The sequence below is a fragment of the Chiloscyllium plagiosum genome, unplaced genomic scaffold (assembly GCF_037043375.1).
Source record: "Chiloscyllium plagiosum isolate Xiang-an unplaced genomic scaffold, Cpla_swu_hap1 HiC_scaffold_16, whole genome shotgun sequence".
Taxonomy (NCBI): Eukaryota; Metazoa; Chordata; class Chondrichthyes; order Orectolobiformes; family Hemiscylliidae; genus Chiloscyllium; species Chiloscyllium plagiosum.
This window is the reverse complement of record NW_028270154.1, coordinates 9,668,474-9,799,802: the sequence shown is the minus strand read 5'-3', so window position 1 is coordinate 9,799,802 and position 131,329 is coordinate 9,668,474. Positions and strand designations below refer to the sequence as shown.

The 131,329-nt window shown below is 41.8% G+C and overlaps 4 protein-coding genes across 8 annotated transcripts in view; 3 read left to right on the top strand and 1 right to left on the bottom strand.

The window, feature by feature from the left end:
- Window positions 1-10,146: 10,146 nt before the first annotated feature.
- On the top strand, window positions 10,147-56,237 carry LOC122556434 (UDP-glucose 6-dehydrogenase-like). 2 transcript variants are annotated; one of them, XM_043703077.2, is made up of 12 exons: window positions 10,147-10,336; window positions 15,232-15,402; window positions 29,413-29,514; window positions 30,977-31,177; window positions 32,254-32,451; window positions 36,223-36,370; window positions 37,173-37,267; window positions 37,931-38,061; window positions 44,229-44,368; window positions 47,413-47,504; window positions 51,426-51,536; window positions 53,657-56,237. In XM_043703077.2, the coding sequence occupies exons 2-12, from the start codon at window positions 15,241-15,243 to the stop codon at window positions 53,762-53,764; spliced, it is 1,488 nt and encodes a 495-aa protein (XP_043559012.1). In that variant the 5' UTR covers window positions 10,147-10,336; window positions 15,232-15,240; the 3' UTR covers window positions 53,765-56,237. The 2 variants fall into 2 exon arrangements, with proteins under 2 accessions (XP_043559012.1, XP_043559013.1); XM_043703078.2 differs by lacking the exon at window positions 10,147-10,336 and adding an exon at window positions 10,679-11,216.
- Window positions 56,238-58,399: 2,162 nt separating this feature from the next.
- Window positions 58,400-74,292, bottom strand: LOC122556878 (uncharacterized). Of its 3 annotated transcripts, none has more exons than XM_043704133.2 (7): window positions 73,856-74,292; window positions 71,932-72,022; window positions 71,832-71,855; window positions 70,876-71,072; window positions 67,805-67,889; window positions 62,878-63,089; window positions 58,400-58,625 (listed from the first exon to the last, which is right to left on the bottom strand). In XM_043704133.2, exons 1-7 carry the CDS (start codon window positions 73,903-73,905, stop codon window positions 58,523-58,525), a joined length of 762 nt encoding a protein of 253 aa, XP_043560068.1. In that variant the 5' UTR covers window positions 73,906-74,292; the 3' UTR covers window positions 58,400-58,522. The 3 variants fall into 3 exon arrangements, with proteins under 3 accessions (XP_043560068.1, XP_087851156.1, XP_087851157.1); XM_087995031.1 differs by having other exon boundaries at window positions 58,452-58,625; window positions 62,895-63,089; XM_087995030.1 differs by lacking the exon at window positions 71,832-71,855.
- Window positions 74,293-77,333: 3,041 nt separating this feature from the next.
- Window positions 77,334-113,081, top strand: hars (histidyl-tRNA synthetase). 2 transcript variants are annotated; one of them, XM_043703075.2, is made up of 14 exons: window positions 77,356-77,487; window positions 84,106-84,445; window positions 86,414-86,503; window positions 87,104-87,223; window positions 88,744-88,839; window positions 90,622-90,747; window positions 91,677-91,784; window positions 98,607-98,705; window positions 104,373-104,466; window positions 106,812-106,939; window positions 108,239-108,499; window positions 111,162-111,278; window positions 111,815-111,961; window positions 112,711-113,081. In XM_043703075.2, the coding sequence occupies exons 2-14, from the start codon at window positions 84,335-84,337 to the stop codon at window positions 112,768-112,770; spliced, it is 1,557 nt and encodes a 518-aa protein (XP_043559010.1). In that variant the 5' UTR covers window positions 77,356-77,487; window positions 84,106-84,334; the 3' UTR covers window positions 112,771-113,081. The 2 variants fall into 2 exon arrangements, with proteins under 2 accessions (XP_043559011.1, XP_043559010.1); XM_043703076.2 differs by lacking the exon at window positions 84,106-84,445 and having other exon boundaries at window positions 77,334-77,487.
- Window positions 113,082-121,732: 8,651 nt separating this feature from the next.
- Window positions 121,733-131,329, top strand: part of LOC122556432 (dead end protein homolog 1-like) — a 13,375-nt gene continuing 3,778 nt past the window's right edge. Inside the window, exons 1-4 of the mRNA XM_043703073.2 lie at window positions 121,733-121,798; window positions 123,410-123,530; window positions 124,512-124,979; window positions 128,742-129,260. Of these exons, the coding sequence (XP_043559008.1) occupies window positions 123,413-123,530; window positions 124,512-124,979; window positions 128,742-129,260 (1,105 nt within the window). The 5' untranslated portion in view covers window positions 121,733-121,798; window positions 123,410-123,412. The remainder of the gene's footprint in view (window positions 121,799-123,409; window positions 123,531-124,511; window positions 124,980-128,741; window positions 129,261-131,329) is intronic.

Below are 131,329 nucleotides of genomic sequence, written 5' to 3'. Positions count from 1 at the left end.
AAAACATTATCCAAAATGTTCCTGGTACATATGACCAGATAAAATTAGGAGCAGACTGAGGTTATTCAGCCCCTCGAGGCACATGTCAGTCTTTATCTCAAAGAGATCAAAAATTCATGGATGAGGAAGTGATGCTTCACTATTCAGTGACTGGGTCAGATCCCAGGTGGAGAAACTGAGTTCACTTTTGACAACTGCAACTCAGGAATGAAATATCAACCTTGGCCTTGGTACAGCTGCCTTTCCTGGTTTGAAAGTTTTAATGATTTTGCCACACAGAATGCTGAAGAAACTCAGCAGATGTGGCAGTATCTGTGGACAAGAAACAGAATTAACATTTCAAGTCTAGTGTGTCTCTTCATCAGAAAATCTGAAGGAGAGTCATACAAGATTTCGCCAGTCTTACTGTCAGCTGGGATTACAGCACATTTGTGGTTTGATTAGCTCAGTTGGTTGGATGCTGATTTGCAAGATGGGATGATGCCAATAGCATGGCTTCAATTCCTGACTTAGCTGACGTTACCATGAAGGATCTACCTCTTTCAGACTCACTCCTTGCCTGAGGTGTGGTGACCCTCAGCTTAAACCGGTACCTGTCCTCTCTCTATCGCCAATGACAGCACAGCCACTGGGTGCATGGTGACTCCTCCGCTTCATTGGCTGTGCAGTACTGTGGGACATTATAAAAGGTGCTACAGAAATGCAAGTTCGTTCTTGGATTGATTATGAATCCAAATTTCACCCCCGGTACGTTGAAAAACAGAATTTTATTTTTAATTTGCAGATTTGACACCCTGCAAAAAATTGTCACAGATTTTATAGACCTGTAACTCAAAATGTTGAAATCTGTAAAAGTACAGTACATAAAATAATTGGAGATTTCAGTAATAAAATTACAACCTAGTTCATTTATGGGTTTCTGGTGTAATTTCTGTAAAATAGTTAACAAAATATTGATTCTAAATGAGGGTTTTTTTTATAAAGTTGTGACTGCACATTCTTCATCCTTCTCTGTCTGGAAGTTAGTATCTCCCAGTTAAGTCCAGGGGTCCTCTGGGACCTGCCATTGGCTCCGGTTGTCTGGGAAACAAGCCCAAGAGCTGGTCTATGATTCAGTGTGATAAAGCAACATCTGGGAATGATTTGCTACACACCCAGTGGTCAGAAGAGAGAGGGTTTGCAGTTTGCAAATTAACATGAACTTTGACAAGAAGCCATGAGTTAGTTTCCTTTCCAACTGGTTGGGGTAAGTCTATCAAATCCATTTGTTTTGCTCTAAATTTACTAAGATGTGATTCTTATAAAATGTTATAGAATTTAGCCTTTGAAAGGATTAATGCTTCAAATAATAACTACTTCCTAGATTATCAGAAAATATTATAGTTTTATTTATAGCAAACATATTGTGACAGTATCAAAGTATTGATGCTTGGATTATTGCTGCAGTTTTCTCTGCCTAACAAGGTATATTTTCAACACAGTTCTAGCTGAATGAATTGTATGTAATATTTGTTTATTATTATCCACTATTATAATCCATGATAGCCCCTACAAGGCCCATGGGGGATCACTAATCAATTTCTGCATGGATCTCGTTGAGTGTGATTATCCTTGGTAACAGGCAGTGTTCTGCTGAGTTGGAACTCATCACCTGAGCCCTTTCTAAAGCAGAACTAGAAGTGCCCTCTTATGTCACAATGATAATGTCTCTACCCCTGCACTGATAGGCCTGGGTCCAAGTCCCAGCTGCTCCAGAGGTGTGTAACAACATCTCTGAACAGGTTCTTTAGAAAAATAGGTTAAATCTTTAAAATAGCAGTCTGCAGAATTGTCTGTCCAGGGCTGGGTCTAGCTTTTACCCGCCTTGAATAAATAATGTTCCTTTTGACTCAAATATCCTTTATCGGTCAGAGTATTGAGTACAGGAGTTGGGAGGTCATGTTGCGGCTGTACAAGACATTGGTTAGACCACTGTTGGAATATTGTGTGCAATTCTGGTCTCCTTCCTATCGGAAGGATGTTGTGAAACTTGTAAGGGTTCAGAAAAGATTTACAAGGATGTTGCCAGGGTTGGAGGATTTGAGCTATAGGGAGAGGCTGAATAGGCTGGGGTTGTTTTCCCTGGAGCGTCGGAGGCTGAGGGGTGACCTTATAGAAGTTTATAAAATTATGAGGGGCATGGATAGTGTAAATAGACAAATTCTGGGTCTGTTTCAGTCTCTCATGCCAGGGAGATAGCCTTGTTGTGCTGGGTGTTGGCTGATGGAGACTATTACTTTACCCAAGTGTAACCAAGCTATAATTTTCCTTACTGCTTTCAATTACCCATCAATGGCTTGGTCACTCCTTATTCTTCCAAGATCCTCCAGCCCTACTGAAATATCAGAGCTCCTCAAATTATGGTCTTATCCACACCCTCAACTTTCCGCCATTCACTGCCAAGGACCAAGTCCCAGGAATTGTCCCCTTTAAGACACTGCATTAAACTTAGCTTTTTGAGCAAGAATTCTCCCTCATGTTTCCATGTCAAATTTGTTCCATAATCCTGCTTTAAAGGTAAAGATACCACAGTTGCACTCTCTTATGTCATATGGAAACAGACCCTTTGGTCCAAGTCATCTGTGCCGACCAGACATCCCAATCTGACCGAGTCCCATTTGCCAGCACATGGCCCATATCCCTCTAAACCCTTCCTATTCATATACCCATCTTTTTAAATGCTGTAATTGTACCAGCCTCCACCACTTCCTCTGGCAGCTCGTTACGTGAAAATGTTACTCCTCAGGTCCTTTCTAAATCTTTCCAATTTAATTTTAAACCTATGCCTTCTAGCTTTGGACTCCCCTACTTTTGGAGAAAGACCTTGGCTATTCAGATTGGTGGTGGCTTTAACCTGAAGGTCACCCAACTCAGGTGAGGGACAAGGTTGAGATGGTGGTATCAGGAATTGAACCCACACTGTTGGCATCGCTCTGCATCGCAAACCAGCTGTCGAGCCAGTTGAGCTCACCAACTCATCTCGGGATGATTTATTACAGCATGTAAAGCTGTTGTTGTACTATATTCTAATTATAGCAGATTTACCTGCTGCTGATCTACTGTCACTGATTTACACAGAAACTCTGCATCAGTCTGAAACTAATTTCCTTGAGAAAACCATTATTTTGTCAACGTCGACACACAGACAGCACACTCATGGTGCTGGAAAGGGACTGAATGAAACTGTCTGTTCTTGGATTCCATTCCCCAAAGTTCCCTCTGTTAGTCTTGGCTGCTGAACCCTAGCAGGCAAAATAACGGGATAAGAGAGACCAAACATGACAGTGTTACTAGAGGACAAGTGAGCAGGCTGCACTTGTACAAATATATGTTTTCTAATAGAATTCCACTATCAGTCTGATTCCAGCATGATTGAATACCCCTCCTTCTGAGTTTCATTTCTCCTTTCATTCCTTCTCGCATTCTCACCACAGCTCAGAATCAATAATACATTCAAGTTCCACCCCAGAGACTCATGCACAACATCTGGGCTGACATCCCGACACAGCATGGAGGGAGTCCTGCACTGCTGGAGGTGCTGCCTTTCAGGTGGGATGTTAGACTGAGGCTCTGCTTTCTCAGGTAATTGGAAAGGATCCCCTACTATTCCTCTGAGGAAGAGCAGGGCATTTCACTTTGATGTCCTTGTAAATATTTACGCCTCAAGTAAAATCCTAAAAAGAAATTTGGTTATCACTTCCATAAGATTCCACTCCCACCACCACTGACACTCAGGAACAGCATTGTGTCCGATTGACAGAAATTCACCGACGATCCTGAGGCAGCACCTTCCAGACCCACGATCACTTTCACCTCCGAGGACAAAGGCAGCATATGGTCAGCATTATCCCAAACTAAACTAGTCCCACGTGCCTGCTCCTGGCCCGCATCCCTCCAAAACTTTCTTATTCATGTACTTATCCAAATGTCTTTTAAACATTATAAATATACCCACATCCACCACTTCCTCAGGAAGTTCATTCCACATTTCAACCATCCTCTGTGCAAAAAATTTGCCCCTCATATTTTTAAAAATCTCTCTCCTTTTACCTTATAAATATGCCTCCTCATCTTGAAATCCACCCATCCGAGGGAAAGTACAACTACCAATAACTCTATCTATAACTCTCATTATTTTATAAACTTCTCTAAGGTCTACTCTCAACCTCCTACACTCCAGTGAAAGAAATCCCAGCCTATCCAGCCTTTCTTTATAACACAAACCTTCCATACCCAGAAAAATCCCGGTAAACTTTTCTGAACTCTCTCCAGCTTGATAATATCCTTCCTATAACAGGGTGACCAGAACTGGATGCAGTATTGCATAAGAGGCCTTAAATAAAAATACATTTCTAATCTATTAAGCCAGATTTAGTTCAGGAATCTAAATTGTCCAGCAGTAACATCCGTACAATATTCGAAAAGTGGCCTAACCAATGTCCTGTGTAGCCACGACATGATCTCCCAACTCCTATACTCAAACCTACAATCAACTCCTATACTTCTTTCAATCTGGTCTACCAAATTTGCTGCTCACAATGTGGTCTCCTTTACACTGGTGAGACTGAGCGCAGGCTGGGTGGCTGCTTTGTGGACTCTCAAACATTGAATAACTTCAGAAACTGACTGCATTATGTCAGTTCTCCACTTATCTTACGATAGCTCCCCCGCCGCCTTGTCTTGTTTACTTTGCAATTAGGAGGGTGGACCAAAAATGGGCAGCATGGTGGTTCAGTGGTTAGCACTATTGCCTCACAATGCCAGGGACCTGGGTTTGATTCCAGCCTTTGGCGACTGTGTGGAGTTTGCACATTCTCCACATGTCTGTGTGGCTTTCCTCCGGTTGCTGTGGTTTCCTCCCACAATCCAAAGATATGTAGGTAAGGTGAACTATGCTAAATTGCCCATACTGTTCAGGGATGTGTAGGCGAGGTGCATTAGTCAGGGGAAATGTGGAGTAATAGGATAAAGGGAATAGGGTGGGATACTCTTCAGAGGGTCGGTGTGGACTTGTTGGGCCAAAAGGCCTATTTCCACACTGTAAGGATTCTATGTAAAATTCTCTTCCTTTCATATCTTAATTTAACCTTCTTTACATCTCTTTTTCTCTTTCACCAACAATGCCTTTGTCTTTCGAAATGGGCCTCTGCCTCCGTTAAAATTTATTTTTCAACACCTTTCAATTCTGAAGAAGAGTCATACCACTCTCTTAGAACATTAACTCTGCTTCTCTCTCCACAGATGCTGCCAGACCTGCCGAGTTTCTCCAGTGTTCTCTGTGCTCGTTTCAGCTGGAATCATAACACACTTCAAAAGTGCTTTGTCAGCTCTTTGGGATCTTGTTAAAATGCTCATCCGCGTCTTCATTATCTCCAAGTTTGATGATTCTCAACCTCTTCTGGCTCTGTCACTTTGTGTGAATCTCAGATAATCGAAAATACCGTGGCTGATATCCTCATTGACACTAACTCCTGTTTATCCACACACAAAAAAAAAAGTGGATGCTGGAAATCTGTGTTCTGAAGAAGGGGCACTAGACCTAAAACATTAACTCTACTTTCTCTCCACAGGTACTGCCAGACTTGCTGAGATTTTCCAGCAATATCTGGTTTTGTTCCTGTTTACGTTGTTGCACAATGACTCTCACAACCCAAAAGCATTGTTTTGAAAATGTGCAATTGTTAAATCCTACCCCTCCCTTGGTAACCTCCCCAATCCTGCTCCACCTTCTGAGATCTCTGTCCACTTTCTCCTGTCTTTGCCTTGCTGTAGCCTCAATTGCCAGGGCCCCAAACTCTGGGTCATCTCCTCACCACATTTCAAGATTAGATTCCCTACAGTATGGAAACGGGCCCTTCAGCCCATAAAGTCTACACCAACAGTCTGAAGAGTAACCCACCCAGACCCATTCCCCTCACCTATATTTAGGCCTGACTAATGCACCTATCACTATGGGCAATTTAGCATGGCCAATTCACCTGACCTGTACACCTTTGGATTGTGGAAGGAAACTCCACACAGACAGTCACCCAAAGAGAGAATCGAACCTGGGACCCTGGCACTGTGAGGCAGCAGTGCTAACCACTGCGCCACCGTGCTGCCCCCAAATACTAAATGCTTATTAAATACGGCCAAAATATTTCTGTCTCTTTGAAGATTTATTAAAAGGGGGAGCAGCCACTTGAAGAGCTGAGGAGCCTCCACCCTCTCCTAGTTTGTCTGGAAATAGTTTAAAACATAGCTCTTTAACCAAGGTTTTGTATTAATTTATTTTCCTTTGGCTCAAAGTCAATTTCTATCTGAATACGTTCCTGTGAAATGCCTTGGCAGAGTTTAATGCAACAACCGTGTGTTATAAATGCATGTTTTTGTTTTGGAGCCATCTTAATAAGTGCTTTCATAAAATACCAATATATGATTTGGAGCAGCAGTTTAGACCCACCATTCAGTTCAGTAATGATCTGTTTTATCCACATCCCCATCCATTCCCAACAGTTTTGCACACTCTCTTGCCTGTAAAGAATCAATCTCCTGCCTCCTGAAAAATATTCAGTCTCTGTTTCCACCATCTTAGATTAGATTAGATTACTTACAGTGTGGAAACAGGCCCTTCGGCCCAATAAGTCCACACCGACCTGCAGAAGTGCAACCGACCCAGACCCAGTCCCCTACATTTACCCTGCCCCTAACACTACGGGCAATTTAGCATGGCCAATTCACTTAACCTGCACTGTGGGAGGAAACCTACTTCAACACCGTCCTGTCCCCTTTAGTCCAGGAACTCCCCACCTATGTTCAGGAAACCACCCATGCCCTTCACCTCCTCCAAAATTTTCATTTCCCCAACCCCAAACACCTCATCTTCACCATGGACATCCAGTCTCTGTACACATCAATCCACCACAACAAAGGCCTCCAAGCCCTCTGCTTCTTCCTCTCACGCCGTCCCAACCAGTACCCTTCCACTGACACCCTCATCTGCCTGGCTAAACTGGTGCTCACCCTCAACAATTTCTCCATCCAATCCTCCCACTTCCTCCAAACCCAAGCACCCGCATGGGACCCAGCTAAGCCTGCCTGTTTGTCAGGTATGTGGAACAGTCCATCTTCCGCCGATACACTGGCACCACCCCTACCTTTTCCTCCTCTACATTGATGACTGTATCAGTGCCACCTCGTGCTTCAACGAGGAGGTTGAACAGTTCATCAACACCTTCCACCACAACCTCAAATTCACTTGGATCATCTCGGCAACCTCCTTCCCCTTCCTGGACCTCTCCATCACCATCTCCAGTGACGGACTAACCACAGATAAATACTACAAGCCCACTGACCCCCACAGCTACCTAGGTTACACTTCCTCCAACTCACCTCTTGTAAAAATGCCAGCCCTTATTGTCAAATCCTCCGCCTCTGTCTCATCTGTTCCCAGGATGACCAATTCCACCTTAGAAAATCCATGATGGCCTCCTTCTTGCAATTTCACTTCCCACGTGGTTGACGATGCCCTCCAGCGCATCTCCTCCACTTCCCGCACCACCACCACCGTCAAACCCCACCCCTCCCAACGGAACAAGGACAGAACTTCGCTAGTCCTCACCTTCCACCCCACCAACCTCTGCATACATCGCATCATCTTCTGCCACCTCCAAACAGACGCCACCACCAGAGATATATTTGCCTCCCCATCCCTATCAGCATTCCAGGGAGACCATTCCTTCCGCAACTCCCTCGTCAGGTCCACACCTCCCATCAGCCCACACCCCATTCCAGACACCATCCCCTGCCACGACAGGAATTGAAAAACCTGCACCCACACCTTCTCCCTCACCTCCATCCAAGGCCCTAAAGGATCCTTCCATATTCGACAGAAATTTACCCGTACCTCTACCAATGTCATCTACTGTATCTGTTGCACCCGGTGTCGTCTTCTCTACATCGGGGAGACAGGACGCCATCTTGCGGATCTTTTCAGACATCTCTGGCACACCCGCATCCGTCAACCCCACTGTCCTGTGCTGAACACTTCAAATCCCCCTCCCACTCCGTCAAGGACACGCAGGTCATGGGCCTCCTCCATTGCCAAACATTATCACCCGAGAAAGAATGCCTCATATTTCACCTTGGGACCCTGCAACCACACGGGATGAATATGGATTTCAATAGTTTCCTCATTTCCCCTCCCCCCACATTATCCCAGTCCCAAGCCTCCAACTTGGCACCGCCCTCCTGATCTGTCCATCACCTTTCCCATCTATCTGATCAACACCCCGACCTATCACCTTCTCCCCCACCTCCATCTACCTATCGCTTTCTCAGTTACCTTCCCTCCACCACCCTCCCCAATTTATCTCTCAGCTTCCCCCATCCCCACCCCGGCCCACACGCCTCATTCCTGATGAAGGGCTTATTCTCCTGCTCCTCAAATGCTGCCTGACCTGTTGTGCTTTTCCAGCACTACACTCTCGACTGAGTAATGAAGGCGTGTTCTGAATGCCTTCTTAACCACCTTGTCTACACGTGTGGCAAACTTCAAGGAATTATATACCTGAACCCCTAGGTCTCTCTATTTTACAACACGACCCGAGGCCCTACTTCCGAGGGAGAACACCTCATCTTCCGCCTCGGAACCCTTCAAGCCAGGGCATCAATGCGGATTTCACCAGTTTCTTCATATCCCCTCCCCCCACCTTACCCCAGTTCCAACCTTCTAGCTCAGAACCGCCCACATGACCTGTCGCACCTGCCAATCTTCCTTCCCACCTATCTGCTCCACCCTCCTCTCTTACCTATCACCTTTACCCCCACCTCCATCCACCTATTGCACTCTCAGCTACCTTCTCCTCAGCCCCAATTCCCTCCCAGGCTCCCAGCCTCATTCCTGATGAAGGGCTTTTGTCCGAAATGTTGATTTTCCTGCTCCTCGGATGCTGCCTGACCTGTGTTTTTCCAGCACCACACTCTCGACTCTAATCTCCAGCATCTGCAGTCCTCACTTTCGCCACCAAATTTGGTGTCATCCGTAAACTTACTTACCATGTCTAAATTCACATTCAAACCATTTATGTAAATGACAAACAAAAGTAGACCCAGTACCTGTGGAACACCACTGGTTACTGGCCTCCAGTACACCACCATCCCAGGCCTGTTGCCTTAAAACCAATATAGCATCCAATTTACAGGCTCACCCTGAATCGTTTAGGAGATGGAGGAGTTTAGGGAAGGAATTCCAGAGGTTAGAAAACAGAACACAGGAATTAGGTACCAGAGGTTATCATTTTGTCTCTTTGAGTCTGTCCCACTAATCAATAAGATCAACTCCAACTTCCGGTCTCCCCCCCCCCCCCCCCCATACAATCGTCGGAATGTTTGGGGAAAGTGAGGATGCAGATTCTGGAGATCAGAGTCAAAGGTATGGCACTGGAAAAGCACAGCGGGTCAGGAAGCATCCCAGGAACAGGACAGTCCACGTTTTGGGCATAAGCCCTTCATCAGGACTGGGGGTGGGGATAGGGGGCTAAGAGATAAATGGAGGGGATGGGGGAAGGTGATGGGTATGTGGTGATAGGTCAGAATAGAGGATGGGTTAGCTCCTCTCTGGCGGGTTTGCAAGTTAGTGACACTAACAACATGGGTTCAATTCCCACACTGACTGAGATTACCATGAAGGGACTCTCTTTCTCAATCTCGCCCTTTGGTGTGGGTGTAGTGACCCTCAGTTTAAATCATCAACCGTTCCTCTTTATTCCTGATGAAGGGCTTTTGCCCGAAACGTCGATTTTGCTGCTCCTTGGATGTTGCCTGAACTGCTGTGCTCTTCCAGCACCACTAGTCCAAAACCAAAGAGTGGGACTATGGCGGGTTCGCCTTTACCTTATCCACCCAGAGAGCAGACTCCAGTGTAAGTTGCAGAAAGGAAACTTGGGAGGTGGGGGTTTGCAATGGAAAGGGGCAAGGCTTTGGGGAGAACCTGGGGAGCCCTTGCAAGGAGCGGGCACGGACGCGATGGGCCGAACGGAATGTCTGGACCCAGCTGAGGAGGAACCTGGCGGCTGGGCAAAGCAGGCGGAGTCAGTGATAGCCACCCCCTCCGTCTCTACATCAGCCGCCTGCGAGCTGACGCTAGCGAGACCTCTACCCGCTTGCGTGGCTCCGGGCTCCGGGAGCAGGCAGCTTCTGCTGGTCCCTTTCATTCGGAAATTAACCCGGCGCTGCCTCTCCGGCGTCAGCTACTTCCTGGGTCTGTCCCTCCGCCTTTCATCTGACTGTGAATTTCCAATCAATCATTGCCCTTTCGGTAAGTGTCTACCCTGTAATATTGATAGAGCACATCTGTATCACTGTGTTGCTCACGCCGTGTGTTTCCTGCTCTCGCTTGCACAGGGAAAGTTCCTGGATTTAAATCTGCCTTAAATTTGTATATAAATGCTGTGTAAGAAATACTGGCGGAGTTTCAGGGTGGCTGGAGGTCCCACCCCGGAGTCTCACTGCGGTCTGCGGAGTTATTCCATTACTGTCTCTGTGTGACTCACTATCTTGTCTGTGTGTGTAGCCTGCTCTGCTTCTTGTTAACTCCCAACTGCTGCCCCAATCCAACGAACTCTCAGACAACCCCTCCCCCCAATCTCCCCCCTCACTCCTCCCCCGAGCTATGAGCTGTAGTGATAAAGGAACTGGTGCCTCCAATGTAGAGGCGACCTACTAACATCTTCAAATCGCCTGGGGTGAGAGGGACAAAAACAGTTCCGTCATCCACAGCGTCTTTAAAACACTTCAAGTTTTGCTTTCTAGGAAAAGACAAGGTAGACAAGATAAGGACTTCAACAATTTCCTCATTTCCCCTTCCCCGACCTCACCCTAGTTCCAAACTTCCAGCTCAGCACTATCCCCATGACTTGTCCTACTTATCTATCTTATTTTCCATCTATCCACTCCACCCTCCTCCCTGACCTATCACCTTCATCCCCTCCCCCATTCACCCATTGTACTCTGCTACTTTCTCCCTACCCTCGCCCTCCTCTAGCTTATCTCTCCACGCTTCAGGCTCACTGATGAAGGGCTTTTGCCCGAAACGTCGATTTTGCTGCTCCTCGGATGCTGCCTGAACTGCTGTGCTCTTCCAGCACCACCAATCGAAAATCTGGTTTCCAGCATCTGCAGTCATTGTTTTTACCAAGGTAGATAAACTACTTCCACTGGTTTGGGATTCCAAAACTAGGGGGCACAGTCTGAGAATTAGGTTCAGATCCTTTAGGACAGATATTAAGAAGCACTTCTGCATACAAAGGCTGGTTGAGGTTTGGCACCCTGTTCCACAAATGGCAGTTGAAGCTAGATTAGTTGTTAATTTCAAATCTGAGAGACTGTGTTTTTATTCCCATCACACCTTGGTTTAACAACAGGAACAGAAATTGCTAGAGAAACTCAGCAGATCGGGCAGCATCTGTTGGGAGAAAACAGTGACCTCTTGTTCTAAAGAGGTGTCACTGGACTCAATTTTTTTTTCTCTCCACAGTGATGGCTTAGTGATTAGCACTGCTGACTCACAGCACCAGGGATCCGGGTTCGAATCCACCCTCGGGCGACTGTGTGCAGTTTGCAAATTCTCTCGTGTCTACGTGCGTTTCCTTCAGTTTCCACCCACAATCCAAAGATGTGCAGGTTAGATGGATTGGCCGTGCTAAATTGTCCCATAGAGTTCAGGAATGTATAGGTGAGGCAGCAGTGCGAACCACTGAGCCAATGTGCTTCCTTTCTGAGTCCTCAATGGTCTATCCTGTATTCTTAGACTGTAACCTTTGATTCTGGACTCTGGATATCAGGAACATACTTCCCGTGTTTACCCAGGAATAGTCCCAGAAGCATTTTGTAGGTTTCTGAGACTCTCTCCTCATTCTTCAAAATTCCAGTGAATGTGGTCCTGACTGATCCGGTCTGTTTTCATATATCCGTCCAGCCAGTCCAGGAATCAGAAAGGGAAACCTTTGTGTATTGAGTGCAAATATTCCCATCCTGGGCAGTGAGGGGGAACCACACTCTCCTTCTGAAGTGTGCAAGAGATCTTTTGGACCTTAGTTCAATATTTCATGGAAAAGATGGCACTGCTAACAGTGTGGCACTCCTTCACCACTGCACTGACATGTCAGAACTTGACCCCCCAGGCATGGGGTGAGAGTGCTGCCCACTCAATCTTGTCCAATACTACAGCTGGTTTAAATGATAGAAGTCTGTCATTTCTCATGTTGACAGTAGGTGTGGCTGCCCAGGATTTTGACCATCCACCTTCCCCAGTGCTCAAACTGATCTATGCAGTTTGATTGGACAGGGACTGTCTGCTGTGAGCATGGCCACTTTACGATTCAGAATAACTCTGTATTCAGGGCAAAGTGGAGAGAGCTTCAATCAGTATCTGCCCATTCCCAAACTCCCAACTGGGAGTGACTCCACGTTAGAGTCATAGAAATGTACAACATGGAAACAGACCCTTCGGTCCAACCCGTCCATGCTGACCAGATATCCCAACCCATTCTCGTCCCACCTGCCAGCACCTGGCCCATATCCCTCCAAACCCTTCCTATTCATATACCCATCCAAATGCCTCTTAAATGTTGCAATTGTACCAGCCTCCACCACATCCTCTGGCAGCTCATTCCATACCCGTACCACTGTCTGTGTGAAAAAGTTGCCCCTAAGGTCTCTTTTATATCTTTCCCCTCTCACCCTAAACCTATGCCCTCTAGTTCTGGACTCCCTGACCCCAGGGAAAAAGACTTTGTCTATTTACCCTATCCATGCCCCTCATAATTTTGAAAACCTCTATAAGGTCACCTCTCATCCTCTGCGCTCCAGGGAAAACAGCCCCAGCCTGTTCAGCCTCTCCCTATAACTCAAATCCTCCAACCCTGGCACCATCCTTGTAAATCTTTTCTGAACCCTTTCAAGTTTCACAACATCTTTCCGATAGGGAGGAGACCAGAATTGCACACAATATTCCAACAGTGGCCTAACCAGTGTCCTGTACAGCTGCAGCATAACCTCCCACCTCCTGTACTCAATACTCTGACCAATAAAAGAAAGCATACCAAATGCCTTAGTTGAAAATTGTTTATTTCCCTAGCATTGACTCGAATCACAAAAATAAGTGATCACACACTGGCTGCTATGTTTAATATGTTATAACAGTGACTGCACTTTCTAAAAATTTAAAATACTTCATTATCTCAGAATTGAAGAGGCCATTCAGCCCATTATCTGTAAAGTGCTTTGGGGAGCTATGAGATAATTCGCAGATTTATGTAAATACAAATCTTTCCCTAGTCTATACCAGACCTAAATTTCAATCCCCTAATGCCATTTATTCTGTTATTTGATAAGTTGACTGTTTAGTATGTTAAAATACACAAGGTACTACAGATCACAATTGAACAGGTTTTGGTCTCCTCCTCAAAGATACACTGACCTTGGGGATAGTACACGAGGCTGATCCTGGTTATGGAGGGATTTTACTATGAGGCAAAGTTGAGTAGGTTAGTCTTGTACACACTGGAATATAGAAGAATAAGGGGCAGCCTTATTGAAGCATAAAATTGTTAAGGGACTTGACTGTAAGTGTGGAAGGTCGTTTCCCCTGTGGGAAAGTCCGGTTAAGAGAGAAGCGTGGAGGACTTTTGTTTCCCTGAGTGGAGTGAGTTTCTGGAATTGTTTCCCACTGAGGGCTATTGAGGCCAGTCATTAAGTATATTCAAGGCTGAGGTAGATTTTTAATCAGAAGGGAATCAAGGATTATGGAAAAAAGGCAGGAGAGTGGAATCGATAGGTATCAGATCAGTCATCACCTCATTGGACGGTCGAACAATCTTGATGAACCAAATAGCCTATTTGAGCTTCTACATCTTATGGTCTTGTACATCGTTTCAGTGATGTGAATTTTATAACTAACTAGCTCCATGTTCACTTCTGGGCTGAATACAATCTTCAGTTACACCAAGCACGTGGGCGGCACGGTGGCACAGTGGTTAACACTGCTGCCTCACAGCGCCAGAGACCCGGGTTCAATTCCCGCCTCAGGCGACTGACTGTGTGGAGTTTGCACATTCTCCCCGTGTCTGCGTGGGTTTCCTCCCACAGTTCCAAAGATGTGCAGGTCAGGTGAATTGGCCATGCTAAATTGTCCGTAGTGTTAGGTAAGGGGTAAATGTAGGGGTCTGGGTGGTTTGCGCTTCGGCGGGTCGGTGTGGACTTGTTGGGCCGAAGGGCCTGTTTCCACACTGTAAAGTAATCTAATCTAAAAGCGTACAACTCAAACAGCCATTCAGTCCAACTGGCATGTGATGGTGTTGGAGGGAGAGAATATTTAAAACACTGGACGGAGAGTGAATTTTTCTTCCCCCCGATTATTCTTTCACATTCCTGACTTGTGCTTATAAAACGGTGGGCCTGCGTTTGGAGTCAGGAGGTGAGTTACTTGCTGCAGAATTCCTAGCTTCCGCTCTGCTCCTGTGGCCACCGTATTTATGTAGTTGGTCCAGCGCAGTTTCTGGTCAATCGTCAATCCCCAGGTATTGATAATGGGGGATTCAGTGATGATATTACCATTGAAGGTGATGGGAAATGGTTAGGTCCTCTGTTTTGCTGATAGTTCTGCCTTGGCATTTGTGTAGCATGAATATTGCTGCATCCTATCAGTACCAGCCTGAATGGTGTCCAGCTCTTCTGTTTCCTGTAAATCATCTTTTGCATCTTCTCTAGAATATCTATATCCTTTTATATAATATGAAGACCAGAAGTGTTCATGGCACAGTAAGCTGGAAAAACCTTATTGACACTTTTTAAAATTATTCATTAATTCACAGAATATGGGTGTTATTGGCTGAGCCAGCATTTATTGCTCGTCACTAGTTTCTTTTGGGAAGGTGGTAGTGAGCTGTTTTTCTTGAACTGTTGCAGTCCATGTGCTGTAGGTAGACCTACAATATTGTTGGTAATAGACAGGCAGGAGGCTGGAAGATCACAGCAAGCCAGGCAGCATCAGGAGGTGGAGAAGTCAACGTTTCGGGTGTAACACACTTAGTGTGAAGGTGGTGTGAATGGGTGGGTGTCTCAGAATTTGCAATGCTGTGCTGTAGTTTGTGTTTATGTTTACCTTCTGAGAATCAGCACCTTTTTTTTTCTCTCTTGCTGTTTTCAAACTAGGTTCAGACCATGGTCCAGGTCAGTAAGATTTGCTGCATTGGAGCAGGATATGTTGGAGGCCCGACGTGCAGTGTCATTGCACAGATGTGCAAGGAGATCACCGTGACTGTGGTGGATTTGAATGCCGAGCGGATTAAGGCCTGGAATTCCAACCAGCTTCCTATCTTTGAGGTGATTCCATTGACTCCACCCCCCTCCTCCTGTGGAAGGTATACCCCTCCCCCTTCCTGTCACTGAGGTGGGAGCGGTAATGCTTCTGTAGATAAACCCATTGTTAACATTTTGCTTTTGTGAGTTTAATCTCGGTTCAGGATCCAGTCCTCTGAATGGTGGGAATTGATTCAGGATCTGTAGAAAACTAGTGATATAAGAGGTCATGGCTGATTTGATCTGTTATTGCTGATGTGATCCTTCTTTGATGAGTCCTTCTGGGTTAGGCTGCTGAGAGTTTTGGGACTTGGGGGTTCTGTCTTGTGCTGCTGAGAGACTGCACCTTTGGACTGTTCTGTCCTAACTCTTAGTGTGCTGCATCTAGACCTGAGAGTGAGTATGATCTGACACCTGGAAGTTTGAACAAATACTTATTTACACAGGATCATACATTTACTGATCTCTGTAATGCAGCTCTCAATTACACATTATCCCATCCTCTTCAGTGAGTCTCATTTGCATGTGATGGCTGATGTCAGTGTTCCATCATCATTGTCATGCCATTAACTTATGCCATTCCCATAATACAATCATTGGGACACTTGTAGGGGTTGATTAGAGTTCAGGAGAGGTATGTTCCTGTGAAAACGAGGAATCAAATGGCAAGGTTAGGAAACCATGAATGATAGGTGATATTGTGAGACCACCTAGAAGGAAAAAACATGTATACATAAAGTCGGCTACTGAAGACAGACGAAGCTTTGGAAGAATATTGGGAATGTAAGACCAATCTGAAACAAAGAATTAAGAGGGCTAAAAGGGGTCATGAGATATCTTTAGCAAACAGGGTTAAAGAAAATCCCAAAGCTTTTTTTTTCATATATAAACAGCAAGAGGGTAATGAGAGAAAGGGTTGGTCCACTCAAGAACACAGGAGGAAAGTTATGTGTGGAGTCAGAAAATGGTTGTTTCTTAATGAATACTTTGCATCAGTATTCACCAACGAGAGGGACATGACAGATGTTGAGGTTAGGCATAGATCTTTGAGTACTCTAGGTCAAGTTGACATAAGGAGGGAGGAAGTTTTGGGTTTTCTAAAAGGCATTAAGGTAGACAGGTCCCCAGGACCGGATGGGATCTACCCCAGGACACTGAGGGAAGTGGGAGAGGAAATAACTGGGGCTTTAACAGATATCTTTGCAGCACCCTTGAACACGAGTGTGGTCCCGGAGATTTGGAGAATTGCTAATGTTGTCCCCTTGTTTAAGAAGGTTAGCAGGGATAATCCAGGTATTTATAGAACGGTGAGCCTGATGTCAGTGGTAGGGAAGCTGCTGGAGAAGATACTGAGGGATAGGATCTATCCCCATTTGGAAGAAAATGAGGTCATCAGTAATGGGCAGCATGGCTTTGTATAGGGAAGGTCATGTCTTACAAACCTCATAGAATTCTTTGAGGAGGTGACAAAGTTGATTGATGGGGGAAGGGCTGTAGATGTCATATACATGGACTTTAGTAAGGCGTTTGATAAGGTTTCCATGGTAAGCTGATGGAGAAAGTGAAGTTACGTGGGGTCCAGGGTGTACTGGCTAGATGGATAGAGAACTGCTGGGCAACAGGAGACACAGAGTAGTAGTGGAAGGGAGTTTCTTAAAATGGAAACCTGTGACCAGTGGTGTTCCATAGGGATCCATGCCAGGACCACTGTTTTTTGTGACATACATAAATGATTTGGAGGAAGGTATCAGTTGCAGATGACACTAAGATTGGTGGAGTAGCAAATAGTGAAGGGGACTGTCGGAGAATACAGCAGAATATAGATAGATTGGCGAGTTGGACAGAGAAATGGCAGTTGGGGTTCAATCGGGGCAAGTGTGAGGTGATGCATTTTGGAAGATCCAATTCAAGAGCAAACTGTACAGTAAATGGAAAAGTCCTGGGGAAAATTGATGTATAGAGAGATCTGGGTGTTCAGGTCCATTGTTCCTTGAAAATAGCAATGCAGGTCAATAGAGTTGTCAAGAAGGCAAATGGCATGCTTTTCTTCACTGGACAGGATATTGGGTACAAGAGTTGGCAGGTCATGTTACAGTTGTACAGGACTTTGGTTCGGCCGCATTTAGAATGCTGCCTACAGTCTTGGTCATCACATTACCAAAAGGATGTGGTTGCTTTGGAGAGGGTGTAGAGGAGGTTCACCAGGATTTTGCCTGGTATGGAGGGTGCTAGCTATGAAGAGGTTGAATAGATTAGGATTATTTTCATAAGAAAGATGGAGGTTGAGGAGGGACCTGATTGAGGTCTACAAAATTGAGAGGTATAGACAGGATGGATAGCAAGAAACTTTTTCCCAGAGTGGGGGACTCAATTACTCGGGATCATGAGTTCAAGGTGAGAGGGAAAAGGTATAGGGGAGACATGTGTCAAAAGTTCTTTACACAGAGGGTAGTGGGTGCCTGGAATGCATTGCCAGCGGAGGTGGTAGAGGCAAGAACGATAGCTTTATCTAAGATGTATCGAGACAGAAACATGAATGAGCAGGGATCAGAGGGATACAGATCTTTAGAAAATAGGCGACAGGTTTAGGTAGAGGATCTGGATCGGTGCAGACTTGGAGGGCTGAAGGGCCCGTGCCTATGCTGTCATGTTCTTTGTTCTTTGTATACATGCTAATCTCTCAAAGTTCAAATAAGTCTGAGTGAAAACAACTTTAAACATCAATCAGTGCACTAGATCTCAAAACACTTTTGTGGCCCCATTCCTGTATAATTTAAAACAAATGTTAAAGAAGGAGAAAATAAATTATATGGGCAAACTGGCAAGTAATCTAAAAATGGACAATAAGAGCTTATTTAAATATATAGAGAGGAAGAGAGGGGCTAAATTGAAGAGTATCCAGGACCTGATGGGGTGCATCCCACGATTTCAAAGGGCGGCACGGTGGCACAGTGGTTAGCACTGCTGCCTCACAGCGCCAGAGACCCGGGTTCAATTCCCGCCTCAGGCGACTGACTGTGTGGAGTTTGCACGTTCTCCCCGTGTCTGCGTGGGTTTCCTCCGGGTGCTCCGGTTTCCTCCCACAATCCAAAAATGTGCGGGTCAGGTGAATTGGCCATGCTAAATTGCCCGTAGTGTTAGGTTAAAGGGGTAAATGTAGGGGTATGGGTGGGTTGCGCTTCGGCGGGTTGGTGTGGACTTGTTGGGCCGAAGGGCCTGTTTCCACACTGTAAGTAATCTAATCTAGCTCCTGATCTCGTGAATACACTGGTAGAAATTTTCCAGGAATCCTTAGATTCTGGAAAACCCCTCGTGTTAGATTAGATTCCCAACAAGTCCACACCAACCCACCCCGCTCTGAGTAATGTACCTAACATGGGTGATTTAGCACGGTCAATCCACCTGACCTGCACATCTTTGGACTGTGGGAGGAAACTGGAGCACTTGGAGGGAACCCACATGTGCAAACTCCACACAGACGCTCACCCGAGGTTGGAATTGAACCTGGGCCCCTGGTGCTGTGAGGCAGCAGTGCTAACCACTGCGCCACCATGCAGCCCATATAACTGCTGCCCAGTTGGAAAACTGCTCACGTAACACCTTTACTCAAAAAGGACGAGAGACACACAAAACAAACCACTCTACACCTGTAAGCTTAAATCTGTTACTGGGAAAATGTTAGTCTATTATAATGGATGTAAAAGCAAGGCATTTAGAATTACATAACATAATCGAGCAGAGTCAGTGTGGATTAATGAAGGACAAATAATGCCTGTCAAATTTATTTGAGTTCGTTTGAGGAGGTAACAAGCAGGATAGATAAAGAAGAAGCAGTGGATGCCATATATCTCTAAAAGACTACCGAGCATAAGAAATTTTTAAGAACCCATGGTATTGGAGGCAGCATGGATAGATGATTGAATAAGTAATAGAAGATAGAGTTGGGATGAAGGGAGGAATTTCAGGATTGCAACTCATAGCTAGCAGTGTGCCATAGGAATCAGGACTGGGACCACAATTATTTACAGTATATATCCATGACTTGGATGATGGAAGTAAGTGGATTATTGCTAAGTTTGTGGATGATGCTGAAAGAAATGACATTGGGTAGGCAATGGCAAACATTCAAAGAACTCCAAAAACTGTTTATTCCTCCCTGATACAAGAGTGTAAAGAAAATAGTGGCCAAACCATGACTTATAAGGAAAGTTAGAGATAGTATTAGATGCAAAAACAGAAACATACAAATTAGGAAGAAAAAGACAATACACCTGAGAATTGACAATGGTGTAGAAGTCAACAAAGGAGGAACAAGGGATTGCTTTAAGAAGGGGAAAATAAGAGTTGGTGTACATTTACAGGGAACATAGGAACTAACAGTAAAAAGTTTTGATAGTTACAGAAAGAGAAAAAGATTAGTTTTCAACAATGTAGGTCTCTTACAGTCAGAAATGGGGGAGTTTCTAATGGGGAACGAGAAATTACTGACAAACTAAGTTCATACTTCACCTCTGATTTCATAAAGGAGGACGTGAATAATGCACCAGAAATGATGGGCTTAGTGAAGGGGAAGAACTGAAGCAAACCTGCATTAGTAAAGAAATGATATTGGAGAAATTAATGGGATTGAAAGCTGTTAAATCCTCAGTGCTCGAAAATCTATATCCTGGAGTGTTTCAGGAAATGGCCCTCGAAATAGTTGATGTGTTAGTGGGCAACTTCCACGATTCCTTAGACTCTGCAACAGTCCCTTCAGATTGGAGGGTAGCTAATGTAACCCTAACATTTAAAAGGGGAGGCAGAGAGAAAGCAGGGAATTATAGACCAGAGTCTGACATCAGCCATGGGGAAGATATCAGAGTCCATTACCAAGGATTTTACAGCAAAGAAAATACTGGTAGAGGCAGACACAGTCAGTATGGATTTACAAAAGGGAACCATTTGGAATCATTCTACTGGAATCCTTCAAGGATGTAACTAGTAGAGTTGATTGGGGGAGCAAGTGGATTTGGTTTATTTGGACTTCCTGAGCACTTTTGACAAAGTCACACCTCAGAGATTAATGTGTAAAATTTAAAGTGCATGGGTAATATATTGAGATTGTTATGGACCAGACCAAACCCCTTGCAAATATATCAAAGAGAGGCAACCTTTTGACACAGAGGGTGATTTGTGTGTGGACTAAACTGCCAGAGAAAGTGGTGGATGCAGGTACAGTTACATTTTAAAAAAGCTTTGGAAAAGTACTTGAATAGGAATAATATGGTCCAAATGCAGTCAAGTGGGACTAGTTTAGTTTGGGAACATGGTTGGCATGGACTAATTAGTCCAAAGGGTCTGTTTCCATGCTGTATGACTCTGAGTATTGTCTGGACCCTAACTTTTATCTTATTTAAAGGCAAGTGTAAGGTACTGTGTTCCAAACGTACTTTGTTTGGTCATACTACTCAGTTTTAAGCGAGAGAGAGAGAGATCCCACAGGCAACTTCAAAACCCCAAGAACTACTGAAAGCTAAACACAAAACTCTGAATCTGTGGGGGCCTGACTCCACCCATTCAGGATGTTTCTATTGTTCCAACCTTTTTAAAAAAAAACCAAGGCCTCACAAGCTGTTTACTTTATTGCCTTGGAAGGACCACTCCTCACCTCTGTCTCAACCTGTCAAAAAAAAGGACAAAATACACTTCTTAAACCCACAATACTGTCGTAAGATGGATAGAAAATTGTTTAGCAGATAGGAAACGATGAATAGGAATAAATGGGTGTTTTTCTGAATTGCAGTGGGATATTGCAGGGATCTGTATCAGGACCTATGTTAACAATTTGGTAAAGGAACTCCATAATATTTCAAAATTTGCAGATAACACAAAGCTGGGTGGGAGGGTCAGCTGTGAGGATGTTGCAGTGATACTTCAGTCTGATTTTGGACAGGCTGAGTGAGTGGACAATGCATGGCAGATGCATTGTAATGTGAATAAATGTGAGGTTATCCACTATGGTAGCAAAACTAGAGTGGCAGATAATTATTTGAATGGCTGTAAATTGAGACAAAGGCATGTTCAATGAGACCGGGGTGTCCTTGTGCACCAGCTTCTGAAAGTAAGTGCACGGGTGCAGCAGGCAGATTGTCTGAAACCCAACATACAGGATTCGAGTTCAGAAGTGATTTCTAGCTGCAGTTTTATAGAGCAATGGTGAGGCCAGACCAGAACTGGATAACTACAAACAGGAAAAGGTTTTATCGTTACTGGAGGCAGTCCAGAGAAGATTCGCTAGCTAATCCCAGTTGTAGATGGATTTTCTTATGAGAGGAAGTTAGTATTTAGGGCCTGTACTTGTTGAAGTTGAAAGAATCAGAGAAGACCTTTTTGCAATGTATAAGATTGTTGGGAAGCTGGAAGGGTAGATACTAAAAGTTGTTTCTCCTTGTGGGAGAGTCTAGGACCAGAGGGGATAATGTCACAATACGGGGTTGCATGTTGAAGATAGAGGTGAGGAATTTCTTCTCTGAGGGTAGTAAACCTGTGAAATTATTTGCTGCAGAGAGCTGTCGAGGGCTAGATTGTTAAGTATATTCAAAGCTGAAATAGTAAGGGAATCAAGGGTTACAATGATGCAGGAAACTATTGCTGAAAATTATGCTAGTCACGATCTCATTGAATGGTGGACTGAATGGCCTGCCTCTCCTATGTCTTACGGCCTTGTACTTTACACTTTGGTCTCTTTGCTTGAGAAAGATTAAAATTGGATTAGTAGTGGTTCAGACTAGGATCACCTGACTGATTCCAGTGATTAAAGGAAGGTTCAGCCTTGTATCCATTAGAATTTAGAAAAATGAAAGTTGCTTTTATTGAAATATGCAAGATCCTCAGGAAAATGGATAGTATTGATTCTAAAAGGATGTTTCCCCTTTTGGGAGAGATAAGCATTAAAAGCCACAGTTTACAATGAAGGGGCCTCCTATTCAACAATGAGATAAAGAGGATTTTTTTCCCCTTTTGATCATTGGCCTGTGAAATTCCAGTTTTCAGAGAGCCGTGAAGGTAGGGGCATTGTATATTGGCAAGGTAGATGTTAATCCTTTGTTAGTAAGAGTCTTAGGGTATTGAGAGTGAACAGGAATGTAGAGTTAAGCAGCGTTCTGTCTAATTGTTTGTAGTTTCATCTGGTGCCTTTTGGTTAGAACAATAACAGTAGTAAAATTATCTGTAAATGTTTGTGGTTAAGCTACTAAGGCTTGATTTGAAAGGGAATTGCAATCTGAGAATTTAATCTCTAATTTTCTTTTAACATACCCAGCAAGGCCAATTTATGATTCAACCCCAACAAAATAATCTTCAGTGATGGAGGCTGGTACAAATAGAACATTTAAAAGGTATCTGGGCTGGTATATGAATAGAAAGTGTCTAGAGGGGTATGGGCCAAATGCTGGCAAATGAGACTAGATTAATTTAGGATATCTGGTCGGTATGCATGGAAATGATTTTATGACTTCCTATTTATTCTCAATCGCAATTCCCGCTTGATTAAAGCTGCTTCTTGAGCCATTTTTCTTTTTGCTACTTTGTCAGTGCCTGAATCCATGAATTTTAAATCCCGATAAAACCGTGGTTTCCTTTCCTCTAGTTTAAATATTTAACTCTAGATTCTGTAAAACATTTTTTCCTGCCATTTTAATTCAACAACACCACCACCTGCATTTAAGTATCTTCCAAATGGGCAAGAATTATGCAAAGCCAGTGTATGGTCTGCGGGGACTGAATGTAACTCAGCAGTATGTGATGTTTTTCTGATTTACTGTTGTGGCAAATACCGAGAGCTCATGAGATCTGTGCCTTTTCAACCTTGAAAGTGGACATTTCTTCCTTAACTGGGAGATGATGCCAATCCTATAAATTGGGTAATTGTTTAACTCGGCCCAGAGTAGCACCTACCTCTCTGAGTCAGGTGGTTGTTGGTTAAGTGCCGCACGGCTGGAGATGCCATCGTTATTGGGTCCCTCAGATTGGCGTAAAATCACAATTAGAAGAAGAACAACAGTGGGGGTTTCTCCCTGGTGTTCTGGTCAAATTGCATTCCTCAGCCAACATCACTGAAATTGATTATCTGGTCACAATCTTTGGTCATTTGTGGAAATTTGCTGTATCCATAAGGTTCCCCTGAGATGACAGTGATTGCCTTTGACATCAGGCTACATCCGACCAAGTGTGGCATCAAAGAGCCTGAGCAAAACTGGAATCAATGGATATCAGGGGGCAAGCAGGCCACTGGGTGGAGTCATAGTTGGCACATAGGAAGATGTTTGGAGGTCAGTCATCTCAGCTTCAGGATATCTCTGCAGGAGTTCCTCAGGGTAGTGTCCTAGGGCCAACCATCTTCAGCTACTTCATTAATGACTTTCCCTCCATCATAAGGCCCGAAGTGGGGATGTTCATTGCGCAATAATCAATGTTCAGCACCATTTGCATCTCCTCAGAAACTGAAGCAGTCCATATCCAAATTCAACAAAACCTGGACAATATCCAGGTTTGGGATGATGCATGGCAAGTAACATGCATATCATGGAAATGCCAGACAACAACATCTCCAACAAGAGATTGGGTAACCATCATTTCTTAGCATTCAATGGCATTCCATTGCTGAATTCACCACCACCCCCATCTACGAACATCCTCTCCACTCACCACTGATGCACAATAGCAACAGTATCAAACATCTAGAAAACGCACTGCAGATATTCACCATGGCTGTTTAGACAACAGTTGCAAGCCCCTTCCAAGCCCTCTCACCATTGTGTCTTGGAAATACGTCATCATCAATCCTTCATTGTCGTTGGGCTGAAATCCTGGAATTCCCTCCTAAAGGCATTGTGGGTTTACCTACAGACATAGACAGCAGTGGTTCAAGAAGACAACTCATCCCCACCTTCTCAAGGGGCAACTAGGTAAGTACAATACATACTGGTCCAGCCAGTGTTGCCCACTTTCCACAAGTGAATTTTTAAAAAAAATTCGCATCATCTGTTGGTTTGACTACTTTCATTCTTTCGGTTTCTATCCTCTTTTTTAAATCTCAATTTGTCCCTTTTATACACTTTAATTCTTTAATGTTGTACCTTGTTTATTAGTGTAGTCTTTAGTCTGGTCATCCTTGATGGAATCTGCTTCTAATGTCTACCACATGCTTCATGAATTAACTTGCAGTTAGTTTCTGGTAAAATTGATCTTTTGATCGGAGTTTCAAATTTCCACTCGTGATCCAGTCTTTCTGGTTTATTTGCAAGGCTAATCCTATCTGAGTTAACCACTCTGTCAGTTCTATCTAGTCTGTTTGGTGAACTTTAGTTGTTCCAGCTGACAGTTGCTGAAGTTTGATTTCTCAATAGCATAACCTCTTCCTTAACTTGGATTTTACAGCTCGCAACGATTTAAAGTCCTTGCTCTTTTTTTGAACTGCTGTTAAACTCTTCCTGTGAGTTCCTACCTCTGTGCTTAAACTCAGCTTCATTTTGCATCAACTCTCAATTTGTTTATGTTCTGTCAGGCCATCCTCCAGTCCCTTGTCCCCACATTGTCATTGTGCTTCTAGCAGTCATTACCCAAAAGCTCTGCAATTTCCTGCCCTCTGAAATTACCTCCCCCATCTCTCTTCTGTTAACAGCCCCCTAAATAACTAAAGTTTGGACACCTGAACTAATCTGTCTTCCTTTTCGCTTGGTGTTCTGTTTTTTTCCCGCAGGTACAGCTCCTGCAAAACACCTTAAGAATTTTTTCTGTGAAAAAGACATTCTCTAAACAAATACAAGTTGCACTGCAGCAACGTGCCAATCCTCCTTTGATTGTACTCCCAAAGATGTGATCACTACCGCCTGAAGTACAATGGTAGATGGCAACACCACCACTTACAATCAGTGTGCTGATGAGCCCACGTCAAGTCATACAACATGGAAACAGATCCTTCAGTGCAACCAATCCATGCCAATCATGTTCCCAAACAAAACTAGTCCACCTGTCTGTGCTTGGTTCATATCCCTCCAAACCTTTCCTATTCATTTACTTATCCAAATGCCTTTTAAACATTGGAACTGTACCTGCGTCTACCACATTCTCGGGCTGTTCATTCCACACATGAACCACTCTGTTTAAAAAGAAAAGTTGCCCCTCATTTCCTTTCTCTCTCAACTTAGTTTTGAACAGCCCCACCCTGGGGAAAATATCTTTGTCATTCACCTTGTCTATGCCCCTCATGAATTTTATAAACCGCAATAAGGTCACTCCTGCGTCAACCTTCACTGCAGTGAAAAAAGTCCCAGTCTTTTCAGTTTATTTTTATTTCTCAAGCCCTCCATTCCTAGCAACATTCTGGTAAATCTCTTCTGAATCCTCTCCAGTTTAATAATATACTTCCTATATCAGGGCGACCAGAACTGCACACGGTACTCGAGAGTAATGTGTACAGTTTTGTCCGTGTATTTAAGAGAGAATGTGCTGGCACCAGAGGAAGTTCAAAAAAAATTCCCTGGGCTGATCTCTGGGATGAGTTATACTTCACCGACCAGCCTTGACTGACCCTGCAGTTTTATATACACCACTTCAAGGCAGCAATTGTGATTTTATTTTTAAGATCATTCACTCAACTTTATCACTGTTTCCATAAATCTTAGTTTCAATTCCTGTCTGTAAAAATAGGCATTTAATGAATATGTTATGAATATGATGAAGCTGAGGTAAGCTATGGTGTCACTATGACCTTAGTAGTCATGTGTTAGTGTTCTGTTCAGAAATTGGACTGTATACTTGGAGCATGCTGCGCTGTAGCCTTACCATCATGTAATATGTAAGAGACCACGTTTTTCTTTTTTTTTAATCTACCCGTTGAAGTGGAGATTGGACTGCTAAAACTGGAATACCAGGAAAGTAAGCATTGTATTACAGAGCTCAAACCTTGTACAATGTTGCTTTTTGGAGGCAGTAAGAGGGGGATTTTGAGAATGAACAACACTAAGAGTATAGTGAAATCAAGAAATTCTGCCTGGCAATAGCCCTTTGATTATAAGTGCGAAGAACAGCAGAGATTGAAAAATATTCAGAGCCTGCAGACTGAAAGCATCTCTCCCATTTCCCACACCCCCTCATGTGCAGAAGAAGACAGAAAACCTGAGAAAGCTATTCATGTACAAAAAGTCCTACGCTCACCTGATGAACCACTGAACCTGAACAAAAGCCATCTCCTTACAGACTACAGTATTTTATCTTGGCAAAAATTGAGAAGTTAGTGAGGGTAACTTGTCATCTTGTGTTCTATACTTCTAGAATTTTGTTTGCCCTGCTTAAGTACTATGTTCTATGCTCTTTCCTATCCACTGTATTTGTGTTAAATTAGCGTCTTTCGTTTGTCTGAACGGTGATCAAGGGGTGCACATTTTGATTTGAAAGAGTGTTGTTTAAGTTGTATAAATTAGGAATCTTTTGACTTTTCTTGTTTAAAGTTAGTTGTCTCATTGGGATTTTAATACGTATGTAACGTGTTTAGTGTTGGACCAATGGGGCACAATTATGAGTTTGTGCTTCACAGTTAAGTTGTGACAAAAGTTTTACAGTTGCTAAGAAGTTTGTGGTTTTATCAAGATCTGAAAACTAACATTGGAACACACAACCTGGGTATGATCCCCTATTAAAAGGCAGGCTTGCATTTCTGATCTCCAAGCCTGCTGGACACACTTTCCTCACTCTTAAAGAAGGGCTTATGCCCGAAACGTCGATTCTCCAGTTCCTTGGATGCTGCCTGACCTGCTGCGCTTTTCCAGCAACACATTTTCAGCTCTGATCTCCAAACAGTCCAATGACTGAGGTACTTTTGAAGTGTAGTCACTCTAGTAATGCAGTCGTTAATTTGCATGCAATAAGATACCACAACACTGTGGCAGATTGTACATGATATTGATGAGAGGGACATCAATTGTAAGGTCACAGTACATCAGGCAGACCTGTCTCTCAGCATCTGCTCCACCCATTTGGCAGTGTGGTCTCATTTCAGTGAGAGACAGCTGCCTTATAACCTCTAGTTACTTATTTTCACCGAGCATGTCCACTGTTTATTCATAACTTCCCCAGGTGAACCTGCCAATGAGTACATGCAATGTTTTATTCTAGAGGAAGGAACCAAACATTAACAGTCTACGATAAGTAACATTAACTACGATGAGTGACTAGATAATCTGTTTTGGTGATAAACGTTGGATCAGGACACAGAGAGAACTTTCAGCTGTTCTTTTGAGATGAGGACTCTTGTTTCTTATTTCATTTTTAAGATGACCTCTCCAGAGAAGCCAGTGTATTGATGTTACACTGATCAGCACTGGCACCAGGGTACTTAACAAAATGATGTTACCAATGCCTCTGGAGTGGAACTTGAGTCCACATGTCATCTTACTTGGGAAGGGAGAGTGCTACCCATTGAAACACAGATAATGTTCTTTGGTAAATCAGAGGGAAAAAAATGCTGGATGAACTGCAAGGATATATTTCAGGGGAAGCTAGGGAAATTAATGAGCGTAAGGAATAGGAAGATGTATTCATGGGCTGAGAAGAAATAGGATTTGGGAGAGTGGGCAGAGACAGATGAAGAGCAAAATTGTCAGCATGGATCTGTAGGCTGAATAAACTGTTAATGTTTGGTTTCTTCCTCTGCAATAAAACACTGCATGTACTCATTGGCAGGTTCAACTGGGGAGTTATGATGAATAAACAAAGGACTTGCTCAATGAAAACGACTAACTAGAGGTTATAAAGGCAGTCGTCTCTCACTGAAATGAGACCCCACTGCCAGACTGCCAAATGGGTACTGTAGATGCTGAGAGACAGGTCTGTCTGACGTACTGTGACCCTACAACTGTTGTCTCTCTCATCAGTATCATGTACAATCTGCCACAGCGTTGTTAGCTGATCAGGTATCTGGGCTTGATCTTAGATCAAATTCCCCATTTCTGAACTCCCTTCTGGGAACTTGTCTGACTGTTGGTGTGTAAGTGTCATTGTGTGGCTCAGGAGAGAGTATCACAGCTACTCCGGGTCCTGCACTCTGCCAGTGAACGGGGCTGTATGTGTGGATGCTGAGGGTTTGGTATTTTCAGGCTCTGTTTGAGCTGTTTGGAACTTGAGCTGAAATAATCAAGAGTTCAAGTGGATTAGCACTGCTGCATCCCAGCACCACGGACCGGGGTTCAATTCCACCCTCCGATGACTGTGTGGAGTTTGCACATTCTCCTCATGCCTGCATGCTTTCCTTCGGGTGCTCTGGTTTCCTCCCACAGTCGAAAAATGTGGGAGGAAACCTATGTGCCAATAGGTTAGGTGTATTGGCAGCGGGAAATTGCCCAAAGTGTCAAGGGATGTATGGGTTAGGTGGATTAACCATGGGAAATGCAAGGCTACAGAGGTAGGGGGTTGCTCTGGGTGGGATGTTTTTCAGCGGGTAAGTATAGACTTGATGGGCCAATGGCCAGCTTCCACATTGTAGGAATTCAACGATTGTGGAGTTACTTTCCACTCTCTGTTTCCATTAACCCTCTCCTATCCACTGATGCTGTTAACTCACTTTTTAAAATTCATTAGTTCAGTGCAGATTGGTATCACACCATCTGTTTTATGTGGTTCAGTTATCGGGAAGAATTGTTGGATGAGCAAAGACTAAGCTTCATCCAGTTTGTCTTCCACCATCCTGGTGAATGAATGATGACAGCAATGCATGTTATTAACTAATCTCAGCAGCCGATCTTTATTGGTGAGTCTCCGTCAGATCCGGATGAGAGTCCCAGCTGTGTTGAATGTTTGGATCTATGGGTCCAAGGTCTGAGGACCCAGTGCTAGCATCTTTCAAGCACAGAACACCCATCACCTGAATTTCCATTGGGGCTATGGATATACCAATATACTGGGGGACATGAAATGCTTTGATTGTTAATGTAAGAATAACCCATGTTTGTTTTTTAATGTTATGAACCAATATATATCTTTTTCCAATTTTACACACAGCCAGGTCTTCAGGAAGTGGTGGAGTCTTGTCGTGGGCAGAATCTCTTCTTCTCTACTGACATTGACAGTGCGATTAAGGAAGCTGACCTGATCTTTATTTCGGTGAGCAGGCTTAACAGCCCGAGATTTACTGTTTCTCTTGGGGTGTCCTTCCATCTCCTGATTGAGTGAGTTTCAGACCTTCCTGTTCCATCTCTTCTTAATAACTCAGGACGCTGAGACTTGCTTGCATGTTTGTTCTGGAATCCTGTCAAGGGAAGTCTCCTTGTTCCCCTAAGGTAGAAATAATCAGAATTTTTGTGAAAGATTCTCACGGTGGAGCTCTGTTGCATGTGGCACCAGCTTCCTTCCATGAGACAGGGAGATTGATATACTGTGACTTGGGCCTTGTGTCAGAAGCAGCAGTAAATGTGAGATATATTCATAGAACACCTAGTTCCCAGCTCTTTTAAGAAGAGTGTAACATTCTACACTGTTTGCTTCAGCATATCCTTCTTTTAGCTCTCTGTCCTCCACCAAAGAACATCGAATAATACAGCACAGGAACAGGCCCTTTGGCCTACATTGTGCCAAACATGACGTCAAATTAAACTAATCCCTTCTGCCTGCCCTTGCTCAATACGCCTCCATTCCTCGCATATTCCTGTGCTTATCTAAAAGTCCCTTAAACACCCTTTACATATCTGCCCCCACCACCATCCCTGGCAGTGTGTTTCAGACTCCTACCACTCTCTAGGTTTAAAAATAATTGCCGTCATGTCTCCTTTGAACTTACCTCTTCTCACCTTTTAAATGCATGCCCTCTAGTATTAGACATTTCAACTCTACAGGAGGAGAAAAACTTTGACCGTCAACTCTATCTATGCATCTCGCAATTTTATTGACTTTTATCGAGTCTCACCTCAGCCTCTGCCACTCCAGAGAAAACAACCTGAGTTTTTCTAGCCTCTCCTTATAGCTCATTCCCTCTAATCCAGGCAGCATCCTGGTAAACTTCTTCTACACCCTCTCTAAAGCCTCCACATCCTTCCAGCAGGAAGAACTTTTCTCTACAGTGAATGCCCTGGAATCCACTGCCTGTTCAGGAAGTGTAAGGGAAGATGCTCAATGGTTTCAGAAGGGAATTTAATGAGCCTTTGAAGGAAATCTACAGAGAGGGCGAAGGCATTGGGTGTGCGAGTGGGACTTGCTGGATTACAAAGCAAGGAGCCAGCACTAACTTGTTGGTTTGAATGGCAGCTTTGTGTGTTCTAAGTCACTCTGCAATTCTGTTTACTCTACAAAATGCTTCACTCTTTTGAACACCTTTATTAAATATTTGTTGTAACTTTCACTGCTCTGAGGAGGATAATCCTAGTTGTTTTTTGTACCCCCCCGACACAACCAAAGATTCCCATCCAATTCTAATAAATCACATTTGGACCCTCTACATGGCCTTGACTTCTTACATCTGAATTGAAACTGAGATCTAACTGGTGGCTGAGTACGTCCACCTCCCACTGGCGCTCTTGTAGACTTGAATCATGCCATTACCTTCCTCTCTTCCTTTGGTGATTGTAAATAGGTAAACACTCCCACCAAAACCTTTGGGATCGGAAAGGGTCGTGCCGCAGACCTGAAGTACATTGAGGCCTGTGCCCGGCGGATAGCAGAGGTGGGCAACGGGGGCAAAATAGTGGTGGAGAAAAGCACAGTGCCAGTGAGGGCAGCAGAGAGCATCCGGAGGATATTCAATGCCAACACCAAACCCAATCTAAATCTTCAGGTAGGAGTCCACCTTTTTGCCTTTATTTATTCATGGGATGTTAGTGTTGTTTACTTCCCAGCGTTTATCACCCATCGCTAATTGCTCCAGAGAAAGTGGTAGTGAGCTGCCTCCTTGAATTGCTGCAGTCTGGGGGGTAGCAACACCAACAATGCTGTTCTGGAGGGAGTTCCAGGATTTGATCCAACAACAGCAAAGGAACAGTGGTATATTTCCAAGTCAGGTTGGTGAGTGGCTTGGAGGGCAACTTGCAGGGTGTGGTGTTTCCATGTGTCTGTTGCCCTTAACCTTCCAGTTTGTGAAGGTCAAAGGTTTGGAAGATGCTGTTGGAGGAGGCCTTGGTGAGTTACTGCAGTGCATCCTGTTGATGGTATCATGCTGAGTGTCAGGGACACTCTGTCATGGCTCAGCTCATGTCCAACCGCAGCTGAACCTCCAGGTCTTAATTATGGATAGGTTGATTTATAATGTCCAGACGTAAGAAAATCGCCTTTCAAAATCACTAAAGATTTTTACAAACAGCCTGTGACCATCAATCACTGACTGCTATATTTCCTGCTTTTACAGCAATGTGCTAAACAACCAAGTAAATTGTTTTTCCTCTTTTTTTTGTTGTTTATTTTTGCAGTGCTATTAGTTAATGAATAAATATTGATCAGGCAACTGAGCAGAATTCCTTACACTATGTATTTTTCATATCCAACTGAGAGAGTAGGCCTGCAGGGTCTGTGGTTTAATGTAATATCAGAACCTGAAGGAGAGTCATATCAATGTTTCCACAAACTGCCAAGTTTCTCCGGCATTTTCTGTCTTTATCCTTCCTTGGGTGTGATGCACAGAACTCTCTGCTCACCATCACCCCAGGTGTGGCCTAACCAGGGTTTTGTTACCTGAGGCAGGACACCTTTTCCCTTGAATTCTAATCTTCTGGATTTAAAACCCAGCTTTGGTTTGTCATCAAGAGAGTGATTACCTGATATTGTTACTCCTTGGTAGAAGAGCTCCTGTACAATGCTCAAACGTAAAAGAGTTGAGTGTGGCTCAGTGTATTTGTGTGTGAATCCTGGTATCTCAAGGTGCTGTCTAATCCGGAGTTCCTGGCTGAAGGCACAGCAATTGCAGATCTCAAGAATCCGGACAGAGTTTTGATTGGTGGAGATGAGACTCCTGAAGGGCAAAAGGCCATTCGGGCCCTCAAAAGTATCTATGAACACTGGGTCCCAGAGAACAAGATCATTACAACCAACACATGGTCATCAGAGCTCTCTAAACTGGTGCGTAGTATCTTAATAAACTACATCAACCTCTTTCTCAGTTACGTTCATGCCTGGGTGCCCTTGGAAAGGGAGCATGTGGTGTCCACTAATACCTTTGAGGCCTTTAGGCAGGCATCACTGGGGGTAGAGTGTATTTACAGTTACATTTTGATTTTTGCATTCTTCCCCTCTCCCTACCTCTCCCTCACCTTTGCTCTGCATTGTTCTTAATGGGCTTTGCATTTAATTGAATCAGTTGGACAACAGTGGTGATTAACTGCAGGTGGTTAATAGGTGGGGAAAAAGTATCATAGGTGATTGAGGGGAAGAAATATTCAGAGTCGAAGAGTGTGGCACTGGAAAAGCACAGCAGATCAGGCAGCATCCGAGGAGCAGGAGAATCGACGTTTCGACATTCCTGATGAAGCCTTTCCTGATGAAGGGCTTATGGCCAAAACGTCAAGTCTCCTGCTCCTTGGACACAGCCTGACCTGCTGTACTTTTCCAGCACTACATTCTCGACTCTGATCTCCAGCATCTGCAGTCCTCACTGTCCCTGAGTCGCAGAAAGAAATGTTCAGTTGTGCAGACAACCACCTCTGGATATTAAATAAAACCATGATGTGTTTTAGATTGGGGGTCCTCCAGGGATAAGATTTGTGTTAGCCTTCAGTGCAAAAGTTACTATCAGATTGTAGAAAGGGGCAGCACTGAACAAAGTCCGTGATGTCTGTGCACAGCTGGCCAATTCATCCGAAAGCTTTGTAAATGTTTCTTTCCAAAGAGAAGTTACTCATGAATCTGCTGCTGGGTCCTTTTCATTTAAGTGCACAGTAAAGGGGGTGACACAGTGGCTCAGTGGTTAGCACTGCTGCCTCACAGCGCCAGGGACCTGCATTTGATTCCACCCTCAGGTGAATACCTGTGTGGAGTTTGCACTTCCTCCTGGTGTCTGCGTGGGTTTCCTCAAAGTCCAAAGATGTGTAGGTTAGGTGGATCGACCATGCCATATTGCCCATATTATCAAGGGATGTGCAGGCTAGGTGGGTTAGCCATGGGAAATGTAGGATTACAAGGATAGGGTAGGGGGGTGCATCTGTGTGGTATGCTGTTCAGAAGGTCAGTGTGGACTTGATGGGCTGAATAGCCTGCCGTTGTAGAGATTCTATGATAATAAAGTATTTTTTGATTTGCATTGGATTATGTCCATGACCATGTATTTTATGTACTGGGGGAATCCTACAAAAGGTTAGAATTAAAGTCAAATCATTAGGGGTTAAGTCAGCACACATGGTGAAACTGTTACCCCTCTCCAGAAGGCTGGAACCTGGGGGTGGAATTTTTTGATATTCTGCTTGATAGGTTTTTGTTGAGAAGAGTGTTAAAGGATATAACCGAGAGCTGGTAAATATGGTTTGAACCTGTGGATAATTTTTAAATTGGGAATGATGTGCTATGCAAAATAATAGAGATGGTGGTGTAGTGGTAACTTAGGAACAGAATCTGGCTTTAAAATCTAGTAAAGGTGACCATGAAACTATTGCCAATTGTTATGAAAACCGACCTGGTTTATTAATGTGGAAATCTGCCATCCTTACCTAGTCTGGCCTAGATGGCAGCTAGTGAAACTTAAATTCTGTGATCAAGTTTGGAATTGAAAGCTAGGCTGTGCATTGGTGACCAGGAAACCATTGTCAATTGTTGTCAAAACTTATCTCAATCACTAACATCCTTTAGGTGAGATAATATGCTGTCCTTGCTCAGCCTGGCTTGTAGAAACATAGAGTCATACAGCACAGAAACAGACCTTTGGGTTCAACCTGTCCCTACTGACCAAGTTTCCCAAACTGAACTAGTCCCATTTGCCTGCATTTGGCCCATATCCCTCTAAACCTTTCCTATTCATGTACTTGTCCAAATATCTTTTTACATGTTGTAACTACCTGCATAGGTACACAGATTGCAGGTTAGGTGGATTGACTGTGCTAAATTTCCCATAGTGTCAAGGGATGTTGTGGGAAAAGATCTGCCACCCTGCCTACCCACAATAGGCCCACACAGAACATAGGAAAGCAAACTTGGCCAAACTATACCAAAGAGGAGAAAGTGAGGACTGCAGATGCTGGAGATCAGAGCTGAAAATGTGTTGCTGGAAAAGCGCAGCAGGTCAGGCAGCATCCAAGGAGCAGGAGAATCGACGTTTCGGGCTTATGCTGCCTGACCTGCTGCACTTTTCCAGCAACACATTTTCAGCAAACTATACCAAAAACGCCCAGAATGCCTCAGATGAGACCAAACAGGCTGACGAGTGAAACCAGACAGCACTCGCAGACAAGGGAATACACTTCCCAAAACACACTAACAATACCCGGTCAACACAGCTGTCCCAAAGCCCTGAGGGCAGGCTTATAACGAAGCAATATCAAAGCCCCACAAAAGAAAGGTCAGACAGAGAGGCACCAAAGGATCCTGCTCCCAGGACAGGAACAATGTACCCAACTATCCTGCGAAGAAGACTGGAATCTCCTGACCCATTGATACTGTCAGGATGTAGCATTGTATCGAGAATCAGGACATTCATCCGATAAGTGTTTTCCAATTAGCATCATTGAAACTAGATTACTCCATTTCCAGATACATTGTGTCTTGCCCCATTTCTAATTAACCTTCTTGTACAAGGTCATTATAAAACCTGGCTTCATCCTTAGCTCGAAGAAGAGAACCCTTGGTCTACCTGCACAGACTGTCTGTTCTGTGTCAGCCTAGACAATTTCTCTTCTCGTGATATCGCTTGTAATAAACAGCTTGTCAATTTCACCTGATCTGGTTTGTGTGGTCATTGTTTTATTGGGCTAATTTCTCTGACAGATGTGCAGGCTAGGTGGGTTAGCCATGGAAAATGTAGGGTTACAGGGATAGGGTAGGGGTGTGCGTCTGGATGGGATGGCTCTTCAATCCATGTAGGAACCACCCTCTGTGTGAAAAAGCCACCCTCCAGGTCCCTTTTAAATCTTTCTCCTCTCACCTTAAAATAGCGTCTCTAGTTTTGAACTCCTCCACTCTAGGGAAAAGACGTTTGCTATTCATCTTCTCTATCCCCCTCCTGATTTTATAACCCTCTATAAGGTCATCCTCAACCTCCCTACGGTCCAGTGAAAAGAGTCCTAGCTTATCCATTTTTTCTTTATTCAGGAGTTAAGTCAACTCTGGGATGAGGTGCCACTGACTAGGCCTTGGATGCTGCCTGAACTGCTGTGCTCTTCCAACACCACTAATCCAGAATCTGGCTTCCAGCATCTGCAGTCATTGTTTTTACAGCATTTATTGCCTACCCCAGAGGGCATTTGAGTCAACTGCACTGCTGTGGATCTGGAGTCACAGTTTCCTTCCCTAAAGGACATTAGTGAACCAAATGGGGTTTTCTGACCATCAACAATGGGTTCATGATCACCATTAAGCTCTTAATTCCAGATTTTAATTGAGTTCAAATTCTGCCATCTGCCATGGTGGGATTCACACCCAAGACCCCAGCTCGTTACTTTGGTCACTGGGAGTGATAATACCACTAGGCCATCGCCTCTCCATACTCCAGGCCTGCAGTGATGTGGTTGACTCTTAACTACCTTCTGAAATTGTCCAGCAAGTCACTCTATTAGGAATGAGCAACCAATGATGGCCTTACCAGGGATGCCCAGATACTCGAATATAGTGGCTGATGAAACATCTATTTTTTGTTTCTTTTCCCATCACCTCCACCCTGTTCCTTACTGCGACCTGACCTTTGTATAGGCTGCCAACGCCTTCCTTGCTCAGCGGATCAGCAGTATTAACTCGATCAGTGCCTTATGCGAAGCAACGGGGGCTGATGTGGAAGAGGTGGCCCATGCCATCGGCACTGACCAGAGAATCGGGAGCAAGTTCCTAAAAGCCAGTGTTGGTAAGGACCCTGTTACATAGGCTTCTCGGAGCTGTGAAATCTTTCTATCCAATGATGACACTATTATTTAAGCTGCATTAAGCCTCCTGCCACACATTTCATCAAACCACATCAGCACCATAATTATTCCTTTTTACATCATGTCTTTATCTAGCGTCCTGTTACATGTATTGGTGATACTTGTCACAAGAACTCTCTGTGATAGCAAGTTCCATGTTCTAACTACCCTCTGAGTGAAAACATTTCTCCTGAATTTGATTTATTACTGACTATTATTATATTATGGCCCCCTGGTTAACAAAACCATGTCATTTCTGGTCAGCTCATGTTACTCCTGTCCTTATTCAGTATCTGTAATGACATTCACCACAAATCACATTAACCTGACAGGCCAGTAATTCTTTCTCCCATCCTTCTCAATGTAATGAAGTAATATTGGCACATTTACAAGCTCGTGGGTTTCCTGAATCAAAAGGGCTTGGGGAAAAAGGTATGACTATTTCTGCTATAGGAGAAAGTGAGGACTGCAGATGCTGGAGATCCGAGCTGAAAAATGTGTTACTGGAAAAGCACAGCAAGTCAGGCAGCATCCAAGGAGCAGGAGAATCGACGTTTTGGGCATAAGCCCTTCTTCAGGAATAAGGGCTGAAAAAGGGCTTATGTCTGAAACGTCGATTCTCCTGCTCCTTGGATGCTGCCTGATCTCCTCCCAAGTTACTCCCCACTGATTGTCAGTTCCCTTTCTAATGAGTGTTAATTTATTCCATAACATTTCCTTCAGAATTGTCTATTTCAATTGCAGGCTTTGGGGGCAGCTGCTTTCAGAAGGATGTTCTCAATCTGGTTTATCTTTGTGAAGCTCTCAATCTGCCAGAAGTGGCCAGGTACTGGCAACAGGTGAGAATCTGCTGAGGGATGAGTGAAATTGTCATGACTCGAGTTGGAAGGTTTCCAAAGAAGCAAGATAAGGGTCTCTGGATAAGGGGTCGATCATTTAGGACTGAGATGAGGAGAATTTCTGACTTGGAGAGTTGTAACTCTTTGTGGACTCCATCATGAATGTTCAGCTAAAATCAATGAACTTCTGATTTTGGGACATCAATGGATTAGGTTGGGTGGAGCAGGTGAGAATGTGAAGTTGAGGTATTGTATCAGCTGTGACCATATTGAATTGTAGAGTAGATTTGAAGGGCTGAATGGCCTACTTGTGTTTCCATTGATTGGCTTTCTATGTCCTCAAGTGGAAATCAAAATTATGGGAACATAGCTATATGTCAGTCTGAAGATCTAAAACCAAATTGGGGAAAAGGATCACTATAAGCCCAAAAAGGAACTTGAGTAACTTCTTACCCATGCAATGGAATGTGGAACTCACTCCCACCGGGATTAGTCAGGATGAAAAGCATACATATATTTCCAAGGAAACCGGAAATGAGCAGGAGATATGTGAACAGGATGAGAGGAGTTGGATTGGGTGGAGGCTTGTCTACAGCATGAAATCTAGCAGAGACCAGCTGGGCTGAATGGCTTCTATAAATTCTCTGTAATCCTATGTGGCAGGTGATCGAGATTAACGATTACCAAAGGAGAAGGTTTGCAGCGCGAGTAATCGGTTGCCTTTTCAACACCGTCACCGATAAAAAGATTGGTTTGTTGGGGTTTGCCTTTAAGAAGGACACAGGAGACACAAGGTACAGTTGGTGAATTTGCTGGGGTGTTTGTACAGAGTTTACACTGCGATTACACAGTCCTACATAGATGGACCCTGTTGTTAATTCACTACAACCTTTGGTTAGTCCTTTGCCATTTGTTCTGTGATATCATTGTCAGTTAATCTTCCGAGCCCTCTGTTATCCTAGACCTTCCCTTTTATTCTCACGACCTCTTTCCACTTTTGACTGTCTAAAATCCATCACAATTCTATCTTAATCCTGGGAAAGTCTTCATCAACTCAATATTCACTCTATTTCTCTCCCCACAGATGCTGCTAGACCTGCTGAGTTTCTCCAGCACTTGGCTGGCTTTATTTGAGTGTCATAACCCATGTTGTTTTGGGACCTTTTATTCATTCATGAGATGTGGGCATCATTTGCAAGGTCAATCCAGGACAGGAGGTCATTGTCCACATTGGAACCAACGACATTGCAAGGGAAAAGATTGAGATTCTGAAAGGAGATATCAGAGAGTTAGGCAGAAATTTAAAAAGGTGGTTCTCAAGGGTAATATCTGGATTACTCTCAGTGCTACAAGCTAGTGAGGGCAGGAATAGGAGGATAGAGCAGATGAATGCATGGCTGAGGAGCTGGTATATGGGAAAAGGGTTCACATTTTTGGATCATTGGAATCTCTTTTGGGGTAGAAGTGACCTGTACAAGAAGGACAGATTGCACCTAAATTGGAAGGGGACTAATATACTGGCAGGGAAATTTGCTAGAACTGCTTGGGAGGATTTAAACTAGTCAGGTGGGGGGGGGGGGGACCCAGGGAGATAGCGAGGAAAGAGATTGATCTGAGACAGGTACAGCTGAGAACAGAAGTGAGTCAAACAGTCAGTGCAGGCAGGGACAAGGCAGGGCATGCAGGACTAATAAATTAACTGCATTTATTTCAATGCAAGGGGCCTAACGGGGAAGGCAGATGAACTCAGGGCATGGTTAGGAACATGGGACTGGGATATCATAGCAATTACAGAGACGTGACTCAGGGATGGGCAGGACTGGCAGCTTAATGTTCCAGGATACAAATGCTACAGAAAGGATAGAAAGGGAGGCAAGAGAGGAGGGGGAGTGGCATTTTTGATGAGGGATAGCATTTCAGCTGTGCTGAGAGAGGATATTCCCGGAAATACATCCAGGGAAGTTGTTTGGGTGGAACTGAGAAATAAGAAAGGGATGATCACCTTATTGGGATTGTATTATAGACCCCCCAATGGTCAGAGGGAAATTGAGAAACAAACTTGTAAGGAGAGCTCAGCTATCTGTAAGAATAATAGGGTGGTTATGGTAGGGGATTTTAACTTTCCAAACATCAACTGGGACTGCCAGTGTTAAGGGTTTAGATGGAGAGGAATTTCTTAAGTGTGTACAAGACAATTTTCTGATTCACTATGTGGATGTACCTACTAGAGAAGGTGCAAAACTTGATCTACTCCTGGGAAATTGGGCAGGGCAGGTGACTGAGATGTCAGTGGGGGAGCACTATTCTATTTGTTTTAAAATAGTGATGGAAAAGGATAGACCAGATCTAAAAGTTGAAATTCTAAATTGGAGAAAGGCCAATTGTGACGGTATTAGGCAAGAACTTTCGAAATCTGATTGGGAGCAGATGTTCGCAGGTAAAGGGACGGCTGGAAAATGGGAAGCCTTCAGAAATGATAACAAGAATCCAGAGAAAGTATATTCCTGTCAGGGTGAAAGGGAAGGCTGGTAGGTATAGGGAATGCTCGATGACTAAAGAAATTGAGGGTTTGGTTAAGAAAAAGAAGGAAGCATATGTCAGGTATAGACAGGAGAGATCGAATGAATCCTTAGAGTATAAAGAAAGAAGGAGTATACTTAAGAGGGAAATCAGGAGAGCAAAACGGGGACATGAGATAGCTTTGGCAAATAGAGGTTTTTGTTGCAAAACGTTTCGTCCCCTGGCTAGGCGACATCATCAGTGCTTGGGAGCCTCCTGCGAAGCGCTTCTTTGATGTTTCCTCCGGTGTTTATAGTGGTCTGTCCCTGCCGCTTCCAGTTGTCAGTTTCAGCTGTCCGCTGTAGTGGTTGGTATATTGGGTCCAGGTCGATGTGTTTGTTGATGGAGTTTGTGGATGAATGCCATGCCTCTAGGAATTCCCTGGCTGTTCTCTGTCTGGCTTGCCCTATGATAGTAGTGTTGTCCCAGTCGAATTCATGTTGCTTGTTGTCTGCGTGTGTGGCTACTAAGGATAGCTGGTCGTGTCGTTTCGTGGCTAGTTGATGTTCATGTATGCGGATTGTTAGCTGTCTTCCTGTTTGTCCTATATAGTGTTTAGTGCAGTCCTTGCATGGTATTTTGTACACTACATTCGTCTTGCTCATGTTGGGTATTGGATCCTTCGTTCTGGTGAGTTGTTGTCTGAGCGTGACTGTTGGTTTGTGTGCCGTTATGAGTCCTAGGGGTCTCAGTAGTCTGGCAGTCAGTTCAGAGATGCTGCTGATGTATGGTAGTGTGGCTAGTCCTTTTGGTTGTGGTATGTCCTCGTTCCGTGGTCTTTCTCTTAGGCATCTGCTGATGAAGTTGCGCGGGTATCCGTTTTTGGCGAATACCTTGTATAGGTGTTCCTCTTCTTCTTTTTGCAGTCCTGGTGTACTGCAGTGTGTTGTGGCCCTTTTGAATAGTGTCCTGATGCAGCTTCGTTTGTGTGTGTTGGGGTGGTTACTTTCATAGTTTAGGACTTGGTCTGTGTGTGTGGCTTTGCTGTATAAAACCCTAGCCAGAGAAGCAATAGCCAACCTACTGGACATACAGAACAGAAAACAGGACGCTGAACCTATCAACAAAGACGGCATACTTAAACTACTGGACTTGTGCCTCACAACACACTTCACATTCAACAACCAGATATACGAACAAATCAACGGAACACCCATGGGCTCACCGATCTCGGGACTCATAGCAGAGGCAGTTATGCAAAGGTTAGAACAAACAGTCCTACCACAAATTCAACCCAAACTCTGGGCCAGATATGTCGATGACACGTTTGTAATCATTAAAAACACGGAAATAGAAAAAACACACCGGATCATCAACGCCACACTCACAGGAATCCGATTCACGAGAGAAGAAGAAAAGGATAGCCAACTCCCATTCCTAGACGTGATGGTACAGAGAACACCAGACGGAGAATTCACTACAAGAGTATACAGGAAAGCCACACACACAGACCAAGTCCTAAACTATGAAAGTAACCACCCCAACACACACAAACGAAGCTGCATCAGGACACTATTCAAAAGGGCCACAACACACTGCAGTACACCAGGACTGCAAAAAGAAGAAGAGGAACACCTATACAAGGTATTCGCCAAAAACGGATACCCGCGCAACTTCATCAACAGATGCCTAAGAGAAAGACCACGGAACGAGGACATACCACAACCAAAAGGACTAGGCACACTACCATACATCAAAAGCATCTCGGAACTAACTGCCAGACTACTGAGACCTCTAGGACTCATAACGGCACACAAACCAACAGCCACGCTCAGACAACAACTCACCAGAACGAAGGACCCGATACCCAACATGAGCAAGACGAATGTAGTGTACAAAATACCATGCAAGGACTGCACTAAACACTATATAGGACAAACAGGAAGACAGCTAACAATCCGCATCCATGAACATCAACTAGCCACGAAACGACACGACCAGCTATCCTTAGTAGCCACACACGCAGACAACAAGCAACATGAATTCGACTGGGACAACACTACTATCATAGGGCAAGCCAGACAGAGAACAGCCAGGGAATTCCTAGAGGCATGGCATTCATCCACAAACTCCATCAACAAACACATCGACCTGGACCCAATATACCAACCACTACAGCGGACAGCTGAAACTGACAACCGGAAGCGGCAGGGACAGACCACTATAAACACCGGAGGAAACATCAAAGAAGCGCTTCGCAGGAGGCTCCCAAGCACTGATGAAGTCGCCTAGCCAGGGGACGAAACGTTTGCAACAAAAACTTCCAGCTCGGCGAACAGAACCACAACAACGAGCACCCGAGCTACAAATCTTCGCACAAACTTTGGCAAATAGAATTAAGGAGAATCCAAAGGGCTTTTACAAATACATTAAGGACAAAAGGGTAACTAGGGAGAGAATAGGGCCCCACAAAGATCAGCAAGGCGGCCTTTGTATGAAGCCTCAGAAAATGGGGGAGATACTAAATGAATATTTTGCATCAGCATTTAGTGTGGAAAAGGATATGGAAGATATAGACTGTAGGGAAATAGATGGTGACATCTTGCAAAATGTCCAGATTACAGAGGAGGAAGTGGTGGATATCTTGAAATGGGTAAAGGTGGATAAATCCCCAGGATCTGATCAGGTATACCCGAGAACTCTGTGGGAAGCTAGAGAAGTGATTGCTGGGCTTCTTGCTGAGATATTTGTATCATTGATAGTCACAGGTGAGGTGCCGGAAGACTGGAGGTTGGCAAACGTGGTGCCACTGTTTAAGAAGGGCGGTAAAGACAAGCCAGGGAACTATAGACCAGTGAGCCTGACCTTGGTGGTGGGCAAGTTGTTGGAGGGAATCCTGAGGCAAGGACTGATTCGGGATAGTCAACATGGCTTTGTGTGTGGGCAATCATGTCTGACAAACTTGATTGTGTTTTTTGAAGAAGCAACAAAGAAGAATGATGAGGGCAGAGCAGTAGATGTGATCTACATGGACTTCAGTAAGGCATTCGACAAGGTTCCCCATGGGAAACTGATTAGCAAGGTTAGATCTCATGGAATACAGGGAGAACTAGCCATTTGGATACAGAACTGGCTCAAAGGTAGAAGACAGAGGGTGGTGATGGAGGGTTGTTTTTCAGACTGGAGGCCTGTGACCAGTGGAGTTCCACAAGGATTAGTGCTGGGCCCTCTACTTTTTGTCATTTCCATAAATGATTTAGATGCGAGCATAAGAGGTACAGTTAGTAAGTTTGCAGATGACACCAAAATTGGAGATGTAGTGGACAGCAAAGAGGGTTACTAGGAGAAAGTGAGGACTGCAGATGCTGGAGATCAGAACTTAAAAATGTGTTGCTGGAAAAGCACAGCAGGTCAGGCAGCATCAAAGAAACAGGAGAATCGACGTTTCGGGCATAAGCCCTTCTTCAGGAATGAGGAGGGTGTGCCAAGCAGGCTAAGATAAAAGGTAGGGAGGAGGGACTTGGGGGAGGGGCACTGGGAATACGACAGGCAGAAGGAGGTTAAGATGAGGGTGATAGGCCGGAGAGGGGGTGTGGGCGGAGAGGTTGGGAAGAAGATTGCAGGTCAAGAAGGTGGTGCTGTGAGGACATGGCTGAAGAGCTTCAGGGCAGAGGAGATGACCTGGGGGGTGCAGTGAGAGAGGGACTCACTGAGATTCTTGTAGAGGGAGGAGGAGAGCTTCTTCAAGGTAGGCACCCTTGCAAGAGGATTCGCAGGAGGTTAAAATCAACTAGGAGAAAGTGAGGACTGCAGATGCTGGAGATCAGAGCTTAAAAAGTGTGTCAAACGCCTTTTTAACCACCCTACCTATGTGTGACACAAACTTCAAAAAATTATGTACTTGAACCCCTAGGTCCCTCTTCTACATGCTACTCAGTGTTAAAAATCATTCATTTCAATTGAGAATGTGAGGAGGTGGGCGATGAGAATTTATTTTACAGTGCATTGTGATTTTCAATTCACTTCCTCATGACTACAGGAAGTGGTTTGATCAGAACCTGATTGCATTAGCAGAATGGTTACCATAGCAGGAGGCCATTCAACCTATTGTATTCTGGCATTTTGTAAGAGCCAAACAGTTTTTAAAAAGATATTCCTGTCTTTTCCCTGTACTCTGGAAGCTTTTGAAAAGGTTTTCTTTTCTGGTCATGATCTAATTTCAGAAGGGAATTTAGTAAATGTTTTTACTATAAAGACTATAAAATGTTGTAAGACATGGTGGGGAGAGAAGGGGTATGGGACGTATTTTGGACCATTGCTTCAGAAAGCTAGCAAAACCACTGGCACAAATGGCCTCCTTCTGTACTGTTCAATTTGATACAGTGCACAGTCTCTTGTACCAGACTGCTATTGGGTCCTTGAACCAATTGGCCTCAAGTTTCAAGAATGATTTCCATTGCAGGGAGTCATCCAGTATCTACATATCCAAATATCTCCTGGATGAAGGAGCCAGGCTGCACATATTTGATCCAAAAGTGAAGAAGGAGCAAATTATTCAAGACCTGTCTCACCCCAGTGTTTGTGATGATGATCCTGACAGGGGTATGTATACAGGACAACAGAGAACTTGAGAATTTTTGTTGAGATAAGCATTGAATGAGGAAGATTTGCCTTAGCTCATCCATTAACTGAAGCAAACAGTCTTGGTATCGCACTGTTTGTTAAACCTTCGGTTTCTGCCTGTACCAAGCCTCACAACAACATTTCAAGTGTTCATTGCAGTGCACGCAGTAAAGCTGAGGGAGTTGGACAACATTTGTCATAATTTTCAAGGCTATGGGTACAGTGTAGATTTTGTGTATTTTGGTGGTGCTGAAGAGTCTCTTTCTGTTTGATTTTATGATTGATTTGGAGATGCTGGTGTTGGACTGGGGTGTACAAAGTTAAAAATCACACAATCACCTGATGAAGGAGCGTCGCTCCGAAAGCTAGTGCTTCCAATTAAACCTGTTGGACTATAACCTGGTGATGTGTGATTTTTGATTTTATGATTGTTAGTATCCAATGCCACCACTAGGTGGAACCCACCTCGCACAATGAACTCCTTCTTTGGTTTGAAATTCATTTATTTTTGATTTATTCTTTTTGTGAAACTCCTCAGTCCAAGTGGTTTATAAAGTTTCTGCTGTTTATGCACGAGCAGTGCTCTCTCTCTTTACTCACCAGTGGAGTCACCACAGATGACTGCAAATAGACGACTCGACTCGCCTTTCTTTCTGACTGAAACTAAATTAATGAAGATGTGTGATCAATGTTGACACAGCGTTAACCTATTTAATGTATGCATTCTTAACCTGTAACTGGTATCCATGAACATCTTAAGCTTCACTTGTACACTTTTAGAGGCTTCTGAGTTAGGAGCTGGTGTGATGTCACCAGCTGCTAATGACGCTATATTTGAGTTATAGAGAGTTGGAAATACGCTCTGATTGGATAAACATTAGCAAGGACTACACTGTATCAGTAGAGCAATGGAACTGAGAAAGTTACACCTTAGGAACCATTTGGCCCATTGTGTCTGCTCCATCATTCAATATGATCATCTATCCTTGATCTCAACGTCAAACTCCTATCCCTGTACCCCTTTTACATGTTTAGCTTTTAGAAATACATCTATTTCTGTATTAAGTAGATTCAGTGAGTTAGTCTTGACGGCCTACTGCAGTAGAGATTTCCACAAGTTCACCGTCACCACAGGAAATATTGCTCCTCATCTTGATCCGAAATGGCCTACCCCATATCCTGAAACCATGACCCCTTGTTTTGGAAGTTCCAGCCCCCAAGTAAAATGTCATCCCTCAATCCAGTCTGTCCAGAATTTAATATGTTTCAAAAGCTTGCCTTTTGTTCTTCGAAGCGAAATGCAGGCCCGGTCAATCCAATCTCTCCTCCTATAACAAACCCTCTATCTCGGGAATCAGTTAGGTGAACCTTCGCTGTTGCTCTCTCTATGGTAAGTATATCTTTCCCTTTGCAAAGAGACCAAAGCTGCACTCAATATTCCAGGTATTTTAATAAAAATTCATTCCTGGGAAGAGGGTGTCACTAGATAGGCGAACATTTGTTGCCCAAAATTAATTGCCCAGAGGACAGTTAAGAGTCAACAATGTTGCTGTGGGTCTGGAGTTACATGTAAGCCAGACCACGTAGGGATGGCAGTTTCCTTTCAAAAAGTACATTAGTGAACCAGTTGGACTTTTCCAAGAACTGACAATGGTTTTGTGGTCATCATTAGACTTTTAATTCCAGATTTTCATTGAATTCAAATTCCACCATCTGCCTTGGTGGGATTCGAACCAGAGATCCCAGAACATTACCTGGATGGCTAGGCCATTGACCAACCCCCCCACCCCCCTTTAATGTTGTCTCAACAAGTAAGACATCCTTGCTCCTGTACTCATACCCTCTTGCAATGAAGGCCAACATACCATTTACCTTCCTAACTGCTTGCTTATTGTCATATGTACTCGAGTATTGGAATACAGTGGAAAGTATCTAATGTTGCCACATATGGCATCATCTTATGTACAAAGGTATCTAGGTAGAAAAAAACTCAGATACAAAGTAGTAAAAGAAACAAAGTTAAGAGATAAGCATTGCAAACCTTCATAGAATGAGTAGAAAAATAAAGAAATACGGTAATATTTAACATTAAATGCCCCTTTTATATAACCAAGAAAAAAAAATAATAAAGTTCAAGGTTCACCAGTTATTGCTGGGGCCCCAAGCTCCTCCACGTAGCTCCCTCTCTGCAAGACGTCAGCTGCCTGTTCTCACTGCCAGCACAGATACTGGGGTTCCTCCCTCACCGCCTGCGAGTGACTGGTCAGCAAGGACACCCAGATCCCCTTTATACATCAACATTACCCAATGTCTCATTCAATGGATTCATACTTCAAAACATCAGCACCAACATGCTGGGGTGAATGACCTCGTATTCTTATCATTCTGAGAGTTTTTTGATTTTCGTCACCTTACTGCACGTTTGGTAACCCTTTTCTTTTTGTTTTAACGAGTTCGGGAAGCAAAAGGCATTCTAATTCTCATCACTTCTAAAGAAAATTGCACTGATATTATTGGTTGCATTTCATTGTTGCACTATGCTTCAGGGTGTCCTGAGGCTGTGTAAGGCAATATTTATATATATATATTGCACCGAGAATACTATCCACTGACACACTTGCACATATAAAACGATATACATACTTTGTTATCTTTATATCTGTGTCTCGGTGGGCAGTATTCTTGGTGCAGTCTTTTAGCTGAGATGTTGAACTGAGGTACCCCACTCGGGTGAATGTGAAAGGGCTCATGACCATTAATTTATAAGGTGGTTTATGCCAGTACATTTGATAATTACTGATGTCTCCATTAATATCGCAAAAATAGTTATCTGGTCATTATCACATGCCTGCTTGTGCAACCTTGCTATGCACAAATTGGCTTGTGCACTATCAATGTTACCACAGGAGCTATGCCTCAAAATTTGATTATAAAATGGCCTGAACGTGCACTGCAGTTTTGAAGGATGCTGTGAAATGTAGATGGTTTATCTTTTAATGCAAGTTCTCTTTTATTTTTATTAGTGTCACGTTTGGTCACTATCTCTCTAGACCCTTATGAGGCTTGTAAGAATGCCCACGCTATCGTGATCTGCACAGAATGGGATATGTTTAAGGTATTAAAAATAATTGCTGCTGTGGGTATTTCCTCTTATTTATTCCTTCTGACTCTTCCTTCTGATCTTGTAGATAAAGAGGTTGCCCCGAATCGGTAGCCATTAGCATAAAAATCCACTTATTTAATTGTAGAGTTGTTGAAATCAAGTTTGTCCTGTGTTGTGATATATGTCTGTTCTAACAGATATGTCTGTTTTGATATGTTACTAAATACATGAGTTTTGCAAGACATGTTGGTATAACACAAAGTAGTTAGCCATAGTTCACAAAAATATCTTTTATTTTTTTCCACTGGAATGAGCCAGTTGGTTAGTTGGACTTAGGGCCGCCATTCCACATACCTGGGGTAGTGTGAGGAGGTGCATTTTGTGAATTACCATTGCCAGTGTGGAGACCTGAACCTGTACCGCTGGCTTAGAAATCGTAATGTGGGAATTGAACCCATGCTGTTGGCATCACTTTGCATCACAAACCATCCATACAGCCAACTGATCCCCTGGATTGGAACCCTATTTGTAAAGCTCAGGATACCATGTGTGTCAGCCATGACTTGACTTGGCAATGTACTGGCTTAAAGTGGTTATGGCTTCGTGTTAATCCAGGTAGACCATCAAGTTGAACATTGCAATGCAGGACTGAGGAACACTACACTGTCCGAGATGCCATCATTCAGATGAAATGTTAAAACAAAAGTCTGACTTGCCCTTTGTTGTGTATCACAGGGCCATTATTTTGAAAAAGAGAAGAGTTATCCATGATATCTCGGCCGATATTTATCCCTCATTAAAGAACAGATTATCTAACTATTATCACATTGTTGTTTTTGGGAGCTTGCTGTTCATAAATTGGCTGCTCCATTTTCCACATTGCAGCAATAACTGGATCTTCACAATGTCCTTCAGTTGTAAAGTGCTTTGAGAAATGTAGTCGTGAAGGATACTATATAATTGCAAATGTTTTTCTTTTGTGCTTTGTTAGTCTTTGTCCTCTTGAATGATTTCTGCACTGGTACCCTTGGGTGCCTCTGTTCTTGCATCCTTTCAAAAATATTAGTTATCTGGTGTTGTCTTTTCTCATTCACCTTACTGAAATTTATCAGCTCTCCCTTTTTCTTCTTTGAATTGGATCTGTTGTCTGCCTATCTGTCTCTTCTGGAATCCACTGTCTTACTGAACTTTTTTGTTCACTCCCAGGATGTGGGTGCCACTGGCTGGGCCAGCATTTATTGCCTGTCCCTAATTGCCCTTGAGAAGATGATGCTGCCAACCTTAAACAGCTGCAGTCTATTTACACTCTTTGAAGAATCATACAGCCCAGATGAGGCCTTTTGGCCCATCGAGTCTGCGCCAACCTATCTATACCAACCCCATTTTCCAGCACTTTACCCATAGCCTTCAATATTATCATATTTCAAGTGCTCTCCATGTACTTTTTAAAAATTGAGGTTTCCTGCCTCTACTAACCTCATATTTTGTACCATGTGCAAATTTTGAATTTTTATACTGTATCACAAATCTAAGTGTTTTTAATATATATTAAACCCAACAGTAATCATGGTACTGGACTTTTGGAAAACATCATTGTCTACCTCATTCCATTCCAAAAGGCTGCCATTCCTAATTCTGCTTTCTGTCCATTGGCTAATTTCATATCCAGACTGAAACGACCCATTTATCCCACTGGCTTCAGTATTGCTGACATGTGATGTGTGTATTGACTTTCAACTGTCTGTCCGGCTGTCAAACAAACTCTCTCTGTTACTTTGTCAGCAAAACTGAAATAAGTTAACCAAATATGACTCTCACTGAAATCTTTGCCTCTGCATCAATGTTAGCTGCTGTCCAATTGTCTGATGTTAAACTGACCGACCTGTACCTGTCACCATTGTTGCTGTCCCCTTTTCCTTTTTTGTTGAGCAAGAGTGTAACGAATGCAGTCATCTTGGTATAAACTGTGGTTTTGACCCATGATTGATCACTACATTACTCGCAAGACAAAGCTTTTCAACCTGTGACAATAAATTCAATTCAATCCTATGTATAATTAAGCAGGCTGAAACAGTGGTTGATTTTGTTTTGGAAGTGCATGTTTTCTTTGATTCATTCACCCAGTGAAGGCATTGCTGGCTGGGTCAGCATTTATTGTCCATCTCTAAATGCCCACAGGGCAGTTAAGAGTTAGCCACATGGGTTGGAGTCACATGTAGGCCAGACAAGGTAAGCATGGCAGCTTCCTGTCATTACATTAGTGAACTAGATAGGTTTTTCCCCAATGGATTTCCAGTCATCACTAGACTTCTAATTCCAGATTTTTATGGAATTCAAATTCCACCATCTGTCATGCTGGGATTCAAACTCTGTTCCCCAGAATATGGCCTGGGTCTCTGCATTGACACTCCAGTGATAATACCACTGGGCCATCACGTCCCAATGTTTATAGGTTGTATCTCTTTAAATAGAAGTTCCATAACTCTACAAAGATTAGACTCCAGTTTTATCCCTCACTGACTGGCTGTTTAAAGATTAGCCAGTAAGATGGGCACTGGAAACCATTGAGGACTGGAGGCATATTCAACTCTGGAGATTTTTGCTGATACTTTTTATTGGGGAAGAGAGGTTGGTTGTATCTACTGATGCTTGTTTCACTGGTCAGAAGGGTGTGAAAATGGTGTTGAGAGTGTAATCAAGTAAATTGACAAGTGTTCTGGTACCTTTGACAGTATGGAGGTTAAAGATGTTGGAGTTACAAACTCACATCTTGTTAAATCTTTTAACAGATGTGGGTGTTGCTGCAGTAAAGCCAGCTTCTGTTGCACATTCCCATTTATCCTTGAATTGAGTTTGCTTTGAACTGAGTAGCTTTCCATTTCAGAGGACAGTTGAGAATCAACTGCATTGCTGTCTGTCTGGAGTCACGTGGGCCAGATCACGTAAGGGTGGCAGATTTCCTTCCTTAAAGGACATTAGTAAACCAAATAGTTACCATGGTCACCATCACCAATATTAGCTTATCGTCCAGAAACCATGGTAGGATTTGAACCTATGTCCCCGGAGCATTAGTTTGGGATTAGTAGTCCAGTAATATTACTACTGCACCACTATCTGTCCATATTAAGATTACATGCTGTATGGGAAGCCAGAAGTGTTACCAAGAATCACAATAGTATTGGTGAAGGATGTGATTGCGAAGGGAGATGGGGATGGGCTTCAGGAATACTGTTTCTGTCCCTATTGTTGTTTAGTTCTGGGAGTGGGTGGGCTGCAGTCTCAGTACTGATAGCCCCTGCCTGCCCACCTCAAGTTCTGCCTCTGAGTCAAGATTATAGAGTTCGAGTTCCACTTAAGAAACTTGAGTACAAAACCTAACCTGAAACCTAGCACAGTGCTCCCTCAGAGGTTTTGGATAAGATGTTAACTAGAGGTCGTATTGACCCCCTAAGGTGAAGAGGATCAAGAACTGTCCTTGGTATCCTATCATTTGATCAACATCACAAAAGTAGACGATCTTGCTGTCACGTTGTTGTTTGTGGGAAGTTGCTGTGTGTAAGTTGGCTGTTGGAGTCCCTACATTGTTACAGTATATCATTAAGTGAATTTAATGCCTTTGAAACATTTTGAAGGTCAAGAAAGGCATTTTATACAAGGAAGACTTCTTTTATTGGGAAATGCACATAATGACACATATTCAGCCTAAAATCATATGTTGAGGTTGGGAAAGGTCTGTAATCTGGATGCTGCAATCTTAAATGTACTGTTAGCGTAACTCGACATGTTCAAATTTTAATTTTTGTACGTGTTTGTTCCTCAACTCTATCTATTCTGCAGTCTTGAGTAGGATCTTTTGTAAATTTGCATTTATTGTAACCAGGATTTTATTTGTAGATCCTGTCCCTATCTTAGTTTAAATTTGTGGCCTTTCAGGAGTTGGACTATGAGAGGATCTACAAAGCGATGCTGAAACCCGCATTTATCTTTGACGGCAGACGCATTCTGGACAGTCTCCACGAAAAGCTTCAACACCTCGGTTTCCAGGTAAGGGAATAAATGGCAGAAAAGCACTCAATCTAGCATTGGGATTGGTTCCTTTAGTCAAGTCCATAACTGGTCGAGGTGGGTAGGCCAGCGATGGTCTGATATTCTGATCAGTATTCACTTGAAAGCCTCAACTGTTTAAAGTCTTTCACTCAAAATGGACAAACACTTTTTGGCCGTGTTAAGACCAATGTTTGTCTTCTTGTGAAAACAGGATGAGTGTTTAAGAGCTGGTCTAATCGTGTGACAATGATATGCTAACTTAATTTAATACATGTTCTCATTTACATAGTTGTACAAAGCTGACTGTAAGAGACCTTCCATTTGTGTCTCCCTTAATTTTCAAGAAACGCCAGATAATTGTAAGGGGGGGGGGTCTCAATAGTGTGGGAAAAGTTATCAAAAGCTTTCAAAAAGCTCAGTCATCATTCAACCCTTTAGCAACCTTTCTCCAGGTTGAAACATGAAGAGAAAAATAAAGATAGGCAACATTAAAAAGGAAACCCAACTACTTAGAGAAGTAATTAACTGAGCCCCTGTTCAATGGCTGGAGTTATGGATGACCCCTTGATCCTATCTTTAAAAGAATAAACCATAGAATGGTACGGCACAGCACAGAGACATGGCAGTTTGGCCCATTTGTATTGGTGCTGGCACTTGAGAAGAACTATACAATTAACACATTTTCTCATAGCCCTGCCTGCATGTTTTTCCTTTTGAGTATGAGTGTACTTACAGCTCCTTTTTGATAGTTGCAGTCAACTTGATTCCATCACATATTGTAGCATTGTTTTCCAGGTCATCTCTAATGTTTTTGTCAATCTTTTTCAATCTGTTTCCATTGGAAATGGCTTCTCTTTATGTCTCTTCAATCAAAATCTTCACGATTTTAAACACCATTTGTAAATCTCCCTTTTAACTTTCTCTGCATCACCTTCTGTAATCTCCCCCCGTGATTGAACTCCCTCATTCCGTTACCAGCTCAAGTAAATCTCTTCTCCAAGGGCTTGAGATCATTCCTAATTGATTTCAGACCAGTTCTGGGCTGTCCCCTCCACAAGATTTAAATGAAAGGCCAAAAGTCATGTTGTCTCATGGAGGCTGTTGATTGCTGGAAAACTATTTGATTCCTCGCCCGTTGATATCTGAAAGTGTGAAATTGATGAAATGAAGAGAATGTTGGACAATGAGATGTGTTCCATTTTCTGTCATGCCATGTTAGAATGGTATCCAGGCTTCGCAGGTCGGGTAAATAAAGATTTGAAGCAGAGCAGAGCTCCCTCTATACTGCCCAAGACCCAACTTCACCATTTCCACCAGTGACAGTTGGATGATCTAAGGTTAGAATATGTCTGGTACATTGCCTGACCTGCTTTCCATGATGACCCTTAATCTCTCAATGCTTTGAATTGTTGACCTATCATCAGAACTGGAAGATGTTAATAATGAATAACTTTTGTGCAAGTACCTTAATCGGGAAATAACTTGTTGGAAAGGTTTCTGAGGTCAAGGGATTAAAGATAGAAGTGATGATACTGAAAGGCAGGAGGAGGAGATATGGAGATGTATAGACAGAAAAATCAGATCCTGTGGTGATGCATGTAGTTCTAGGTCTGCAGTTGTTTAAAAGATGCTCCCCTCAATGTCACTCCCTTGTGATGGACAGCCATTGACCTGAAACGGCTCTCCTGTTGAGTGCCTTCCAGTATTTTGCAGGTGCGGGGCATTTGAAGCAAAAACAGTATTCTGCTTTTGTCCAGACCCAACATTCTGGAATTCCCTCCCTCAACCATCCCTTCTCTCTTCTCCTTTATTAAACTGCTTCAAAACAAATGCTTTGACAAGGCTTTTGGCCAAGTCAGCTAATATTTCCTTCAATGTCCTGCTATCCAATTCTCTTGTGAATAGGACACTATTTAGTGTCAGATGTGTTCTATAAATGCACATTGTTATTTTGCTGAACCTTAACATTAGGAAAGCCTCTTCATCTCCCAATTGAGCCGACAAAGAGACCAATGCGGACATGACCCAAACACTTGGAGGGAATGTTTGGACTGCATTGAGCCACAAACTACTGAGGCCTTTAATGCAATTTTTGTTCCCCAAATTCCATTTAACAGGTTGAAACTATCGGAAAGAAGGTGACTGAGAGGATACCATTCACAGCCAACAAAGATATTTCCAGGATCGACTTGCAAGCTCCCCCTACTAAGAAGCTAAAAATCTAACGGTTACCTGCTCCTTGTGACTTTCTGTTATTAGTTATTTTGTACACTCAATATTAGTTGTTTTTATAAATGAGGAAAAAATTTCAACATATATCCATTATGCTTATAACACTACTTGACAATTTTTAGGTAGTTTTTATGAAAGTGTTAGAAGGGGGCACCTCCTCAATTTGTGTTTTTTTTTAATCTTTCCTTTTGGATGGAGTCTATACAGAGGCCCCATTTGAGCTGGCAGATGTTTGCAAGGGTTACACTGATGTCTAACCTGCAACATTGTTACTGAGTAAGTTATTCTAAATTTTTAATCATAATCCTATGTACGTTTGTAGTTGGGGGAGGAAGGATGCACAGAAATTAAGTCCTTTGGATCCATCGTCCAGGCTTTTTCCTCATGGACCAAGCATAGGTGCCAACTCTGGAAATATTCATGGAGGTGCCAACACAGAAACTCTTGCCTCCAACCTCATCATCACCCACACTCCTCCCAACACATCCACCCTCTGAGGGCACTGCCTTCCAGCAACCATTAGAAAGCGAGTAGGCCGTCCTATTATCCAATTGAATGCTAGTTGACAATCAGACAGCATGATCTTTGCTCTGCACCACACCACTGCCCCCCCCCCCCCCCCCCCATACCCCTAACAACAATGATGGTTCTATAATTCTTTTTCTCAAAGCACAGTTTGGTTTAATGACCTGGGTTGGCCTGCAGCCATCTCTCCTGTGGGAAGAGTTTAGTCCCTGGAGAGTTTGCAACACAGGACCAAGTGAATAGAATCTTTATGAATGAATTATCTTCCATTCTATTTCTTTTAATGAGCCCTGACTTCGTAACTTTCGAACAAAACATATGTCTGTCTAAAGGCTGCTGTTTTGTTGCACAATTGGCAACCTCAGCAAATGTTGTTCATTGAAGATTGCCAGATCTGTGCCAAGTCTAAAGCAACATAGAGAGTCAGGGAAAGGTGCTAGGCTTTTCTAATTTCAACTTTGATTGAAGTTTCATTTAAGTCCTGTGAGGTTCCACTTGAAATATCAGAACTTTGGAAAATTCCAAGTAGAGACATCAACAGTCCACTCAAACTGAAGATGTTGCTGAAATGAGACAATCTGTTGAATTCATAATATGGTTCGTTTTGACTTGCTAGAAGCAAGATAACCTTCATACACTGGGAACTCTCTCTGGAAACTAGAACAATATTTTTACGGTCCTTGTGTCTTTTTGAAATTACCCAGGAGCTTGTTTTTCTTTGGGGGCAACTGTAGTTTCCTGTTGCTTTCTCATGGTGATGCCTGTGCCAGTCAGCATCTTTTTTTCTCCTGTGATTGTGCCATTGTTTGTTTGAAATTTGGCATTCTTGCATTTGTCCTGATGAGTGCAAGACAAAAAGCTTTGACAAGTCTCTTTTCAGTAAATTTCTGTTTGACCAAGTGCCAGACTGAATATAGTGGCAGCCCTGTGTCCTTGAAGTGTAGCACATTACTGCCTTTAATGGTGTGTTTATAGGGGTACATTTTGCTCCTTCTGTTGCTGTTCAAAGCAGAGATGCCTGGACCATATGCCCGCTGGTGGCGAATTGAGGAAATCCTTGAATTGTGCCCTCACTACAGCGAGACCTTTCACCAGGCAGGATCCCACATGATAGGGGTGCAAGCTCTGCACCCTTCCTGAGGACTTCAGCAGAAAGTAAAATAAAGAATGATGTAAACACAATGTCACCCTCAATTGTATGGTTAGATTAAAATTACTCCTGTAACTCACTGATGGAAGAGTTAAACAGGGGGCAGCAACAGCATTTGAGAGGTACCACAATGCAAATTGAGATTACATTTAAATCCATTGTTCCCAATCCCAAAACTGTCTATGGGTATTATAGTGGGTTTTTTTAAAAAAAACATTCATTACTATTATATTTTGTGGGTGTGGAAACAGGATGGTCAGCATAGCTGCCTAGATGACAAGCAAATGGTATAGAGTAATACCAATAGCACAGGTTCAATTTACACTCTGGCTGAGGTAGACTTGGAACCCGCCTCCTTATCTGCTCCCTGCCTGATGCAGAGAGGTGCTCCTCAAGCTTTATAACCAATTGTCCCTCTTTTCAAACAGAGAGAGTGCGATGCTCACTTTCTGTCATGGACTATGGCTAATTACCTTCCGAGACGAAAGGAGTTCCATTCCAAATGATCACTGAATCTTCACTGCCATACAGAATCCTTAAGAAAAATAACTTTAAAAATATGTAAGTTTAAAAGTCCAAGGGAAACAACCAGTGAGAAATTAGCAGCCAGGAATTTTTAATACTGAATTTTAATCCATTGAATTATTGTTGCAAACCTTGAAGATGTTTGGATTTGATCAAAACATTAGTGTTTTTTTAAAAGCAGAAACTGGAGTCTGTAACCTACTTTATTTTGAAATGTGGAAAATAGATGCCTATTCTCTATTTTAATAAAAGCTGGTTTATCACAACCTGATAATTGGATGGACCTCTTTCTCCAATACCAAAAGGATTGGATTTTATTGGCATCGATAGCAACTTGATAAATAGTGAATGTAGAACCTTTAATTAGAGGAATGAAGCGTGTGTATGTTGTGAAATGGAACAGAAAAGCGTTGAGACATAAATCCCAATTTAATAACTTTTTCAATAGTGATATTTGGCATCGACTGATACTGTGAAAAATGTACATGTACGTACTCCTGAATTGATTATACCGGTGACTTTGTATAAAGATCACTTCTGTATAAACCTTTTTTGTTTTGTGTTTACATTGAAGAATAATCGTATTTGATAAGCCTCTTTCATAATAAAATCAAAATTTGGAAACTTAAAAGATTTTGTTTACAAGTCTGTTTTCAGATGCACCACCAACCATGAGGGTCAGCACTTGTCCCAGGCATTGTCACTTGAATATCAACAGTCCATCTTGTTTGAATTAAAATTATCTCAAAATGTATGCTTTGGTTGGACCTGCATTTGATACTTTGTGCAGTGATGGATGTTTTGCTCTGCCAACCAGAAATACAGGATTTCAGAGGAGGTGAGAAACCCAGGTAACGTTCTGTAAGTTCAGATTCAAATCTCTCCATAACAGATGGTGGAATTTGAATCCAATAAAAATCTGGAATTAAGAGTGTAATGATGACCATGAAACTATTGTTAATTATCATTAAAACTCATCTGGTTCACTAATGCCTTTTCAGAGAAGGGAAGTGGGTCTGGAGTCCTGTGTAGGCCAAACCAGATAAACATCAACCTTATTGGTTGCCATCCTTAACTGCCCTCTGAAAGGGCAGAGCAGAGCACTCCAGTGGCATGAAGCGACGTATCTAGACAACCTTTGGGATCTTCCTGTTTGTTAATAACTAGGTTATTCCAAGAATAAAAATATTTGTTTTCTGATATAGACTTGATGTTTGTTGGAAACAGTTAACAAAATAACATTAATGCCTTCATTGCAAGTGAATGCAAATTTGCCCGGGTCAGTTGGAAGGGGAGACACCAATTGGTCAATAGTATTACCCTGATGGAGCCATAGTGTTGCAGTTTGAAAGTCAATCAAATGCCAGCAACCACTTTGATTGCCAAGTGTAGAAAAGATAGCACAAACTGCTGTTGGCAGAATCATCACTGCTCTTTCCCTCTCTCGAATCATCCTGAAATATCATACAAGACAGATAAAGGGACAAAAGGGATAACTGCCTTATCCACCTTCCTCTCAAAAGTTGCATTTATTTTTTTTAAATTGGGTGTCACTGGCTGTGTCTGCATTCATTGCCCAACCCCAATTGTTCAGAAGGTGGTTAAGAGTCAACCATATTGTTGTGGTTCTGGAATCACATGTAGGCCAGACCAGATAAAGATGGCTATATCCTTCCTTAAAGGACACTAGCAAATCAGATAGTATTTTTTTCCCCAACAATCAACAGTGGATTCTTGGTCATCATCACTCTTTTAATTCCAGGTTTTTATTGAGTTCAAATTCCACCATCTGGCATGGTGGGATTTGAAGGCTGGTTCCTGGGTCTCCAGATTAATAGTCTGGTGATAATGCCACTAGGCCATCACCTCCTGTTTGCTGTAACTGACCAGATACATACTGCAAAAAGATTTTTAAAGCAAGATTTCATCTCAGCACTATTGTGTCCAGAATAACTCAAATTAAACAGTTGTACCTTTAGCAGCAAAGGAACATCTAATTGTATATTTCAGTCAATCCTCTGCTAACCTGTTACTTGTATTTTTCCAGTTTGTATGGGGGTCATGAATCAGGACTTGTTATCTTTTAATACTATACATCTGAGTTTTAAGAACAAAAATAAGCACTTATTTACTCTCTTCTAACCTGATTGTGTATGTGGTTAACTCAGAATCACCAGACCATCTTTCTGATGTACTGGGAAATTGACATTACCAGCACCAGGAGCCAAATTAAACTGCCTGGAAGTGTGGAGGAGGCTGATTTGACTGAGGCATTTAAGAGGGCATTGGGTTTTTTTTTAATAGTAATGATATATGATGATATGGCGGAAAGGCAGGTGATTGGTACTAGATAATAGAACTGGTGCAGGCATATTGAGCTGAATGGCCTCTTTCTGTACCATAATAATTGTCATTCTGTGAATAAAGGCAAAAAAAATTTATTTTTTAAAATGTACAGTAATTTTTAAAAACTTGTGAGGTTGCAACTCTCTGACATCATTATTTTGATCATTGCTAACCTATACACAATAGAATCTCTGTCTTTACATGATCACAGAAACAGATTCCTGGGTAAAACCTCCAGGCGGATGTACTCAGCCAGTTGTTCTGGTTTAGTGATGAAGGTTACTTTCTTGGCAGTGTTTTCGTCCAACCTGGAAGATTGGAGTTGAGAAATGCTCACATTACAATTCAGCTTAAGACTAAACTTCAGCAGTGGCTCAGTGGGGACCACTTTCATCTCCAGCGTCACTAAGTTTTAACTTGAAATCCCCATTCCAAGAAACTTGATCACAAAATCTGTGCAGAAATAGAGAATGACGGCGAAGGGTTGTTTTGCAGAATAGAGGCCTATGACCAGTGGTGTTCCACAGGGATTGGGACTAGGGGAACTTTTGTTTGTCATTTATACAAATGATTTGGTTCAGAATATAGGAGGCATGATTAATAAGTTTGCAGTTGACATTAAAATTGGTGGTGAAGTGGATAGTGAAGAAAGTTACCTGAGATTACAAAGACATCTTGATCCATTGGGTCAATGGGCTGAGGAGTGACAGATGAAGTTTAATTTGGATAAACGTGAGGTATTACATTTTGGCAAAACAATCAAAGGTAGGACTTATACAATTAGGGCCCTGGGTAGTGTTGTAGAACAGAGAGACCTAGGGGTTCAGGTATATAGTTCTTTGAAATTTGCATCACAGGTAGACAGGGTGGTGTTAAGAAGGCATTTAGCATGCTTGCCTTAATTGCTCAGACCTTTTGAGTATAGGAGTTGAAATGTTATGGTGAGGTTGTAGGATGTTGGTGAGGCCTCTGTGGAGTACTGTGTGCAGTTCTGATCACCTTGTTATAGGAAGGATATTATTAAATTTGCAAGGTTTCAAAAAAAATTTACCAGGATGTTGCTGGGAACAGAAGGTTTGAGTTAAAACAAAATAGGCTAGATAGGCTGGGACTTTTTACACTGGACCAAGCAGTGACCTTATATAGATCTTTGAAATCTTGTGGGGAATAGATAAGGTGAATAACAAACACATTTTCCCTAGTGTGGGGTGTGTTCAAAACTAAGGGACATATTTTTAAGACAAGAGGAGAAACATTTAAAAAGGACATAAGGGGCAACGTTTTTACACAGACAGAGGTTTATGTGTGGAATGAACTGCCAGAGGAAGTGGTGGATTCAGGTACAGTTACAATGTTAAAAATGTTGGTAAGTACATAAATAGGAAAGGACTGGAGGGATATGGGCCAAATGCAGACAGGTGGGACTCATTTTGTTTGGGAATATGTGTCAGCTTGGGTTGGATGGACTGAAAGGTCTGTTTCCATGCTGTATGACTCCAGGGTAGAACTGAGGAAATGTTACAATGTTGGGGCTCCATTGATCACATCAGGATCCTTTCTACTTTTTCCAGTGATGATAGAAGAATTGCAGACACAATTTTGAATTACAGAATTCTCCCCTAGTGCCCTATCTGACATTTGGACCTCAGTATTTTCTAATCACCCTGTTCAGAGATGTTATCATGTACCTTTGGAGCAGGTGACTCTTGAACCTGGGTTTCCTGGCTCAGGGGAAAGGATACTACCACTGTGCTTCAAGATCCTTTCAAAATTTCTCCTTCAACATCAATAATAATAATTCAGTCTGTCTGATCAACATCACCAAGTAGTGTGTGCTTTCAGTGTACACATTGTCTGCTGTGTATCCTATTGTGACCACATTTCAAAGGTGTTCATTTGTCTGGAAGGTGCTTTGGGAGATGAAATTTCGATAAAAATGCAACTCTTTCTCTGAAGTGATTTAGTCCATCAGTTGGTAACTCTGTTATCCCTTAACTCAATCACAACTGACACTCCCAGTATAGTAGGAAGGGAGTGCTGCACTATCAGAGGAGTCGTCTTTTGGATGCGAATTAGAACTGAGGCCTCTTCTGCCTTTCTGGACAATGGTGCAATTTGTAGAAGAGCAGTTGAGTTCTCCTACATCAACATACAACTCTTCCAAAGACAGAGCTACTGTGTTTTGTTTCATTTTCTCTCTGTGTAATTACCTGCACAATAACTGTGTCAGCATTATAAAAGAGCTATCTCTTTGACCGTGGTGCACCACTCTGGGGATCCGACGTGATCCACGACTACATTCTTGGATCATTTATGATGGAGTTACACGTCTGTCATTTGCAAGTATTTTTCTACTATCTATGACTAAGCTCTGGTTGGGCTCGCCCATGAGAATAGCAATGAGGTATGAAGGAAGAAAAACCACTAAAGGTAATGAGCTTGTCATGATCTCTGTACTATAGTTGAAAGAGTTAATGCTTAATCTATCTACACCATTGATGATGTAAGTGACCATATGACATCAAACTCCAGAGAGAGATGATTCTGTGTTAGGCCCCCTGCTAAACTGACCCTGTCAACAGAAGAATGGATAATAAAAAGTAAAATTACAAAATCATGAGGGACAATGGATAGAGTGAATAACCAAGGTCTTTTTCTCATGGTAGGGGTGTCCAAAACTAGAGGGCATAGGTTTAAGATGAGAGGGGAAAGATTTAAAAAGGATCCGGGGGCAACTTTTTCACGCAGAGAGTGGTGCACGTATGGAGTAAGTGGTGAAGACTTGTACAATTACAGGGCGACCCCCGTATCCATGGAATTGTTTTCCATGGTTTCACTTATCCACGGTTTAACACGGCTGGAACATATAAATGGGAACTTTCCAGAACCAGAGACCAGGAGGCTGTCGGGAAGGTGTGTTTCCCATTGAAATCAATGGGTTCGCTCCTAAACATGGTAAGTCCTGGAACATAACCCCCACAGATACGGGGGATTACGTACAACAATGAAAAGGTACCTGGATGGGTATATGAATAGGAAAGGTTTAGAGGGATATTGCTTATAAATGGGATAAGATTAGTTTAGGATAGCTGGTTGACATTGACGAGTTGAACCGAAGGGTCTGTTTCCATGTGGTACAGGTCTATGACTCCTACCAGCAGCTCATCTTCATTATTGAATCTAACCAAGAACACGAACTTTTCTTAAGGCACTCCTACCATGAGAACAGAATCTTGTTGCTGTTTGTGGGAGGTTGCTGTGTGTAAATAATCTGGAATGTTTCTTACATTAAACATAGAAATAGAGAAAACAGCTGCAGGAATAGGCCCTTCGAACCTGCGCCACCATTCAATATGATCATGGCTGATCATTCCATCCCCCTTGATCCCTTTAGCCATAAGGGCCACGTCTAGCTCCCTCTTGAATATATCTAACGAAGAGGCCCCCACAAGCTTCCCGTGGGAGAGAATTCCACAGGTTCACAACTCTCTGGGTGAAGAAATTCTTCCGCATCTCAGTCCTTACCCCTTATTCTCAGACTGTAATCCCTAATCCTGGACTTCCCCAACATTGGGAACATTCTTCCCGCATCCAGCCTGTCCAGTCCCATCAGGATTTTATATGTTTCTATGAGATCACCATTTCCCAACCCCCCGACCTCAATCTTCTAAATTCCAACAAATCTTCTAAATTCCATGGTGGCTCAGTGGTTAGCACTGCTGCCTCACAGCACCAGGGACCCACGTTTGATTTCCGCCTTGGGTGACTGTCTGTGTGGAGTTTGCACATTCGCCCTGTGTCTTCATGGATTTCCTCCGGGGGTGTTTCGGATTCCTCCCACAATCGTGAGATGTGCAGATTAGGTGGATTGGCCATGCTAAATTGTCCATAGGGATGTGTAGGTGAGGTCAGGGGTAAACGTAGAGTGATAGGATAGGGGAATGGGTCTGGGTGGGTTACTCTTCAGAGGGTCAGTGTGAACTTGTTGGGCTGAAGGGCCTGTTTCCATACTGTTGGGACTCTATTCTATGAATACAAGCCCAGTCGACCCAGTCTTTCCTCATATGTCAGTCAGCTGTGGCTACAATTTAAAAGGAGTTAATTGCCTGGAAAATAATTGGGAACGTTTTGACATTGTAAAGGGTGCTATAGAAATTCTGTAGCATGTTCTATGTACACACAGAAACAAAGGGGATATTAACTTCATCATAATAAAAGCAAAATAGAGTGTTTGGGTCTGTCTCCAGTGGAGACTGGGCTGCTGAATATATTGAAGGGGTTAGACAAGGAAAGTGGAATTGAAGCCATGATGAAAGCAGCCATGATCATACTATGCAGCAGACATGAGGGACTGAATGGCCAAACCCTCCTATTCTTATGTTTTTGGAAACACAGGCATTTTAGTGTAGGGTATTGATTTCCCGCTAGGTTAGTTTCCACAGGAGTGAGATACAACCACCCCCTCCCTCCCCCCAACCATCACCACCTTCTTATCTCCGATCCCTCCCAGCCACACAATAGCCGCCCAAAGATGGTTTCATTTGGAAGAATAGAACATACCAACTGCGTATAATTACCCAGCAGCCGCTGAAAAGCACCGGTGGATTAACGATGAGCCAAATGCCTAGTCGCTCTGGATAATAATTGGAGAGCAACCAGATTAAGTTCTTAACAAATTGGTAATCCATGCTGTTCATTGAAAAGTCTTTCATGTCAAATACAATGCAGAAGTTATCACAGATGTCATCATCACACTGCTTGCCTGCTGTTTCCTGTGGAGTACAGAACAAGTTAAAAGACACAGCCATTTTATTAACTCTCTGCATTAATAATCAACCATATCACTCTCTGCATTAATAGTCAGTCATATCACTCCTTTCTTGAATGCCCAGATACTAATTCCATCTGCCTGTTCTCCAATAATTTATCCAAGAAACCAATCTGTGTATGTGTGATGGAGCGGAATGGCTGCATCTTCATCCTACACTGTAGCAGATTGGTGAACAGCTATGTATTTATGAGAATGATGGAAGAATGTGGACAACTTCACAAGAGCAGTAGTCACTGGCAGAACCAGGCTCTGCTTGTTAAACAGGAATCTGGTGATAAGGGTTGCGAAAAGGCTACTTGACCTTCATAGTTATCAAGGCTGCTAAATTAAGAGTCAGAAGGGAGGACAACAAAACAGGTCTGTCTTGTCTATACAATCATTGGATAGATGATCCTAAAGTCACAAGTGTCCTGGATGGGAGGCAAACTTGATAGAGAAAACATATAAGAGGAAGTGTTTTGAAGACATCAGCAGTGTAACCTGGGGTCAATCATCGCAAAAGCCGGACGCTGAACTTGGAGTTCAGAGAAGGAGGGCAGGCCCAGCTGAGTGACTGAGGTCTGGCCAGCTCTCCCTCCCCAGTGTGGGTAATAGCGAAGTCTCAGTGAGTCTGAGGCAACTTTGTCCAATTTATGCTGCAATGTTCAATGGACTGAGAGACAAATAAGTAGATTGCAGGAATAGGACAGGTCCTAATCATTGTGTTGGGCAATAGGCAACCATATCTTATCTCTGTGCTGAAATTTACATTTGTAGGTGGGTAGGTTCATAAAATTCCCCAGATAACCTTCACACTGTCCTCTTCCTCCTCCTCTGCTCAGCTTTTCCACAATCTTACTGTGGGATGGCCACATGGAGAAACCAGGAAATCTTGTGACTGACATATATTAGTCCAACTTATCTTCTGTACCTCACAACAGTTCTACAGTAGAACTAATACATTCAACTTCAGTATGACCAGCCTATTCATTTCTAAGTATTACTGTTTTAACCTCGGGGAGGTTGAGGCCTAAGACTTGATTGGGCCTCCATTGCCCCAACTCACGCCCTAAAGTGAATGATTAATGACTGGTGGGCTCTGAAGAGAGCCTTAATGTTAAAACGTTAGCAGTTTCTCTCTCCACAGCTGCCAGCAGACTTGTTGAGTTTCTTCAGCATTCTCTGTGTTTGTTTAACAACTTAGGGACCATTCACCCACTCCAACTCCCTCCCCTCCCAACACCTCCCCACATTCCCTCAGCACTTTCCCATAAAATCACAGAATGTACCATACCTGCCCGTTTATCTAAGACCTTTCAGGCACCTTTCAGGTGAAGCAGGAATTTACCTACACTTCATTCAATCTAGTCTTCTGTATTCACAGCTCACAATGTGGTCTCCTCAACAGTGCGGAGAGAAGGCAAACTGGGTGACCACTTTGCTGGACACCTATGTTCTATTTGTAAAAATGACCGTGAGTATCCAGTTGCCCACCACTCCAACAATTCACCGTCTTCCCACAGTGACAATTGTCTCAGGCCTGGTGCGGTGTTCCAGCGAAGTTCAACACAAGCGCAGGATCAGCATCTCATCTTCCACCTAGATACCTTCCAGTTTTCAGGACTCAACATTGAATTTCACAATTCCAGTACGTGAACACCCTCCTCCATATTTGTTACTTTGCCCCATATTCCTAGGCCCTATTTTTATCTGGATTGCACCCAGTACAGCCAATCCATTTTCAACCACTTACACTTCTCACTGGCACTTTACCCAGCACTTCTCTCTCTCAGTCTCTGCTCATCATCAGCTATCTCTTTGTTTGCTGATCCTTTATTTCCCTCTCTCTGCTCACTATTTCCATGTGCTGTATCAATTTCCCACCTCACCCCATCATCAGTATAAATACTACCTGTTCTCAGCTATCCAATACAGTCAGAGGAGGGTCACTGGAGTTGAAATGTTAACCCAGTTTTTCTCTCCACAGATACTGCTAGACCTGAGTTTCTCCCACAATTTCTATTTCTGTTTCAGATTTCCAGCATCTGCAGTTCTTTTATTTTTATTGAATGAAGTCACATGGGTTGAATGGAAGGACACAAATTCACACAATATACAGTCTGATCAAACTCCCTCAAACAGTCAGAAAGAGATAGAAAAACAAATGCTTCAGGAACTAAAATAATACTAGAGGATATCAACACCCTACTATTAATTCAGATAATCTCTTTGTAAAAGGCATAGGGGACACAATCTTACATTGTATTTGAGAGACTTTTTAACCAGTAAATAACAAATTCAATTATAGACGTGGCAGTTCTGTACTTAGTTTTATGGAATGAATTGAAGCAAATGGATAGAATATCGATGGGAGAGCATTTTTATGGCAGAGATCATAATTGAGTTAGTTTTAGAATCATTACCGAAAAGGATAAGACCAAGAATAAAAGACCAATGTTATAGTGTGAAACAGCAACAATTTGGTCACTTGAAGGTAAATCAGCGTCAGACCAGTGCAAGGCATACGAGCGGAGATAGAACAAATAGAGATATTGCCAGAGAAACTCAGTAGATCCAGCAATTTCCATGGAGAGAAAACAGACATAGTATTTCAAGTCCAATGACCCTTCTTCCCTTCCCTTGCCAGATTTAAGGGAATAAGCAAGAGTGAAGTGGGCAATTTAGAGAAAACTCATATCAAATAACTTGAGCACAATATCACAAGACACCTTGAGGAGTTAAGAAAGTGCAGGGATGAAATCAAGAAGGAAATTAGGACAGAAAAGAGAGGGCATGGAAAAATATTGGCAAGTAAGTTCAAGGAATATTGGCAAGTATGGTCATTGGATAAACATATAGATGATAGTAGAATAATGTAGGTTAGATGGACTTTAGATTGGTTTCACAGGTCAGTGCAACATCGAGGGCCGAAGAGCCTGTACTTGGGGTGTAATGTTCTATGTTCTAAGATCAAGGTAAAACAAAATATGCTATAAATAATGAAGAGCAAGCGGTTTACTAAGGAAAGAGTAGGGTCTATTAGAAACCAAAAACATAATGTGCGTGTGGAGGTACAAGATGTGAGCATGGTTCTGAATGAAGACTCAGCTGTTTTCACAGTAAGAGAAGGATGAATCAGACATTGTAGCTAAGGAGGAGGCCCGTAAGATATTGGATGGAATAAACTTAGTGAGGGAGTGATACTAATAGCTTCAGCATCTCCAGGTCCAAATGAAATGGAATTCTGGGCTGCTTAAGGAAAGAGACTCTGACGGTCATTTCCCACTTCTCTCTTACTACAGTCCTACTGCTGGATGATAGCTAATGTTCACAGTTGTTTGAAAAAGGAGGAAGCAATAAAATGAGAAATGACAAGCCAGTCAAAATTTCTTCAGTGGTGGCGAGTCATTGGAAAAAATTCTCACAGAAGATTAATCGGGGCAGTCAACATGGCTTTGTTAAGGGAAGGTTTTGCTTGACTAAGCTGATTGAGGAAGAGACGTGGAAAGTCATTAAGGGCAGCACATCTAATGCAGTCAATATCAATCTTAGCAAGGCTTTTGACAAGGTTTCACATGGCAGAGTGGCCAACAAATACAAAGCTCATGAAAACCAAGAGCAAGCTGGATTCAAAAATTGGCTCAGTGGCAGGAATCAGATGGTTATGGTTAATGAGTGTTTCACAGTGGTCAGTACTGGATTCCTTACTGTTCCTGGTGTGAATCAATGATTTTAACTTAATTGTAGGGAGCATGACAAAGTATTTTGCAGATGATATAGGCTGGGATATTGATATTGAAAAAGACAGCAGTAGACTACAGGAAAATGGCAAATGGGTTTCAGTCCAGTGAATTTAAGCAAATGTAACTAAGGAAGCAAGGAATCAACTATAAATAGAAGGCATCTAAGAAGAACAAAAGTGTAGAGTATCATTGAAATGCATTTCTACAGATCTCCAAAGACCAAAGGACAGAAAATGAGATGGTTAAGAGAGTACTTCCTGTCTTCATAGAATCATGCAGTACTGAAGAGACCCTTCAGCCAAAACAAGTCTGTACTAACCGAGTCCTAGAGTATAAGAGCAGGAAATTATCCTAGAACTGTATAAAACTCTACTTAGACTGAGGATAAGTTACTCTAGATTATTGGTCATCACATTACTAAAAAGATATGGTGACACTAGATAGGGTACAGTTGAGATTTCTGAGAATGTGGTTGGGCTTAGAATTTGAGTGATCAAGAAAAATTGGATAGGCTTGGATTGGTTTTCATTGGAACAGAGGGGGCTGAGGGGAGATTTAATTGATGTGTCTAAGATTATGAAGAACCTAGATAGTGTGGCTAGAAGGATCTATAACCAGGGATGCATAGATTCAAAGCGATTGGTATGAAGATTAAAGGGGATTGAGGAGAAATTGTTTCACCCAAATCTCACCGTGTGAAAGACTGGGACAGAGGCAACATTAAAACATTAACATTAACAAAAAAACACTCGGACATGCTCTTGAGGTGCCTTAATCTACAGGGCTACAGTATTAAAGCTGGAAAGAAGAATTAGGCTGGATGGCAATAGCTTTAACAAACACTTATTATGAGGGGTAAAATAACGGATTCTTATTAAACTGGAGTATTTAAAATGTTCCAAAAATTCTCTTTGAACATGAAATCTAAACTCACCAAAAGATATACAATGAACTTCATAAGACTTTGCAGGTTCCGATCCTTTGCATGATGAAGTTTGGCTGTTACCAATAAAATGGGCCTGAGGGAATAAAATTACACAATGACTTTACTTGCCTCAATTTAACTGTGATAACTGGGTGGTTAACTGTATTCAGTTGACTGACATTCACTGGGAATCCACTTGCCACTCTTGGGGGCCTTGTGGCGCAGTAGCTAATGTCCATACCTCCTGGCCAGAAGTTCTGAGTTCAAGTCCCATCTTGGGAGCTGATGGCAACAGAGTGAGACCAAACAGGTTGATTATCAATCTCAAAGTTATTGTATTACCCTTCTGGCAGGTGATGGTCGCACAATACATGAATATATATATTATAAAACCAAGGGGGATTTTGGGGAAACAATGAAAAGAAAGGGCACTTTTTGGCCCTAAAACAAATAAAGCCAACTGTTGCGATGCAGTGGTAGTGTCCAAACATAAAAATAAATAAATAAGTTTTGAAAGAGGCAGCCTTTCTTGTAAAAAAAATAAGAGTGGGAATTTCCTGGTTAGCTATAACTGTATGGGATCTGCAGCATAACAGTCCCCCCTTGTTAAAAGACACCCTGCGCAGTTTCCTGCCATGAGGAAATTACATCCTTGTGTGTAGGTGGTGTAACTCTGCAACTAGTACTTTTAAAGATTAGGCTTTATTCTTCATAAGTAAAATCAGACAACTGTGGTACCCACTTTAACATTCATTTCTGCTGTTACAGAGCCAGTATGTAGTTAGGAATTGTGGGTATCAGCCTAGGGTCAACAGGGAGCCTCTCACCTCTAGGTCAGAAAACCATAGGTTCATAGCATCATTGCAGAGACTTGAGCCCACAATCTAGTGTGATTCTCCCAGAACACACAGTGTTGGAGTTCAGAGGTGCCCTTTTCCACATTGAGATCCTATTCACACTTTTAAACTGATGTGAAAGAATCCCTGGTCACTTCTGGAGGAAGAGAAATAAAGTCCTCCATAGTGTCCTGGGCAACATTTATCCCTCAACCAGCATTGTTAAAAAACATTAAAACTGAAATTGATGGAAAAGCTCAGCAAGTCTAACAGCATGTGCGGAGAGAAATCAGAGTTAATATTTCAGGTCAAGTGACCATTCCTCAAAACAGTTTTCATTTCTGAACTACACCATTTGCCGTACTTTCGGTTTTTACTGCAAAAAAGTAACAGTATTGCTGGAAAAAGACCCGTTTTGTCAAAACTTTTGTAAATGCGTAGAGGTGTTGCCATAGAGAAAATACTAATTAGGGTCCACTGACCAACCAATCAGCATTCTCCTCTCATACACTATACATGTTGTCTGTCCTTTACTTTTATGTTCTTGCAAATTTCCTCACAGTACAAGATGCAAAGGCTTCAACAAAATGTGTCTTTTTTTCAGTATACTAATGTTGTGGAGTAACAAACAACTAACCGACAACTTATTATCTGGTTATTATTTAATTGTTTTATAACTCATTATGTGGAGGTGCCAATGTTGGACTGGTGTGGGCAAAGTCAGAAGTCATATGACACCGAGTTATAGTCAAGTAAACCTGTTAGACTATAAGAACATAAGAACTAGGAGCAGGAGCAGACCATCTGGCCCATCGAGCCTGCTCCGACATTCAATAAGATCATGGCTGATCTTTTCATGGCCTCAGCTCCACTTAACCACCCCCTCACCGTAACTCTTACTGTTCAAAACGTTATCTATCTTAGCTTTAAAGCATTTACTGAGGATGCCCCAATGACTTCAATGGGCAGGGAATTCTGTAGATTCACAGCCCTCTAGGTGAAGAAGTTCCTTCTCAATTCAGTCCTAAATCTGCTATTCTCTAATTTTGAGGCTATGCCTTTTGTCCAAATTTCATTCACTAGTAGAAATATCCAATCTATGTCTATCCTGTTTACTCCCTTCATAATTTTACATGTTTCTATAAGATCCCCCCTCATTCTTCTAAATTCCAATGAATATAATCCCAGTCTTCTCAGTCTCTCCTCATAAGCCAACACTCTCAACACTGGAATCAACCTGGTGAACCTCCTCTGTACTCCCTCTGGTGCCAGTACATCCTTTCTCAATATAGATAAGGTGGATAGTGAAAGTCTTTTTCCTAGGATGATGACATCAGCTTGTACAAGGGGACATAACTACAAATTGAGGGGTGATAAATTTAAGACAGATATCAGAGGCAGGTTCTTTACGCAGAGAGTGGTAAGGGCGTGGAATGCCCTACCTGCTAATGTAGTCAACTCAGCCACATTAGGGAGATTAAACAATCCTTGGATAAGCACATGGATGATGATGGGATAGTGTAGGGGGACGAGCTGAGAATAGTTCACAGGTCGGCGCAACATCAAGGGCCGAAGGGCCTATTCTGCGCTGTATTGTTCTATGTTCTATAACCTGGCATCATGTGACTTCTGACATTTTACATCTCATTGATGATAAAGACCGTGGTCATTCAGTGGTTTTGCTTTGTTAGTGTTGTTTTCTTTCAATTTGTTGCTTCCTCTATATTTATATATTTTAATACTTCAATATAAAATACGATTTAAGCGTGGAGAAGACAGCAAAATTTACTCATCTTATTCATAGAAACCTATAAAACTTGTATCAACCTGTAAAATTCAAATGGGACCAGACAGGAAGGATGTTCCCAATGTCTAGGAAGTCCAGAACCAAGGATCACTGTCTTAGAATGTGGGGTAGGCCACTTAGGATTAAGATGAGGATGATTTTCCTCACCCAGACAATGGGAGCCTGTGGACTTCTCTGCCACAGAAAGGGGTTGAGGCCCAAACATTGAGTAACTCCTCGGGCTAAAGGGATGAGGAGAAATCAGGAATAGGGGACTGAACTGGATGTTCAGTCATGGTCATATTGAATGGTGGAGCAAGCTCAAAGGGCCAAATGGCCGACTGCTCCTATTTTCTATGTTTAACTCTTTAGATTCTGGCTCTTTGCTTCAGAGTTATTTTTCTCCCCTGTTTTCTTTTAATGAAAGAATCCAGTTAATAAAGTGTGAGGATACCTGCCTGCCAGCATTGTCTTTCTCCTCCAGCAACACTGCTTTCCCGCTTCTCAGTTCAGTCTTGATGTCTGAGTCCTCAACAGTAATTGAGTCAACGCCAAACTCCTTCCTCCATTTCAAGTAACGGAGGATCGCATTGAAGGCCTGATCCACAGATCGGAAAGCCCGCAGGAACCTTGCAAAAGCCTTGTCATTCAAATCCTGCAAAACATCACTCAATTCTCAGGCACTCACTGAGGCCATTTTCTTTCCTCCCTCAATGCTTTAATAGTGACTACTCCACATTGGCACCTCCCCATGGTCAGGCAGAGTGTGTGCGCCAGTGGAGTTTCTGACACTCCAAAAGGTCATAGACAGCCTTCCAATAATCCAAGTTTGGACATAGTCCATAGTTTGATCTTACAAGCATGTTTCAGTCAGCCTTGATTGCACTCTAATTTCTTAGTGAGAAAGTATGGGCTACTATGCCATGATCATATAATCTAGGCTAGCATTCTGCTCCAGTATTGAGGAAGTGCTGCACTGTCGACAATGCACTCTTGCAGTAGAGATGTTTAGCCAAAACCCTGTTTGTCTGCCTTCTCTTATGCATGTTCTTCTGGTAGGAGTAGCAGTTCTCCTCCACCAATATCTAAAAGTGCTTATCAGCACATTTATTTCATTTCTGTTTAGGGAAGCTGGCCCAAAATTGTATACGTGGCTGCTACATTTGCTCCAAGAGAGATTACACTTCCTAATGACTTCTCTGACTCGAAAGCACTTTGAGATAACCTGAAATAATGAAAGACATTGTTATAAATGAGAGGATATTTCTTTCATTGGACTCGATGTGTAAAATATTTCCCAGTGCACAAACTCCATCCACAATTAATATTTACTCTAGATTATCCAGAACTTAAACTTCACACAAAATATTTTCATTAGATAATTCAATAGTACAATTCATAAACCTATTCCTACCTTTGGAAATGTGTTGCTTATATCCTGAAAAAGAAAATAACAAAATTTAGATGATTTTTGTTAATTAGTGCTGTGACTCAGAGATGTAAAACAATCATACCTTTGCCTTCTGTTCTAGCAAGACTTTATTCTCCTCTGAGTCTGATACAGTCGGACAAGATCCCTCTTCAGAGGCAAGGCTTTCATTTTCCCTAATAGTAAAACATTTAAAAATTGCAAAGATATATGACACAAATATTTGACATATCTTTGCCATAAATCTCTACAGCTGTTAACTTCCTGAATTAAACACCTGACTCCATGTATTGTAGGGAGAGGTGTAATCACTGAAGAGCTTTAAGAGATTAGAATATAACAACTTGAGGTTTTTTCTTCCATTTCATCCAGAACAATGCTAATGGACTTTGCTGCTATTTTACTGATACATAAAGAATTCTTGGTGGATTGGGGAATGAATATGTATCCTAATATTGTGGAAATACTATGTGCCATTTTATAAATAAAGGAATTACAATAAAACAATAATTCGATAAGGTTAACCAACTTTAGCTTTTTAATTTAATTATGGATGCAAAATATGAAACAACTTATTTCATAGGTTTTGCATTCATTCAAACCAGAATTCAATTCCTGATGGGCAATTTAATCCAGCTCCCTTTGACAGGGTACCAGGAATTGCTCTTTGAATGAAAGAAATGTCCAATTCAAATATAGTTATGTGATATTAAAGGGTTAACTTGCTCTGCTGACCTGCAGGAAATTGGATGTCCCGAGGCTTTGGGTGGGATGCCTCTGACTTACTGATAGATTGTAAGAAATTACATTATCATCTCCTATTATTGAAAGCCATTTACATGGTCATTTCCTTGCCATTCAGAGCCATTTACATGTCATCTCCTACTATTCAGAGATAATTTACACTTTCATCATCATCCTATTCAAAATCAATAAGAATTTTACAGATGGAATTACCTCTGAGCAAGGAGGACCAAGGTCAAGTTTTGCCTGCTCCAGACGTGTGCTATAACATTTCTGAACAGGTTGATTTTTTTAAAAAATGCAGAACCTAAGGCCTACACAACTGCAGGCAAGACTACCAGCAGTGGAGCCAAGGGAGCTCAGTGTGAGACATGGGACCAGTATTGGAGGGATTACAGATTTTACAAAGCGCTGAATAAGGTTAAAGCAGTTGGGATGTCCAGTACTATGAAGGACTCTGAACACAAAGATGAGAATTTTAAAATATTAATATAAAGAAAGTTCTTCAAAAAGCTGCAGGCGAAGTTACCAATGAATCCAATACTGAAATCACTAAAACTGATGAAAAGCTTGGTTGAACAGTGGGATAAAAGAAGATTTTTAGAGATAGAGAGAATATTTAGGGAGTGGTACCTGGAAATTGAATCAAGTGGCTGAGAGCTTTGTTACAAATCATGGGATACCAGGAGTAAAGAAGTTCGTAAAAGTTAGAGTGACAAGAGTATTTGAGAGATGGTAATAGGTGCAATGATCCTTACAGTGTCAAATGATTAATCTTATATGTAAACCTCATATTCACAAAGTATTTTCCACACCTTTAGGATTACCCAGAGTACTTGCACAGCTACTAACATGTTTGACATGTAATGTAGGATATGCAGCAGCTAATTTGAGTTTAGTGAACTTTTATAAGCAGCCATATGAAATGATATGATGTATTTTCATATGCTGATTGAGGGATAAATGTCAGTCTAAATAAATGAATACACAGCAAAATTCATTTTGACATGTTATAATCCAATATTAGTTAGAAAGTGATAGCCATGCAAGGTTATGATTTAAGAACAGGACACTGCAAAATGGGTGTAACTTTAGTGCTTGGTAATTTCGATTGAAGATATTATATATGTAGTAACCTTTTTAAATACTGATAGATATGGCCCCATTACTGTTACAGCAATGTTGTGACATTCTGGGATTTATGGGATGAGAGCCGGTTTCCCCCAATTTATGGTGTGTCTGTATACAATACCCTTATCGGCTACCTTGCCGAAGATGCCATTCCATTCTGACTCCGATGGTTTCTTGAAGTCATTTCTGTCGCCCACTATTTGCCTGATGGTAAAGCTGGACTCAGAACACAAACTCAGAGCGAATCATTCGCATTGTGCCGTCACTCACTCCTGAATGCTCACAATAGAACAAAGCACCGGCAACATTCCTGTGACTGCAGCAAGATGTATTGTGTGTGTCTGTGTGCGTGTCGAAGAGGGAGATTACAGCTTCAACTGAATCTGGGACCCATGTCCCAGAGAGTTAACAGGGACTGTGTTACAATATTGCAATTGCATGAAATAAAAACATCACTAATTTTTTACTCATTTTAAAGGCAAAAAAGACCATGACATGCAAGATAAATTAACATGGGAAGTGTTAAACATTGTGTAAACACATATTCTCCCTGTTCCACTTCCGCATTGAGTTGCACTTTGCAACACCCCATATGATGGTAAATGTTGCCCACACGAGGGATTCCTAACCAATGCCATGGGCGGGATGGATCACGTGAGATAAAGAGGCGGGACTGGCTCCCTGCGAGCGGCGAGTGTCTGCCAGGGGGCGGGGTCAGCCATGCGGGCGTGACGAGGGCGGGGCCAGGCTATGTAGGCGAGGCCGAGGGCGGGCAAAATTAAAAATCACACCACACCAGGTTTTTTTTAGATTAGATAAGATTACTTACACTGACCCCCCAAAGAGCAACCCACTCAGACCCATTCCCCTACATTTACCCCTTCACCTAACACTATGGGCAATTTAGCAAGGCCAATTCACTTAACCTGCACATTTTTGGACTGTGGGAGGTTATAGTCCAACAGGTTTATTTGGAAGCACTAGCTTTCAGAGCACTGCTCCTTTGACAGGTAGCTAGTGGGGCAGGATCATTAGACACAGAATTTATAGGACAAGTTCAAAGTGTCATACAATTGATGTGATGTATTGAACAAACCTGGATTGCTGTTAACTGTCTAATACAGCAAGCCAGGCAGCATCAGGGGTGGAGAAGTCAATGTTTAAGGGTTACACTTGAAACGTTGACTTCTCCGCCTCCTGATGCTGCCTGGCTTGCTGTGTTCTTCCAGCCTCCTGCTTGTTTATCTTGGATTCCAGTATCTGCAGATTTTTTTGTCTCTAATCTAGTTAAGTCTTTAATCGCTTAGAATGGGGAGGCAGTTTCGATTTATGAATATTGTAAATCCCAGAGTCTATGGGGTGAATTTGCAATTGCAGATTCTATTTGCAGATACATTCTATTTTGTTCAAAAAGCACATAATCTGTAGGCAGTCAGTCCATGTTGTGCAAAGCTAGTCTTTTTTTTAAAAGCTGTTCCTTGGCTCAAGGATACTCTGTACTTGTTTTTTCCAGAGGGGTAATAAACCAGGCCAGACTGGTTTGATACACAGATGAAAAGGATTTTGAGAGGTCTTTTGTTTATATGTAAACAGATGAGACTTCAGACCAAAGTGGTCATGTTTTTGAAATGACCTGTAGAATGAAAGGGGAGTGGTGAGCTCTCTAGCTGGGCAGTTTAGTTCAGTCAACAGTGAGCTGTGTGGAAACTCTCTCTTCTGCCCTTCTAACTTCAATCTGTAAGCATCTGACCCTTTTTTGTACCATGTTTTAAAGGGGGTTTGCTTAATGGGACGGTTTTGTATATTCGGATCAGCATAATTAAGTCTAGTTTGGATAGACTGTGTTCTGTAAGGGTTCTTTATTCTATTCTTTATGTTTCATTGTGTAATTTTGTGAATACATTTGTGTAAAGTTATGGTCTGGGCTGCCTGCTTAAGGATGTTTTGAGTGGTCTGGCCTAGTCCTTAACAATGTGACATTTTATAAATTCCTAATTTGGAGATAGAACCAATCTGACTCAAGGACTCTAACTTCACACCTGTAATACTTTGACTGAGATGTTACTTTTTTCATACTGATGAAACCTGAAGTTATCTTGGGACTGTGACTTGAAAAAAGTTCTGGGTTTTACATTTTAATGAACCGAAACCTGCATACCCTAAATGATTAAAGATTTAACAGCAATCTAGGTTTGTTCAATACATCACATCAGTTGTATGACATTTTGATCTTTTACTATAAATTCTGTGTCATATGATCCTGCTCCACTAGCTACCTGATGAATGAGCAGCGCTCCGAAAGCTTGCACCTGTGCTTCTAAATAAACCTGTTGGACTATAAACTGATTTGGAGATGCCGGTGTTGGACTGGGGTGTACAAAGTTACAAATCACACAACACCAGGTTATAGTCCAACAGGTTTAATTGGAAGCACTAGCTTTCGGAGCACTGCTCCTACATCAGGTGGTTGTGGAGTACACAATTGTAAGACACAGAATTTATAGCAAAAGTTTACAGTGTGATGTAACTGAAATTATACATTGAAAAATACCTTGATTGTTTGTTTATAAGTTTGTGGGGTGAATTTGTACTTGCAGGATTACACTGTACTTTGCTCAAAAACTGCATGAATCCATGTAAGATTCTGTTAATTCATTTTTTAGATTAGAATCAGTCTAAACATTATGGCACAGACAGCAGCACACAGAGGTGCTAATACCCAATACATTATCTGAGCTCCCACTAATTGTTAAAGTTCACTTGAGAATGTAATTTCTTAAAAAATGTTTTGCGATTTACATATGAAAGAAATGAAATTATGAAAGAATGAAATGGTAATTCTAACAGATGAGAGACTTAACAAACAATCAACGTATTTTTCAATGTATAATTTCAGTTACATCACACTTTAAACTTTTGCTATAAATTCTGTCTTACAGTCGTGTACTCCACAACCACCTGATGAAGGAGCGGTGCTCCGAAAGCTAGTGCTTCTAATTAAACCTGTTGGACTGTAACATGGTGTTGTGTGATTTTGGACTTTATCCAGCAGTCACTGTATGTGGGGGGGGTTGTCTGTTTGGGCCGGTACAAGGCAGGGTCAGCGTGTCTCCGGGCGGTACCTGGGGGTTTCTCGCCGGGTTCTTCGTGCTCCGGAGCGGTGTCTGGGATTCATGGGCGGGGCCTTGATGTTTGGGCGGGGTCTGGGTGTATTTGGGCGGGGTCTGGGGGTTGTTGGGCGGGGTCTGTGTGTTTTGGGGCGTGGTTTGTGTTCCGTAGGTGGATTCTGTGTGGTTTTGGGCGGTGCTTAAGTTTCGTGGGCGGGATCGGCGTATATTTGGGCGGGGTCTGAGCGTGACTGGGCGGGGTCTGGATACCGCTGGGCGGGATCTGGGTGCTTATGGGAGGTTCTTGGTGCCTCCGGTCGGTGTTACGTAATTCTGGGCGGGGTCTATGTTTTACTGAGCGTGGTCTGATTGGTTCAGAGCAGTGTCTGTATGTCACTGGGCGGTGTCTGCGTGGTTCAGGGCGGGATTTGGGGGTTTTAGGGCGGGGTCCGTTTGCCCCTGGGCGGGGTCTGGGTTAAATGGGCGGGGCCTGGCGTGCGTTTGTGTGATTGACGGCTCCACGCGGCGCCGGTTGACGGTTTTGACCGGTTTCTCTTTCACTTCAGGACATGGCAGACCGAGCAGCGTTAGAGCTTGCGGTGAAGCAACAGGGCGAATTGGTCCGTAAACTGAAGGCGGGCCAAGCTCCTCCGGACCAGGTCGGCTTATTAATAAAATCCGGCTCCTGCGGCCTGTGGATCCGCGGACTCGAGTGGCGGCTGTAGCCGGGAGAAATGGTCTTAGCCCTGGGAGGGGCAGTGGACAGTTAGGACTGATCCCCGGCCTCTACTGAGGGAAACGACTGGTCCAGCAAGATCAGTCAGTGACCCTCTTTCCATGCCTGATGGGGGGATTCCCATTCCCATTCCTGATGAGGGAATGACATGTGTACTCATTCCGAACGAGGAGGTGAACACTATTCCCATTTCTGATGAAGGAGTGACCATTCACATCCCTGATAATTGGGGTGAACTTTGTACCCATTCCTGATGCAGAGGTGATTCCTACTCCTATTCCCATTCCTGATGAAAGAGAGAAATCTGTACCCATTCCTGATGAAGGGGTAATTCCTATTCCAATTCCCTTTCCTGATGAAGGGGTGAAATCTGTTCCCATTCCTGATGATGGTGTGAATCCTATTCCCAATCAGGGGAGTGAACACTTTCTATTCCTGATGAAATGAACCCTATCTCTATTCAGGGGATAAACTCTATTCCCATTCCTGAACAGTAGCCTTCATTCCCATGTCGCAAAGTTTTTGATTTTCCCCCACTGTCCTGTGCCATCATGGATGAGTGGCTGGCTGGCATTCATGTAATTCAAAAGTTTCTGACTTCCTTGTTTGTAAAATTGGCTAATATGAAAACAAAATACTGCAAATTAGAGGAGGAAGTGCTGGATGCCTTGAAACGGTTAATGGTGGATAAATCCCCAGGACCTGATCAGGTGTACCTGAGAACTCTGTGGGAAGCTAGAGAAGTAATTGCTGGGCCTCTTGCTGAGATATTTGTATCATCGATAGTCACAGGTGAGGTGCTGTAAGACTGGAGGTTGGCAAACGTGGTGCCACTGTTTAAGAAGGGTGGTAAGGACAAGCCAGGGAACTATAGACCGGTGAGCCTGACCGGTGGGCAAGTTGTTGGAGGGAATCCTGAGGGACAGGATGCACATGTATTTGGAAAGGCAAGGACTGATTCGGGATAGTCAACATGACTTTGTGCGTGGGAAATCATGTCACACAAACTTGATTGATTTTCTGAAGAAGTAGCAAAGAAGATTGATGAGGGCAGAGCAGTAGATGTGATCTATATAGACTTCAGTAAGGCATTTGACAAGGTTCCCCATGGGAAACTGGTTAGCAAGGTTAGATCTCATGAAATACAGGGAGAGCTAGCCACTTGGATACAGAACTGGCTCAAAGACAGAGGGTGGTGGTGGAGGGTTATTTTTCAGACTGGAGGCCTGTGACCAGTGGAGTGCCACAAGGACCAGTTCTGGGCCCTCTACTTTTTGTCATTTACATAAATGATTTGGATGCGAGCATAAGAGGTACAGTTAGTAAGTTTGCAGATGACACCGAAATTGGAGGTGTAGTGGTCAACGACGAGGGTTACATCAGATTACATCAGGATCTTGTCCAGATGGGCCAATGGGCTGAGAAATGGCAGATGGAGTTTAATTCGGATAAATGCGAGGTGCTGCATTTTGGGAAAGCAAATCTTAGCAGGACTTATACTCTTAATGGTAAGGTCCTAGAGAGTGTTGCAGAACAAAGAGACCTTGGAGTGCAGGTTCATAGCTCCTTGAAAGTGGAGTCGCAGGTAGATAGGATAGTGAAGAAGGCGTTTGGTATGCTTTCCTTTATTGGTCAGAGTATTGAGTACAGGAGTTGGGAGGTCATGTTGCGGCTGTACAGGACATTGGTTAGGCCACTGTTGGAATATTGCATGCAATTCTGGTCTCCTTCCTATCAGAAAGATGTTGTGAAACTTGAAAGGGTTCAGAAAAGATTGACAAAGGTGTTGCCAGGGTTGGAGGATCTGAGCTACAGGGAGAGGCTGAACAGGCTGGGGCTGTTTTCCCTAGAGCGTCGAAGGCTGAGGGGTGACCTAATAGAGGTTTACAAAATTATGAGGGGCATAGATAGGATAAATAGGCAAAGCCTTTTCCTCGGGGTCCGGGAGTCCAGAACTAGAGGACATAGGTTTAGGGTGAGAGGGGAAAGATATAAAAGAGACCTAAGGAGCAACTTTTTCACGCAGAGGGTAGTACATTTATGGAATGAGCTGCCAGAGGATGTGGTGGAGGCTGGTAGAATTGGAACATTTAAGAGGCATTTGGATGGGTATATGAATAGGAAGGGTTGAGAGGGATATGGGCCTGCTGTTGGCAGGTGGGACTAGATTGGATTGGGATATCTGGTCGGCGTAGACGGGTTGGACCGAAGGGTCTGTTTCCATGCTGTACATCTCTATGACTCTGAGATGGTGGAGATCTGAAATAGAAAGTGCTTGAGTTGCTCAGTAGGTCTGGCACCATTTGTGGAAAGTAAAATGTTTCAAGTCCAATGACTCTTCTTGGTTCTACATTACTGTAATCTACATGTGTTGGGACAATCCTGAAATGAAATTTTAAGTCATAGTGCATAGAGGCAAAACTGATTCCTCTCCACATTCCGTCATCTTATATTTCTTAATGCAATAGTGAGAGGAATAGGTCATTGAGTCACCCAGGACTGCTGTTCTGTTCAATTTGGTAATGAATGAGCTGTAGTTCATCTTGCCTGCTTTTATTCCATCTTTTATGCTAGCCCTTATTGTATAAAAATACATGAATCTCAGCCTTGCAAGCTCCAATTAAACACCTGGCATACACAGCATTTTTGAATATCTTTTGTACCATTGGAATAACTCTAACGTTATAGATTCCAACAGTTGCCTGAGCTGGGACATTGTTATTGTAAATAGCAAACAATTGGAAATAGAACAATCCAGGTTGGCATCCAAGTATCTCAGAGGCTATCATGGAGTGCTCTTGATTTGCCACAGATGTCCAGTTTATTCCCCATTGTCTCTATCCTTAAAGAGTTATCACTATTGTTGTGTTGTTTTTAAAACTGCTTTCTTTTGTTGTAGAACATTTCTTAATTGGAAAGAGGAAATGTTAAAATTGGAAAGACAATACAGCAGAGAAAGCTACAGAGAGCAGGCTGGATAACATTTTGCCCTGTGTTGTAGCTCATTGAAATTGCCTATGATGTAATGAGATAAAAGTTTTCCAAGTGCTGACCCTGGGGTTTGGATCTGGGTTTTAGGATAAGTAAGATTTAAAAAAAAAGCATTGCAACCTATTTTATACTGTGAGTTGAAAAGCTAGTAACGCCTTCAATTATAACTGGACACCCACATCCCATGAATGAATTTTTAAAAAGTTAATAGAAAATAGTATGTTTCCTGTCATAATGTATATGAGAATTACAGGTGAAATGCAAACTAATTGAGATACAGCTGTGTTTAAATCTGCAAAGCCACATTTACTTTGAGCAGTACTCATTAGACATAGTACAGCTTTTTAAAAATTAAAATGCCATAAAAGCTCACAGAAATTCTATTGGAATGACATTAAGTTGTAACGTATTTGTCGGTATTTTTTCCTGATACTATTTATTTATTGATTGGGTGGGGCAGTAACTGCATGATGTAACATTAGTTCAGATTGCCTCAGGCAGTAGAAATGAAATCATCACAGATTTTTATTCTTTCATGGGATGTGGGCATTGCTGACAAGCCCAATAATTGATGCTCATACCTAATTTCACTTTAACTGAGTGGCTTGCTAGGCTATTGCAGAGGACCATTATAAGCCTTGACATTAAAGTGATTCCAGACATACATGTAGGCCAAGTTGGGTGCGATTTCCAGAGTGAACCAGATGGATTTTTAATGACAATCAATAATTATTTTACAGTAATCATCAGTAAGATGAGCTTTGTATTTCAGATTTCATTAATTGAACTGTAATTCCACCTGCTGCCATGCTGGACTGTAAAAGTCCAGCACAAAGGCTAAGAACATTGTGGAAGACCACACACACCCCTCACTCAAACTCTTCTCCCTCCTGCCATCTGGCAGAAGATACCGGAGCATTCTGTATCTCACGGCCAGACTGGGCAACAGTTTCTTCCCCCAAGCCATCAGGCTCCTTAACAGAGTATGATTAGATTCCTTCCCATCTGAAAATCTTTTTGCGACTTCAAATTGCTGCTAGAAAAATGTCTACTATTTATCATGCTTCTATTATACTGTAACGTGCATGTTTTGCACTTTATGCCACGTACATTGTGTAGCTTGTGCTGTCCATGTAGCATCCTCGGTCCTGGAGGACACTGTCACGTTTTTACTGTATCAGTTGTCTATGGTAGAAATGACAAATAAAAACTACTCTACCCATAGACATTAAAACGTCTTACATGATCCAGAATCAATTTCAATATGAAACCCAATGGCTTCAGATGTATTTTTCTGTTAGTATTATGGCAGAATTCTACTAAGGTGCTACCCACTATTGGAACCTGAGTTGATTAGTGTCTTTTTCATTTTTGTAGTTTTATAAAACTCTGGTGAATGTGGATGACCACATTCTTTGAACTATTATAGCTGGAAGGCATGCTCTTAATTTACTGTTGCAGGTATATAAGAAACAGTGCAATTCTACAATCCAGCATAACCTTCCCCACGGAGATCTGTGTAATATTCTTTGTACAATGTTAATTATAATGTACAAGATGAATAACTCTGACATCTACAGTTATCAAGACTAGACTTTATCTAATTTTATCAAGACTAAGAGAGGAATGGAATATAGATAAATGCGAGGTGCTGTATTTTGAGAAAACAGATCTTAGCAGGACTTATGTGCTTAGTGGTAAGATCCTAAGGAGTGTTGCTGAACAAAGAGACCTTGGAGTGCAGGTTCATAGCTTCTTGAAAATAGAGTTGCAGGTAGATAGGATAGTGAAGAAGGCGATTGGTATGCTTTCCTTTATTGGTCAGAGTATTGAGTACAGGAGTTGGGAGGTCATATTGTGGCTGTACAGGACATTGGTCAGGCCACTTTTGGAATATTGTATGCAGTTCTGGTCTCCTTCCTATCAGAAAGATGTTGTAAAACTTGAAAAGGTTCAGAAAGGATTTACAAGGATGTTGCCAGGGTTGGAGGATTTGAGCTATAGGGAGAGGTTGAACAGGCTGGGGCTGTTATCTCTGGAGCGTCAGAGGCTGAGGGGTAACCTTCTAGAGATTTATAAAATCATGAGGGGGATGGATAGGATAAATAGCCAGGTCTTTTCCCTGGGGTCGGGGAGTCAGAACTAGAGGGCATAGGTTTAGGGTGAGAGGGGAAAGATATAAAAGAGACCTAACGGGAAACTTTTTCACGCATATGGTAGTACATGTATGGAATATACTGCCAGAGGAAGTGGTGGAGGCTAGTACAATTGCAACATTTAAAAGGCATCTGGATGGGTAAATGAATAGGAGGAGTTTGGTGGAAATCGGCCTGTTGCTGGCAAGTGGGACTAGATTGGTTTGGGATATCTGGTTGGCATGGACAAGTTGGACCAAAGGGTCTGTTTCCATGCTGTACATCTCCATGACTCTAACTGTACTCAAGAGCTTTGATACACAGATCTGTATTATGTATATTAATATATAAATAGTTTATTTTAGGTAATGTGGAGGCAGAGCTGCAGATGGAGAGATGGTGGTGGAGTGGCAATGTACAGGTAACCCAGAGGCCCTGGATTTAGATGCCACAATGGTAGAATTTAATATTGCTTAATAAACCTAGAATTAAAACCCAGTCTCAGTAATGGTAAGTATGAATCCATTACTGTTAAATACCAATCTAATGGAGCTCAGCAGCCTTAAAGCTGGGGTTTATATTAATCCTGCAGCCGATTTTTTTTTGCTCATCTGAAACCATTGCTAGTTCAGCATCTAGTTCCCAAATAACCTATAGGGCAGGAGTTTGTCCTTACCCAGCTTGGCCTACATGTGACTCCAGGCCCACAACAATGTGTTTGATTCTGAACCTGGGAAGTATCCATGAAGACCGCTGAAACCAATTCCGATGCCTATGACACCATGTTCAAAATGCATATGTGGGTATGCTGGTGAATTGCTGGCGATGCAGGTGGGTGATCTCACTGTGTCAGCAACAAAGAGGTTTAAATAGGTATTGATTGAGAAAGTGGGAAAATGTGAATTTATTTGAAACCAATCTGCTATGTGCTTTCAGAACGTGATCGTGGAAGGGGAATTTATTAACTGTAACAGAACTGGAAGAACCTTTGCAAAATAGGAAAGCATTTGCAAAACAAATCTGATGAGGCATTGTGACATTTAAGAAAACATGAAGGTGCAAAGAGGGTGAAACAATTATATTCTGATACGAGTGTCAGCAAAACTTGTCCAAAATCCAGGTGGAATTTATATAAATTGAAAATGGTAATTACTTGTTATGCATTGCACAGCAATCAAGTATCAACTTCATGCCATTTGTTATGTTACATTAGTTGCTGAAATAGTCAGCACTGATCTGTTGTTTTGTTTTTTTTTGGTAACATGATACTTGGTTGTAACCATCAATACAAAAAAACAACAACTTGCGAGAAGTTCTTCCAGATCTGTGCGATTGAAATTTGTTGTTCGTTTTAGTTAATTGTCATTGTTACTCCTCCCACCATGTTTTGCTGCCACCCTGAACCACTGGGTTAGTGGTAATTGCTGACCAGTTTTCTCCTGTTCCTTCATGCACGATCCATCTGGAAATTCCTTCCCCTTGTGATTTTTAATTATTGGACCTGGTGAATTCTGAATTATGGATGGAGTCTACGGGAATGGAAATTTTAACGGGTGGATTTCAATGGGACTTGAATAATAACATTGCTTTCTGGGACTTTGATAATTGTTGGAATTAAACTTTTGCGTTGAATCTGAAACCAAAATGAACAAATTTGGAACATTTGCTGCAAAATACTGGTCTGGATTTATCTGCAACGGGATTGGACATCACAACATGATTGCACGGGTGATGTGCTCTCTGCCTAATGAGCAGGTGCGTAACTTGTAACAGATGTATGTAAATACTAAAGAAATGTTTTAGCTTGTAGATCAATGCATTTACCACTTAATATTTAGCCAACACATTAGTGCTCAGATGTTCAGTGACAATAATAATTTGTGTCTGTGTAGTACCTTAAGAATGAAATGATCCAAGTTGATTTGTATTTAAGGTGGGGATCGATTTTTGAACAGTCAAGGAATTTATGTTTATGGTGAGTGGGCAGGTAAATGGAGCTGAGTCCACAATGAGATTAGTCAGACCCGATGGGCCGGATGGCCTACTCTTCCTATTTCTAATGTATTATAGGATAACGTTTGGCATAAAACCATTTCGTGCAACATTAGAGCAGATGGCCAAAACCGCGGCCAAGAGTTAGGTTTTTGGGATGAGAGAGAGGCAGAGAGGTTTAGAGAGGCAACTGTTGGAGTTAAGGGCCTAGACTGTTGAAGGCACAGTTGCCATTGATGGAGCACGGTCAAAAGGCGGGTTAGATGTATGCAGATATCACTAAGCTGAAGCTTGAGGTGATTCCAGAAAACATGAAATAATGTGATATGTCAAGCCTAAAATTTGCTGTTTGAGAATCTTTCTCCCAGGTTGCTGTATCTTCACAAAAGTAAATCTTCCCTGAAGTGTACTTTGTCAGCCAGTCAAGCAACATTGATGATTTTAGTTTTTATATTTAGATATTTGTCTTCTTAATTAAAGGACGACCTGAATGGCGGAAAAAGATAGAGTGACTGCAAGTAGTGGTTAGTATCCCTATCTTTGAACCAGGAGGCCCAGGTTTGACTAATACCTGCTACATAGGTGTATCATAACAACTCTGAACAGGTTAGTTTGAAAATATCTGAATGGCCAGCCAAAGCACTGAGTAAAAGTACCACAAAATGAAACAGTCAAATTGCTTAAATAATTTATTTGCATCACTAGCTATGCTCCTCCTTGGAAAGTGGTTGAGAGAAATTTAGAGTTGTAGCAGAGTATATTAACAGTTCCACAATCCATTATGAACCCCACTGTTAAATACCCTTGTAGCACTTGCTGTTGATACTCCTACTTTGTGAAGGTAACTTGACAACCACATAACCATTCTATAATTTAGAGGTAATATTGCTTTTCAGTTACTCACACCAGTGAGACTTGTGAACCTGATTCCTGCAGCTATCTATTTTGAAATGCTGGCAGCCTACAGGATTGTATGTTTTAAATAGGTAAAAACAATGACTGCAGATGCTGGAAACCAGATTCTGGATTAGAGTGGTGCTGGAAAAGCACAGCAGTTCAGGCAGCATCCGAGGAGCAGGAAAATCGACGTTTCGGGCAAAAGCCCTTCATCAGGAATACAGGTTAAATGGGTGTTCTGACGTATCTTTTAACTATTTTGTTATACATGAGTGGAAGGTGTGTTCCAACTTACTGTAATTTTTGGTACTCTGGAAACTGCTGGGAATTGAGAGCAGAAACAGTTGTTGCATTTATTCATGATGATTCAGTATTTTGGCCTCTGGAAATTCTTAACATGGAATAAGTAGCCCTGAAACATGTACAATTTTTAAAAATGCGCCCCCAGCCCTGGAGATACATAGTTTTCATGTTATTTCTGTCTAAATGCAGCAATTCTCCGCTTTCAGTTTCCAGCCTTAAACCAAAGAAAATGCATTTATATCATGAGTTTCAAGACATACTTTTGAATTGTAGTTACTGTTATAATATAGGAAACTAGAAAGCCAATTTTCACACAGCAAACTCTCACAAATGGCATCTGTGATACTCAATCTGGTTTTGTAGTTTTGATTGAATGACAAATATTGGTCAGGACACAGAATAACTTCCCTGCTTCTGTTTGAAATAGACCACCTGATATAGTTAAGAGAGTTTTTTAATTAATGATATATGCTGGTTGAAAGAAAGATTTTAGTCCTTTTTTAATATTTTAAAATTTATTTTTAAAATCAGGTTACAGAAGCATTGGCAAAGTTGCTGGAGTTGAAAGCTCAGCTTGGAACTAATGATGGAAAACAAACGTTTGTCCTCAAAACACCCAAGGTATGTTAGATGTGATTGTAAATAAAAGCTTCAGAGAGTGGCAGAGCTCCACTTTATGTTGCAGAATATTTTTAACAGCCAGATATCACAGAAATCTTACACGCAGAAGGAGTGAACCCTTTTTCTCATATCACTTTTTGTTTCTTTTGCTTTTATGAGCAGGAACAGTTTCTCTATCTGTTAATGATTTTGAAAACTACTATCAGCTTAAAGCTGCCTTTTCTCCAACAATAACAGGCCCAACTTCTTCAGCCTTTCTTCATAAGTGAAGTTTCTCATTCCTGGAACCATTCCTGTAAATCTCTTCAGTACCCTGTCTAATGTGATTATATTCTCCTTATACTGAGGCATCCAGAGTGATGCACAATAGATCTGAAAACAACTGTGTTTGTCTGCAGAGAGACAAGTGACTGAAGTTGACAGCCACATTTACCATCATTGCTTTCAACATCCGTTATATTTGTGTCAGTGGTAGCCATTACACTGCAGTTCTGTTGAGAGCTTCCCGATAGGTTTGAATTTTATTATCTTTATACTGCATAGTTACACAGAATGGATGTGCTTCTTTTTGTTATCTTATGTAAGCTTTCAATTTTTCAGGGGACCAGAGACTATAACCCAAAGCAAATGGCTATCCGTGAAAAAGTCTTCGGCACCATCATTAACTGCTTTAAACGTCATGGAGCTGAAACCATTGATACTCCAGTGTTTGAGCTCAAGGTAAAACACTCAATGGGCCTGTGCAACACCTGTTCCAATTTGAATTGGGCAGGATAGGAAAATCTTTGACAGAACAGTGCTATTGTCAAGGTTGTTTGGTAGACTGGTATTTGTGTATCATTAGAAAACTCTTAATAGATAAAGATCAACATGCAGTACGTTTTTATGGAATTTAGCCTCCGTGGAAAAACCTGGTATTATTCCTGTTACAACAATCAGTCCTGGATATTTAACCATTGCTACTTCCCCTACATTGTAGAGTTTTTCTCAGTCTTAAGTTCCCACAGTCCAAAGATGTGCAGGTCAGGTGAATTGGCCATGCTAAATTGCCCGTAGTGTTAGGTAAGGGGTAAATGTAGGAGTATGGGTGGGTTGCGCTTCGGCGGGTCGGTGTGGACTTGTTGGGCCGAAGGGCCTGTTTCCACACTGTAAAGTTATCTAATCTAATCTAATCTAAGTTCAGAAACATAAAATCTGTCTTGAGGGTCGCATTTATTGCACATGTTGCGAATGTTAAAATGAACCATGTGGAACTTAACTATGTTCTCATGTAGGGAAGATTGAGTAGGTTTGGTTCTTGGGCTTTCACAACTGTCCAGAGTTTTTCCTGGTTGCTTTTCTTTTAGTCTCCGTTGACTTCTGACTTTAATTCCACAAGTTTGTCATGATTTAATTTGAACTATTAACACCTGAGTTATTAGTCTATATCATAACCAACAGGCTGACATTTCTCTACATCTCTGGTTTTGCTTGCAAATTGAGAGATTGATAATGTAGTTATCTTGAAATCATCAACGTACAATAGTTTTGCAGTCCTGGTGTAACACAGCATCTCCCTAATGAGTGCCTTGTGTCTGTAGCACATTGTGAGCTAATGTTTTGTTTTACCTGTCTTCACTGCACCAAGGCCATACACGTGGTTTTGGACAAAATTGCCATTAGCTTGACTACCAGATACAAAGAACAACAAAGGACAAAGAAAATTTACAGCCCAGGAATAGGCCCATCGGCCCTCCAAGCCTGAGCCAATCCAAATCTACTGTCTAAACTTGTCACCCAATACATATTATACAACATAATTAAATAATGCTTGAGTAGCCCGTCAACGCTGCATCTTAAACAGGTGTCAAGAGTACGTTTCTGTCAGTCTGTATTGTATGTTCGTCAGTGGGCTTTGTTCAGAAAGGTAATAAATAAATGAAAGGGAGAGTTCAGATCATATAAGCTGTTAGCTCTCAGGTTTTGATGAGAGAGAACTGAATAACTGTCACAGCTTGTATTTGTCTTATGACAGTTCAAACCTTATTGGCCACAATTGCAGATAATGGGGATTGAGCAAAGTCATGTTTCAGTTGCTTCACATTAGTCAAAAATTCAGTTGATCCCAGCAAAAGTTATTATTTATTGCATGTGAATGTTGCATTTATTCTTATTTCACTCAGAAGATCTTCATTATTAATTCCTGACAATATGTTTATGAATTATTTCTTGCTAACTCGTTGTTTATTTGTTTTCTTCAGGAAACACTTACTGGAAAATATGGTGAAGACTCAAAACTTATTTACGACTTAAAGGATCAGGGTGGCGAGCTATTGTCATTGCGTTATGATCTGACTGTATCCTTGATGTGAACTAAATTGGTCAAAGAAAACAACTCTATTGCAGCATAAACAGGCCCTTTAGCCCATCTTGTCACTGTCAGTCATCAAGCACCTAACTACTCTGATCCTATTTCCAGGACTTGGTTTACTGCCTTGTGTGTCTTCACGTTTCAAGTATTCATCTAAATACATTTTAAACATTATAATGGTTCTTGACTGTAGCACCCTTTCAGCCAGCAAGTTCCAGAAATCTATCACACTGGGTGCAAAACAATTCTGATTGAACTCAGTTTAAGTCTCCTGCCCCTACTAAGGGAAATATTTATTCTTATTGACCTTCTCTATGCCCCTCATAGTTTTGAGGACTCAGTCAGGCTCTTTCTAAAAAAAACCCTGTCCATTTACCATCTCTTCATAGTTGAAACATAGTATTTCTCGTTGTAGAGATGTCTCGAAGCACTTAACAGCCAGTGAATTGCAATCAGAGTATTGTCACAGTCGTATTGTAAACAATTGTCAGCCAATTAAACCTAAGATCTTTTTAAGAGCAATCAAATAATAATCAGATAATCTGTTTGTGCGATGTTTGAAGGATAAATGTTGGCCAGGGCAATAAGGATAACTCAATAAAACCACAAGACCTGTGAATGCTGCAAATCAGAAACAAAAACTGAAATTGCTGGAAAAGCTCAGCATGTCTGGCAGCACCTGTGAAGAGAAATTAGAGTTAATGTTTTGGATTAGGTGACCCTTCCCCAGAAATGAGGGAAGGCTCACCAGACCTGAAACATTAACTCTGATGTCTCTTCACAGATGCTGCCAGACCTGCTGAGCTTTTCCAGCACTTTCAGTTTTTGCACCAGGGATAACTCATTGGCCCAGCCTAAAATAGTGGTACAAGATCTTTCACATTCACCAGAATGGACATCTCCAGCCTTGGTTCAACATTTTGTCCAAAAGGTCCCACAACTGACATTGCAAAACTGCCTCAGTACTGCACTGAATTGTCACCTTTTGTCTTTTCTGCTCAGGCGATGGAGCGGTCTTTGAACTGAGAACCTTTTGTCTCAGAGTGCTACCAACTGAGCAATGGCTGAGGCAAGAGTAAGATAAATGCACACAATTCTATACAATGGCATTGTATGTAGCAGGCAGGACAGATTGAATAATGCAGTGGATTCTGGAGACGAGATAACACAGTGGATTTGTCACAGTGACTTTTTATCTCTGAAAGCTGGCCTCAAGTCCAACTACATATGATGCAAAGGGATCTATTGAGCTTGAGTATATCTCCATCAACTTCCTAATCTGGGTGGACCCATGGCAGAAAAATGCCCCTAATTAGGTGCCTTCATTTGGAGGTCACAGGATTGCTTGTGTAAGAAATGGAAAACCCTCACAGTGCAGTGGTTGCTGTTCTGAGTTTAGAACTCAGACAGATTTTTCTGAAGTGCTTGATGCTTTGTGTTTGTTATTTGATCTGAGCAGTTATACCTGCTAGGAAAATCACATGCGGATGTAGGTAAGCAGGCTGATGCCATTGAATAACCTTCCAACATTATCAAATTTGTCATTTGTCAAAGCTCAAAATGAAGATAAGCTGATTGTGTTAGATACTGGAGGACAATTGGCAGTCAAGGCGCCATACCTCTGCACTACCAGAACGCAGATGAAACAAGAATAAATGCAAATTAATTCTTTCAATTCTCTGACAAGCTGAAAAATTATAATATTTCAAGTAGAGCTGTGCAGCCAATCATTGTTATCATTCTGTGTATTTGGCCTTGACCTTTTCAGGTTCCTTTTGCCCGTTATTTAGCGATGAATAAAATTACCAACATTAAGAGGTATCACATTGCTAAAGTATATCGAAGAGACAATCCAGCCATGACCAGAGGCCGCTACAGGGAGTTTTATCAATGTGTGAGTATACGTGGAGCTGATGGTTTTGGAGATGCGTTCCACTAAGAATTAATTCACCGAGCAAAATGGAATAGTTTTGGAAAAGCTGAATGTTAGTGGCTATTCCAAAAGGCTGCATGCATAATGTCTAAAAGCTGCTCCTTGAGAATCCATTGCGTAGGTAACACCAGTATAGAAAGTGATATTTTTCTGCGCTCCTATGCTTCAGTTGCTGTCTATTATGTACTGAACTGTATGTAGGTTTTCATATTACAGGGATTCTGCAATGTGAGCTGAGGAGATCCACAAAATCATTGGTTTCTCTGTTTTTGGTGCAATGACGGTACACTTCTACAATGTACATTTTAACCAGTGTCACTGGGGCTTAGGGCTGAGGGTTGCTGAGAGCATGCTATCAATGGCAGGGATCCCAAAGAAGTTTCTCCACTTTGATAGGGAATCCATGGGAGTGAGTCACTATTGGAACGGGTAATTTAAAAGACACGTGCTTCGATTTAGGCAATAAGTCAGAATTAATAAATGTGATTATCTTTACATGATGCTTTTGCAGTTATTTAGTCTGATCATACACAGTTTGTGGAGTTGTTTTGCCTCTCAGCAAATCCACTTTGTCTATACAATGTTAATCCTAATGTACATTATTCTGCTCAGATCATGCATATTGATTCTGTTTTGTTTCATATAGCATCAGCCTGTCTGACTATTCAATTATTGTAAGTGAAATTTGTAAGCAAATTAGCTGTTTCGAATATGAATATGTAAATTAGGAGCAGGATCAGGGCATTTGGACAATGAGCCTGCTCCACAATTGCTTTCCGTTGTTGTAATTTCTCATCAGTTTACACAGTATCCATTGCTGCAAAGCAACATTTATTTATATTGCTGGCCCCGTTTTTTTAATTGTTTTAAAAAACTGTTTCCTTTCTCAGGATTTTGATATTGCTGGTCAGTATGATCCAATGATTCCTGATGCTGAATGTCTGAAAATAGTTCATGAGATCTTCAGCGAGTTGCAGCTGGGAGACTTTGTCATTAAGGTAAAGTGAGGGCATTTAAGTAATATTCAAAAGGTTTTAAAACAGTGAAATGTTGGAGATGCCACTGTCGGACACCACTCCTTTCATTTTAATCCTTTCTTGGTTAGAACCCTGGGCATCCATGTGATGGCTTTGATGATGATATTAGTCTAAAGGTAGGTAGAAATCAGACCAGCATGCAGCTTTTCTCAATGTGCAAAGCTGATGAACAGACAGATTTAGGATGTTTAGCATAATTTTTTTATCTTAACTGTCAGGCATATTTGAGACATTATCTAAGCAGGTAGACATTGTGTCAAAGCCGCAAATGATCTCCCTACTGTTAAATAATCACTTTGGAACTTTCCTGTGCATCCTAAAATAATTAAGGTTGAATTATGTATACTCTGTTTACATAAAACCGTCCTGTTGCCTCCAGTTAAAATCAAAACCTAAGTAGGATGGTCAAGCCCACGTCAGAGAACGCTGAGTGAAATAAGTTTGAATTTTAAGAATAAAGTGCATTTGTTGTGCTGTCCTGCATGTCCATTGCATGCTAATACTCTTTTTCTAAGTAAGCTGTTTAGATCGTAAAACGAACTTGAAGGTGGTGCATGTATGGAATGAGTTGCCAGAGAAAGTGGTGGAGGCTGGTACAATTACATAATTTCAAAAGGTGTCTGAACGGGTATATGAATAGGAGGGGTTTAGAGGGATATTGGCCAAGTGCTGGCAAATGGGACCAGATTAATTTAGAATATCTTGTCAGCATGGAGATGTTATACTGCTGTACATCTCTATGACTATGATTACCACCTGAAGGTCCCTCCAAGCTACTTACCATCCTGACTTGGAAATGTATCACCATTCCTTCGCTGTGGCTGGGTCAAAATCCTGTAATTCTCTCTCTGAGGACATTGTCGGTCCACAGCACAACGGTTGCAGCTGTTCAAGAAAACAGCTCACCACCAACTTCTCAAGACAACTAGGGACAGGCCCAGCCAATGATGCTTATGCCCCATAGGTGAATAATAAAAAGTCAGATAACTTCATTGATAGTTGCTAGTGTCTTTTTTTGTTATTAATTCAAATTCAAATGTTCAAACCCTTCATTATTTATCCAGGTATTTAGATTAGCAGCAGCCTTCTGGCTTGTGAGGTGATCATTTGGTAGTCAACTCTATGTTGAGCATCACGTGATGTGTTTCAGGAGTCCAGCTTTGGTGTGGCGGTCTCTGCCACGTGCTGCAGACTTCAAACTCTTGGCTGAGAAGTTTCAGGATGTGCTGGCCTCCATTACCTCTGGAATGTCTTCTTTGCCAGCTTTCCCTGCACACAGACCTGATGGACACCCAGGGATTGTGACCAGTAGTCACTTCACTGTACAGAAGGTCTTTGTTTGTACACTGGCATCTGTATGAGTATATGATGAAGGCAGCACAGATGTTGATGGCTTGGCATCTAGTATTCACAATGAAGCATCTGGTTTAACCACTGTAACATAACCACTATGTTAGTCAACCTTGATAAAACTGGCCTGTACTTGTGTCTGTTGAGGTTTTCAGTTTTATACTTTTGATTTATAAAATCCAGCTACAATTGTTGTTAAAGGAAGGAAAAGTGAGTATATAAGTCAGGAAGGCGGCTAAACCCGAGATTCTACACCTGTAGTATCTCCCACCCACCCTCCTCCTCTAACCTTCTTAACTACTCTGCTTTTTCTTTTAAGGTAAGGATTTTTATTTCTTTACCAGGGACTAGTTAAAAATTTACTTTGGTTTTTTTGTGTGTGTGTATACATCAAGTCCTTATTTAGGGTAAAAAAAAAACTATAGCAGAGAGGTATCAGAAGGTATTCTAATTCATACTTGTACAAAGTAACTAATTAACTAACTAAGCAGAGATGGCTGGGCAGGTGATGTGTTGTTGCTGTATGATGTGGGAGCTGGCTGATCCCATTGTGAACGGCAGTGACCACATCTGCAGCAAGTGTTGGTTGCTGGAAGAATTCCGGATCAGAGTTGATGATCTGGAATCTGAGCTTCAAACACTGCGGCACATCCGGGAGGGGGAGAGTTACCTGGATGCTTTGTTTCAGGAGGCAGTCACACCTGGGAGGTTAAGTAATTCACATTCAGCTAGTGATCAGGCACAAAAGAGTGTGACTGTAAGTGAGGCAGATAGGGGGAACCGGAGTTCAGGAGTGGAGGAGCCTCAACCCTTGACCTTGTCCAACAGGTACGAGATTCTTGCTCCCTGTTCGGATGAGGAAAAGGGCTCTGGACAGGATGAGCCAACTGACCAAGGCACCATGGTCCAGAAGGCCATTCAAGAGGGGGGAGCAAAAAGACAAGTAGTGGTTATAGGGGATTCTATAATTAGGGGGACAGATAGTATCCTTTGCAAGCCGGATCGGGAGTCTCGCATGGTGTGTTGCCTGCCCGGTGCCATGGTGCGAGACATCTCCGACCGTCTTGAAAGGATATTGGAGCAGGAGGGGGAGGATCCAGTTGTTGTGGTCCACGTTGGTACCAACAACATAGGCAAGACTAGGGTAGAGGACCTGTTTGGGCATTACGAAGCACTAGGCAGGAAATTGAAGCACAGGTCCTCAAGGGTCATAATCTCCGGATTACTGCCCGAGCCACGTGCCAATTGGCATAGGGACAAGAAAATTAGGCAAGTAAACACGTGGCTAAGGGATTGGTGTGGGAAAGAGGGATTCCACTTCATGGGGCATTGGCATCAGTTTTGGAACAGGGGGGATCTGTACTGTTGGGACGGTCTCCACCTGAACCGATCAGGTACCAATGTTCTAGCGAAGAGGATAAATAGGGTGGTCAGTAGGACTTTAAACTTCTGAGTTGGGGGGAAGGGAAAGTGAAAGCGACAGGGAGTATGGAGGTAAATGGCAAGATAAGCAGCAGGATAGCATGTTTCCAGGCGGATTTAAAATTGAGGCAGACTGAGAATGCAGTAAAAAGCAAGGATAACTTAGGACATATGACTTCCAACATCTCTAATGATAAGGAAGTTAGCATTAAGGCACTTTACCTGAATGCTCGTAGCATACATAACAAAGCCGATGAACTAATGGCACAGATAATAGTGAATGATAATGATGTAGTAGGCATCACAGAGACTTGGTTACAGGGGGGTCAGGACTGGCAGTTAAACCTCCATGGTTTTTCAACTTATCGAAAAGACAGAGAGGTGGGCAGAGGGGGTGGGGTTGCCTTGTTAGTTAAGAACAAAATTAAATCTATGGTATTGAATGACATAGCGTCGGATGATGTGGAGTCTGTGTGGGTGGAATTGAGGAACCACAAAGGCAAAAAAAACATAATTGGAGTTGTGTATAGACCTCCTAACAGTGGTCAGGACCAGGGACGCAACATGTACCGGGAAATAGAGAAGGCATGTCAGAAAGGCAAGGTTACATTGATCATGGGAGACTTCAATATGCAGGTGGACTGGGTAAATAATGTTGTTAGTGGATCTAAAGAAAGGGAATTCATGGAATGCTTACAGGATGGCTTTTTGGAACAGCTTGTCATGGAGCCCATAAGAGAGCAGGCTATTCTGGACCTAGTGCTTTGCAATGAACCAGACTCTATAAAAGATCTTAAAGTAAGGGAACCCTTAGGAAGTAGCGACCATAATATGATAGAGTTCAGTCTGGAGTTTGAAAGGGAGAAGGCAAAATCGGATGTAATGGTGTTACAGTTGAATAAAGGTAATTATGAGGGCATGAGAGAGGAACTGACTAAAATAGACTGGAAGCAGAGGCTAACCGGGAAGACAGCAGAGCAAAAATGGCAGGAGTTTGTAGGTATAATTGAGGACACTGTACAGAGGTTCATTCCCAAGAAAAGAAAGATTAACTGGGGAGGGATTAGACAACCTTGGCTGACAAAGGAAGTCAGGAAATGTATTAAAGAAAAAGAGAGATCCTATAAAGTGGCTAAGAACAGTGGGAAATCAGAAGATTGGGAAGGATACAAAAGCAAACAGAGGATAACAAAGAGTGTAATAAGAAAGGAGAGGATCAAATATGAAGGTAGGCTAGCCAGTGATATTAGAAATAATAGTAAAAGTTTCTTTCAGTACATAAGAAACAAACGACAGGCAAAAGTAGACATTGGGCCACTTCAAACTGATGCAGGAAGCCTAGTGATGGGAGATAAGGAAATAGCAGGAGAACTTAACAAGTACTTTGCGTCAGTCTTCACAGTGGAAGACATAAGTAATATCCCAAAAATTAAAGGGTGTCACGGGGCTGAGTTGAGTATGGTTGCCATTACGAAAGAGATAGTGCTAGAAAAGTTAAAAAGTCTTAAAATTGATAAATCTCCTGGCCCCGATGGGATACACCCTAGAGTTCTGAGAGAGGTGGCTGAGGAAATAGCAGAGGCATTGGTTGAGATCTTTCAAGAGTCACTGGAGTCAGGAAAGGTCCCGGATGATTGGAAGATGGCTGTTGTAACCCCCTTGTTCAAGAAAGGATCAAGGCAAAACATGGAAAATTATAGGCCAATCAGCTTAACCTCGGTTGTTGGTAAAATTCTAGAATCCATCATTAAGGATGAGGTTTCTAAATTCTTGGAAGAGCAGAGTCTGATTAGAACAAGTCAACATGGATTTAGTAAAGGGAGGTCATGCCTGACAAACCTGTTGGAATTTTTTGAAGAGGTAACAAGTAGGTTAGACCAGGGAAACCCAGTGGATGTGGTCTATCTAGACTTTCAAAAGGCCTTTGATAAGGTGCCACACGGGAGGCTGCTGAGCAAGGTGAGGGCCCATGGTGTTCGAGGTGAGCTGCTGGGATGGATTGAGGATTGGCTGTCTAACAGAAGGCAGAGAGTTGGGATAAAAGGTTCTTTTTCAGAATGGCAGCCGGTGACGAGCGGTGTCCCGCAGGGTTCGGTGCTGGGGCCACAGCTGTTCGCATTATATATTAATGATTTGGATGAGGGAACCGGGGGCATTCTAGTGAAGTTTGCCGATGATACGAAGTTAGGTGGAGAGGCAGGTAGTACTGAGGAAGTGGGGAGGCTACAGAAGGATCTCGACAGGTTGGGAGAGTGGTCCAGGAAATGGCTGATGGAATTTAACGTGAGCAAGTGCGAGGTCTTGCACTTTGGCAAAAAGAATAAAAGCATAAACTACTTTCTAAATGGTGAGAAAATTAATAAAGCCAAAGCACAAAGGGATCTGGGAGTGCTAGTCGAGGATTCTCTAAAGGTAAACATGCAGGTTGAGTCCGTGATTAAGAAAGCGAATGCAATGTTGTCTCTTATCTCAAGAGGGTTGGAATATAAAAGCAGAGATGTACTACTAAGACTTTATAAAGCTCTGGTTAGGCCCCATTTGGAGTACTGTGTCCAGTTTTGGTCCCCACACCTCAGGAAGGACATACTGGCACTGGAACGTGTCCAGCGGAGATTCACACGGATGATCCCTGGAATGACAGGTCTAACATATGAGGAACGGCTGAGGATACTGGGATTGTATTCGTTGGAGTTTAGAAGATTGAGGGGAGACTTAATAGAGACGTACAAAATAATACATGGCTTGGAAAAGGTGGATGCTAGGAAATTGTTTCAGTTAAACGTGGAGACTAGGACCCGTGGACACAGCCTTAGAATTAGAGGGGGTCATTTCAGAACAGAAATGCGGAGACATTTCTTCAGCCAGAGAGTGGTGGGCCTGTGGAATTCATTGCCACGGAGTGCAGTGGAAGCCGGGACGCTAAATGTCTTCAAGGCCGGGATTGATAGATTCTTGTTGTCTCGAGGAATTAAGGGCTACGGGGAGAACGCTGGTAAGTGGAGCTGAAATGCGCATCAGCCATGATTGAATGGCGGAGTGGACTCGATGGGCCGAATGGCCTTACTTCCACTCCTATGTCTTATGGTCTTATGGTCTTAAACCTCACTAGTTCCAGAACTAGTTAGGAACTCCTGTTTATTCGGTACATTTATCGTTTTGCTTGAGAATAGTTTAGAGATGAGCACAGTTAGGAACTTAAATGTAATTCCTTATTGAACAAGAATAAATAAAACTGCTTAACTGCTTGATCATATAAAATTCTTTCTGAATCAAATGTACAATGTATTCAGGATTAAATAAGCCATGGAATGATGTAACAAATCAGTTGTATACTCCAACAACATGTAAGGGTGTTGCTTAACTCTTTCATAGTGAATTTCAGTTTTACTTGTATTATAAAGGGAAACTTAAGGACGGGAATTTTCCAATCAAAGAGAGCAGATCTTTTGCAACTTCTTTGTCTTGTATGTGATGCAAGGAACAGGTTACAAATTTAGGCTTCACCCATCCTGTGATTTATCGTGTGCAAATGTTATAAAATACATGGTTCAGGAATGTGCAGGACTACTGCGTGATAAGATGTCATTAAATGAACAAATAAATCTGCATACAGATATACAAACAATTGTTTGATTATGTTATTTTATTACTTACCTGTGTGTCAGTGATTAGAACAGACAAAAGACCGGCGCTTCACTGGGTAGGGCCTACATTAGTTGCAATGTTGCTGACTTCAAACTGACACTTGAAGTGAGCTCTGATTCCTCAAAAGATTTTTAGTGCAAATTTGTATCTTACTATCGGAAATCTAAATTGGGAAGTAGTATTTTTTTCAAACTTAGTGTTAATCTGTGCATTTTTCTCTTCACATTAATTTCTCATTAAATTATAATGTTGAAGATATAATTTTGTAGCTTGCAATGATTCATTCAAAGGATTAAAACTTATCATGCAAAAAAAAACTATTCTGATTCAAAGCCGTTGTAACTGTGTTCATTTGCCTGTATGCAGGTTAATGACAGACGTGTTCTTGATGGGATGTTTGAAGTGTGTGGAGTCCCAGCTGATAAATTCCGAACAATCTGTTCTGCGGTGGATAAAATGGACAAGGTAAAGGGCTGATGAACCAGACTTGTTAGCCTTTCGTGCAGAATATGTGAAAAACCTGTCCTGTTATTTTCTTAAACTGTTCCAAACTCTTGCCTAAAATCATTGATTTATGAGGCTTTATTTTCAGGAGTTTCCAGTTGATAATACCAACTTGACTTCAAAAGCGAAAATGATGGGTATTTCAGCAGTTCAGGCAACCTCGCTGGTGTGGAGGATACATGTTTAAAGTCAGTGACCACTTGTCAGCTCTGTTTAGCTAACAATCTCATCCAGAGTGGTTAACGTGTCCCCATTTTCTCAAACTTGTGCCACTCCTGTACTTCACAAAAGATCTTGAGATATTGGTAGAGCAATGTTCAGCCAATTCCTCATTGGCACAGTTGCATCCCTTCTTTCACAAGTTGATTCATCGATAGATGTCTTTTCAGTCTATTTGGGTTGCGGGATAAGCTTTTGAAGCAGCTTGACCAGATGGGTCAATGGGCTGAGAAGTGGCAGATGGAGTTTAATTCAGATAAATATGAGGTGCTGCATTTTGGGAAAGCAAATCTTAGCAGGACGTATAAACTTAATGGTAAGGTCCGATGGAGTATTGCTGAACAAAGAGACCTTGGAGGGCAGGCTCATAGCAGGTAGATGGGATAGTGAAGAAGGTGTTTGTTATGCTTTCGTTTATTAGTCAAGAGTATTGAGTACAGGAGTGGGAGGTCATGTTGCAGCAGTACAAGACATTGGTTAGGCCACTGTTGGAATATTACGTGCAATTCTGGTCTTCTTCCTATCTGAAAGATGTGAAACTTGAAAGGGTTCAGAAAATATTTACAAGGATGTTGCCAGGTTGGCGGATTTGAGCTATAGGGAGAGGCTGAACAGACTGGGACTGTTTTCCCTGGAGTGTTGGAGGCTGAGGGGTGACCTTATAGAGGTTTACAAAATTATGAGGGGCATTGATAGAGTAAATAGGCAAAATCTTTTCCCTGGGGTGGTGGAGTCCAGAACTAAAGGGTATTGGTTTAGGGTGAGAGGAGAAGGATATAAAAGAGACCTATGGGGCAACTGTTTCACATAGAGAGTGGTGCTTGTATGGAATGAGCTGCCAGAGGAAGTGGTGGAGGCTGGTATAATTGCAACATTTAAGAGGCATTTGGATGGGTATATGAATAGGAAGGGTTTGGAGGGATATAGGTTGGGTGCTGGCAGGTGGGATTAGATTGGGTTGGGATATCTGGTTGGCATGGATGGATTGGACCAAAGGGTCTGTTTCCGTGCTGTACATCTCGATGACGCTATGACAGTCAATACTTAGTGCAGATACCCATAGTGTTTAATGTAAGGTCTGCATGTGTATCACCATACTTTGCTTGCTTACTTTATTGTATTGATCCTGATTTTCATTTATTCCTGCTGTTTCTGTTAGCCTCTTCTGTCAAAACATTACACACCTTAAAATCCCAAATTATTGAACACCCCACTTTGCTGTGGTGTCACTGTTTGATTTGTTTTTTCTCAATCAGCAGTGCCGTGAAACTGCAGCCATTTACCCAGGACTCCCATCCCTCTGCTCAGTTGAAGCTGAAGAATAAAGCTGTACAGACTATAAACCAAAACCAAACTTAGAAATTATGAACCAAGAAAAAAGCAAAATGTACCTCTCCCATTACATTGAACTCCCATAGTGCTGCAAATTCCCAAAAAGTACTCACTCCCAACTGCTCATGCAAAGTTTATTGATCATGAACTTTCAACAGTCCCACTGTTGAACCCTGGATCTCTCAGTTCAGGGGTAGGAACATTACCATTGTGCCACAGGAGGGCCCCTCCACCTGTTTAATAGAACTGAGTTCAGAAGACTTGAACTGATTAAGTCTCAAAAGTAATCACCACCTATTAAGACTCTAAGTCTTCAGGTGATTGGCTGATGATACATTTGAATCTGTTCCATGATTAACCTTTCAACTGAACTGTTAGTGCCCTTGTAGTACAATTGTTATGTCCCTACCTTTGAGCCAGGAGACCGACGTTCAAGTCTCATCTGTTCCAGAGGTATGTAATAACACATCTGAACAGGTTGAAGAGAAAATATCCTTAACTAGACTACTACTGACCTTTAAATTGTTAAATAAAATGGAGAGAAAAATAAAAAATATAAATTCATATGGTGTTTCATATTCCCAAAAACACAGTCACTCTGGCTGTGCTCTCTCCCAAATGAGTATGAAGCTTACTCAGAACAGCACCTCTGTTACAGCACTCCTTCAGCACTGAACTGGACTGTCAGTCCAGATTTTTGTGCTCAACTAGGGAGGCAATGGCCTTACAGTATTATCACTAGATTATTAGCTAAAAAAACCAGGGTTCGAATCGTGAGATGGCAAATGGTGGAATTTGAATTCAATAAAAAACTATCTGCAATTAAGAATCTTATGATGGCCATGAAACTGTTATTGATTGTCTGGCTCACTAGTGTCCTTCAGGGAAGAAAATCTGCCATCCTTTCTTGGTCTGGCTTACATGTGACTCCAGACCCACAGGAATGCAGTTGACTCTTAACTATCCTCTGAAATGGCCAAGCAAGCCACTCAGTTGTACTAATTGCTCCGAAGTCTCAACAAGGAAATTAAATCGGACAGATGATTTGGCATTGAGTTAAGCATTGGAAACAACTATGGCAGAAATAGCCCTGTCAACCATAGAAAGCTGTTTCCAATGTCTGGGGTCTAGTGTCAAAATTGGGAGAGCTGTCTTGCCAATTGGTCAAGCAAAACCCTGACATAGTCATGCTCACAGAATCATACCTTACAGACAATCTCTCAGACACCACCATCACTATCCCTTGATATATCTCAGCAGAGGTGGTGGCACAGTGGCGTACAGTGAGAGGGAGTTACCCTGGGAGTCTTCATCATATATTCTGGACTCCATGACTTCTGGTTAAACGCGAGCAAGGAAACCTGCTGCTGGTTGTCAAATACTCTCCGTGCTCCACTGATGAATCAATAATCCTCCATGTTTGAACAACACTTGGAGGAAGCACTGAGGTTGACAAGAGTGCAAAATATACTCTGGGTAGGGATTTCAATATCCACCAACAGGAGTAGTTCAACGGCAACACTACTGATTGAGCTGGTTGAATCCTAAAGGACATAACTGCTAGACTAGGTCTATGATAGGTGGTAAGGGAACCAACAAGTGGGAAGAACATACTTAACTTCATCCTTGAGACAGGAGAATCGAGGTTTCGGGCATAAGCCCTTCTTCAGGATTCGGGTTTATGCCCGAAACGTCGATTCTCCTGTTCCCTGGATGCTGCCTGACCTGCTGCGCTGTTCCAGCAACACATTTTCAGCTCTGATCTCCAGCATCTGCAGACCTCACTTTCTCCTTAACTTCATCCTTACCAATCTGCTGGCTGCAGATGCATCAATGCATGACAATATCAGTAAGAGTAACTACCACTTGTGAAAGGGAAGTCTCTCACCTTCTCATTGATATTAACCTCCATCATGTTGTGTAACACTATCATCATGTTAAATGCCAGGCAATTACCATCTCCAATAAAAGAGAATCTTAGCACCAGCACTTGACATTCATTGTGTTACCATCATTGAATTCCCCTGCTACAGTATCCTTGAGCTTATTATTCACCAGAAACTCAACTGAACTTGACATTTTTAAAGATGGTGGCAGAGTAGTTGGGCTGATCCGCTACTGTCGGCTTTCTTTCTCTCTTTTCTCCTTTTTTTTCTTTGTTTTCTTTTGGGTCTGGAGAGTGGTGGGTGAGGAAGGAGTTGTCAGGCGGCAGTGACGACACCAGGTCAAGCCAGACACAGCTCCACCCCAGCCTATGGTCTCCTGGCAAACAAGGAGCAGATGCTGGGCTAACTCCTCTGAGCCGACATCACATGCTAGGCCAAGGCTCCAGGTCTGTGGCTAGGACAGGGTGACTGAAGGAGGAGAGGTGGTGTTCTCTGAAGATCCTTAGACAGCTCTTCCAAACCCACAACCACTTATATCACAAAATGACAAGGCCACCAGATCCTGGGGACAAAATCCTGGAATTCCCTTCCTAATGGCATTATGGGTCCACCTACAGCATATGAACTGCAGCACCACCACCAGCACCTCAAGCAACGAGATACAGGCAACAAATGCTGGCAAGCCAGCAATGCCCACATCCCATGAATGAATGTAAAAACAAGTCCAAGAACTGGACTTTAACTCACAATTGCTGCCTTCATGCTATCTGCAGAGTCACAGGCTGGCTCAGATGTTCGGAAATATTCTCCTAAACTATGACTATTTTTTTATACATTTATGCTTCAGTAATAAGAATTTAGATAATTAGGCCACCCTAGCTGGGAATTTTCCCATGATTTTTAATTGCAGTGAAATAGATAAAGTTTTTTCATCTGGGATTTATTTGTTATCTTTATCAAATGTTTTATCACTGCCTGGTTCAGATGAAATCCTGGAACTTTAAGTGCCCTTGGTTTTAATTGTCTTGATCTTCATGGTCAGATAAATGTCCTGTCAGATGCAAATGGATCCTTATCTTCCTTCTTTCTGTTTACCTGGTAACGCAAGAGAAATTCAATGCAAATTAACCTCCCAAATTGAATTGACCTTCTGATGTACTTGTATTGCAGGAAAACTTCAAATGCTTCTGAAGTGCATTATCTTCTAAGCAGCACCTTAATTTTGTATCTCTCTGCTCCGAATTTAAAAGTAGCCTTTTAAAACATGATTAAAGTGATCCAGATTTAAATTTTGATACTGTTTGTGGTTTTTAAATTTTGAAAATGATGCTGCCTTTAACCTAATGACCTTTGCGTGTATGGCAAAACCTTGACGGGCCAACTAGCCCCCTCCTGTGCTATAAATCACTTTTGGCTCCTCAAATGGATTTTGGATAGAGCTCAACATTTGGAAAATCTGGCTGATTTCTTTCTCTGTTTCTTATTGTGATCTTAATAAGCGTTGACAGCAACTACAGTGGACCCAGCATAATGCTGGCTGAAGACCATTAGATTTAGGAGATCATTTGGCCCATTGAATTTCCTCCACCATCCAATGAGACCATGGCTGATGTGATGATCCTTAACTCCTTTCCTCCCATTTTGCATAATCTGTCTATCTCAGTCTTGGATATATTTAATGACACACCCTCCCCATTTTCTGTTTTCAATGGGTGATGTCTTAACTCTAAACTCAACTAGGTCAGCACCAATTATAGATCAAATCTCCCTGACCTAAACCATCAGTTCAGTACAGTGAGAGTGTAGTTTACTGAATCACTGGTAGACTTGATAAACCTGGCTTGCATTTATTCCTGGCATTTTTATATTCTGACTGTTATGAAGTTTATTTAATAAAAATAATATACCTGTTAATTGGGTGATGCTGTGTAAAGTTTTTCATGTAATTGAGTGATGCTGCACTTCTTGTCTCTTTCAGCTGAGCTAAGCATTTGAGTCTTTTTTTTCATGCCTTCTATTGATTTATTTTAAAATGTTAATTCATCACTTTATTGACAGCCAATAACGTACAAAATAAATGTGTTTATTATGAGTGTATCTTATTTTATTTTCTCTTACTATTTCTTTAATAATCCTGCATTGGTCACTACATCCAGGTTCCAAACATTTCCTGTTTGATATTCACTTGTAGATGCCATGGGAGGAAGTGAAGAATGAAATGGTTGCAGAGAAGGGGCTTTCTCCAGAAACTGCTGATAAAATTGGAGAATATGTTCAGCTTAATGGTATGCTTATTTGTTTAATATAGAGTGCTTTTAACTGAAGTCCTCAAAGCTGTCTTAATCTCCATAAGTTTGTGCTAAGTGCATGCTTAAAGTAAGAGCAAAATATTGTGGATGTTGGAGATCTGAAGTAAAGACATGTTGGAAGAACTCAACAGGTCTAGCAGCATCTGTGGAGAGAGAAACTGAGTTAACATTTCAAATCTAATATGATTCTTCTTTGGAATTACTGAAGAAGAATCCAAAGAAAAGTTATTTGGAATGTTAACTCTGTCTCTCTCCACAGATACTTCCAGACCTACTGCAATTTCTCCAGCATTTTGTGCCATCAGCAGTTAACAGAAATAAAAACAATGTTAGCCTGTTAAAAAACAAGGAACAAACACAGGATTAAAGCAAATTACTGCGGATGCCGGAATCTGAAACCAAAAGAGAAAATGCTGGAAAATCTCAGCAGATCTGGCAGCATCTGTAAGGAGAGAAAAGAGCTGACGTTTCGAGTCTAACTGACCCTTTGACAACTGACTCTTTTCTCTCCTTACAGATGCTGCCAGACCTGCTGAGATTTTCCAGCATTTTTCTCTTTTGGATTAAGGAACAAACACATATTTATGGATTTAGGGTGTAAGAATGCTTCACAGTCAGTGAACCACTTTTTGAAGAATAGCCACTGCTGTTCAGGCACATACAGTTTCTGTTTGGCATGCTGCAAGGTGTCACCGATAATGAAACGACCAGACTCTTTTTTTTTAATATATATGCTACTCTGTGCAATGTTAGCTCAAACATGAGAAGAGTTCCACTTGTGTTCAAGGAAGGTAGTAGGTAATAAGCACAATATGTACTGTCCCCATTGTCAAATAAAAGTTGGTAAATACAGATAATGTGCCTGCCCCATTTGCACGCTTACTCCTGGGGTAAGAAATATGACTGTGATTTGATGGGGAATTTTTCCATACGGATAGGCAAAGCTGCTTCAGTAAAAGACACATACAAAGCTCAGACCACAGTGGTTTTGCAGCCTAACTGTGCACAAATTTTAAAGTTAAACTGAAACTTTATTTATCCTTATCTTATGGGAAATGGGTTTTGCTGGCAAAGCAGCATTTATTGTCCTTCAGCTGAGTGGTCTTAGGCCATTTGAAATGGAAGTCAAGAGTCACTCACATTGCTGTGCATCCAGACTCACTTTAGGCCAGACCAGGTCAGAGAATTATACAGCATGTAAACAGACCCTTCAGTTCTAACACCGACCAGATATTTGAAATTAACCGATTCCCATTTGCCAACATTTGACCCATAACCCTCTAAACAGTTCTGGTCACCACACTACCAGAAGGATGTGGATACTTTGGAGAGAGTATAGGAAAGGTTTACCAAGATATTGCCTAGTACAGAGGATTTTAGCAGTGAAGAAAGTTGGATAGACTGGATTTGTTTTCACAGGAACGCAGGAGATTGAGGGGCAACCTATAAGATGGTGAATGGCATGGATAGGGTGGAAAGAATGAGGCTTTTTCCCAGGGAGTCAATTACTAGAGGACACAGGTTCAAGGTGCGAGGGGAATGTTTAAAAGAGATGGGCAAGGCAAGTCTTTTTCACCATAAGGATGGTCAGTGCCTGGAACACTTTGACGGAGGAGGTGGTGGAAGCAGACACGATAGCAGCATTCAAGAAACACCCACATGAATATATGAATAGGAAGGGAAAAGAGGAATACGAATCTTGTAAGTGAGGATGGTTTTAGTATGGAAAGGCAAAATGTGTTGATGCAGGCCTATTCCTCTGCTGTATTGTTCTTTGTTCAAAATCCTTCCAATTCATATACTTATCCAGATGCCTTTTAAATGTTGCAATTGTATCAACCTCCATCACTTTCTCTGGCAGCTCATTCCATACATCTGCCACTCTCTGGGTGAAAAAGATGAAGTCAACAGATTTCCTTTCCACAAGCTGTTTTGGAATTTGAACCTGTGTCCCCAAAGCATTAAATCATAAGTCACATGACACCAGGTTATGGTTCAATGAGTTAATTTGAAATCAGTGCTGCTCCAAAAGCTTGTGATTTCAAATAAACCTATTGAACTATAACCTGGTGTCATGTGACTTCTGACTTTGTCCACCCCAGTCCAACACCGGTACCTCCACCCCAAATCATTAATCTGGGCCAAGGGATTACTCATTCAGTGACACCACCACTATATCACAGTCTCCCTCAGTTTTTAAAGTCAGTTACCTGTTTTGATTCAATGATGTAAACCATCAGTAATGTAGTCATTTTTTTTTCTTTGTCAATTGTTACTTATTCCTTCATGAAGCAGGGAAACTAATCCTGTGTCTTTTCCAGGTGCAACAGAGTTGGCTGACAAGCTGCTGCAGGATGACAAATTGTCACAAAGCAAGGTGGCTTTGGAAGGTCTAGCTGACATGAAACAGCTCTTTGAGTATTTAACATTTCTTGGTATTGAAGACAAGGTAAGAAGCTCAGCTATATGCTCTAATATAACCTAATGCTCAGGTCAGCACCCCTGGTTCTCCTTGATGACCTTGTCATTTGTGGAATGTAACCCATAGGAATTAATATAGGAATTTTCATTTACATCTGTTTGAGAGAAATTTCTTTACTCTAAAGGATTGCGTGCAATTCTGGTCTCCTTCCTATCGGAAAGATGTTGTGAAACTTGAAAGGGTTCAGAAAAGATTTACAAGGATGTTGCCAGGGTTGGAGGATCTGAGCTACAGGGAGAGGCTGAACAGGCTGGGCTGTTTTCCCTGGAGTGTCAGAGGCTGAGGGGTGACCTTATAGATGTTTACAAAATTATGAGGGGCATGGATAGGGTAAATAGGCAAAGTCTTTTTCCTGGGGTCAGGGAGTCCAGAACTAGAGGGCATAGATTTAGGGTGAGAGGGGAAATATATAAAAGAGACCTAAGGGGCAACTTTTTCACACAGAGGGTGGTACGTGTATGGAATGAGCTGCCAGAGGATGTGGTGGAGGCTGGTACAATTGCAACATTTAAGAGGCATTTGGATGGCTTTATGAATAGGAAGGGTTTGGATGGATATGGGCTGGGTGCTGGCAGGTGGGACTAGATTGGGTTGGGATATCTGGTCGGCATGGACGAGTTGGACCGAAGGGTCTGTTTCCGTGCTGTACATCTCTATGATATATGAACAAGAAAGTTTTCCCCTCAAGGTGGAAATTGTACATTGTTCATTGGAAGGAATTGGCTTGCTAGCACTAATCTTGTTTGTACCACTTCTATTCTCATAGACTCACAGTTTATCGTTTGAATTCTTGTTTACAACAAGTCAGATAAAAAGCATTAAAAGGAGGCCGGTTTATATGCTTGTGAAATTTACTTGAAGGTTCATTGTCACCTTGCATTTGCTATTGTCCTTAGACAGTAGTGTAGGGATGAAGTGACAGTTGTTGGGTAATCTGTGATGTAAAGTCTTCAGTGCACATCTCCTGAAAAAGTCTCACATTTAAGTAAGTTCTTATGTATTTTCTCCGACACACCTTCACCACTTGTTTTGAGGCTCTTGCTTCTAAAGCAGCAAATAGCAACCGCATTTAATCTACTACTAATACAAAACTAGCGCATTTATTTAGCCCATTCCGAAACAAAATATGGATCTGATAAATGGTGTAAGAAGGATTCAAACTTTTGTTTTGAATCTTTGTTACAAAAAATATTTTAGTGGCTGTGGATGCATGCAAATTTCATTTTATATTGATTTTGAGTTGACAATAATTATTCTCTTTTTCAGGTTGTCTTTGACCTCAGTTTAGCTCGAGGTTTAGACTACTACACCGGTGTGATCTACGAGGCTGTGCTGGTCCAGAATCAGGCTGACACCCAGATGCAACAGAACGAACATTGTGAACCAGTTGGTGTCGGCAGTGTAGCTGCTGGGGGGCGATACGATGGCCTTGTTGGAATGTTTGATCCCAAAAATCGGAAGGTGCCATGCGTGGGAGTCAGCATTGGGATTGAAAGAATATTCTCCATAATGGAACAGAGAATGGAGGTACTACAACTGACCCCTTGTGCCAGTTACAGCAAAATGGATATTTAAGATGAGAAGCATTGCGTTACTTTGACACTTTACACCTGTTGCAACACTTTTCAGTCAGGGTTGCAACTTCCATTTTCTATCAAGTTCCTTTAGTTTAGTGTGGCTGTTCTCAAATCAAATTTCATGCATTAGATTGAATTGCACCCCCTAATAAAGTGTACCTGCTTGGGAGACCAGAGACACTTTGTTATTTTCAATGTATTCACAGTCTGGAAGCTATATATTTCAATGGATTGACACTAAAGTTTGATCCTGATACCTGGTCAGTTTGATGTTTAGTTTATGGTATTTATTTTCGATAAAACAGGCATTAAGTTTTTCAGTGTACTCTTCATGTTTCCTTTTGGTTAGCTTTTCAAATGTGACCACCTATTTTTATCCTATTCACTGGTGCTGCAGTAATTAGGTGCTAGTATTGAGAGTCCTGTATTCCAAAAAAAACAGAATTTGAATGTAGTTTTTTTAAAATCTGGAAGTAAAAAGAACTGACAATTGTTAAAGGGTTAACAAGTAGCTATTGGATTGTTATAAACAAACAACTGGGTTCTCCAATGACCATTTATGAATGGGATAAAAGGAGCCACCTTTTATCCCATTAGACCTATGTGGTTGTAGTCTCACATCAATGCAGTTTGTGCAGAATTTTTTTCTGTTTAGTTTATGCTATGTGGGTATTACTGACAATGCCACTAATTGCCCATTTCAGTGGACAACTGAGAGTCAACCACATTACTTTGCATCTATAGTCACATGTAGGCCAGGCCAAGTAAGGATGCTAAAGTTAGCTTCTCTAAAGGACGTTAATGAACCAGTTGGATTTTTATAACAGTTGGTGATAGTTTCATGGCCACCATTACTGAGCCTACCTTTGAATTCCACCAGTCACTGTGGTGGTATTTGAACACATGGTCGAACAACATTGGTCAGGGTCTCGAGATTACTGGTCCAGTAACGTTAACACCATGCCACCGTCTCCCGAGAAACTTGTAAAATCAAGTAAAATGGGGAAGGACAAGGAGCCAGCAATACCCTCAGCACCTACTTTCTGAAGAAGGGTCACTGGACCCGAAATGTTAACTCTACCTTCTTTCTAAGACCTGTTGAGTTTTGCCAGAAATGTCTGGTCTCGTCTCAGTTAGTATCAGAGATTTTTAATTACTCTGCCTTAGGAAAGATTATTTTTCCAAAAATGTTTTATTCATTAAATGTTATAAAAAGTGCACATAGTACCATTCACCATTTACATTACATAAAATGAAAATAAGATCAGTTTTTTCCAATAATCTGTTACTCAGTACATTTAGATTACAGTTAATATTGATTATACTCATCACATGTCAAATATGCAACCTGAGGGGTTTTACTTAGTTTCAGCCCCTCTCTTAGCAATGGCTGAAAGGCATTAGCTGGTGCTTTCACCCATTGTGTTTTTGCTGTCCTGGAGCTACAAATGTGCCAGCCTTGAACATTTGATTGCAGGTAACTCTTTGCACTGGAAAACTAGCAAAGAGCTTCTTACATTGATTTGGCAGCTCTTTGGCTCAGTTGATATTTGTGCTCCACAAGCTGTTCTCCACAATCACCTGATGAACCTTGACAAAGACCACGATATATTTGTTCAAGCCTCCTTTGTAAAGCCTTGAGGGCACAGACTCAGAGACTCCTGATATATTGGATTGATCTGACAGAGAGGGCTTTTCTCACCACCAACTAGACTATGCTTTGTTGCTTCTTTCTGCCTTACGAACGAACCATGTTCAAATTTTCACACTTATCAACAATGGGATGTAATTCTACTCAGACTTTCTGGATTCTTGCTTCTGTGTGACCTGCTTTGAAATTTATTTGGTTCCATTTCAAGTGACATTCAGTTAAAACTGTAGCTGGGTTCTGGAGGATCTTCATTATCAGACAAAGAAAAATATTAAATGTTATTCTCTCTAAATAGAAATAATTTCACTGGAGTTCCTACATTGATGAAGGAAATTGCTTTAAAAATAAACTCTCCCTTTCACCTCTTTCTTTTCCTGGAACTTCAATTTCCTCTTTAGACCCAGACTGAATCTAAATCTGGAGATCCAGTGTGAAAGTGCCCTTTGTTCAGAAGTGTTGGTGCTTTTACAATTCATGAGGGTTATTTTCAATCACTCTCACTTACTGCTTCCCTCACCTGAACCCTTACTGTGAGCAGGGACTTCAGAGAGGAACATTTTTAAATGTCATTTCAGAAAATCTCATGGTCATTCTGAAAATATTCCACTAATCTTTCTTGCAATTAAAATGGATAATCTCGTACTGCCCCATGTTGAATTGTGTGGTTTTTCCCAGTCACTGAATGTGTTTGTGTCCCTTTCCACCTTGCTCCCATCTATACAGCCATTCGTAATGTGAAATCTATCCATCTCTGTCTTGAACCTACTCAATGACTGAGTTTCCACAGCCTTCTGGGACAGAGAATTTACCATCCTCTCAGTGAAGAAATTCCTTCTCATCTCAGCTATAAATGACCTACTCCTTATTCAGAAACTGCAACTGATCATTAATCTGTTCACAGTATATCCTGAGATCCTTTACTTTGCTGATCAGTGTGTTGACTACTGTTCTGTTTTGCCAGGCCTCTGATCAGAAAATTCGTACGACAGAGACTCAGGTCCTTGTTGCCACAGCACAAAAGAAGCTTCTGGAAGAGAGGATGAAGTTGGTGGCAGAGCTTTGGAAACATGGGATTAAGGTTTGTGATCTGCTGCAAATGCAGCAACGATGGGGTTGATGAGTTAAGTGGAGGAATTATAGGTTAAGGAGAGATTCAGTAGAGATTTTGAAAATAATGAAGGATTTTGATTGATGGAGAAGCTACTCCCTTCAGCACATTTATCAATAAGGATCACAGTCTTTGGGATGGGGAAAGATGCTGAGGAGGTCAATAAAATTTAAGAGTACAATTTTTTTCATCTAATGGTGATCAGCTCCCTCTGGCTCACTGCAAGTTTATTCCATCTGTAACTATTGCATTCTGCCAGAGAGTAGGATTCTATTGTAAGTGATCAGAATTTGGTATTTGTCTAGGAACTTGCCAGCCCTAGTGGGTAAAACCATTTCAGTGATGATTAGGTACTGCTTGAACCTCAATATTTTAATGCTTCTTCTAACACCATTACTACAATGAAACTCCAACAGATTTATTAACAATGCCAACTTTGAGCAGCCTCTTGTTAATCTATTCAATAGTATTTACAGTCGTGAATTGTGTATTGTGCAATTCTGCAGGCAGAAATCACCTACAAGAAGAACCCAAAGCTCCTGAACCAGCTGCAGTATTGTGAGGAGACAGGAATTCCCCTGGTGGCTATAATCGGAGAACAAGAACTCCAAGATGGGGTTGTCAAACTTCGAGTTGTTTCTACAAGAGAGGAGGTTAGCTAAATAAAGATATTACTGCAAAAAATGGTAACTGTTTTCCTACGTTTCTGTGCACAAAACACTTCAATACATTTGAACCTTTGTAAACAAATGTACCCAAATAATGGACTCCTGCAAAAAAAAATGCATACTGAGAGATTCCAATAATGTGCAGGGTACAAGAGGCACTCAACAAAAACAGACACACATTACAACTCGCAGACAGCCTGCAATGTATTGGATCCTTTTACACCTTAAAACACAGGGCATGTATATTGATACAATGCAACAGAGGGTTTTGTGGAATGTAAAGACATAAGATAAAACCAAGAGCTGCAGATGCTAGAGATCTGAAATAAAAAACACATTGCTGTGAAACTCAGCAGCATCTGTAGAGAGAAAGCAGAGTTAACATTTCCAGTCTGACATTCTGATGAAGAGTCACTAAACTCGAAATATTAACTCTGCTTTCTTCCCATAAGAACATAAGAAATAGGAACAGGAAGAACCCATTTGACCCTCAACCTGATGCCAGGCCCAGAGGTGTCTGTGATTTACAGGTTTTATGTATAATTTTGTGACCAAATTTGTGATGATCCACAGACCTTTTGTAAATGTAGCTTAAGTGAGACAATATAAGCAGCCAGGTGAAAGTACAATATTTTATTTTAAATGTTGTAAATACAGTGAATGTGGTTGGTATTATAAGTGTCTCCTATAATTGCAAATTGAATTGATAATTGTTTTTGGATTATCTTTTGCAGGTTGCTGTTGCAAGAGTAAATCTGATAGAAGAAATCAAGAAGAGATCCTGCCAGTCCTAACCTCTTCTGAAAGATGTAAAATGTCTCACCTTAGAATCTCTGCTACACATTGATCAGTGTTGCAGAATACCATGCTACATCATTGACCTGAACCACTGCTTGTCAATATGCACGGTGAACAAGAAAGTCACCACTCTGTTCGCAATATGAAACAGAAAAAAAATTTGATTTTTTGGAATTTACTCATATCCTACTCTAGAGTATATGTTCTATCTCAATTATGTTTGACAAGGATACCCTGCCTTTCACAAAGGCAGAGGGAGGCTAGAAATTGTTGGCCAGCCAAATCAATAAAAAAGCATGCTGGCAAAGTTGCAGTTCTGTTTATTGATTCAAAATATTTAATCATCCCCTGTGTTAGCCAACCAAAAGCATCTGTGAATCTGTACTGCAATTAAATCTAATCTGTTCTGGAGTCTGATCAAATCACCTTGAACATCCAAACAAGCAGGAAGAAACTGGATTTCCTGTAAATATTCCTGCTCTGTGCTTTTCTGCTTGTAGGTATAGCCATTTCTGACCAATTACATCATCCCATATAATTCACAAATTGAAACAGTTTCTACTAGTGTTATAAGACATTGATATTCAAATGTTTTTGACATGTCCTGTTTTAAAATGAGTTAGTAATGATAAATTTCTGCCATCATTGCCCCAATTTGTTATAATTCTGTATAGGTCCCTCATGCAAATGTACTGCATGTGAAGAGGGTTTTAATATTGCTATTACCTCAAATAGCAGTGCAGTGGATGTACCTGCTTCTGACTGGGCCTAGCTAACTTTGACAGTGGAGCACAGACCTGCAGAAGCTCAAGAAAACAGGAGCACTGGGAATACACAACCCAGCAACAGCAGGGCTTATGACACTGGGTGAAGGGGTTGGGTAAGGGCACCAGAGAAAATGACAAGCACAAGCAATACCAGCTGTTGCCAGGTGCCCACTTATCTTCTAGCATGCGTGGACTGTCCTGTGTCATCAACCCACTGACAAGTCTCTGGGCCCCAGAAGTCCTTGGATTTGAATTTGAGAGTCACAGATGTAACATTATTTTATGAATAGAAAATTTTCAATATTTGAGTAGTTGTAAAATGTTGATTGCATTCTATATTCATAGTTCATTCATGTTATAAAGGATTAGAACCTTTGTGATTTACTACTGAAGAACATTGGCCATTTTGTGTATAAAAGCAAAATGAGATGGAAGCTAGAAATATTAAATAACAGCTGGGAGTACCCTGGCACAAATTTGGAGGATGCAACATTAAACGACAAGTTTAGTATTGCAATCCAAAAGATATGATCATTGGACAAATTAGAAACAAAAGCCCAGCATCTCACACTTTGGGTTAACCACTTCCCGACTCAGAAGCATAAAACTAACACATACTAGGTCAGCAACGATGATGGCAACTAGTAATTGTGGGACCTCTCTAGTCTCATACTCTACCACAAAAGATGTCTTTAAAGATGTGGATGGCAGGATTGTTGCTGTTCAAACACAGAGGAAATGGGAGAGACATTACCACTGCACCAAGAGAGCCCTCAGTTCTTCACCGTAGTGTCCTAGGCCGAACCACCTTCAGCCGCTTCATCAATGACTTTCTCTCTATCATAAAATCAGAAATGGAGACAAAGTTAAGTACAACTTGCAAGTCCTCAGATACTGAAGCATCTTGTGGCAAATGCAGCAAGACCCAAGCAATATCCAGGCTTGGGCTGATAGGTGATAAATAACATATCATTTAAGTGTCAGGCAATAACATTCCCAATAAGAAAAAAATCTAACCGTCTCCTCTTTGAATTCAATGGCTTTACATCAGAACAGGAATAGGACAATCAGCCTGTCTAGCCTGACCTGCCATTTAATATGATCATTTCCTTTAATGCATGTTATGCCCCAAACCCTTTAAGCCGTTAATAACCTCGGTACACGTGACAATAAATTCAATTCAATAAAAAAAATTATCATCCTCTAGTTAAAATACAATCAAAGACTGAGCTGCCACAGCCCTCTGGGGTAAGAATTCCAAAGGAATACTACACTTTGAAACAAAGTTTCCTCATCCCAAAATAAGGGGCTTCCCCATTACTTTTGGATTAGGGAGCCTTGTCCTAGACTCTCCAGCCAGAGAATACACTTTACCTGCAACTCCTAGTCTAGGGTTTGTAGGTTTTAATGAAATCAACTTTTATTCTTCAAAACTTAGTCTTTGGGTACAAGTCCAGTTTGCCCAATCTCTCTTCACAGGACAGCCCTTCCATCCCAGGAACAAGTCTGGTGAATCTTTGTTGAACTCTTTCTGTCACTGATCTCTCTCCTAAAATAAGGAGAACAAAACAATACTCCGCACTCTAGATGCCATTTAGCCAAGCTCTAAACAATTGAACTGAGACTCCACTGTTCCTGTACTCAAATCCTCCTGTGATAAAGGCTGACATTTAATTTACCTTCCTAATAAAGCTTACTGCACCCACATGTTAGCCTTCAGCGACTTATTGACAAGAACACCTAGGACCCTTTATATATCTACACTTTCCAATAGAACCTTCCTACCATTGAATGTCTAGTATCATATCAACATCCTAGAGGTTACCGTTAACTACAGAATGTGTTGGACCAGCCATATGAATACTTTGGTGACAAGAGCAGGTCAGAGGTTGGGAATTCTGCAGGGATTAATTCACTTCCTCATTTCCCCTGAGTGTCCGCCATTTTCATGGGTCAAGTAAGGAACACCACTAAGTAAGTTCCCTTCCACGCCACTCACCATCCTAACTAGGAAATATATCGCTGTTCCTTCACAGTCACTGGGTCAGATCCTGGAACTCCCTAAGGACATTGTTGGTCAATCTACAGCACATGGACTGAAGCAGTTCAAGAAGGCAGCTAACCACCAACTTCTCAAGAGCAACAAGGGACAGGCAATAAATGCTGGTCCAGTCAGCAACACCCACATCCCACAAGTCAATAATAATTTTAACAAGTGAGGAGTGTGATATAATACTTGAGCAACACTCAAGACACCACCCAGTACAAAGCAGTCTGTTTGACCAGCAACCCTCCACCACCTTCAACAATCACTCCCTCACCATTAGTAGACAGTGGCAGTAGTGTGTACAATTATAAAATGCATTGCAGCATCTCACCAAGACTCTGTCAGTAGTACCTTCTCAAGCCCATGACAGCTAACACCTGCAGGGATCAGCTTCCAGTTTCCCTGAAGGAGTTACATTTTTCAAAGATTTGGAGATGCCGGTGTTGGACTAGCATGTACAAAGTTAAAAATCACACAACACCAGGTAATAGTCCAACAGATTTATTTGGAAGCACTAACTTTCGGAGCGCTGCTTCATTTTTTAAAAAATGCCTCAAGTAAAAACGACTGGGAATTGCAAGATGAAAACTAATCTCTTTTACATTAAATAACCTGTAAATTGTTAAATGTCTTTAATATAATTCATAATATATCCTTCAGTCCAATTTTAGCAGCTATGAACTGCAGACAAAAGATCAGTTAAATTGCCCATTGTGTCCAGGGTTATGCAGGCTCGGTGGATTAGCCATGGGAAATGCAGAATTACATGGATAGGTTTGGGGGTGGGTCTGGGTAGGATGCACTGCAGAGTCACAGGGTGGATTCAATGGGCCAAATGGCCTGCTTTCACACTGTAGGGATTCTTTGATTCTATGAATACATGGCTCCAGAGCTACATGAGAATCTTTTAACATTTCCTTCCTGAACTCAGTCTTCTCCAGCTAGATCGCAATGATTAATGTGTGGTTTCCTATAGTTGTTGACCATTTATCTCTGATTCAGTTCACTTATGTTAAAGAATTCAGCATTCATAATTAGTTGATGCTGAAATTTCCTAAAATATGTAGATGATACCCTGAGAAATATCTCACACAGGAAATTTATTTCCTTTGCTGAAGGAATAAGTTTTTTTATTATCAAGACAAAAGACTAATTATTATTCTGCTCTTTGCAGTTTCAAATTATTATCTTAACAAAAAAGTCATGCTTTAAATGAATTTATTAGAGTGGTATAGCTCTGCTATGCATCCAGATAATGTATTCGGTTTGAGGAATAGATTTCTCAGGTTGGGACCAGTTTTATTTCCAATAAAGCTGAAATGATAAATTATTCCGAATGTGTGCTTCAAAGCTTTTTTAATCACAAGAAATGACTTAATTCTCTGCATCTTAAGTTAAAGTTTGTTTTAAAGATGACTTCGCTAACAAAATTGCAGTGGAAACAATAAATCCATTTATTACAAGCATTCTTTCAATTTTTAATGTAAATTTCTCATTACAATTTTATTCAAAGTGGAAATGTGCTGTCTCCATACAAAATAAATATGGTTCACCAATTTTACATTTTATTTCCAAACATGTATAATTCATAAAATTGGTGCAAGAAGACCAAGCACGAGCTATATTAACTATCGACATGCTTTCTCCCTCAGCACTCCAAAGACCCCCCCCAACCCCCATCACCATACACTATTGCTTAAATGCTGCCCCCGCACGCTTCACTTCAGCTCTGATGAAGAGTCATCTAGACATCTCCATGGATGCTGTCTGATCTGCTGTGATCCCCGGCGCTTTTTGATTTCAGTTCAGATTCCAGCATCTGCAGTATTTTGCTCCTATTCAGACTTTTTTTCTGTTGATACATAACTTGAATGCATGTACTTTACTGATTACATATTCAAAACATTACATCCTGCCAGAGGCAACAAGAGTCTGATGGTATTGTCACTGGGCTAGCAACCTAGTAACCCAGGTCATGTTCCTGTGAGCAAAACAAAAGAACTGCAGATGCTCGAGATCAGATTAGATCTGCTCAATTCACTTGGAAGAAAGAAGTAGCATTAATTAGTTTGGTAGAACTTTTCTTGATCCTACTGACCCCCTTTGCCTGATGTCAGAGATGGGAAAAGATACAGCATCAAATGAAAACAATAAAGATATTTACACAAGAGCAGTTAAGGCTTTTAAAAGAATATAACATGCATATTAAAGGCCCCTGTGGTGCAGTGATAATGACCCTACTTCTGACGCCTGGGTTCAAATCCCACCTGCTCCAAAAGTGTGTCAAAATGTCTCCGAACAGATCAATTAGAAAATATCTATAAGATGCACTGTTTAAATTGAGCCAAAGGTATTAGACAGAATCAGTGTCAGCAGTGTATTCCTCTCTGCAATACTGCTGTTTCTTCCTCTCAACATTATTTTTAACATTGCCTCATTACTTATTGGGAGCTTATCTTAACATGTGAATTTGAACATAAATAATATTATTAGCAAGTTGTCCTTGTGTTCATTACAGCTCAGTTGGTAGCACTAGTACCTCCAAGTCTGAAGGTTCTGGGTTTAAATCCCAATTCAGCTCAGATGTCTAGGCTGACACCATGGTCAGAGGTGCTGGCATTTGGATGAAATACTAAACCAAAGCGCCATCTGCTTTCTCAGGTGGATGTAAACAATCCCATGGCACTCTGACAAGGAAGAATAGGGGAGTTGTACACAGTGTCTTCACCAATATTTCTCCTTGAATAAAAATCACAAGACCAGAGACTAGACTATCAAAGTGCTTTGTGGGTGTTTACAGGAAATGCAGGGTTATGGGCGGGTGGGGGTTCTGGTTGGAGTACTCTTCAGAGGGTCAGTGTGGACCTGATGGCTGAATGGCCTGTTTCTGCACTGTAGGAATCTATTAGAGTCAGAGATATATAGCATGGAAATAGACCCTTTGGTCCAGCTCATCCATTCTGACCAGATATCCTAAATTAATCTAGTTCTATTTACCAGCATTTGACCCATACCCCTCTAAACCCTTCCTATTCATACATCCACCCAGATGCCTTTTAAATGCTGTAATTGTATCAGACTCCACCACTTCCTTTAGCAGCTTATTTCATACATGCACCATCATAAAAAGATTGCCCCTTAGGTCTCTTTTATATCTTTTCCCCTCTCACCCTGAACCTATTCCCTCTAGTTCTGGACTCCCCCACCTCAGGGAAAAGACCTGTCTCTTTACCCTACCATGCCCCTCATGATTTTATAAACTCTATAAGGTCACTCCCTCAGCCTCCGATGCTCCAGTGGAAACAGCCCCAGCCTATTCAGCCGCTCCCTATAGCTCAAATCCTCCAAACCTGGTAACATCCTTGTAAATCTTTTCTGAACACTTTCAAGTTTTACTTCATGCATAAATATTGGATTCAGGATCCTGCTTCAGAAATGTGGAATCCTTTTACCAGCCTTCCTTTAACTATTTTGAGTTTGCCATCACATATATTGTCACATCGAAAGTGGCAGAACCCTCTGATACAACTATTGGTAAACTATATAGGCTCCCTTGGGCTTATTGATAGAGGCGAGGAAGAAAGTAATGATAACTGTTATAAATTATTAGTTAGACCTCATCTAGAGTATTGCACCTAATTCTGATCACTGCACTGAGGATAATTAGAGTTGGTGCAAAGAAGATTTGCCAAAGTGATTCCAGGAAGATGGTTACATTGAAGGAGACGAGGGAAGCTGAGATTGCCTTTATTTAACACTAATCATTCACAGGTGGAAACAACAAATGGAGAAGATAATGGCAGGTCAGACAGCATCCATGGAGAGACAGTAAACTAATGTTTTGAGTGTGGATGACTCTGATGATGCTCTCTGACCTGCTGTTATCTGCAGCATTTGCTGTTTTCAGTATAGATTCCAGCATCAACAGTAATTTATTCCTAAATCATTCTCCGGTGAGCTGCCTACTGAACTTAACAGATTGTGATTCAGGTCAACCTTGCACCCATTGATCTGTGACCAATTTATTCAGGGTTTTGGGTTGGGGTAAAGGAGTCATCATTTAAAGATGACTTGCTTTAACATTGTTTTACTTGAAAGCTGCTAATGAAATTGGAACCAATGTGTTTGTTTTAAGCAGTGAGTTTTGGTTTAAGGTTGTTTTCTACAAACCTCCTGTTTTCAAAAACTTGCTCCATGTTTCCATTCCCATATTTTGTTCTCTCTGGCTTTCCCATGTTCCTGTCTTCATGATTTACCATTTAAAAATTCTTCCTTTTAAATCTCCACTTTGGCTTTCTATGCTGCCTGCTGTTCTCAAAGTCCTGGACTCCATCTCATGCTGAAAAATGTTAAGACCTAACTGTACAGCTTTTGCTAGGTTTGATAACTTACTTTGTAAACTACTTAAGATAGGAATATACATTTATTGCATGTGCAGTACAGTTTTTCAGTCTCAATTCCCCCCCCTCCCCCAAACAAAAAATGTCTGTAGGAACCTGACACTGACTTTAACAATGATTCCTATGGGAGTCAATGTTTCACTTATAGAATCACACAGCATGGAAACAGACACTTTGGTCCAACCAGTCTATGCCAAACATAATCCCAAACTACGTTAGTCCCACCTGCCTGCTCCTGACCCATATCCCTCCAAACCTTACCTATTCCTGTACTTATTCAAATGTATTTTCAATGTTGTAATTGTATCCACATCCACCACTTCCTCTGGTAGTTCATTCCACACATGAACCACTCGCTTAGAAAAAATCCCTCATCTTTTTTAAAATCTCTCCTCTCATCTTTAAAAATGTGCCCTCTAATCTTAAAATCTCACATCCTAGGGAAAAAGATACCTACCACTAACCCTACCTATAACTCTCAAAGTTGTGATTTTTAGAAATTTAAGAGATTAATTCTTGTATTTTTCTGACTGAAAATTAGGATTCAGCACCATGAAGATTAAATTAATAAATGGAGATGGTCTGAGGTTGTCTTGAAAATGTTTTTTTTTGAGCTAGATAGCATATTGTGAGCTTAGTGAATAGGCTTGACCAATCACTGTCTGTGTTTCTCTTGGGAGAATGATCACAGAGAATGGAGTTTTTAAAACCAACAGTCAGTGAGAAACTGTTTCTGCTGGCAAGTTCAGTAACAAAAAAACATACAAATTCAATTGCTGAAGAAGCTGGTAGAGAGATGAGAAAACCCAGAAAGTTTTTAGTAATCTTGAATGCAGTGGTGGCAACGGATTTATTCTTTATATTTAAAAGGAACTTAAGGACAAAATACAGTGCTCTGAAGAATGGGCAGGGAAATTTGCAGAATTAGGTAATTCTTCTAAGACCAAGTGCAGTCTAAATGGCCTCCCTCTATATCTGATATTCTCTGAGGGGCTGCAGCTATGAAAAAAAAACTCTTTAAAAATGCTTTGATTTAAAAATTGATTGGGAAGGAAATCACATGGTCTAATTACTCATCAAGGTAATAGATTGTTAGTCTGAGTTAAAAAGAGTGTCTCCACTAACTGGCAGTGCAAAGATCACAAAGTATAACGGTGATTAGAGATGAGTTTCTTCATACAGAGAGTATTGTAGATAGAATGTGGAATTCTCTGCCACAAAAGCAGAATCCGCAGTTATTTTTAAAAATGGAATTGGGGTTGTTGAAAAAGATGATGCAAGAAGACATGTACAACAGTGGGACTAGACTATCTTCAAGTAAACCTAGTTCAGAAGGTGAACTTATAGCCTGCTATTTACTTTCACGTTGCAACTTGAAATGTTCAACATTGAATTAGTAAACTAAGAGTTATTTGCGAAACTTAGAATCAAATTGTAAGGCTGTGAAAGGTCCACGTACCGTTTGAGGGTAGTTTCGACTTTGAAAGGTAGATATTAAATGTTAGGAGGTAGTTGCTGATTTTAAAAGTAATAGCGGTAGAATGATCTAGAAGGACTTTGTCGGAGTCAGAGTTTATGTTTAAACTGCACCTCCACTCGCCCCAAATAAAACAATGTAAGGCTTTGTCCAAGAGGCTCCTCTCCCCTTCAATCTCTGTTTTCAGACACGGTTTGACCAATGGTTACAATGGGACTCGGGGTCGTATAAAAGGGTGGAGAGTTTCAGCTCATGGTTAGATCCAGGCGAGAGGGTGAGTGAGTAGATCAATAAATGGCGCAGTTAGTTTGGGTCTGAATCGGTAATTAACAGGTAAGTGAATGGGCTTTTAATCCTAGGGAGGCAAATCCCAGTTAAAGATTTTTATTTCGCTCAGTTTGAAGAGCTGACACGTTTTTCGTAGTGCAGTGTTTGGAAGATTTTGCAACTTTGCATAATGCACGAATGACGGTAATAAGTTTTGTGATTGTGTCCTAAGACTTTTTCCCCCCTTTGATCTTGGGAGAACTGTAACCTGGGAGTCTGTCCAACGCACAGAGTAAACTTGGGTGGGCCAGTTCTCGCCCGGCGCCGCTCCAGAAATGTCCCTCGGGTCGATCTCCCAAGTGTCTTCCTGCTTTGGGGAGCTGAGTGTTAGGCTTGGCAGGCTGTGTCCGTGTTTGGGGAATATCACCTACTCGGTCTGATCACAAGTAGCTGCCCTCACGCAAAGCGTGTGGGGGACACTGGAACAGCGTTATGATTAGGAACCACAAGCCCTGGCTTTGTTGATTTTTTTTTTCCCCCATCCTACACCTGGTCCATTCCTGAAGTGTGGAAGTGACACTAGTTAAAAATCACACATTACCAGGTTATAGTCCAACAGGTTTATTTGGACTGTTGGACTATAACCTGGTGTTGCGTGATTTGTCCACCCCAGTCCAGCACCGGCTCCCCCAAATCAGAAGTGACACTAGTTAGCGTAGAATGGGAATAAATTACCGAACAGCAGAAGGCCATTCGGTTCATTCTGCCTTGGTGGTGCTAACAGCCAAAGTGTAAAGAGAATTTTACCTACCTTAAAATTCAAAACTACCCAACGTCTGAGCTGGGAGCAAAAAAATCTCAATACTCTGATAGACCTCTTTTGTACAGTATTGTTTATGTTTGATTGGACACTCAACATTTGCAAATGCAAAATCTCCAAAATACAAAGCATTTTAACATTTGACTTTAATGAAAGTAATATTTAACTTGAATTTTTATTTAGGGAGTCCCCACCTTTATGAGCATATTTAGATTAGATTAGATTACATTACAATGTGGAAACAGGCCCTTCGGCCCAACAAGTCCACACCGACCCGCCGAAGCGCAACCCACCCATATCCCTACATTTACCCCTTACCTAACACTACGGGCAATTTAGCATAGCCAATTCACCTGACCTGCACATCTTTGGATTGTGGGAGGAAACCGGAGCACCCGGAGGAAACCCACGCAGACACGGGGAGAACGTGCAAACTCCACACAGTCAGTCGCCTGAGGCGGGAATTGAACCCGGGTCTCTGGCGCTGCGAGGCAGCAGTGCTAACCACTGTGCCACCGTGCCGGTGCTGGGGTGGACAAATCACGCAACACCAGGTTATAGTCCAACAGTCCAAATAAACCTGTTGGACTATAACCTGGTAATGTGTGATTTTTAACTAGTGTCACTTCCACACTTCAGGAATGGACCAGGTGTAGGATGGGGGAAAAAAAAATCAACAAAGCCAGGGCTTGGATTTCATTGTGTGTATATTCTGTGGAAAGGCTTGACTCAATGCTGAGTTTTTGATCTTTCAAGTACTGTATGTGAGCAGATTACCTTTTCCCTCTTTAATGACTATTATGCATTAGAATTTCAGTTTCACTATTCTGTATGTTTTGCGATAATACTTTCCACAGAAGATGGCAAGTGATTTGTTGAACACACCAAATAAGTTGGCATTCGAAGCATGGGTAGAAGAAACTGGCATCACTCTGGTCCAGATCAATGGTCAAAGGAAGTTTGGTGGACCTCCTCCAGGTTAGTCATAGAGATGTACAGCACGGAAACAGACCCTTCGGTCCCAACACGTCCATGCCGACCAGATATCCCAACCCAATCTAGTCCCACCTGCCAGCGCCTGGATCATATCCCTCTCAACCCTTCCAATTTATATACCCATCCAAATGCCTCTTAAATGTTGCAATTGTACCAGCCTCCACCACATCCTCTGGCAGCTCATTCCATACACGTACCACTCTCTGCGTGAAAAAGTTGTCCCTTAGGTCTCTTTTATATCTTTCCCCTCTCACCCTAAACCTATGCCCTCTAGTTCTGGACTCTCTGACCCCAGGGAAAAGGCTTTGCCTATTTACCCTATCCATGCCCCTTATAATTTTGTAAACCTCTATAAGGTCACCCCCTCAGCCTCTGACGCTCCGTAAGGCATTTTCTCTTTGTTCCTGAACTACCTGCTGCCAGTGTAGGTTTTATCTTTGTTTTTGTCTGGTGTGACCACTGCTGTAATTTCCAGTTTCCAATTTGTATTTTTTTGAGCTTGTATGAGCTCTGAAGAAGGGTCATTGTTTGGAATGTAGGAACAGGAAGAGGCCATACCCTGAGAGTGACCTCTTGATTCTTGTTTTCCCCAGCCAGAGAAAACATCTTCCCTGCATCTAATCTGTCTAGCCCTGTGAGAATTTTATACTTTTTTTTTGTTGTACATTTCAACAGATGTGCATTTCCTCTGAATGAAGAATTTTGTTTGATTCTGGCAGTGACTGCATCTGCAAGGACCTGCAGAAATGCACATTAATATTAGCAGTATTTACCAGTCGTCTTGGGTACTGGATAGTTTATAAATGTTAGACAAAAAGAACAACGGCTGCTGGAAAACAGAAATTACTGGAAATTCTCAGCAAGTCTGGCGGCATCTGTGAAGAGAAATCAGTTAACGTTTTGGGTTAAGTGACCCTTCCTCAGAATGGAGTGTGTGTGAGAATGTTTCTGCTTATTCTGCAGGCTGGACTGGTCCCTCTCCTCTGGCTGGGTGTGAAGTCTTTATCGGCAAACTACCCCAGGATCTCTACGAGGATAAGCTAATCCCGTTGTTTCAGATGGCCGGGAAACTTTACGAGTTTCGTCTCATGATGACTTTCAGTGGTGAAAACCGGGGATTCGCATACGCCAAGTATGCCAATCGCTGGTATGCTCAGTGTGCCATTGCCATGTTCAATGGCTACCCAATACGTGATGGTCTCCCCATGGTAGTTTGCAAGAGCACTGAGAAGAATGAGCTTTGTGTCAGAGGCATCCCTTTGGGAAAGCAGAGACTGGAGGTCTTGGAAGTCCTTAAAGAGCTGACCGAGGGTGTAACTGACCTGTCGCTCTATCTCAACATGGACCGGAGAAAAAAGATGGCACTGTTTGCAGTTGTGACATACGAAAATCATCGAGCGGCAGCGATGGCAAAGAAGAAGCTTGTAGAAGGTAGGGTTCATTCTGTATTTTGCAAGCTTCCGTGAATTCCTAGTGCAATGACGTGAATGTGTCATTCTCCCGTCTTCCCCATGCAAGACACACCTTGTAATCATTAAGAGTCGTCTCTCTTGGAAATGTCTCCAATCCATCAAACAAATTATCTTGGTTTTCTCTAGATGATCCTAATTTCCCTCATTGTTAACCACAGCCAAACAAGTTTGACCTTTTATCCAGCTCATCACTACTTGTCCTATCCCAAACTACATAAAACAGAGGTTGTACTGACTAACATTTCAAATGTTGCATCTTGAACTTACTCCAGGATTTTCAGACATCCGATTGTGTGATCAGACTTTTAACTGTCTGCTTTCTTCATGTCCATGTCAATGCATCTGAAGTTCACACTGGAATCTTGTTTGAAGAACCAGAATTAACCTATCAGCCTTCATTGAATGGAACGGGCTGTCAGTCCGTAGCCAGGAGCAATCTGAAAACTGACCCCCTCCCTCCCAACTAAGGGATGGATCATCAAATTGAATCCGTTCAGGTCTCTATGCCCACTCCCCAACCTCTGAATGAGGAATCAAATAACACTGGTTATCATAGTCATAAAGAGGTATATAGCACGAAACAGACCCTTTCATTTAAATTTTTAAATGACTAGATATCCTAAATTGATTAAGTCCCATTTGTCAGCATTTAGTCATTCTCTCTGAACCATTCCTATTCATATACCCATACAGATGCTTTTTAAATGTTGTAATTGTACCAGCCTCCACCAACACCTCTGGCAGCTTGTTGCATACAGGGACCACCCTCTGTATGATAAAGTTACCCCTCAGGTCCCTTTTAAATCTTTCACCTTTCACTTTTCATCTTAAACCTATGCCCTCTAGTTTTGGAATCCGCTACCCAGGGAAAAGACCTTGTCTATTTATGTCCCTTATAAGTTTATAAGCCTCTACTAAAGTCACCCCCTCAGCCTTTGATACTCTGGGGAAAATAGCCCTTGTCTATTCAGCTTCTCCCTATAGTTCAACCTTCCAACCCTGGCAACATCCTTGTAATTCTTCTGTGAACCCTTCAACATTCTCCTTTTGTGAGGAGACCAGAATTGAATGCCTGGAGGGTTGTGGTAATATACACATTTCTTTTCTCACAGGCAGTTAAAATTGTGGACTCCTCTCCCACAAACAGCATAAGCTTGAGGGCTGAAGGGCCTGTACTGTTCTGTATTCTATAAATAGCAATAGCTCTTGTGTTATGCACTCCGCTGAAAATTGCAGATTCATTGGAAGATGCTTTTTGTGGGTATGGAGGGATATGGAAGTTGAGGCAGGTGGGTAGTGTTCAGGTATAAGTTACTAAAAACCTCAATGAGAAGTGGTACAGGCTTGACGGGCTGAATGGCCTCCTTGTGTCGTCTTCAATATGTTATCAGCTAGAGGATTGAATGCCAGTTTGGATTTTCTGCTGCTTTTCCATGCCAATAATTTGCTGGTACAAATCCTGCAAGGTTTGAATCAAGAACACTTCACATCCCATTAGATCTCAGATTTTCAGAACGAACCCCATTGATGCTGTAATACAGCATCTAACTGACTCCTAAATGAGTTATTACATCTTTAGTGCAAACTTTATGCTCCCTCCAAGTGTCCTCCCACTTCATCTTCTTCCAACTGCAAAATCCATGTTTAAAACTGAATCCTCATGTTATGAGCTTGGCTGGCTGGGCCAGCATTTACTCCTTATTCCTAACATTCCCAGACAAGGTTGAGATGAGCTGTATTCCTGACCCACTGCAGTCCAAGTTGTGTAGAGCCAGCCAGTGAGTTGTTAGGAAGTTTCAGGATATTGGCCCAGCAATGATGAAGGATCAGCAACAAAGTCCCAAGTCAGCGTGATGTGAGGACTTGATAATCTCACTAATCATTACAAATGGATATATATATATATATAAGTTTAGGTGAATGAGCCAAATTCTGGTAGCTGAAGTTTAAAGATAAGTGTGAGGTTAACCATAAGTGGGATAGAAAAGAGATTATTTAAATAGAGAGAAACTTTCAGAGTGCTTCAGTGCAAAGGAATCTAGGTGTCCTTGTGCATGAATCAAAGAAAACCAGTATGCAGGTAATAAGAAAGGCAAATAGAATTTTGGCATTTATTACTAAAGGCATAGAGTATAAAATTAGGGAAGTGTTGCTGTAACTATACAAGGCATTAGTGAGACTGAGAAAGTGAGGACTGCAGATGCTGGAGAGTCAAGAGTCTAAAAGTGTGGCACTGTACCTGGAGTATTGCACACAACTTTCTTCTCCTTACTAGAGAAGGGATGTAGTTCTGTTGGAAACACAGGAGGTTCAATGGATTGATTCCAGAGATGAGTGGTTTGTCATATGGAAGAGAGATTGAGCAGTTTATGTCTATACTCTCTCTCCCTCCCTCGTTTAGAGGAGTAAGAGGAGATCTAATTGGGGTATATAAAATATGAAAGGGAATTGACAAAGTAGAGTGGGCATTTCCTTGTGGGGCAATGTAGAATGAGAGCTCCTAGTTTTAGGATGATGGGTGACAGATGTAAAACAAATGAGGAGAAATTAGTTCTCCTAAAGGATGATTAATCTGTGGAATTCATTACTCCCCGAATATAGTGGATCTAGAATGTTGAGTAAACTTTGAGGAGATAGATTAAGAACATGGAAGAGTTATGTGGAATGAGCAGGAAAATGGAATTGAGGCAAAAATATGGTCAGCCATGACTGTATTAAATGATGGCCATGGTGTGGAGGTGCTGATGTTGGACTGGAGTGGGCAAAGTCAGAAGTCACATGGCACCAGATTATAGTCCCAACAGGCTCCACGGCCAACTGATGAAGGAGCAGTGCTCCAAAAGCTAGTGCTTTCAAATAAATCTGTTGGACTATAACCTGCAGTTGTGATTTTTAACTTGGTTTATTTAAAAGCACAACCTTTTGGAGCACTGTCCCTTTGTCAGATGAAGTGGAGAGAGGCACAGAGATGGAGAGATAATGGCAAAATAATTGCAGGTAATTAAATTATTTGGAATTATCTTGCCACTATCTCTCTGACTATATGTTCTGTGCCACTCCCCACTCACCTAATGAAGGGGCGATGTGCTAAATGATGGAAAACTGGCCTCAGTTTCATGATATGATACAAATGTCTCATGAGAAAGGTAATCTGCTGTCCTTACCTGGTTGGGCTTACATGTGATGCCAGGTCTGCAGTAATATGGTGGACTGAAGTTACCTCCGAAATGGCTGCAAAAGCCCCTCCATTCAGAGACAGTTGGGGGTGGGCAAAAAATGCTGGCTTTTCCCAGTTACACTCTATCTGATGAAAGGCTAAAGAGTGCTTTTTTTGTAGGTTATAGTTGGAGTTTTGCAGATTGTTGTTCTTAAAGTTTAGAGTCACACTGGGAAACTGAGTAACTGAACCTTGCAACTTTAAATGTGTTAAACTCTTTTTGACATGCGTTGAGGCAGCTGAAGGCTTACATTGTCTCCAATATGTACCAAGTGCAGAACCCTAGAACAATTGAACTAAATACTTAAACCTTGATCTATCTGCTGTCCAATTTGTTTAGGGGTGAATTGAATTTATTTTGTGGTTTAAAGTTGGTTGCCATGTGGCTAATTCAACAGCTGTTAAAACAAAAATCACGATTGTTTAATTCAACAAAGTAATGGGTGGAAATTAATTTGTTATTCTGGTTGATGGTAATTTTTTTGCTTTTGCTTCTGGTTTCAGGGTGCATTGAGCTGTGGGGCCGAGCCATTGAGGTTGACTGGGTGAAAATGGATGGGAAACAGAAGAATCACCACAGCCTCCTTTCCCAAACCCAGCTGGGCTTGCCAATAGCTCCGTGGTTGGCGTTGCCTCCTGGGCTCTCCCTGCCATCACCAAAGGGTTTCACCAAATGCTTCATTCCCGAGTTAAATGTCTCTGCCAACCATAGCCAAAGCATGGCATCAGCTGGATCAATGGACCTGATAACTCGGTGCCTTCACTCGGAGGGTTCGGGTCTCTTAAATGTCCAATGTGATGATGTTCAAATTCTGAATACCTATTGTGCACATAAGAAGCTAGGGACTCCAGTGTATGACATCCATCCTCTGAGGTCTGACCAGCATTGCTTTCTGTTTAAAGTGTTCTTGCCAGGGCTTGCTGCCTATTTCAGTGGGACAGTGAGCCTGGCTCCTGATGAGCTGGCTTTGGGGAAGAACAAAGCCAAGCAAGAAGCTGCCCACCAAGTCTTGATGTATTTGGGTGAGTAAATGTATTTCCTTTAGTGTTGTGGGAACCTGTTCACTCCACCATCTTGAAGGTCAAGAAAAACCTTCCTCCCTTGCCAGTGTCTCTCATCATCCTGACTGAGAACTACATTTTTTTTTAACTGGATTGGTACAAAAATGAATAAAAACAAACGTTGGTTTAAGGAAACTAGAGTATGAAGTGTGTAAGTTAGAATAAAGCTAGAGAGATCTGGTGAGAGGTGCTATCCAGAGTTACTATATTCATTGTTGGGGGGGGGGGTGGGAGAGCAAATGGTCTTAATTAGAGATTGGCTTTGTGCAGGGAGGCCATTTCTCTCTCGAGTTTTTTTTGAGGACGTGACAAAGGTGATTGAGGGTAGAGGATTGATGTCGACATGGACTTGACCAAAGCCTTTCACGAGGCCCCTCATGTACGTGAAGTCTCTCAAGATCCATGGTGAGCTGCTAAGATAGATACAGAATTGGCTTCTTCAAACAGTCGTAGTGGAAGGGTATTTTTCTGACTGGAGATCTGTGACCATAGGTGTTCTACAATGATCCAATGCTGGGACCCCTGTTGTTTGAAATACATGTGAAGTGATTTTGCAGGAGAATGTTAAGTTTAATGATTAAGTTTTCAGACAACCCAGAGGTGCGGATAGTGAGGAGAATTGCCAGAGGATACAGCAGGATAAAGATTAGGCTGGAGACTTGGGGAGGGAAATGGCAGATGGAATTTAATCTGGAAGGTCTAATGCAAGATGGGAGTTTACAGTAATGGTTAAAACCGTTACTAGCATCAACACGCAGAGGGATTTAGATGTAGAAGTCAACAGTTCCTAGGAAGTGGCAACATAAGGTGGTCAAGAAGGCACATGGTGTGCTTGCCTTCATCACTTGAGGCATAAAGTATAAAAATTATCAAGTCATGTTGCAGCTGTATAGAAGTTTTTAGTTAGGCCACATTTGCAATGTTATGTATAATTTTGGTCACCATGCTACCAGAAGGATGTGTGGAGTCATTGGAAACTGTTTACCAGGATGTTGCCTAATTTGGGGAGTATTAGCTGCAAGGAGAGATGAGACAAACTTGATTTGTTTCCATTTGAACGTCAGAGGCTGAGGCATGACCTGAAGAGTTTACAAAGTTGAGAGGCAGGGATAGAATAGACGGGAGATTTTTTTCACCGGGAGTAGAAATTCAAATATGAGGGGACATGGGTTTAAGGGGAAACATTTTTAAAGGAGGTGAGAAGCAGGTTTTTTAATACAAAGGTTGGTAAGTGCCTGGAATATGCTGTCTAAGGTGGTGCTGGAAGCAGATACATTAGCAACATTTAAAATGCAGCTGGACAGATATAGGTAGAGAATAGAGGTAAAAGGTTATTAGTTTAGAAAAACATCATGTGTCCACATTGGCCCAGTGGGTTGAAGGACCTGTTCCTGTGCTGTACTGTCCTTGTTCTGTTGTGAACACTGAATCTCACAAAGGGTATGTTAATATTGGAGATAGTGTAATTAGTATGGCACTGGAATTATACCAGCGGTTCAGCAATTGAAATGAATTAAAGCTGTATTCCTTCAGCTATAATCCAGGTTTTAAAGAGCTTTGTTGGATAGGTGGGGTGACTGGGAGCCTCTGGGGGACCCCAGAACAGGGGGGCTGTAACTTGAAAAAATTTAGAACTCGGCCATACAGAGACAATTCCAGGAAGCAGTTATTCAGTGTGCCGGAAGTCTGGAATTCCTCCACACCTGGCTCTGCATTACCTAAATAAAGGAGCCTAGAGTCCTTTTATTAAATTTGAGGTGAGGGTAAGTAACCAGTGAGTTTCAGTAAATGACCAACAAATGTTAATTGTTGAGGAAAGGAAAGATAATATTTCTGTTTGAGAAATTTTCAAATTATACAACTTCCAATATGGGCTGCATGAGTGTCTTCTACTTGTATATTCAGAAAAATGCACATTTTAGGTTTCCCAAAGAAGGCCCTACTCTCCTCCATCCCAGCCCTTCTATGTCTTGGTAGCAAATATTGTGGAAATGTAAAGCCAAACCTTAACTTCAGTATTGATTAATCCT

Bases quoted from the DNA above. Each gene is read 5' to 3' on its own strand.
- hars (XM_043703075.2), top strand. From the start codon at position 84,335: ATGAACAAATTTGGAACATTTGCTGCAAAATACTGGTCTGGATTTATC. The intron at 87,224-88,743 runs GTAAAACACTCA...TGTTTTCTTCAG, and splicing joins CTCCAGTGTTTGAGCTCAAG to GAAACACTTACTGGAAAATA. The intron at 104,467-106,811 runs GTATGCTTATTT...TGTCTTTTCCAG, and splicing joins AGAATATGTTCAGCTTAATG to GTGCAACAGAGTTGGCTGAC.
- LOC122556878 (XM_043704133.2), bottom strand. From the start codon at position 73,905: ATGACTTCAAGAAACCATCGGAGTCAGAATGGAATGGCATCTTCGGCA. The intron at 72,023-73,855 runs GTAGCCGATAAG...TTTTACTATTAG, and splicing joins GGAATGGCATCTTCGGCAAG to GGAAAATGAAAGCCTTGCCT. The intron at 71,856-71,931 runs GTATGATTGTTT...TTTCTTTTTCAG, and splicing joins TGCTAGAACAGAAGGCAAAG to GATATAAGCAACACATTTCC.
- LOC122556434 (XM_043703077.2), top strand. From the start codon at position 15,241: ATGGTCCAGGTCAGTAAGATTTGCTGCATTGGAGCAGGATATGTTGGA. The intron at 29,515-30,976 runs GTGAGCAGGCTT...GATTGTAAATAG, and splicing joins CTGACCTGATCTTTATTTCG to GTAAACACTCCCACCAAAAC. The intron at 44,369-47,412 runs GTATGTATACAG...TATTTTTATTAG, and splicing joins TGATGATGATCCTGACAGGG to TGTCACGTTTGGTCACTATC.